The sequence below is a fragment of the Bubalus bubalis genome, chromosome 3 (genome assembly GCF_019923935.1).
Source record: "Bubalus bubalis isolate 160015118507 breed Murrah chromosome 3, NDDB_SH_1, whole genome shotgun sequence".
In the NCBI taxonomy this organism is placed as follows: Eukaryota; Metazoa; Chordata; class Mammalia; order Artiodactyla; family Bovidae; genus Bubalus; species Bubalus bubalis.
Window position 1 is genome coordinate 36,631,229 of NC_059159.1, and position 136,494 is coordinate 36,767,722.

Below are 136,494 nucleotides of genomic sequence, written 5' to 3' on the forward strand. Positions count from 1 at the left end.
GGGCTGCACTGCCAGGCTGTTGAGCTCAACTTCTGCTTCTACTGATGGGTTCTGCCAAGGGGACAGCTCCCAGCTGCTGCCTGCCTGTCCCTTGGCCTGGCTCCGGAGAAGCCTTCAGGCCTCAAGCACCAGGCTCTTCTTCCAACTGACCTTCCTATGTCCTTTTATGTCCCAAGAGGTTTCTAAACTTCTTGAGGGCAGGGCCTGGTATCCCACATCTAAAGAAACAAAGAAGGCAATCACCCTCCCCAGCCTGTGGCCCAGATCAAGTCTCCGGCAAACATCTTCCCCTTCCTAAGCCTCCAGGCTCTGGGGGCCTGACTGTGTCCACTCCATGCCCTGCCCCCACCCTCCCTCCCACCTCGAAGGTCAGCCTTCTCCTCTCAGGCTGTAATCCCTCCCTCTTCAGGCTGCAGAAGCCGTCACCAGACCCCCAAGGCTTTTTCTGGGGATTACATGAGACAACCTGGGCGTCTGCCGAGTTCTTGGGGGAGCAGCTGGGAAGACTGGAGTTTGGGTTTTTCTCATACGTCAGCTGCTGCAATATGACTGATTTATATATAACGCTTGTATAAAAACCGTGAGTGCTCTTTCTTTAATAATTTTTCTTACAAACTCCAGTTCCTATTCTCCAGGAGCATCTGCTCGTTTGTCCGGTCTCCTCCCCGTCCTGTGCCCACAACTCTCCAGATTTGGGGGTGGTGTCAGCAATCCAATTTATTGATTATGTCCTCAGTGAGGTGGAGGAAGGGCCACGTCCTCCTACTGCAGACCTTTGATCATCTTGACGGCTTCTGCTCTCTCCTGTCCCTTCAGCCCTGCCTTGGTTTCCCCACTGAAAAGGGAGGGGCTTCTGCTGTCCTATGTGCCCTGAAACTAATATCCAAGGAGGCCCCAGAAATCCCCAGTGAGCTTCCAAGGTATAGCCAGGGACAGAGATGATGCTGATCAGGGCAAGGAGGGCAAGCTGGAGCTGGGCAGGACAGACCAAAGTCTTTAACCGTAGAGCAGGGAACCACACCGTGTTGGGAAAATAAATAGAGGGGCCCAGGGTAGCAGAGTCCAGGCCCCCAGGGTTGGGGGACACTGACTGTAGGAGCAGGGGGTGAGATGGAGCCCCAGCGCAGCGACTCCAGGCCCCCCACCCGCCTCAGCCACTGAGGAAGAGACGCTTGTAGGCCTTGTTCATCTGCTCCAAGAAGATGAAAGTGAGGACAGTGTGGGGGCCCAGGCGGGCATAGTATGGTGTAAAGCCCTTCCACAGGCTGAAGAAGCCCTCGTAGCGCACGACCTTCACCAGCACATCCTAGACAGAAAGGCAGGCAGGGCACTGAGGCTAGGACCTGGCCTCTGGGGTCCTCTTCCTCTTACCCAGCTACCCGCCTTCTCCCCCTTCCCCCCAGCATCCAATCCTGCAGCCCAAGCCCCAGGCTCTGGTTCCTCACCAGCCCATTCTTGTATTCTGGCTTCCCGTCAATCATCCGCATGTTCTGGATCCTGAAGGACAGGAGGCAGGGACATGAGGACATAAGAGGGACTTTCCCATCCCTCTCCAGGCCCAGGTCTGTCCAGATTGTCCAGATACTCACCGGGTCTTGACAATGTCCACGGGCATGGAGGCAGCAGTGGTGACCAGGCCACTGATCATGCTAGCACAGAAGTGGCACAGGATGTTGTCAGAGAAGTAGCCTGGGGGAGGTGGAGCAGGGGGTGGCAATCAGCTCGAAGCTGGTCCAGGCTAGCTGGGAGCTGAGGGCTCAGCTCTGGGTCTCACCTGAGTCCAGTAAAAACTGCTTGGACTGGGAGTAGGAGGCAAGCTGGGCGGCGTTGACGACGACAGCCCGAGCCATGGTAGGGATGCAGCCCTGGGGTGAGAGGTGGAGGGGGAGTCAGAAATGCCCAAGACTGGACCCCAGGTCCCCTAAATCTCCAGCCCCTCTACTCACCCTCCATAGTGTGGGGACCCCCTCTTCCCGGACAATTCGAAACAGGGCATTAAACACGTTTTTGTAGCCACGACGCTGGTCAACTGGAAGCCTGGAGGGAAGGCAGGGAGAGGCCAAGTTTGGGCTAGACCACTCTGCCCCCACAGGCACAAAGAAAGGGAGGCCAGAATGCTGTGAACAGGTGAATGCTGTGCCCTAGATCTAGGATAAGAAATCACTTCTTTCATACTACATTCCAGGGAATGGGGCTGGGGGCAGGCTCAGACCTAGAACTCACCGGCCATCAGCGGTCATGCGGATAAGAGCCACTTCAGCTGGTGTCCCCACAAAGGCACCAGTTGCACCTGCAGTCATGCCAATCACAGCCTTCAGCAGAAAGCCAGGGGGTGTACCGTCAGCCCCAGTCAGGCGCTCAAACAGCACAGTATAGATACCAAGACGAGTAGTAGTGTAGGTGGCCTGGCGCAACAGGCCAGCTGATAGCCTGGGGGGGCGGGGAGTGAAGGGGTCAGTGAGTCAAGCCCAGGTCTAGAGCTGTCAACCCACAACCTACCCCCATCCTTTGGCCCCAGTACCCGGTGTAAATGCCCCTCAGCCCTTCTGCCCTCAGGATGCTGGTGAAGGCATGGAAGCTGGTTTTGTACTCTCGTGTCTTGGCTCCTTCCCCACTCAGCTGCATCCGGTTCTTCACCAGGTCCAAGGGCTGCACAAAAACTGTAGCTCCCATCCTGGGGGAAGACAGGGGTAGCATTAACGGCTAGGTGTCTCAGATCTACCAAAGTCCCCTGGAGCCCAGCAACAAGAGGTCACAAAGGGCAGGGCCTGCCATGCCATTGATTAAGTGTTCAGGAGCTGGTGGGCACGTGTACAAGAGTCTCTACCTGTATCAAGAGCAATGGGTCTTAAAAGTCCAGCAGTCCAGAAGGGACCATGCAATGAAAGCGTTTCACACAGCAACAAGGGTGTCAAGCAGTGACCCCGGGATTGCGTGCAGTCCAACCCAAGGAGAGGTGGGCATTCATGATCTAGGACCCCATATAGTCCAGCAGGAGCCATGCAATGACCTGAAACCCCATACAGTCCCGCAGTCAAGCAATGGGTTGGGAAACTCAGGTGGTCTGGTGGGGGTCGTGCATGCAGCCCAAAGGCGCCCTGCGATGGGTGAAAAGAGCCTGGCAGTCCATCAAGGATCTTGCGATACGATGGGGACGGCACTGACCCCGTGTCAGCTCGGTTCACTGCAACACACCCAAAGAAGAACCGGGCCCGGTACCTTGCACCCGTCCCTTCCTCCTCTTGTCCCATCCCTGGGGCCTGAGCTTACCCGGCCAGGCCCCCAAACAGGAACTTGACGGACTTAGGGGAGGTACGGGGCTTCCCGTCCATCCCAGAAGCCCCGGGACTCGCCGTCGCCGCCATCGCCACTCAATGGCCCTCGGCTCGCGGTCCCGTGCGCGCGCGGCCCCGCTCGCGCCCAAGGTGACACCGCGCGCGCAACAGGGGCGAGGGCGCGCGCGCACGCCCCTCCAGCTCTCAGGTCCAGCGCTAGCTGGAAGTTGGCGCAGGCGCAGGCGCAGGCGCGAGCGCAAAGGCGGCCGGGAGTAAGGCGGAGCTGAAGGAGGAGCTTCAAGAATGGGTGCGGGAAGGGGTGTGGCTGATTTTGGAAGCCGAAGCTAAGGCGCAATTTTTATCGAATTGGAATCGCGGGAAAACAGAGAGGAGGGTATCTGAAGATCTCGCGAGATGGACTGAGCTAGGCGAGTCAGAATTGGGCGGTATCTCGCGATGCATACAGGAAGCTGTCAGCTGGTGGTGGGGGGAAGGTGCTGAGGCCTCTCGCGAGACTTGAAGGTACCGCGGCGGCCAGAAGAAGGACAGGTTTGTAAACCGGGGTGCTGCAGGGTCCTAGGCACTAGCGGGGAAACGACTAAGTAGTCATCTGATACATCGGTGCTCCTTTCATCCCTACAGGCGCTGCCTCCACCTCTGACCTTTCTTTTAATCGGTCTTTTAGAACCGGAAGTCCTTAGTCGTGAGCGTCCAATGCTGGAAGCGGCCTGACTTTCCTTGCCGGAAACTCTTTTCCAGGGGCTGGGAGGACGGCCCACCTGGCCGGAAGTCCCGCCCCTTTGCGCTCCCCCACCCTTCCAGAAGTTTTTCTGTCACCTGTGCTGGTCTCCGTCCCCTTTCCCGGTTTTATTACTATACCAGAAAAGGATTATTTTTAGTCTCTCCCTCCCAGCTCCAATAGACTAGTTGGGTACCTCACTCCCCGAGTCGGAGGTCCTTCCCCGAGCCCCCATGTAGCTGGGAAGTGGGACCTGGGGGTGGTTGGACCCCTGGGATCCTGAAGGAAGGCCAGAGAGGGCGCAGAACTCCCGTTTCTGTTCCTGTTATCCGGACGCGGCCCCCTCCGCCTCTCCTCCCGCTGCCATGCACCCTGCGGCCTTCCCGCTTCCTGTGGTTGTGGTCACTGTGCTGTGGGGAGCGGCCCCCAGTCGGGGGCTCATTCGAGCGGTGAGTCGGAGGGGCCAATGGGGGAAGGGCGCTGAAGGGAGAGGTTGCAGACTAAAGGGCCAACACGGACTCTTGTCCACAGATCTCGGACCACAATGCCAGCATGGACTTTGCAGACCTCCCAGCTCTCTTTGGGGCTGCTTTGAGCCAGGAGGGACTTCAGGTGATTTTTTTCCCCTTTTTCCTGTGTCCTTAAATTATCTTTCCTGGGTAGAAGTTCAGGAGCCTTTCTTGGATGAAGCTGTTAGTGGGAAAAGTGTCAAGTTAGGAACTAAGTGCAAGAGCACGTCTAGTGTGGTGGAATCCAGAATCTGGAGGTAAAAGACAAAGTCTACTCCTAGAACTCTGGGCCTTGGAAGGGAAACTGAAAGTGGACTAAGATAACAGGTAGGGCTAGTGGTGCTTATCAGTAGGGTCTCTAGATCCAATTACTGCCATTATGATCTTGACAAGTAATTATCTCTCTGAGCCTTAGTTTGTTTTACTGTAAAATGGGAAAATAATATTAGTTATCACAGGATTATTGGGAGGGTAAATTAGATAAGCAGTTTTGTAGGACTTTTTCACAGACTACCATATAGCAAGAACTCAGTTGGGCCATAAATACCGGTATTGTTGTTTGTAAGGTGGGTAATTGGAAAATTAAAGGGAGGTGTTAAGAGATAAAATTCAGCAGGACTGAATTTTAAAGCTCTTACTGGCTTTTAATGACCCATGAATCGGGCAGCATTCCACCCAGCAAATAGATCTCTGAAGAACTATACAAAATGAAAGATTTACAGGCAGAAAGGGGTGGGACAAGGAAATTATACCAGCAAAGATTTGTTTGTGGCAAAATCACCTTGCTTTAGGGGACAGAAAGGGTCTATCAGGCAGATTACCTCACTAATGCTGACCATGTAACTCCAGATAGACTGGTTTAAGATTCCATTTTTGGGGGAAGCTAAAATTATAATTGAGTTTGGTAACAGGGGGCTCAGCGCAAATACCTCCATTTGTTTTTTTTTTTAAACAAGTATGTACTAGAGCAGGGAATGTGAAATAGCTTGAGAAAGTGATGTGGATGAATGGAGAATCGAATTACAGTGAATGGGGAACTGGAAGGCCAAAGAATTAGCCAGGAGTTGGGGTACAGATTAGCTCACGTGGGAAAGAGAGGGATGATGCAGAATCCAGTAAAGGGCTGTTGTTTGCCCAGAATTGCATCTTCAGAAGGTTAAGAGGTAGATTTCCGACTTTGGTGTGGTTGCTCAGACCAACCTCAGGAACAAGGACGTGCGGGATGTGGGAGCCAGTGTGCATGGTGGAACCTGTGGGGAGCAGAACCTAGGGAGATGAAATCCAACTGTTGTTTGCTTCTCTTCCCCAGGGCTTCCTTGTGGAGGCTCACCCAGACAATGCCTGCAGCCCCATTGCCCCACCACCCCTAGCCCCGGTCAACGGGTCAGTCTTCATTGCACTGCTTCGAAGATTCGACTGCAACTTTGACCTCAAGGTTGCTGAATGTGGTGTGGGAGCTGGGAGGGTGAGCACCAGGAACGAAAGGTGGCAATGCCCATCATGGTTTCTTATCTGCCTTTTCTCCCTAGGTCCTAAATGCTCAGAAGGCTGGGTATGGTGCAGCTGTGGTACACAATGTGAATTCCAATGAACTTCTGAACATGGTGTGGAATAGTGGTAAGGCTGGACAGCTGCATTTTCAGTAGAGCTTAGACTGAGAGGATAGCAGGAGGGGTGGAGCCTTAGGGAAATCAGTGCTTTGGGTGGGATGGGGCAAGAGAGTCAAAGGATTTGTGTGGCAGCTTGGGTCCCCAGTGTAATGCCCTCATCCCTGCAGAGGAAATCCAGCAGCAAATCTGGATCCCGTCTGTGTTTATTGGGGAGAGGAGCTCCGAGTACCTGCGTGCCCTCTTTGTCTACGAGAAGGGGTAGGACCTGTCCCTCCTTCCTACTCTTCCTTCAGCACTTCCATGCCAACCTGGAGCCCAAGCCTGTGCCCCAACCATTCAGCCTCAGGCCCATCACACTCTTCCTCTTGGTACTTTCTCCCCCATCCCCACCCGCCCTGTCCAGAGCCAGTTTGTCCCTCTTTGTCCTTTTGCCTTTTCCGCCCCTCTAATATCGGTCTTCCTTTTCCCAGGGCTCGGGTGCTTCTTGTCCCAGACAATAGCTTCCCCTTGGGCTATTACCTCATCCCTTTCACAGGGATTGTAGGACTGCTGGTTTTGGCCATGGGAGCAGTGATGGTGAGTAGCTCAGGGACCAAGATGGGAAGAGTCAAGGCCTTTAAAGCCAGATTGGCTCTGGGGTTGCAAGACAGGGATGGTTTGTACTGGATTGTCCAGATTTCTTCTAAGACTGATGCATCCACTCCCTTTCACCAGATAGTTCGTTGCATCCAGCATAGGAAACGGCTCCAGCGGAATCGACTGACCAAAGAGCAGCTGAAACAGATCCCTACACATGACTATCAGAAGGGTGAGGAGGGTTAAGAAGAGCAGGCCTTTCCCACCACTTACCTGGTTCTGAAGGAGTTGAAGCCCAGGAGATAAGGGGCAGAGATGGCAGGGAGATGTCAGTCTGAGATGCCGTCTTTCCTTTTTTAACCCGTACATAAGAGGACAGAACAGGTTTAGAGCAGGAGGTGGAAAGCAAAGATGATTAAATGGAATAGTTGGGGGAGGGGGAAAGATGGAGGACCTTTCTTGTAAGAGAGAAGGTGGATAAAGCAGAAAAATGTAAAGAGTGGGGAAGATGCTGCCAGAGAAGGAAGGCACAGGTAAGAAAGGGCTGGGTCTTCAGGCCTGGAGCCTCCAATGCCCTTATAAGGCTATGGCAGAAGCCCCGCCCCACTTCCTCTCCTCCCACTCACTATCTCTCCACTCACACCAACTCCCAGAAACCCCACTTCCCTTCTTACCTCTGCTTCTCTTTGCTTGTGCCTTCTAAGCCCAGATTCCTCATGTTCCACCCATGCTGTCTTAGCTCTTCCTCTGGCTCTTTAGAGACAGAAAAATATCTTGCAGGTTTAGCACAGGCCTCCCAGAGTGACATCCTGTGGGCCCTGGTTCAGAATGGCTCTGTAAATTAAAGATTTTCTTCTTCCACTAGGAGACCAGTATGATGTGTGTGCCATCTGCCTGGACGAATATGAGGATGGGGACAAGCTGAGGGTACTCCCCTGTGCTCATGGTGAGGCCCTCACTTCCTGTGCCCATGTCCCCAGGCCCCCAGCAGGCATCAGGTGCTTCACCTCATTCCTCTTGGCAGCTTATCACAGCCGCTGTGTGGACCCCTGGCTCACTCAAACCCGGAAGACCTGCCCCATCTGCAAGCAGCCTGTGCATCGGGGTCCTGGGGATGATGAGCAGGAGGAAGAAAGCCAGGGGCAAGAGGGTGATGAGGAAGGGGAGCCAAGGGACCAGCCTGCCTCAGAACGGACCCCTCTTCTGGGCTCCAGCCCCACACCTCCCTCCTCCTTTGGCTCTCTAGCTCCAGCGCCCCTTGTCTTTCCTGGGTCTTCAACAGACCCCTCACCCTCTACATCTTCTGCTGCCATCCTGGTTTAATACTCCCCTCCGCACCACCTCTGATGACCTATTTGCACAGCCCCTCTTCCCCTCTCCAGTCTTCTAGTTTTGAGGATAGGAGACACTTCCACCCCAGATTTCTCCCCTTACCCAGCTCCATCCTTTTGAAGGGGTTGGGGGTACAAAGGGACAGGGTCTTCACTTACTGGGTTAATAAAATTGTTTTTGTGGACTAAGGAAGGGTGAGATCATTCTCACAGAGAAACCTATTATCCTTTGGGGAACTGCTCCTTTCTGCCATACAGGGGCAAGGGCGTGTGGGGAGGGGAGGCGAGGCTAACCTGGCGTCTTGGGGACAGCCCCAGTAGGCATCTGTTGTGACTCAGAGAGGGAGAGCCCCACCCACACATGAGGATGACTCAACTGGCTCTGCCTTGCCCGCAGGCCTGGACCCATTCTCTGGTCTGGATGGCTCTATTCCATTATCCACCAATTCAGCTAGCACACTGGGGAGGACCTAGGGCTGGATAGGTTATTGTAGAAGGCCTGGCCAATCTGGCCAGGTGTTTAATCCTGAACATGAAAGTAAGAAACTCAAAATCTTAGACTTTGTAGTGCCCTAAACCCTCCTGCTGCTTCTAACCCCAAGCCAGGATCAAGGAGGCAGGTCACAAGAGCTGTCCTCCATCCTGACACCCAGGCTAAAACCACACAGCACCTTGTTAGTAGAATCTTTTTTATTCAGAAAAAAAACCCAAAAAACAACAAAGTTTTCCAACCACACACAGGAGGGGTATGGGTTGTGGGCAGGGGGTGTCTGTCCGTCCAGCCCGGGCCCCCAGCCCATGTGGTTTTGGCAGCAATAAGGGGTGTGGGATAATGGCCCAAAAAATAAAAATGGTGTATGTATGTGTGTGGGAAGGAGAGGGGTGCAGAAGCAGTGGGGAGTGGTGAGGGGAGGGCCAGACGAGGTCAGTACTGGGAACGCCGCAGGTGAGAAGCCATTTCATAACATTTCTTGTTGATCATACCGCCGTGGACACCTTCTTTGCCCATCAGCAGGACTAGCGCTGGAGGAAAGAGAAAGGAGGCTAGGACCCAGGTGTCACCACCCCACCCCCTGCCAGCTGTTCAGCAGCTGTCCAACCCTGGGGGCTGTAACCCAACCTCATCTCTCCCAACCCCCCCCCCCCCCCCACACACAGGCAGGCTGTCAGTCACCCTGAAACAATAGGTCTTTTCAAAAGGGGAAAATCAAGCTTAAAGGCTGGAAAGGAGCACAGTAAAATTTAGGGGTCAAAGGCTCCCGGACTGTTGACTCATGTGTTCAGGCTAGAAATGGCTGTGGATGAGCCGGCCACCTCCACGTTTTCACAAAAGAGTTCAAAAGACAACAGTGAATGCTGACTTACAATAAACCTTTTACCTCCTCCAAGAAAACAGAGTTTCTCCTCTGAAAATGCTCAAGGTAAGAAGGAACTTAAGAGGTAATACAGTTCAACTTCTTTATACATATGGTGAGGAACTGAGACAACTAGAGGAACAATTCGATGCCCCAGCATCCGGCAGGCTGGGAGTAGAAACCTGGTTTGATCCTTTCATACTAAGTGATCCACACAGAAAAACCCAAAAGATTAACAAAAAGAGGTACGTTAGGGATTTTGGAGCTAGAGAACGGGTAGGAACTTACTCTTGGCAGTCATGGTGACAGTGATATTGAAGGTTGGGGCTCCACCGGTGCTCTTGGTACGAAGATCCATAGTAAATTCTCCATCCTGCAGCAGTGAGTCCCGGATCACAGAACATTTCTGGCCCCCAAGTGTTAGCCCATTCACGAAAAAACTTGACCGGTCTTTGCCAACCAGGATACCGACCTCAGCAGGCTGAAAAGGGAACCAAGCACCCAGCAAGTTAGTCGATACACCAAAGTTCCCACCTGCCTTCCATTTCTCAAGGAAGCTAAGCCCCCTGGGGTGGGAGGTGTATGTTATATGCTTTGTACACATTCGTGAAATTTGAGAAACTCAGGATTGTTGGAAGTGCACAAAAATATGATCTTGAAACCTAGAGAATGGTAACAGGAAGGGACAACAGTCCTCTGACTCAGATGTCGATTTAGATGTCGTTTAATAGGTAAAGCAAACCCAGTAAATAAATGGGGCTAAACACCAGTTAAGAGAATGGAGTGGAGAGCCTTGGATGCTCAGAACTCTCCTTCAGGAAAAGCAGAAGCGAAGAGGGGAAGGGAGGGGGCGGGCAAAGCAGGAGAAGCAACTTTGCCCTTATTTGGTCAAAGGTTCTGCAGGAGTTGTTAGGGGCCCGGACGCCTGGGTCTCTAAGTAACCTAGAGTTTAGGTTCAGGTATCTATGCTCTAAGATGAGGAAGCAGATGCCTGGGGGCATTCAGGGAAAGTTGAAGAACTTTTGGAGGGGGCCTGGGGCTAGACCCGACAAGCCAGCTCTCGGGTCTAGATACCCCGGGGAACGTATCTTCCCCTCCCCCTTACACCCCAAATCCCCACATCCGGTCCCCTCCCGCCCGGAAATCCCCTTCCCCCCCTTTCGAACTTCCGCTCCCCCTCCCCACTTCCGGGCAGTGTGGACAGGGGAGGTGGTGATGGGGACAGCAGTAGTCATCCCTTCTTCCTTCACTTATACTGTCCTAAAACTTCTCACAAAGTTCCCCTGCTCCAGGCCCTGCCGGATGGCGGGAAGGGAGGGCAAGGGGACTCCCAGGATTGGTCTCACAGGAATGCTGAGTCCGACGGGCCAACTGGCGGGGAGGGGGTCGTCGTGTGGCGCCCTAGCCCTCTCTAACGGAGTTGGGAGGGGCAGGGAAACCACGGAGGTCGGGCTAGGGACCCAGGCCATGCGACTGAGGCTCCCTCCCGTTTCAGAGGAACAATAGTGAAAGGGGCGCGAGCTGGCGGCCGGAAGTGGAGCCAGGGGTCCCCAAGTCCCTTCTCAATCAAAATCCCGGGTAGAAACTACGGCGCGTGCCCGACCCGCCCTGGAGGAGGCGGAAGTGGGCCGCCGCACCGGGCGGCGCACCCTCCCCGCCCTGTGCCCCGGATGTAACGCCCCGTCGCGGAAAGCGGGGCGGCGGGCGGGCTGGGCGCCGCCGCCCGGGGCGGAGGACTCGGGGCTATGGAGGGGCCCGCTCACGTGCAGCCGCCATTCGCGCCACTTCCAGGGCAAGGACCGGGTCACGGCCTTTCGCCGCCCTCCACAGACCGCGCCCGCCCCCAACCGAGTCCCTCCCTCAGGGTCCAAGCCGGGCCAGTCCCTAGGACTGTGCAGGCCTCTCAGTACCGTGATGTTGACGAAGGTCTTGCCGGGGACGGCGGCCCAGACGGAGGGCGAGTCCTTATAGCCCACGATGGCTGCGTCCTGACAGGTCCCGTCCGCCATGAGGTTGTCGATGTAGGCGTTCCACCCGGCCATGGCGCTGCTTTTGGGGCTGCTCTCGGGGCTGCTGCTGGGGCCGCGGGTTGGGCTCGGGCTGGCGGGCGGGGGAAGACGGAGAGCTTGGGGCACGCGCTGCCGTCCGGACCGCGGCTCTGCTAGCTGTGCAGCAGCCCTCGCACCGCCACTTCCTGCTCCTCCCCACCCCCCTAGATTTTTATTTGCAAAGGGCGGTGGGGGCGGGGCTTGCTCCCCACTCCCTCTCTCCCTCCCCTTGCCTGCCCAGATACCGAACTTTGCAAATGCAATTTAAAAAATCCCTCCCCCTATTGCAAAATTTGCAGAGTCCGATGGAAAGCGAGGCAAAAAGAATGGGGGTGGTTGGGGATGGGTTAGGGTTAGGGCCCGCTCCACTCAGCCTAAACTATCAGACTTTAGTGGAGGGAAATAGAGTGAGCCAGAGGGAAGAAGGAAAGTGAAAGAAGTAAGAATTAGCAAACCGCAAATTTAGCAAATTAAGGAGGATTCGGGTAACTCAGGGTTAAACAGAACGACTCCCCCTTCCCCCACCTCTGCCGGGGGCAGGAACGGCGGGCGGCGGCGGGGCGCGTGCGCCCGCGCCTGCGCCCGGGCCGGGAAGGAAAGCGCGTGGGGCGGTTGGGGCAGGCGGCGGACTTCGCGGGCGCGCGCTCGGCGCGCCAAGCGGGACGGATTTGGACCCTCGGCAAAGGCAGGCAGGCCGGGGACGTGTCTCCCGCCCGGCGGAAGGGGCGGAGGCGAGGCGTGGCGTGTGCCTGGCCGCTTCTGCCCTCTTGATTTTATTTATTCAAGAAATAAGGCAGTAAAGGGAAATTTGACCAAATATCCCCGGCCGTCTTCAGAACTGAAGGCACCCACCAGGGAGACTTCTGTCTCCAGCATCTGCCCGGGCGGCACAAGCGGCACTCACTGGAGCCCACCTCGACTCCAGGGGGTTGTGTCTCACTGGATCAGCTCCAGCCTCATCCCTCACTCCACGTCCCAGCCCTGCCCGAACCCTGGTCAGCAGTTTGGGTCACCGGCTGTGCCCCTTGGCCCGTGTCTGCAGAGGTCATTGAGCACCGTGGGGCCAGACGGGCGGGCCTATTTTCCAAGGCGGAAGAATACTAAGCGGTTTCTCAAGATTGCAACTTTTTCAAGAGGGGGGAAGTCCCTTCAACTTTGCCCTTTTGGGTTTTTGTTTTTTTCTTTTTCAGTAAAACTTAGGCTAAGAACTTGTGTGCGATGAGTTCGCTGGCTGTCCACCGGGAAGCGGGTGGGGCAAGACCCGGAGTCCGGCTTAGGTGACTCTAGCTCGCGCTGGCCGCCGGGGCCGCTGAGGGGCTAGGCCGCTTCCGGTCCCTCGGGGGAGGGGCGCCTCCCGGGCGCGAAGGGGCTTCGTTTCCCTCCTGTCCTCCGCAGCCGGCGCGGCCGCTCGGAGCCCCCGGAGCACCCGACGCCCCCCGACCGGTGTTCCTCGACAGCCGCCGCGGCTGAGTCACTGGCCAGCTCGGGCGGGGCCGCAGGCGGGCACGTGGCGGCGCTCCCCGCCCGCCATCCTGACCTCTGGCCTACCGCACCCCCTACCCCAGGGTGGAAATCTCCCGAGAGGGAGCGGCCAGAGATAAGGCGGGGGATGGTGGCGAGGAGGCTGGGAGACACACCGCAGGGCAGGGCGGGGAGGGGAGCTCGGGAGAGAGCTTGGGGGTGAGTCACCGGGCGCCGGCGGCTCCGGCCCCGGCAGGCTAGGTCTCACGAGTCCGGGGCGAAGAGCCGAGAAGCCGGTGACCCTCGCCCGCCGGCCGGCCAGCCGGCTTGAAACCCGCATGCCTTCCGCTCCCGGCCGGGGCTGCAGTCAAAGTCAGGGCTGACCCTACTCCCGCCGCACCCGCTGAGACGAAGAGAGTCACAGAGCGCAGAGACCCACTTCCCCGCCATGCTAGAGGCCCACCCGACTGGCCCCCGGCGGTCAGACACCCAGAAAGGGGCACTTCACCTCTGTCCATTCTTTTTTTTTTTTTTTTTTTGGTCACTTTTGATTCAGCACCATTCATTGATGAGCTGGGATCACGCCCTAAAGCGCCCGCCGTCGCGATCGGTGGAGAAAGGGCTTCTGACTGACAGCTTCCACGCAGGCGATAAGTGCTGTCCCAGCGCTATCAGCAGGGCGCCGCGCCAACTCCTAGGGCCTGTCTAAATTCGTCTGCCTCCCCCCCTCCCCCACTCCCCTCGCGGGCCGGGAGAGGGTAGGATGGGGTGGAGCGGAGAAAGGCCGCCATGAGGACCCTGAGAGGTGAGACCCTCTCGCCTTCTGAGTGGGCAGCTCAATTTAGAGCTCTGGTTTCGGCCGGAACCCCCTCCCCAGCTCCCATTGAGGACAGAGGCAGTCCCCCGCCCGCCAAGTGAGCTATGGATGTCACTCCTGCAGCCCCTCTTCCAGGCCCCCTCCCCAGCCCTGTAGGGCTCAGGTTACCCTTGGCCTTTCCTAAAGGGCACTAGTTCCTCTTTAACCTTTGCAAAAGAGGAATACAATCCTGACACGGGGAGAGACCCCTCCCCCCCATTCTGAAGCCCCTCTCCTCTTTCTCCCCAGGAATGAAATTAAAAATAAGGACTTTTATTGGAGAATAGAGAGAAAGGAGGGGATAGTCATTGACCTTTTGGGAAGGGGGCAGGTGCCTAGGGCCAGGTTCTGCTTTAGGCTGTAGTGGGCACTTGGCTGCCAGCCCAGCTTCAGGGGGAGGATGGAGAGGGGGAGAGGCGGGGCTGGCTGGGGTACAGGGTGGCTCCAGGATAAATGCCCTGCCTGAGAGGGGGTGAGCTGACACTGTCCCAGCTGCCACCTAGACTCAGAGCCCAGCGAAGACATCCCAGGTCTGGTGAATCTTCCAGCCCCAGGGGATGGGGGTGGTAAAGGATGAAGGCTGTGCTGGCCTGGGGGAAATGTCAGCTTGTGCTTAAGAATCCTGGAGGGGTTGGAGCATACCGGATGGGGGTACCCAAGGATAGGAAAACGAGAATGTGAAGAGAGGCATACAGAGATGACGGAGAAGGGGAGTTAGAGTTGGAGCCAGGTGGTGGAATTTGGGGCCCCCGAGGATTTGGAGAAGGCTGAGGAGCAGGAAAAGTGAGGTAGAGTAACAGGAGAGGCTTTAAAGGCTAGGAAGCCATGGAGAACAGAGTATTTGGCCAGGGGGTGGAGGGAGAAGGCATAGTGCAGCTTTGTGGGAGATGGGGTTCAGCAAGTGGTGGAGTTTTAAAAGAGAGGCCCGGTATTCTGAGGATGGGAGGGTGGAATAGGAGCAGTTCTGAGTGGGGGAGGGGGCTGCGCCTGCCACTTTGGTCTGTGACCTTTTTGTGGGGTATTTTTAGCTCCAGCACCTGCCTCCTTGGGGTGGGGAAGACTCTTAAAGGGCAAGGGATTTGGGGTTCCTTAAGGGATCAGCTGTCCATACTCATTCACACCTCTCACCCTGCAGCCATGGCCATGCAAAAAATCTTTGCCCGGGAAATCCTGGACTCCAGGGGCAACCCCACTGTGGAGGTGGACCTGCACACGGCCAAGGGTAACCCAGGGCTATTGAATTGGTTTACCTGGGAAGACCCCCATCTCCATCTGCCTTTGCCCCACAGCTGCATGCCGCATCCACTCTTTTCTGGAATCCCCTTCTCCAGACTTCTCCCCAGGCCTTGCTCTTCCAGCTTGACTCCGCCCCCCACTCCACCTCCCCACCCCACAGTGAGGAGCTATGGTCTCTCTACACTGCCCCCAGTCTCTGGGTTGCAAGAGGAGACCTCGGCCCTTTGGAGGTGAATGGGACTCTGTGATCTTCCAATTCCTCCCATCCCAGGCCGATTCCGAGCAGCTGTGCCCAGTGGCGCTTCCACAGGTATCTATGAAGCTCTGGAACTAAGAGATGGAGACAAGTCTCGCTACCTGGGGAAAGGTGAGGAAAGACCAAGGCTGGAGGAGCCATATTCGAGGGGGGTTTCAGGATGTGGCATGAAATGTCTGCATAAGGTAGAGAAGGGGTCCCCAAACTCCAGGGCACGGACTGGTACCTCTTGTCAGATCACTGGCAACATTAGATTAGAAATAAAGTGCGCAATAAATAGAATGCACTTGGATCATATGGAAACCATCCTGTACCCCCACCCCATGCCTGGTCCATGCAAAAACTGTCTTCCATGACGTTGGTCCCTGGTGCCAAAAAGGTTGGGCATCGGAAGAGGAAGGGAAACTGAAAGTTCTCCAGGAGCTGGGGGCCACGGGAAGAGACCTGATTGCATAGGAGATCTGAACCCCCTGCTTTGCGGCCTTTCCAGGGGTCCTGAAAGCTGTGGAACACATCAACAAGACCCTCGGCCCCGCGCTGCTGGGAAAGGCAAGTAGAAGACGCACTCCTTCACCTGCTGCCTCATCCCCAGAAGTTCAGGCTTGGCCAGCCAAGCCTTCTGCCCTGATACCTGCACCATCTTTTTCCTTTAGCTCACATCCTGACTCCTGAGAAATCTAACCTCTGCTCTCCCCTCCTTAAACTTGCCTTTTCAGAAACTAAGTGTGGTGGATCAAGAAAAAGTTGACAAATTTATGATTGAGCTGGATGGGACAGAGAATAAATGTGAGTGAAGGGCCAGGGACAGGGGATGGGCTGTGGGGCCCGGGGCAGGAGTGGGGGCTGGAATGCAGGGGTGGGGTGGGGGAGGACTGTGGCCTGAGGTCTGGTTAGGATTATTTCTGCATCCCGCATTTTGCGGCACAGTGTAACTGGCGGGATTTGTACTCATCTCCCAGGCATTTCCTGATGCCTGCCCCATGCCAGGCTTGGGCCGGGCTGTGCACACAGATGTGAAGTTGACAAGTTTCCCTAGGGTGGGGGATCCCAGGGCTGGGTGGGGTGGGGAAGAGATATGTTAACTTACTTAGTGCCCAGTGGTTTGGAGCTCTGGATTCTTTCTGGGGTGACCAGAGGGGACATTCTGGGAGACAGCCCTAAACCCTGTGGGTGGAGCACTCACAGTTTATACTTGCTTCCTCTAGCCAAGTTTGGGGCCAATGCCATCCTGGGCGTGTCTCTGGCCGTGTGTAAGGCTGGAGCAGCTGAGAAGGGGGTGCCGCTCTACCGACACATTGCAGATCTCGCAGGGAACCCAGAGCTGATCCTCCCAGTCCCTGTGAGTGCAGCCACCCGGCCACGACCCACAGGCACTCCACCCATTGGGGGAGGGCAGGGGCAGCCCCCAGAAAATCCACCTTCCAGACCCAGCTTCCAAGAAACAGTTTCCTGAAATGGAACCTCTCCTACTGCCCTCCGGCCTTCCCCTTTCCCACAATCCAAACCTTCCCTTCAACCTCTCTCTGCTTCTTTCCCTAAATGTAACTGGCTTCTTCACATTCCAATCCCAGGCTTAGTTACTCCACTTTTTCATTCTGCTGTGCCTCAACCCCAGATCGGATGGAGAGCTTCTTCATGGCAAAGATCTGGGCATTTTATTTTTGTGTCTTCTTTAATGCTTATGAAACCAAATTTGCTCTTTATGGAAACCCTTTGAATTTAATTGCAACAATAATGTTACCATTTATTGTTACTTACTAGGCAGATTGTATAAGAGCCTGAGCTCTGGAGACAAGCTGCTGGGTTCCAATCCTGGTTTTGTCTCTTACCTAGTTGTGTGACTTCTGGCAAGTTTATTGAACCTCTCTGAGCCTCAGTTTCCTCATCTGTAAAGTGAAGGATAATAAACTGTACCTAGTTACAGGGTGGTTTAGAGAATGAAATGAGCCAATAAAATATATGTAAAGAACTCACAGCAGTGCCTGGCCTGTAGTAAGTGCCATGTCAATGTTAGGTGCACATGCTAAGAACTGTACATCCAACTTCTCTTAATTTTCCACCTAAGATCCTGCAGGTAAGCAGGTGATATCCCCATTTTAGGAAAATGAGAGCAGAGGCTCTGAGGAATAAAATTATTCATCCTAAACCAGCCAGTAAGTAGGGGATCCAGGATTCCATGTTGACCTCACCCCCCCACCCCGGTCCCTTTTTGATTCTTGGAAATTGGCCCAGGTTCTGAGCACCCTCTCCCTGTCTCAGGCCTTCAACGTGATCAACGGTGGCTCCCATGCTGGAAACAAGCTGGCCATGCAGGAATTCATGATCCTGCCTGTGGGAGCCAGCTCCTTCAGGGAAGCCATGCGCATTGGGGCCGAGGTCTACCACCACCTCAAGGGGGTCATCAAAGCCAAGTATGGGAAGGACGCCACCAATGTGGGTGATGAGGGTGGCTTTGCACCCAACATCCTGGAGAACAATGAAGGTCAGTGTGAGCACTTGGAGGGGCAGGACCCTGGGGGTCCCCACAGAGACGGGGTGCACTGGAGCCTCAAGTCCTCCCTTGCCCTCTCCCAGCCCTGGAGCTGCTGAAGACGGCCATCCAGGCGGCTGGTTACCCCGACAAGGTGGTGATTGGCATGGATGTAGCAGCATCTGAGTTCTATCGCAATGGGAAGTACGATCTAGACTTCAAGTCACCTGACGACCCCGCTCGGCACATCAGTGGAGAGAAGCTGGGCGAACTGTATAAGAACTTCATCAAGAACTACCCTGGTGAGACTCCGGCTTCCACTGCTCCTGCCCAAGTCAGCAGCAGCTGCACAGCACACCGGCTTCGGCCCCTCCGCTGCCACCACCTCAGTCCCTCCCATCCTTAGCCCCATTGTAATTTTCTGACCCATTACCCCTTTGTGAGGCCCTTCTGACCTTTAACCCGACTCTGCTTCCCTCCCCCACCAGTGGTGTCCATTGAGGATCCTTTTGACCAGGATGACTGGGCTACCTGGACCTCGTTCCTCTCGGGGGTCAACATCCAGATCGTGGGGGATGATCTCACAGTCACCAACCCCAAAAGGATTGCCCAGGCCGTGGAGAAGAAGGCCTGCAACTGCCTGCTGCTGAAGGTCAACCAGATTGGCTCGGTGACTGAATCCATCCAGGCGTGAGTGCCTCCTGGCCCGGGGCATCATGGCCTCCCTCCACCCAGCTCTACCCTCTCCAGCTACCCTCTTGTCCACTAACTCCAGGTCTGACTCTCGCTTGGCTCCTGACCCACCCCACCCTCTCCACCTCAAACCTTCGACTAACTCCTGACCTGACCCCGGTACTTTTGTCGTTGTCACCCTGCCTCAACCCATCCCCACCCCTGCCATCCCCATCTCCCAGATTCTGTTTCTTCCCACCAGCATCTCAGGAATCCAAATTTAAGATCAGGAATCTCCCCTTCTCTCTTTCCCCAAGAACTTTACCCTCCCCACACATCTCCCTTCCCCCAAAATAAAAGGGAAAGGCCCCACTCAGCCCCTGGCTTTCACCCTGAGGAAGTCCCACCAGGCCTTATCAAGTGTCCTCTCCACCCAGCTGCAAACTGGCTCAGTCTAACGGCTGGGGGGTGATGGTGAGCCACCGCTCCGGAGAGACTGAGGACACCTTCATCGCTGACCTCGTGGTGGGGCTCTGCACAGGACAGGTACTCCTGGGCCATCCTTTGCCCAGTGTCTGAGTTTTCTTGGGGTTCCTGGCCCCCTGCCCCGGAGCTGAATACCACCACAGTTTGCTCCCTCGGGGCCAGGTGCAATCCCTTCTCTCTAATAATCTCTTGCAACTCCTGGAATTCTCTCTTCAGATCAAGACTGGTGCCCCATGCCGCTCAGAGCGTCTGGCCAAATACAATCAGCTCATGAGGTACCGTGGGCACAGTGAGCCTGGGCATCAGGAGCCGAGGGCTTTTGGGTTGGAATATCACAGCCCTGACCATGTCTGCCTTCCAGGATTGAGGAGGCTCTTGGGGACAAGGCTGTCTTTGCTGGACGCAAGTTCCGTAACCCGAAGGCCAAGTGAGAGGTTGGAGGCCCCAGGAGTGCACAGGACAGACCTGGGCCTTCAAGCCCTTCCCCCTGAAATAAAACACTGGTGCCAACCAAGTCAGTGGCCTGCTCGTTTATGGGAACGGGGAGAGGAGATGCTGGTCCCTGGGCTGGATCAGACAGGAGGTGGAGAGAAAGGGGCAGGAGAGGCGAGTGGACGTGGAACCCGCTGTGACAAGGAGGGAGTGAGGGACTGGTCAGAGAGGAAGTTGGGCTGGATGTAGAACCATTACACTCACATTATGGAAGGAGGCAGGGGAAAGCCGGTGCATTATGTGAAATGAAGCTGAAGAGGAACTGACAGAACATTGAACCAGCTCCAGAGGGGTGGAGGTCTGACATCACCATGAGGGGGAAGCTGGATCAGATCTGCCCAGAAATGGAAATTTACAGGGTCTGCGGAGGGCACTGCAGCGCTGAGGTCTGAGTGCTTGTCCTTATGAAATTGAGGTACTTGGTGAGGATGGTCATGGGAACCAAAGCAGCTACATTTCCACGGAGCCTTGAGGATGGGAAACTATTATCAATATTTAACATACATTGACCTGTGCAGTCTATGAAACAGTCCTATCAGGTAGTTACCATTATTATTCCCATTTTACTGGTGAGGAAACTGAGTCACAAACAGGCAAAATACTTTACCAATGTGACAGGAAGTCGCAGAGCCAGGATCCAAAGCTAGACCCTTGGCCATAGTGACTGCTCTTAAAAAATACCATCCCTTAGGAATTTCTGCAAAAGTGCCAATATTTGACCATCTTTGGCCCACAAAAGCAAGTTTATAATTATTCAACCTATAATTATTTCAACTCCTCTCCAGAGCCTACCTTTCTCTCTGCTAACAAACCAAGACATTGGGTCAAACGGTGTTTATTGAATGTAAAGTAATCCCAGCCCCATGGGGAAGAAAATTCCAGGAAGAACAGAATAATACAGATTAAATACCCACCTGAGCATTCACACTTTCACATACTAACACACACACACACACACACACACACACACACACACATATCCTACATCGAACAGTGACAAACACTGTGCCTGAGTGACAGCTGTTAGAAGGTGGGGCTCCAGGATGGGTTCTAATAGCAGCAGCCTCGTCCCTCCGTGCCCCCTGCCCTGCCCCGGGAGCTGGGGTGCCTAGGAGGTAGATGGCAACTCTTCCCCGCTCTGCCGCAGACGCTTCTTGGCCCGGATCTCATTCATGGCCTCTTCAATGGAGCGTGTGTCCCTCTTGTTGGCCACGGGCACTAGGGGCAGACGGGAGGGTGGGAGGACCTAGGAGCCCTGTGCCTTGGCCTCCCCTCTCCTTCCCCCCAACCTGTGCTCCTCTTCCCTGCCCCCTCCCAGCCCCCACTGTGGCCTCACCACAGCCGTAGGTCTTGTTGGCCTGTAGCATGTGAGCTGCATCCTTGGCCGCCCCCTTGCCAATAAGGTGGCTGTATTTGTCTTTGTAATCGGTGGCCGGGCTCACCACCACGGGTCCCTGCTGAGCCACTTCCTCCTCCTGTCGCTGGGCCAGCTCCTGAGGGTGCAGAGGGGGTCACCGGAGCTCAAGGCCTGACCTCAGCCCCTCCCAGATGGTGGTGGCAGGGTCCCAGGGACTGCCAGGCATAACTCACCTTCAGCCTCCGTTTCTCCTCAGCCTTCTGGGGGTCCCACTCCTCGCCACGCCGGTAGGAGTCCAGCTCTTCATCTGAGGGTGCAAACTCCTGGAAGAGAAGTGGGTGATAGGGTCAAGGTTCCACATACATAGTTTACCTCATTCCTCTCCCCTGGGGCGGGGTACAGGCTGAAGAGGAGAGAGCGGGGAACTCAATTCAGGCCTTTTACCTTTTTGAAGATCATGACGTAGCGACACTCATCATCTTCCCCGAAGGAGAAGGATGTCAGGCCAGCCACTTCCACCACATCGTGTCTGGGGAGGAGGAGCCAAAGGGAAAGAGGTTGTGAAGCCATGAGGGGGGCCAGTGCCCTCCTCTAGGAGGTTCTCCCCCCTGAACCTTTCACCCTTCGTGCCTCCTTGACCACCCACTTCCTGTTGCCCCAGCCCAGAGACACTCACAGTATGCTCCTCTCTATCTTATTCATCGGCTGAAACTTTTTCTTGATCTGCCCACTGTCTTGGATGAAATCTGACACCTCTTTCTCCATCTTGGTAGAGGGAAAAGGGAAGAAGATATGAGATGATGGCTCCACCCCACTACCCCTCTCCCCAGCCGGGCCAACAGGCTTGTGCCTCCCACACCTTTCCCACCTCAGTGCCACTGACTTCCGGGCTTCACCTCTCTCAAGACAGTTTGCACACACACTAAGTCCTCAACCTTCCAATTCTAACTTACTGTTAGTCCTTTCTGAAGCTGCCTTTGATCTCTCCAGTTGTTCTTACCCTTTTACGAAATTCTACTTTCTGTTGTTTCTCTTGCTCCTGTAGTTTCTTCAGGCGGGCTGCCTGCTCTGGGGGCAAGAAATGGCAGCATGAGACCAGGGGTGGAAGTATGGGTGGTGAGAGGGTGTAAGGCTTTGGGAGGGGTCTCGTGTCCACTGGGAGGTGTCAGGGGAGGAAGGGAGGATTACTGTTATTTGCCAAGCATTTACTGATATTTACTCTATCCCTGATACGGTGCTAGGCCCTGAAGTACAAAGAAGATGAAGACACAGCTTTGCCCTTTAAGAGCTCACAGTTTAGTGGGAGAAACAGAGATGAGAATCATGCTCAACCCTGTTTCCCACTGGGGAAACCAACTAGAAAACATTTATTTATTGCTTACGACATACCAAGAACTCTAAGGCTTGGGGAGGTAATGGGAACAGACCCAGTCCTGGCCTCACAGAGTTTATCATCTCATTGTCTACACAGGATAGAGGAAATTATTTAACTTCCTATATTTTGTCATACCCCTACTTCTTATTTCTACAGCCAAGATGAAGCTGAAATGGCCAGTCTAACATTCTTCTCCTCTGGGAATGCAGGTGTCTGAGCTGTAAAGGGAACTCGCTACCCTTAGGTCTTACTGTCCCTTCTTCTCTCTTCTGCCATTTCAAAGTGCTGACAATCTTAAGGCCTACTTCTTCCACAGGATCAGAACCCCTTCAGCTGCACTGAACCTATTCCCATTTTCCTAATCACTTCATGTATTTGCACATGTTGTTCCTGCTGCTTGAAATGTTCTTCCCCTTGCAAACTTTGAGATCCACCATGAGTCAGATGGTGAAGAATTACTTCTTCCTCTGGGGCCCAAGCACATTTGGTTCAGACATCCACTATAGCACATGCTGAGAACTAACAGACTGTAACTTTTGTCTTCCCTACCCCACTATGAGCTCCTAGAAGCCAGGGACCCTGTTCCTTTCCTATCCAGTTACTCTCTGTGGCTCCAGGGCTTGACAGCTCAGGTGCGCTCCTCTCTTCAACCCCATGGGCTCTGACTGTCAGTGCACCCCATCTTAGTCACTGACTGTTCTGTCTGGCTTGAGAGTCTTCTCTCTGCATCTGAGGAGGTGATTTAAGATTATGGATAAGCACATGGGCTTAGAAGTCACAACTGGGTTTGAAATGCCGCCACTAAGTAACTGTGTAACCACAGGCAAGTGACTAAACTCTGAACTTCAGCTTCCTAGTCTGTCAACGGCCGCTGGTGAACCACCTAGTCAGTCGTGGTGAGCATGAAGTAACTCAGTTCCCAGGTCCCATTATGCTCCCTCCTTCCTTATAGCTTTCAAATATCTGCCTGGAGCACTGTGTTGCCCTCTCACTGAATTATCTATTCTTCAGATCTCAGCTCACTGCAGGCTAGGTCAGAAGCCCTAGGTAGTTACACTCCTGACAATTATTTTTCTTTCAGACCATTTATAAAGTTGATTTTTAACTCCTGTGTGATCATTTCATCAATGCTCCGGACTGTGGGCTCCTTTGAGTGTGCCCCTGGCCCTTAGCAACCATTCAGTAAATATGGATGTTAGTTTGACATTAAGCAGCACTTGAGCACTTTCAAGGCACCCACCCCTGTCCTGGCCTCCCTCGAACGGGTGGGGAGCCGGTGTCCTCCCCCAAAAGGACTCATTCTGTCAGATTCATTCACACGCTGCGGAGCCAGCAGGAGAGGTTTGCACCGCCCCGCGGGCCGCGCCCTACACTGGCAGTCCAACTTGAACCGCCAGCAGAGAAGTTACTCGGAGAACACAGACTGGGAGGCTACGGCCAATCGGACCGGGTAGGGGCCTTTTTATTCCTCCAATCAACATTCACGACCCGCCCAGGGACCTCAGGAATTTCAGGGTACAGATGAGAGAAATGTTGGTTCGCGGCAGAAAGGATCGGGTTAAATCAAGTAGGCGGGGCATAAGGGCGCTGAACGGCTCCAGCAGCCAATTAGAGGTGCTGAGGGTGGGGTGGGCTAGAGGAAGGTCGAACAAAACTTAATCGGTAGACCTTTAAGTTGAGGAGGCCAATAGGGGAGAAAGGATTGCGGATGGACGTATCCTGGATCCAATCGGAAGGGGACGAGGTGCACGGACCGGCGCGCCGGCAGGGCGGGCGGGGCCGAGCGGTCGATCTTACCGCCCTCCGATACGAAGGCGGGAAGGGGTTGGGTGGGGTTCAGGGCAGCCTACCAATCAGACCACGCCACCGGCGGACAGGCGGGCCCACGGGCGAATTGAAAACAAGGACTGTGGAAGGCCAGGGCAGGAAGAGGCAGGGGGCTGGTGCTGAGCTTCAGGGAGCCAATCATCGTCCGCTAAGAACAGCGGGCGGGTCAGCAGCCCTTTTAGGGACTCGGGGGGTCTCTGAAGGGGCCGGTGAGGGGTCTTTCAAGGTTGAGAAGGCGGGGTCATCCAAAGAGGGAGGATTGCGATCCTGAGAACCGGGCGAAGAAAGCCGGCTATGAATTTGGGATCCTCACCTCGGGCCTTGCGCCGAGTCTCCTGATCACCGAGGCTGGGTGGCTTCTCCATGGAGCTCAGGATGGAGCCCAGTAGGTCCGCCATCTTGGGAGTGACTGAGAGGGGGGCGGTGCGTCTTAAAGGGAAGGGCAAAATGCCTTTAAGGCCGGAAACACGTCGGAGGCGGAAAACCACGCACCCGCCCCGCCCCGGCGCGGCTCAGATCCAGGCTTGGCGCGCCCGCAGCCTTCCGCTGGCCGGGGCCCCGCCCCTCCCCGCCGCCCGCAGACAGAGGCCGGAGGCTGGCTGGTGCAGCGATGTTTAATGGCAATTCTTAGAAACCAAGCCCATGCACAAGTAGAAAGTGCTCGTGGAGCCGGCAGGAGGCTCCCGCCGCGCCAGGAACCACAAGCCCGGCCGTGCAGCCCTCCCTGCGGCGCCTTAAATAGATTCTTCACTATACTCTGTATGTTACATTATGTACAAGGCCCCTCCCCTCGGGGACGGGGCAGGACTCCGCAGCGCGTTTCTATATACAGCCCCCCTTTGGCCCCGAGATTGGTGGCCGGAGTCGGTCAGTTGACGGGGAAAGACAGGGCCAGAAAGGGAGGAAACAAGACGCAAACATGCGGAGTCGGGGTGGGGGCACGGTCAGCCCTGAAACACGAGGGGCGCGCGCGTAGCGAAGGCAGAGGTGGGACCGAGGCGGATACATTCAGAGACGCGTCGAACAAATAAATAAGGCAAGTCAGGAAGGGGCCGAGGTGGGCACAGGCAGGGAGGGAGCTGTGGAGAAGGGGCAGGCAGGGCTCCGGAGGTCACAGCTGAAGATGCAGGTATGTGGGGCATGGGTCTTCTGGAGCCGGGGACTAAGAGAAGGGAGTGCGACCCGGAGGGAAGAGGAGGAGGCAGGGTGGGAGAGGGAGTTCAGCACTTCGGAGGGGTGGGGGGGTGGAGACCCAGGACGGGCTAGCACAGAAGTGACGGGAAAGCTGCCGACAGGGGGCTCCCCCTCCCCCAGAGAGCCCTCTCCCTGTTAAGACTGCAAGAAGCGGCCCCCAGGGTGATGAGAAAGGCAGTGGAGAGGTCAGGTGGCCAGCCCGGGTTGGGGAAGCCCTTCCAGCTCCTGGTTCTGCTTCAGTTCCCTCATCCTGTGGAGAGACAAGGAATGAGTCAGAGGAGACCGGACGATTAGGGCGGTGGGATGGGGAGGCGGCGGCGGGGCCCAGTCCTCCCCACTGAGGGAAAGGGCAACACCTGTGTCGGCAGCGCCGCAGGAATCGCATGATCTTCCGGGCTGCCTGGTCCTGCTTCTTGGTGAGAAAGGAGCCTCTGGTGGAAGGAAGAAGAGATGAGACCGCACAGGACACTCAGGAATCACCTGCCCTCCGCCCCTTAGGGACCTTGGCAGGGCAAGGGTCGGGGAGGAGCAGGATGATGAGTTGGGAGCCCGTGGGCAGTGGCCATGGACACAGTGGGTGTGCACTGAGGGCTGGAGGGTTGGGGCCGTACTTGTTGCGGGCAGGCAGGGTCCCCGGGGGCCGGCGGCGGTAGGAGCGGTAGCGCTGCTGGATGAGGACTGCTGCTCGGCGGCTCTGCTGAAATCGCTTCTGTTCGTAGTAGCTTCGGAACTTGCTCTGGATCAGGATGGCCGCCTGGGTCATCTTCTTATAGAGTGCAAACTGCAGGGGTGGGGAGGAAGGGCAGGGGCTGACATGGAGGGACAGAGACCCAGACCCCTAAGGGTCACCCCTCACCCCGTTTCAAGTTGAGTCGATGCAAATCTCTTTCTCTAATCCACACGCTCACGGAAGGAAAGGCTGAATCATCACAGACAGCCTCACACCCAGGTCTCATGCCTAATACCTTAAGTGCAATCCAGGTCAGCTTGTGGAGAGAAAAGGGGAGTTAGGGCTCCTGCAGCATTCTGGATGCTCTGGGATGGGATGAGTGGGTGCCTGTGTGGGTTGGTGGGTATGCTTTCAAGAGAGGACAGCCTCACCTGTTTGTACTTCCGGTAACAGCGCTGGATCACAGCAGCAGCTACCTCCTGCTGTTCCTTCAGCCGCCGGCCCTAAGTGGCAAGAAGGAAGTCTCAGCACCTGGATCGGTTAGGAATTGCCCACCTGACATCTGACCTGCTCTTCCAACGTGCCTGGGGTCCCTTGACCCTTCACCCTACCCCAGATCTCTGGATGATTGCTGTCCCCCCCACAGTCCTGGGAACCCATCACCTCCCCACTCAAGATTGTGTAATTCATCCCCTGAAGCCCCCAAGCCCCCGACCTTGTATTTTCGGAAGGCTGTCTGGATGACTCGGGCTGCCTCGTACAGTTCCCGCTGCTCATGATCCGACAGGGTCAGCAGGGCAAAGTCACTCTCCATCTTGCCACTGGCAGATGCGGAGAGAAACTCTGCCCAGGAAGGTGCTGGAGGGACAGCCAGGCGACCCCGCTCAAATGGCAGCTCGCTGTAGGGCACAGGGATAAAGGATGTCCTGGACATCTGAAGTCCCTCTTCTCCCACCTGGGTGCTGCTCTGAAGGCAGAGCCCCAGTAACAGGGTCTGGAGAGTGACTTCAGAGCTCGCCAGCCAGTGCCAATCCCTTCCTCAAAGGCTCTGGCCATAGTGCAGCTTCTTCCCTCACTCTATCCCTCCCATGTTCCTTTGAAGGATCTGGAGGCTTTGTCCTAAGCTGGTCACCTTGGAGGGGCTGAGCTGGGGAAATGGTCCACATTCTCCAGGTAGCTGGCCAGCCAGGACATGGTCTCACTGAGCCCCACCGCTCCCGTCCTCTCCCGTATTGTGGCTCCAGCCTCAGACAGCCCAACGAAGTCCTCTCGTTTAATCCGCTCTGGTGTGGCTTCAATGATCTGCTTGGCCAGTGAGATCATGTCAACCTGGATGAAGGAGAAGCTGGGTGAACCTTGAGGGGCCCCCCAGCTGTTCTTGCTCTGCCAAGGCCATAGCATAAGTTCACTTCCTATCTTTCTCCTATCAGACCCAGACGATGAGGCCTCATGGATGGCTGCCCCCATTAACCCTGTCTTTCTTGGCCAGTGTTCCAGGTTCATTTACACTCCTTGGGGTCCCACTCAGTACAGCCCTGTGTTGAGACGACATGGAAAACAAAGGCTAGGAAGGACGTACAGCACATGGGGATTCAGAAGCTGGGCGAATGAAGGGCTTGGCCTTCCAGGCTGACTGCCCACAGTCCCACCCAGCCTGGCCCATGCCAGCTCCCACAAACTTGGCCATGTCTGCCACCCCCTCCTCGAACTCGCCAAGAATCAGCTAAGCGCTTGCCAATCACATGACACCTTATTGAATAGCTCCAGCCTTGCCTCTGCTCCAGCCCTGCAGCCTGCAGCACTTTCTGCTGGTCTCACATAAAGGCGCCTACCGTGTGGTGTTCTCTAAATCTGTTGCACTTTAGTGCTCCCCGGTTAATCCCTTAGTCTCTCTCTAAAGCAGGTATGTCCCAGGCCCTAGCAGAGAAGCAGACTGATGCACTTGAAGAGCCACTCTCCACTCTATCATGGGTTCATTCACTCTACAAGACTCTTAGCTCTTACTATGTGCAAGCCTCCCCCTGCCCCCTGGTTAGTGCCAGACACTTCCGCTTCCATCTTGCCGACCTCTCTGCTCCTCCGTCCTCCCCACTTCCTGCCATCGCTCTTGTCCCTTTATGGAACAACAGGTAACCCCTACCACCCAGCTCTAATTGAAGATATTCTCCAGAATTTTAACCTCTGAAGCCTCATGACTTCTGAATCCCAAGCTCTGACAGAAGCTTAAACAGAGGGTTACCTTGCCTGTCCCCAAATGAGGGTAAATGACCCCTTCTTCCCAAACTGCCACCCGGCTCTGCTTGTTTCATGTGGTGGCTGGCGTCACCCCAGCCCTGCACCCCCCTCTGCTTGGAGCCCTCCACCTAAGTGGTACCGGGATCACATCCACAGCTGGTGGACTATCGGCTTCCTCGGGAGCAGCCCCGCCGTCCAGGGCTGGTGGGAGAGGTGGCGGCGAGGGTGGGGGCCCTCTCGGGTTGGTGGCTTCATAGTCCATGAGGAATAGGGGGGCCTCTGGGGCACCAGAGGAGAGCTGGCCTGGGACCATCTCCATAGTCATCTCAGAGGCTGGCAGAGGAACAGGGGGAGGACTCCCATCTGGGGCGCTAGAATAGGCCGATGTGACGGAGAAAGTGCCATCCGAGAGCTCTGAAGGTGAGGAGACACTGCTCAGGCCTGCAAGGGGAGAGAAGGGGGTGTGAGCATAAGGCGCCACTTGCCCCCTCCTCACTCTCCATCTCCCTGGCCTTGCTGCTCTTACCTCCCCATCCCTACAACCTCCTCTCTCCTTGCACTGTCTCCCACCCTCTAGCTTTCCCCTGGCCTGTGCTTCCACCCGCATTCCCCTTAAACCCTCACCAGTGTCGGGGCTGGAGGAGGGTGGAGACAGGGCAGGTGGGGGCTCAGAAGAAGCTTCCTGTCTTTGCAGTTCCTCCAGGCAGCGGGCGAGGCGCACATGACCCCGGGAATGAGCCACGGATAGGGGCAGGCGGCCCAGAGAGTCAGGAATGCTCAGCGCCTGTCTGTTCCAACGGAAGAGGAGCACAGCAGCCTCCAGATGGCCCAGGGCACAAGCCCACATCTGAGAAGAGGGCAGAAGTGGAGGTAAGGCATGGGCCTAGCCTTACTCCTTCCCTGCATCCCCCAAACGATCTTCTCTGTGAAGAACTGCTCCCGTTTCCCATTGTTCACGTGCACTAGGAACCAGCATCCTCACCAGAGGGGTGCAAGAGAAGTGGTCCACATTGAGTGGGTCAACCTCTTGCTCCAAGTCCAGGCTTCCTGTCTCCACACTCCTGGAGGGTTTGGGAAAGGGACAGTGGAGCCCAGTTAGGGATAAAGGGGGCCCAGTAGGAACTTCGGAATTGAAGGGGCTGGCAAGCACTAAGGTCAGCAGGATGAGTAATCAAAGAGATTAATGATTATAAGGAGGTCAAGAAGTCAGCATTGTAAGTCAGAGGACATTAAAACTCCCCCAAGTGCAAACCCTGTTCCAGCCCCTCTTCCTTCCCACAGTGACCCCAGCTCCCATGGCAGGCCTCCAGTTCCTCCTCAGTCCCTGACACCCTCCTACCCCAACTCCCACCAACCCCAGCTCACCGCCACTGGCTCAGTGTCTCGATGAGGCGGGCATAGCCCTGGGCAGCAGCCAGGTGCAGAAGGCTCATGCCTCGGAAAGGGCTTCCATGGGCCAGACGCTCAGGACCCCTCCAGGTGGAGCGTGGGATCATGTTCTCTACCAGGACCACCACCCGGGCCTCGAACCCAGGCCCCTGGCCTTCATCCTGCGGTGCACACACCCTCAGGCAGAGACCTGAGCATCCCCAGCCTGGGATGGCCTTAGCCACCCCACCCCTGTCCTCTCAGCTTCCAATTCTGCCCCCTCCCTACAATTCCCATTTTAGGCTCCCACTACCCTGACCTCTGATGGCTGGTCAGTCCTCCCTGTCCCTCAGGCAGCTTTCTCCAGCAGCCAGACCTCATGCCTGCATGCCCATGTGGTGCTTTCACTTTGGCTCAGATCAGTGCCATATCCACAGATGGCTTCTCCCCCTCAGAACCTAGAGTCCTCTCCAGCCTTCTTTTCTCAGAGACCTGGAACCCTCAGAGTGCTGAGCCCCGACTTCTTGGATCCCCTCCCCCACCCTCACCTCCACCCTCCTTCAGACCAGAAATAGTCTGAAGCTTGTCATGCCAAGAGGGTGCCCAGAATAGCCACTCCTGCCACAGGGTGGGGGTGGGAGCAGGGTGATGTCACAGAGAAGGGAAGGGGACTGGCTGGGACCTGGACAGTGAGGGGAGTCACACAGTAGAGCTGATTTCTACAGGAAGACCCTCCCCCTGCTCCTCACTGTAGAGTGCCCTCATGGATGTACCTGAATTGGAGGGGTGTCAGGAGCCTGGCAGGGGGCCTGCCCAGCTGCTGCGATCTCTGCCATCCGCTTCTCCATCTGCTCCAGTCGCTCCAGGATGGACATCCGGAACTGGTTGTCTGGGGGGAAGAGGAGTGGGCATGGGGGAGCTCACTGGGCAGGGTCCAGGGGATGCCCTGGGCAACAAAGTCAGATCCTGTCCCAGGGTCTGAGTGACGAAGACACAAGCATAGCCTTTCCTCTTCTCCATACAACGGCCCTTTACCCTCCCCTCCTCCACCTTCCGAATAGAGCCCCCCAGGACCAGTCCTCAGTCTAGGGCTCTTCATACCACGTGTCCACCTAGGACCTGAATGCAGAACCAAGACTGTGTCCTTCAAGACACAGAGACTGTAGGACTCCTCGCTGGGTGTCCAGCCCCAGTTGCCCCAGATCTTTCTCTCTCTGTCTCACACACACACACACACACACAAACGCGCGCCCCAGATCTCTCACACATACGTGCATGCACATACGCATACTCCCAGGTGGCTTATTTTGTTCCTTCTTGCCGCAGACACTACCTTTGTCCCCCATGCTGGGGCTGAAGGACTTCAGGGTCCCTCCTCTCTGTTAATCGCTGCCCCAAAGAACTCAGAGACTGATTTGAAAAGCACCACCCCCTCCTCCTGGCCCCCCGCAGCTGTCCACAAAGAGGATGGCGGGGAGGGGAGGTGACAGAGATGGATGGCCAAGTCCATTTCTCCTCCTCCCCCACCCCATGCACAAATGCACACATCCCAAGCTATATCTGTCCTCTCCTGAGATCACAAAAGGATGAGGAGGGGAGGCAGAAGGGGGTCAGAGCCGTGGGAAAACAAACAGGTGGAGGCTGGGGATGTTTTGAGATGCCAGGACAGACGGGCAAGAAGGTAGAGAGGGGATGGTGGGGAGGAGGGTAAAGAGCTCTGAGCAGAGACTCAGGTATGAGAGCAGAGAGGGGAAGACAAACAAGGGGAAGGAGAGGAGAGAAAAAGGGCAAAGGAGAACTGGGGATGTAGAACGAACAAGCAATAGGGAATGAAGAAGGAAAGTGAAGACAAAAATCCAAGGAGGAATGGAGAGATGAGAGAGGTAGGAGACATACAGGAGAGATGGTAAAGCACAGGTTAAACAGGAGGAAACGGAGACATGCAAACCTCAAGAAAGAAGCAGGTGCAGAAACAATTCTGAAAGCCACACGAGGGATAACCAGTAAAGGGGACAAACAGCTCTGGATATAAACAAATACACACACACGTACACACATGTGTATGTATGTGCATCTCTGTATATAAAAAGATATATTAAAAGTGGTGTATTTATTGAGCATTGTTACAGGGAATTTTCATTTTCTACTTTGTGCTTTTCTGTAACTTCAAAATTTTCTATAATTAATGCCTGTCTTTATAACTAGAGGGAAAAACCATAGGAAAGTTTAAATATATTGTGTAGGCACATATACGGAGAAGGCAATGGCAACCCACTCCAGTACTCTTGCCTGGAAAATCCCATGGATGGAGGAGCCTGGTAGGCTGCAGTCCATGGGGTCGCACAGAGTCGGACACGACTGAAGCGACTTAGCAGCAGCAGCAGCAGCAGCAGGAGGCACATACACACTCTTGTATATCCCATGTTTGTTGCTCTGCACTGTCCGGCCCCACCCATGACCTTGATCCCTTCCTATGGACAGGACAAGTGCTGGGACAAAGCCGCCTCCAAGGTTTACAGGGAAGAGGAAGTGAAGGAAATCTGCTCCTTCAGAAATGAGCAAGGAAGCAGGAGTTGGGAAGAGGGGTACAGTGGGGGCAAGGCAGTGGCCACCAGCGTCCAGATGGGCCTAGGAACATGTCATGCTCAAAGGCGGTGGGGTAGAGGGTTAGGAACTTACCGTCCAGTGACAGCCAGTCAAGCTGAGTACTAGGCAGTGACAGGAATCGGCGGGCTCGATACTCAAAGAGCACAGATGCAGAAAGGGGCCCCTCACGCCCTGCCACCTGCAGAGACACCAGCCCAACTTCATGGGCTGGGGAGGGCAAGGATCAGCGAGATGGCTCTCTTTCCTGGGCTCCTCCACCAGAGCCACAGGTGGTCCTTCCACATCCACCTCCCCTACCTGCCCTGTTGTGGCCCCAGAGGCCCCTGGCTCCAGTGGCCTTGGCTCTAAGTGGGGAGGGAATCCCTTTATTTGAGAACTTAATAGCTCCTCTGGGCCAGAGACCCCTTGGGTTCTAGACCCTGTAGTTAAGGATATTGTTCAGCACCAAGGCATAGAAACAGAGTCAAGAGATACCTATGGGTGGTTTAGTCAACCAAGTTGTGTCTGACTCTTGTGACCCCATGGACTGTAGCCCTCCAGGCTCCTCTTTCCGTGGGACTTTCCAGGCAAGAGTACTGGAGTGGGTTGCCATTTCCTTCTCCAGGGAATCTCCCTGAGCCAGGAATAGAACCCAGGTCTTCTGCATTGCAGGCAGATTTTTTACTGACTGAGCCAGATGGAGGTAGGTGTGTAGAGATACCTCTACATATAAACAATTTGATGATGGTAAAATCTCTTATCTCCTAAGATCAAGGTCCAGATGGGGGAAAGGAATTAGCTGCTCACCAACAGGGTCAAGTGAGTGCGGTGTCCCAGGATCTCAATATCTATAGCCTTGAGGATAAAGCCACCAGGCCCTGGTCCCAAGCTTAGAGGCTGAGACCCCTAATTCCCAGCGTCTCTGGCCTCAGCCCCTCTCCTGCTATCTACCACTGAACAGGGCTGCTGAGACTCGGGGAGGACACGCCGACAGAGAGCAGAGCTGTCGGCGTGTCATTCCAGTGGTGCTTGGGGTCCCACAGCAACGCTGCTGAGTGTCAGGTGAGGGGCAAAGCGGGTGGCAAAGGGCAGAGATGAATCTTGGCAATGACATCCAGACCAGTGCTGTCCAAAAGAACTTTCCTCAGTGTTGGAGACATCCTGCATCTGCACTGTCCCCTGCGGGGGCACGAGCACATGTGGTCACTGAGCACCAAAATGTGGTTAGTGTGATGGCAGAGCTGAATTTGAAACTTCATTTAATCTTAACTATTAATTTCAATAGGCACACGTGGCTCATGGCTACCATACTGGACAGCACAGGTCTTGAAGCCAATGTCCCTCAGTCTCAGAACTGGTTGGAGGAGACCAACATTTCTCCCTTCTCATTCTCCCAAGAGACTCTCCCTGGACTGGAGTCAGTGGGTCTGGAGAGCCATCAGAGTCCCCTTGGGTCTAATGGCTGATCTTACAGAAGGGGAGGCCAAGGTCCTATGAAAGGAGTAGGCTTATTCAAGATCACCCATCAGCTCAGCAGATTTCTTGGATTAGAATCTAGACCTCTGACACTTCAGCTCAGACTCATCTGCCTGCTGGAGGGCAGTGGTGGGGGGGGCAACCACCAGGCTCAGCCCCAGGACTGGTTGAGGTGGTTACGTTCTCAGGAACAACCCAATACATTTGCTCCTAGTGCTTCCTGGGAGTCCTAACAGTCATGTCTTCTGTCCCTTCTACCACCCCCAGTCCCCATACCGGGACAGTAGCAGCGTAAGACACCAGGCTGGACGAGTGAGGCTGGCACGGCGATGTGATCAAAGACACAGGAGTAATGCTCAGCGGCCTCTGTCCAAGGTCCTGTGATAAGCACCTTGACCCCACCCTGCAGGCAGAAGTCAGAGAGCCATGTGACTGGGGGCTCTCTCTGCTGGGTACAATTACTCACTCCTTCATTCATTCAGACCCTAAGAGAGGACCTATTGCTCTCTGTACACCCCAGGGTCTGCGGTACAGAGACTGGACATGAAGTGGAGTGAGATCCATTGTCCTTTCTCCCCACACTCCTGCCCTCTACTTGAATCTGCTAGAAACGGGGAACTCATTGCCTCTCCCAAGGCTACCATCCCATTTGCAGATAGCTATCACTGGGAGGAAGTCTTTTCTTGGGGCCCCCTGGTACCCCTACAGAAGTTCCTGCTTTCTATCTCTGGGGCAGTACAAAGCAGAACTTCACTGCTGAATACAGTCTTTCAGCTTCTCAAAGTCTGCCATCACATCCCAGTTGGGTTTTCTCTTCTTCAGGCTGAACTGTCCCAGGCCCTCCCCACCCCACCCAGTCACCAAAGGAATAAAGTCCCCCGGGCACTTAAGGGACTCACACAACCACAAGTCACATGTAGAAGGAGGAGGGAGGAAAAAAGGGGTAGTTAAGAAGGCCTGTGAAAACCGTTAAGAAGCTACACTCTATGTAAAGATAGAGGCTGGGAAGAGAACTAAGCAGCCATGGATGCTAAGAGAAATTAGGTCACAGGCCACAGGGTAAAAGGGATGCAGGAGGAAGGAGAGGTCTGAGACTCACCTCTGGGTAGGACCACTCTGGGGAGAAGTCTGTGATGGTGCTGAGAGCAGGAGAGAGCTGGGGGGCGGGGGCAGGGCCACTCGGAGCTTCGTCACTGATGAGTTCTCCCATGAGGTCCGGGAATGATGAGAGACTGAAGGGCTCCAGTTCGCTGCCCCCCCCAGCTCCTCCAAACAAGGCCTCCCCTCTTCCTACTCTGCCCGATGGCTCCAAAGGGGCAGGTGAGGGTGGGGGTGAAGGAGGGGGTGAAGGTACAGGTGGGGCAGCCCCCTGGGCCTTGAGCTCCTCTCCACTGTCATCATCCTGAATGAAGAAGCAGTTTCCCCTTCTCCCGCCTGCTCCAGACTGTGGAGGGAGACCCCGAGTGGCCACCTGGGGCTCCAGGGCAGCAGCAGGCTCGAGCGCTGGACAGGGGGTATGGGCGGCCTCGGCCTCGGGGAAGTCTGGGCTCACCCCCTGGCCCCCTCCATATGTCTGGCCCCTCTGTGGGCTGTTGAGAAAACGATCAGGATCAAAGGCAGGGCTCGGAGGGGCTGGTGGGGCCGAGGGCTCAGAGCCCACAACCACAGCCAGGCTCATGGGAGGCCTCGGATCGGCCTGTGGAGCCAAGTGCCTGGTGGGTGTCAAGCCCCCGGCTCGCTGCTCCAGTCCTGTCAGGAGGAGGATGGCGGTGCCTCCTCTGGAAGAACCCCCTCGGGAGGTTGGAGGGCTCGGTCTGATCTCTAGGGGTTCCGCAAAGCCGGAGGAAGAGGAGGAAGAGGAAGAGGAAGATGGGGAGGTATGTGCCTTAGGGAGCTCCGGGGGAAGCGGGGCTATCAGTGGAGGCGGCTCAGGGGGATGGGGGTGGGGGACAGAGGTCAGGGTTAAAGCTCGGGGCTCCACTTTGGGAGAGATGATGCGGTGTTTCGTGCTGCTGCATTTGTGAGTAAGGCTCCCAGAACCTGGAGTGGAAGGGGTGGTGGGGAGAGAAGGGGTAAGACACATCTCTCTCCAGCCCTCCCTTGCTGGAAGCTGTCATGTATTTCCCGAGAAGTCACTACATACCAGAGGTGTCATACTGCTTGTGGCCACTGGGAGGCGGCAGAAATATTTCTCCTCCCCCACCCTCCCCCTTGGAGGAACACTGCAAGGGAGGATCCAGGGCTTGGGGGAATAGCTGAGAGCAATAGGTAAAAGCATAGAAAAAGGACAAAAGAACAGAACCACGCGGGTGCCAACTAAGAATAAGGCTAAGCCTGTGTGTAAGCAGTAGTGCTGGGGTGGCCAGGAACTGCTAAAGGAAGAAAGCAGACAGAGAGCCCAGGCTGCCAGGAATAAGTAAAAGGAACTAGACGGTATGCAGACAGGAAGGCCTCTGCTCATCTGGCCCATCTTTCTGGAACATGCAAAAGTCATGCAAATAAGCACGCAAATCCCAACAAGACAGATACCCCCCTGGTGTGAGTAAGGCCAGACCAGCAAGGAGGGCGGAAGGTTCCAAGGCCAGGGTCACTCACCAAGGCCCCCACTGCAGAGACAGGCGTGGGTTCGGGGTGCAGGCTTGGTCGGGTGGGTGTCTAGGATCTGCTGCACCAGCTGCTCTACGGAGAACTCCTCTGTCCCATTTCCACAGCTCCACTTGATGCCATGAACTGGAGGAGAGTTGGGGGGAAGTGCTGTGGGACCCCCTACAAAATAAGCCCCAAAGAACTCTGATGGCTCCCCCAAGCACCTGAGATGCTCTGAGACTTCCAGCCAGAGGAACAGTGGCCAGAAGCCCCCAGACTGCTCCTACCTGGAGCTCACAGCTCCCCTCCATAGTCGAACACCTTAGATCACACCAGGAACCCTGGTACCCACCCACCCACCCAGGAAAGAAGCCTCCTGGCTTGGGGCGACATGGTCACCCCACAGGCTCCTGAGTATAGAAACTTGCTGCCATGGGAGGCCCCTGGGTCCACTCTCCCCTTGGAGCTCTGTCCTGGCCCTGTTGCCTTACACATGGGCTTCAGCTGTCCCAAGAGCTCCTCCCGGGACCACTTTAGCCACTCTCGGCGGTCGCTGCTGATGGAACAAAAGATGGGGCTGCAGCCCTTTCCACAGTCCTCCAGGGCTGGAACGTTCAGGTAGTGCACAAGCACGATGTCAGGGTTCTGCGGGCACAAGGGTACACACAGAGCGCTATAGGGTCCTGATGTCCAGGGACTTGGCCTCCTAGTCCTCATTTTCTCCCCAGGCACCCCTAGCCTCACCCTCCCAAGTTCTGGCTCTCTCCATCCCCAAACCCCTTTCTCTTCTTCCCAGTCTCCTTTCCACACTCAGAACCTCGTCATCCTTCCCCTTCATTCCGCAGACCCCCACCTCCCTCAAAGAGCCAGGTAGACTCTGTCTCCCCGAGCCCTTCCGTCCTCACCTGGAGCAGCCAGTAGCAGCGCCGATGGAATGTGGGGACGATGGAAGAGTGAACGTAGCAGCCATAGAGACACTGCCAGGAGACAGGCTGGGGTGGGGGGAGGGCTAGTCTGCTCCCCAACTCTTCCTCTGTTCAGTCCCTTTGCAGGAATCCCAATCTTGCCACCAGTTCCTCTTTAACCCTTACCCACCCCCATCTATTCCCCACACCTTTCAAAACCCAGCACCCAAGTCACCCCGCGGTGAAGAGGAGGGGACAGTGGGGCCAGGACCTTACAACAAGTACCAGATTTGAGACATGGGACTATCCAGAAATCAGAGGGCTGGGCAATAACACATCTGAGATGAGGAGCAATGATTTGAGAGAAGAGAAACCTGTGCTTTGAGGTACTAAGTACTGTCAGACCCCTACGGGAAATGCAAGAGAAGTGAGGGGATTGGGCATCTGCGGCCTCCAGGGGGAGGCATGGCCTAAGTCCTGGAGAATTGGGTCATGGAGGGAAAGCAGAGAGTGGGCTGAGCAACCACCCAGCTGATCCAAAGTGAGTGAGAAGCGAAGAGTGACTGGGAGGGTGGTAGGCAGAGAAGGTCATCAAGCCCTGGCAGAGCTGGAACCCAGCTCACGGGGAAAAGCGGGGGCCAGGGCTGGTGTGCTGGAGGCCTTGCTTACCTCCATGCCCTGGACCTTCAGCTTCATGTGGTCCTCTCGGGTGGTCTTCCCATCCTTCCGCTTCTTCCAGAGGTAACCATCCTTCCGGTATTTCACCTTCTTGCGGTTGTAGAGGATAATGGAGCCATTCTGAGGCCTGAGAAGGGAAGGACTGGCCTTGAGTTCTGTACACAGAACCCAGGACCCCTGCTACTCCCCATCTTCACAAAACTTCTCACCTTGTCTTGGGGGCACAGGATAGCCACTCGTCATGCTTCTCAAAGGTGATCAAGTAGGATGCAATCTCCTGGAGGAGAAGAGGCACTCAGGTGGGGGTCCCCTTCCCAAAGTTTCAGCCTGGCCTCTTGGGCCTCCTCATCTATACCTCAGGGATAACGGCATCCCTGGAGGACTGTGTGAGATAACACAGGACAAGTGATGAGCACAGTGGTCTGTTTGTAGGAAATACTTTGTAAGTAGTAGTATTTATATTACACACAGGTGCATATACCAAGGAGAAGTGAGCTCCTATGAGATGCAGGTCTTTATAGCTCTCCTGTGATCCCCAAAGAGCCTAGAGAGTGTTGAAAGGCACAGAGGGGAACTCCTCCAGCCTACTAGGCCCTGCTGAGCCCCAATCCCCCCGGCTCCCTAGAAAACCTCATTTGTATTCCACCGGAGCCGCTCTGGAGGCAGCAGCGGGCAGCGAGGAAGACACTCCAGCAGCTTCTTGGGGAGAAATATCTTCAGGTGGTGGCTGTTCTCTAGAGGGGATGAGAAGGGAGGGCTTAGCATGAGACATCCCAATGAGAGCCCAGGGGAAAAGGGCCGAATGCGGGGTGGGGTGGTGGTGGTGAATGAAATGATGCCAAGGAGAGCAGGGATCCAAGAATTAGAAGGTCACCACCGCTTGGGGGAAATAAAAGGCTATGCCCAACCTGGAAACCTGGACTGTGAACTCACCAGCAACCTCGGTGGTGTCCTTGGTATTCATGGTGAGGGCTCCAGGGGGCAAGGTCACCCCCGGCCTGACGGGCCGGGGGGAGGGGGAGTCTGTGCTGGGAAGGGAGAGAACAAGGTCATGGCAGAGGCCCCCACACTATCACGGATGAGGAGAATGAGGTGGGAGACCTGGTACACAGCCGGGTCGTGATATCTGAGGAAGACAGAGGAAGGGGCTGGACTGTGATGTCAGAGTACAGCCAGGGGGTGGAGGAGAGGGAGAACCCAGACACGGTGCCAGGAACCAACACGAGTGGGAGACACAACAGAACAGAATAATCAGGAAGAGACCGGCGGGGTGGGGGAGGGGAGAAGGCCGGCGGGGGGCCGGCGTTTACAGCCCTGGCTTTCGCAAGGCTGGAGCTGCGGCGGGGTCAGACCCTGGGGCTAGGACTCAGAGCATCCGGTTCTTGAAGGATGGTTTGACAAATGAGAGCCTGGATGTTGGGGGGAAGGCAGGAGTTCTAAGTCCGGGTGGAGAGCTAGGCCTTAAAAGACACACCCTGAGTTCCTTCTCTTTGGTTTTTCCAAGGGGAAGGGCAGATTTGACAACTGATCTTAACCACCCTTTCCTCCAGATTGGTGGGGCCTGAGTAGAACCTGGTGTAGACACCCAGGACCCAGCTATCCAGCCCAGGTCAACCCATCCTCCACCCTGAGGCTGACCGACCTGTCCACCCCACCGTACCTCTATCCCTAAAGCCTCTGCTTCCCTCGGCCTCCAGGCCTATCCTACCCCATCTACCACTCTGGCTCCAGCCTGAGCCCCCACCCTCCTGGGGGAACAGATGGAAGCTGGAGGATGCTCTCAGCGCGGGCTCCGCCAGGTGTCTGGGAATGGAGAGGGGGAAGAGGCCCGTCCGAGCACGACTGTGAGCCCTGGAGCCTGGGTTGGGGTAAGGACTCCGCCCTAGGGCGCAGGTGCGCAGTCCGGGATGGGCAGCCCGCCAGGGTGCGGAGCGGGCCTGGGGGCGGCCCCCCCAGGAGGGGCGGTGGTCAGCGGAGACGCTCCGAGGTGGGAGGGTCCCGCCTCCCGGCCGCACGGAGAGATGTCCTGGAGAAGCTGCGGAGCAGAGTCCGCGGGCGCGTGGCGGGCAAGGGGCAGGGCAGGTGCTGGGGTGCGGGGGTCCCCGGGACGGTCCGGCCCGGCAGGTCCGCCGTGCGGCCCTGCGCCGAGCGGCGCCCCCTGGCGCGGGGGAGGAGGACGGAAGCGGGGAGTGAGGGCAAACCCGGGAGAGCGCCGGTGGTCCCAGGCGTGGCGCGCCACGTCCGGGCGGTGGAGCTGCGCCCCCTGGCGCGGGGGCGGAGAGACGGGCGAGAGGCCCCGGCTCTTACCTCCCGGGGTCCCGCGGGTGACGGCGGCAGCGGCCATTCTACCCCACACCGACCCCCCCCAGCGCCGGCTGACAGCGGCGTCCGACGTCACTGCGCACGGGGCGGGGCTTCCCAATTAAGGGGATGGGGGTCGGGACGGGAACCTGGGGTCAGCACACGTCTGGGTCTGGGTGGGGCGCTGGCCGGAGGGACTCGGCTTCCAGGGCCGCGAGCCAGGCGGAGGGACGGGCTGCCGGGAAGTCCCAGAAGGGGCGGCCGCGCTGAAGGGCAGGATGCGGGGTCCTGGAGGCGGAAGCTCCGCCGACTGACGTGACCTCGGCCCGGAGAGCCGGGTGGGGAACACTGGAGCGGGCAGGACTAAGTTTTCGGGTACAACTCCTTGAATTTGGGGGTATCAGCCCAACTTCATTTTGGCGGGGTCATCGCGAAGCTGAAAGGAGCCCTCCCTCCCCATAAGCCTCCCCATCACTACATCGCGGAGAGAAAGACAACTCTGGGCTCCACTTGCTTGCTTTTTAATAACAGAACGAAGAGAATAGTGGCAGGGAGCCTTGGGGGGCTCCTCTGAGAGTGGAGAGGGGAGGCCATCGGGGCTGCTCGTGCCTAGTTCAGAGGCGGGGAGAGGAAGATGGGAGAGGCCAAGGAAAGGAGGAATGCCTTGATGTCCGAAATACTGGAGATTCCAGCTCCCAATCCTAGGCCCCTGAGGCACGGCCAGCGTCTTGGGTTTGGACAGTTTCTCCCTACTCCTCAGACTGCAGTTCCACCCACCAGGGATGGTAAAAGGGGTTCCTAGTGGCTGTGACAGCGCTGAAGGAGCCCATAGAGCCCAGCTGCCTGGAGAGACAAGACCCCTCCTGGCCCAGGGGACTCCAGGGAGACCAAAGCAGCTGTAAGGAAAAAAAAAAGAAGGGAAAAAAAAAAAAAAGAAAAGAAACAATAGGTCTTCAGATTTCCTAGGCCCCAAACCCAGGTACCCCCAAGTCTCAGGATCTGGCCTACTTTACTTTTGTCCCTCTCACATCCAGCTATCCCATGTGGCTCTTGGCTTCCCCTGTCTCCCCATGCAAGACCAGGGGTCCACATCACCACCCACCAAAGTCCTCTTCAGCCATCCATACCTGGGCCCTGCCAGAAATGAGGAAGTGGTCCTCCTCCTGTGGATAGTCTGCCCTCTCCTCTTCCCGATCAGGGTGTTCGGTGGTGCTGGGGAAGCCACAGCCATCGCTGTCAACCAGCAGAGGCCCAGACGCAGCCCCAGAGCTGCCCCACTGGGCCTTCTTCAGTCTGTGGAGACTTAAGGCTTAGGAAAGAGGGGCCTGGAGGCCAGGCTTCCTGTCTCTCCATTCTTCATCTTCCCGCCCTGAACTAGTTCCTGCTGGGACCCAGGAGTGTTATCATTTGACTTCCAACTCTCCACTTCCAACCTTCTGCTCCCCTCAGACTGAAGTAGTTTCCCATCTGGGGGCTCAGAGGTGACCTCTAGCTTTGCACCATCCTCCAGTTCTGTGGAGTGCTTTCCTGTCTTTAGTAACCAGGGTTCCACTCCTTTCAGCTCAGGTGACTAATCCCCCATTCCTTCGTTCCCTCCTCCTTCCCATATTATGGGAAACTTTGCTTCAATCTCATCAAGACCATGGCACACTCCCAAGCAACCTCCAATTCCCTCAAAGCTCTCCACCTCTTTCTTAGTTCAAGCCACCCTGTCCCCATACCGTTTGGCTCCCAGAGCCCTGATGTGTCTCCTTACTCATTGATGATTCTCTGTCGCCTCCTTAGATCCTCCAAGTGATGAGTGACCGCCCTTACCCGGGCTGGGATGCCCCCAGATCCCTGCTGCATTCCTCCCGAACGTGGCCTCCTCCTTTTTCTTCTGCAGAGCACCTCAGGAGGTGGGAGTCCTTCAGGGCCATACTGGCCAGGCTGGGAGCAACCAGTGGCTCTCTGTACCAGATAATAGGGAGAGGGAGCTAGAAGGCAGAAATGAGTCTCTCGGGGGAGCTTGGACTGAAATAGGGAACCAGGGGTCTTGGGAAGACCAGATTACAAAAACATGGCTGTGATCTGGAAAACATGATGACTGATTCATAGGAAGGAGGGCCTGCTCAGTGCACTAGCTGGGGGAGACCAGAGGGAAGGGAGAATAAGGGGAGCTGGGGATGGGATGGCAGTGGGTGTGATCTTAACCAAGAAGTGTCAAAGGGCAGAAAGTTCATCATACCAGCAAGGGTGGGGTGTACTGTTCCTCCATCCAGGTGGGGCTGTAAAGCACAAAAAGGGGGCTAAGTGCAAAGAGAATATCCCTATCCATGTTGTTTCTCTAACAACCTCTCCCAACCACCTACCTGGCATTAGGAGCTACCATGTCCATCACTTGGTGGGGCAGTTATCCTGAGACTAGGACTTATTGCTACAGTAAGGCTTTATGGTAGTTTAAAATTGTACAGCCTCCCCTTCCCACCTCTGGTTAGTCCCGTTTCTCCATTTCTCCCACCTGGGCCTTTGACTAAGATTCTCCCAGAAGGTGTCTCCATAGCGCTGGGGCATCAGTCCGAGGCTCTGGGAAGGCAAGCAGGGGGGTGGAGATCGGCTGACCACCCTAGAACACCTGAGGTGAGGACAAGGTAGGCTCAGTTCTGGCTCTTCCCTTACGGTACCTACTCACTCCAGGGATTGAGGAGTCTTATCTTACCACAGGACCACACAGCTGCCCAGGCTCCCTCAGGCCATGTCCTCCCTTATCCATTTTAGATGAGAAAGGTGGTGAAGACTTTGATTTGAAAGGCAGTTGGAGCTGGAGTGAGCATGGAGATTAGCAATTGTCTGAGCCTCAGATCTCACTGATTCTCAAACTTCTATACCCCACAACCAGAGAACATCATACTTAGCAAGCAGGGCTGTTAGAAAGGGAGGCCCTGGCTACTCAAGTGATTCAACAGGTTCCTTTTAGTCAATGCAAGCATCCGGGAGAGCAGACTCTCTATTCACTCCTGCTATATCTCCCCATTTCAGAAGCACTAGGGGCTACCCTAGTTGCTCAGTGGTAAAGAATCTGCCTGCCAAGCAGGAGATGAGGGTTCGATCCCTGGGTCAGGAAGATCCCCTGGAGAAGGAAATAGCAACCCACTCCAGTATTCTTGCCTGGAAAAATACCATGGACAGAGAAGCCTGGCGTGCTACAGTCCATGGGGTCACAAAGAGTTCGACATGACCTAGCGAGTAAACAACAACTCAGAAATACTAATATCCTTTAGGTAGGGTGTGCAAAAGTTGTTTGAGAACAGTTCTCATCACTTCTAAAGCTGCCAGACTGACTGACCAGATGTCTGCTCTCCTGCTCTCTAGAAGAAAGTCCCAGGGCTTCGGCCCTTTATCTTCATTCCTCCGTAGGTGATCTCACCCAGGTCCATGACTTTAAATACCATCAATGTGCTGATGACTCCCAAATCTATATTTCCAGCTCTAGCTCCTCCCCTGGACTTCAGATTCGCAGGTTCAACTGCCCACTCAACACCTCCTTCCTAGCTTTCCCCATCTTGCCAAAAGGCACCCCAAATGCCCAGTTGCTACAACCAAAAATCTGGTATGCCTCACTCGGCCTCACCCCTCATATCCAATCTATCAGCTAATCCTGTGAGTTCTACATCTGAAATACACTCAAATTTAACTACCGTTCACCATTTCCACTCCCACCACCATATTCCAGCACGTTTTCCCCTCTTTGGACTATTGCAATTGCGTCCTCCTCCATTCCCTGCTTCCATTTGAATCCCTCAACAATCTAGTCTGCACATAACAGTCGGAGTAATCTTTTAGAAATGATTATGTGAAATAATACCCTGTTTAAAGTTACTTCAAAATGGTCTAAGTAGCAGGAGGCTGAATGGGTGTATCAAGAAAAAAATTATCCACCAGGGACTTCCCTAGTGGTCCAATGGTTAGGACTCAGCACTCAGCACTCAGCACTCTTGCCGCTGAGAGCCCAGGTTCAATCTTTGGTTGGGGAGCTAAGATCCCAGAAGACGAGTGGTGTATCCAAAAAACAAAGATTATCCATCTAATGATAATTATTGCAGCTGACTAAAAATGGTACTCCAGTGTCGTGGTTACTATTTTCTCTACTTCTGTGGTTGTTTGAAATTTTCCATAATAAAAAAGTTGAAGGAAAAGAAAGTCTGCTCATGTCATTTCCTTGCTTAGAAACTCCCACTGATTTCTACTGTCCTTAGCATAACGTTCAAATTCTTTTCAATGGCCCATAAGGTCCTATGTGACTGGCCTCCACCTGTCTGCCTTTAACTCCACTTTTCCCTTGATCACTAACTTGCTGATGGGCTTCCTGGTCCTAGAAGACAGAAAGTTAGTTCTTTTCTTAGGACTTCGTTTTGTTTTTTCAAACCTACCATTCCTTCTTCTACTCCCTGGTTCTTAGCAGACTGGCTCCTTCCCATTTTTCAGATCTCAATTCAAACTCATCTCCTCTTCCCCTTCCACAGTCACACTCTATATACTTGTGTCTCAGAGATATTCTACTTACATTATACTGTACATTTATTTTTTCATGTGCTTACTACTATTTGTAATTATATTTATTCATGTACACATTCTATTTCCTCCCTGTAGAATGTTGGCTCTATAAGCAGGACCCCTATCTTTCTAATTGCTGAATCCCCAATGCCTAATATTCAGTGCCTAGAACACTATTAGTGTTCAAAAATAATTTGCTGAGTAAATTAATAAATCACCAATCTCCTGAGACCAGGCACCGAGATTCTTGTTTCTTATTTCGTACTCCTCTTGGGGAAGAACCCAGACATGGAATCCTGCCTCCATCTCATTCCCCCCTCCCCCACTGTGTGGGGAGGACTCACTTGGCAAAAGGGATAAGGTTGTCTGCATCTTCCTGTACTTGCATGACTGGACTGGGTTAGGAGGCTGGATTGAGTCTCCTCGTTGGTGCTGGGAAGATAATGGAAAATGAATCATTCACTCATGTAATTCACCATGAGTGAATGTAAAGATTGGAAAGAAGATGTATAGGTCCAGAAGAAAGGAAAGAAAGCTGAAAAGGTATTTCAAGTGCTGAATATTTTCATTAGCTGAACATACACAATCAAGACAGCAAACACAGGAAATGTAGAAATGGTGAAAGATTAAAAAAAAAAATCTTTTTTCCTAAGCCGAATACACAGAGTAAGTGAAATTGACAGATGGCAGTTGAGTGACTGAACTGGCAATATGGGATAATGAAATGAAAAAGAATGAGAGGTGAATTAGACAGAGCAAAAGGCATTTGGGGATAATTGGTACAGAACTGGTGCCTGGGGCCAGTTAGAAAACTGAGGGTTGGTAAACAAACCAGGAATGAGGTGTTAATGAAAGGTAAGTGTGGACAGAGCAGTCAAGGTCAATTGGTGACGAGGAAGGAGGGGGCAGTGGGAATGTCTAGAGATGTAGAAGGTGAGCAGAGGTCAGTTACACAGGACCACAATTCCAGACAGCAAAAGGGGACCTGAGAGCCAGTTGGGGTGGGCAGACAATGCAGATAAGAATGTTAGATGAGTTAGGAGAGGCAGCATAAATGCCAGAAAATTGGAAACTGTTGCAGGTGAATAGGTATTTATTCAAAGGTTACTAAGATGGGCTGAGAAAGGAAATGAAGAATGAGGAGAAGAGTATTTAAAGCTGAGCTGGCAAATGCCAGTAAAGCTAGGCTGAAAGGGCAGATGGGGTTTTAATGGAATATCTTGGGCCAGAGCAGAGGAAGCTGAACTAGGGAGCAGGTGGCCGCTGAGGGACATTCAGACCTTAGTAATTGGGTGTCTAGTTGGGCGGCGATCCAGATCTAAGAGAAAGATGAGGCTAAGGAAGCTAGAAAGAGTCCTGGATGGTTGACGGGCTTGGGGGAGGGCGGGGCAGCACGGAGGTAGGGGGGCAGCCAAGTCTGGGAGGGGAACCTGAGTCTGACAGGGCAGAAGAGGACCCGAGGAATCTGGCCGGGCTGAGTTAGCTAGAGCCTGGAGGTCGTTGGGGGTGGAAAGCCCTGTCCAGAGGGAAGGCTTAAAGGAAAACCCCTTAGGGAGCTCAAGGGACCCTTGGCAGCTGACCCAGGCGTGAGGAGCTGCTAAGCCTGAAGGCACAATTTGGGGGCTGAGGAGTTGATGTGGCTTCCAGGTGGTGGGCCCTGCGGGGCTGAGGCCTGCTGGGGCCAGGCTGGGCAGGCAGGAGTGGCCTGGGCCTGAGGGGGCGACACGGCAATGCGGGCCCTGTCGAACCTAAGGACCAGGCAGAGACACAGCGCCCGAGTGGTGGTGCCGCTGCCGACTGCACTTGGCCAGGGCACCTGAGGCAGCTGCGCGTCGAATTCTAGAACGTTACACCAGGCGCTGAGGAGTGAGGCGGCGACAGGAGCCGAGGGCGGAGCCGACCAGTGCCTCGAGCCTTGGGGCGGGGCCTGCACCGCACCACCTCCTGGGCGGGGCTTGGCTGGCGGCTCCACCCCCTGAGCGCGCCTCCGACGGCGGCGACGTGCGCGCGTCAGGGGCCTGGGTCCCCTACGGGGGTCAGCCCCCACCTTTCCCGGCTTCTGTGGGGCTGGCCACCCTCTGGAGTTCCGGCTTATGGGTCGCCCTCCCGCGTCCGCAACTCAGTTCCCCTGTCTCCGCCTAGTGGGTCCCTCAGTCCCGGGGACATTGCCCCTTTAACAGCTGTCCGGGTCGCTCCTGGGCCGTTCTCGCAACGGCGCGCGCCCGCCCTCCCATCCGCGCGCGCGCGCTCGCCGGTCCCCCGCCCCTCGCTCCCGCCCCAGCTCGCGCTGCCCGGGCGGGCGCCGGCCGCTGGCGCCGCTACTGCTGCCGCCCCCGGGGCGCGAGTCCGCCGCCCGCCGCCCGGGGACCCGGCGAGGGGCGGGGGCAGCCCCGAACCGGCCCCGGATCGCCCCCGCTCCCGTCTCACGCTTCCCGGAAAGTTTGTCCCTTTGCACTCTGCCCAGCAGCTCCGGGAGCCCCGCCGCGACGAGGTGAGAGCTGGGGAAGCAGTGGCGGGGGGGGGGGGGTGAGGGAGGGGACGCCCGCGGAGGAATGTGCCGGGCAGTGGGGCGGGGAGCCGGGGTCCCGGTTTGCACCACTCGGTGGGGGCCGGCTGGCCGCGGGAGCCGGGATCATGTGCTGTTTGTCCCGCGGAGGCGCAGAGAGGTGCCAGGCCCGGGCCGGCCGTCGGTTGACTGGTCTGGAGGACAGGATCCGCATGGCCGCCCAGAAAGGCCGAGCCGGGGGCCTGTGTGAAAACTGCGGGGCGGGCAAGGTGCAGGTGGCCTGAGGACCTCTTTGGGGTCAGTCGGCCTCACTCCAGCCGCGGCTCCTCCCGGTACCCCCCTGCCCCTATACAGTGCACTGGCCGACCCCTGTACCTCTCTCTGAGTCCTTTACGCCACAGGCCCCCAGCAGTGCCACCCCATTCCCAGTCCCAGAACCTGTCAGGGCGTCACCACAGTGTGTCCGTTCCGTCCCCTAGTCAGGGTCTGGGGGTCAGGGCTGTTCTTCCCCTAGACAGCCTCTGTGGTTTCAGCTACTCCCTTCCTGTCCTGGACAGACCAGCCCTCTCACCCCTCCATGCCCTGGCCAGAAAGGCTGGTGAGGTGCGGCCCAGCAGGACAGGGGTTTGAGGCCCTCGAGGGCCACAGAAGGGGGACCCAGCATCCCTGATCTGTATTCACAACCCTCCACCCTGTTGTCCGTGGGTGTGGGCTGCTCAGCTTCTCCTCCCTGGGTGTGGGCACCAGATCACCCACATTCCTGGGCTCCAGCCTGGCACCTTCCCCAGGACAGTGGACGCCATCGCATTAGCCCCAGGCTAGAGCTGGGACCTGCCTGCTTCCTTTCCCTTCTCTCCCTTTTCAGGGGTACCCTACTTCCTCTAAACACAGGTATTCTGGATCCTTAACAGAGGACCCTGGGGGATGGTAGGATGGTTACAGGATAACCCCACCCTCTCCTGCCCATTGTCCTGGATCCTAAGGAGGAAGTGCTGGGGGCTGGGCAAGGGGTTTGGGGCTTACAGGCAGGCCCTATGGAGCCCAGTTCTGGGCTGGACCTCCAGCCATTGGACTTTGACCATCAGCAGTCCTTCCCTCTGTATGCAGGTCATGGACCTTAGGTGGGAACTGGTTTCTGCTTCTCCCTGACTGACCCTGTTGGGGAATTTTAGGGCAGGTCTTATGTTTGGGATTTTCTCTCATCTCTTTTCTGGGCTTCCGGTTTATGCTTTAGTACTGCCTGTTGAACATTTCTGTGTTTGCTGTCCTCTAGGTGTTCCTTTCCATTTCTTCCATTATTTCCCTTGTAGCATAATCTCAGTCTTGGTCGCTCTGGTTTTCTTGGTGTCGTGGTGTCGGGGACTTTCTGCCCCTGCTTCCCACCGGCCTCAGTGTCTCTGACCATGTGTCTCAATTGTCCTCTGTCCAGCGTCTTTCTCTCTTTTCTATCTGAATGTCCAGTACACTTGTGAGTGACGAGGAATAAAAATATCACCATCTCTGCCCTTGGATTCACATTGCATTTGGCCACTCCAGAGGGACAGCCGGCCTCACTTTTCCTGATATTACCCCCTACCCCTTGCCCTCCAACCCTGGCAGCCCAGACACACCTCTGGAGCCATTGGTGCCTCCTAACCACTCTTCCCCTACAACCAGGGTTTCCCCCACAGCCCCAGCTGGCGCGGCCAGGCCCCCAGTGTAGGATGGGGCTCCTCCTACGAGGGCCGGTGGCAGCCAGAACTGATACAGCTCCCCTGGTCTGGGGCCAGGACGCCAGGTAACTCTGGGGTGACAACCCAGGTCCCTCTGAGCTGGGATATGGCTGGGGAGAGAGGCAGGCGCACCTCCGGGAGTCCCCGAGGAGAGTGACATTGGGGAGGAAGGCCAGGGGAACACAAACTAGGTCTTTCAGGGGCTGGATAGCCGGGGACGGGATGGGGTGGAGAGGCTGGTTCCTGAGAGAAGCTGGGAGGTGACATCGGGGTCCCCCAGCCACTCTCACACCTCTTCTGTCTCTCTTCTCCAGCTGAGAAGGGTGGGCATACTGGAGCCATGGCTGGTGCCTCAGTGAAAGTGGCAGTGAGAGTTCGGCCCTTTAATGCCCGCGAGACCAGCCAGGATGCCAAGTGTGTGGTCAGCATGCAGGGCAGCACCACCTGTGAGTGAGTCCCAAGGGCCCGGCTGGGCACAGGCAGGGCAGGCTAGGCCCACTATACCGGCCAGGCCTGCTGGGCCGAACCGGGAGGAGGGCTGTGCTGGGCACAGAGCAGGTGCTAGTTGTAAGGACAGGGGCTGGCCTTTCCATGCTCTCAGTCCCTGGGAGGGGGAATGTTGGCCTGAAGCCCTCCATTGCCCAATCCAGGGAGGCAGCCGGGAGGGGGGGCGGGTCCTGGGAAGCCAAAATTAGCTTTGGTGCCTGGAGGGGGTGGGGAGTGTTAAAGGGGAGAGATGAATTAGGATAGAGGTGGGGAATGGGATACCTGGATTCTAGGGGCTTGTGGGGAGTGGGCAGAGGTTGGGAGTACCTGACTTTGGCCTTACTTCCTTTGCTCTCAGCCATCATCAATCCCAAACAGAGCAAGGATGCCCCCAAAAGCTTCACTTTCGATTACTCCTACTGGTCACACACTTCGGTGAGGTTGCTGGGCTGGGGGAAGAGCTAAGCAATGAGGGACAGGGGTTTTAGGTCCTGGGGAAGGGGGCGTTGCTAGGAAATTGGACCTCCAGGGGATGGGTTGGGAGGACCAGCACCTGTGGGTGGGGGTAGGTAGGACCCTGTGCCTGTGACTTGGACTGGGAGGGGGAGGCAGAGTCCCCAGGGTAATGAGGACCAGCAGGAGACCAGATGGGATCTTCTGGGACCATCAGGACCATGATGGGGATAGGGAGCACACAGGACCTTTGGGCACCTGGATACCAAGGACAAAGTCATGTAGGGTTCCTGCTGTCTCTCTTGCCCCCTTTCACCTAGGCGGAGGACCCCCAGTTTGCATCTCAGCAGCAGGTGTATCGGGACATTGGAGAGGAGATGCTGCTGCATGCCTTTGAAGGCTACAATGTGTGCATCTTTGCCTATGGGCAGACGGGGGCTGGGAAGTCCTACACCATGATGGGGCGGCAGGAGCCGGGGCAGCAGGGCATCGTGCCCCAGGTACTCACGGGGCCTGGCAGGGAGGCCGAGGCAGGAGCATCTTCAGCTGCCTCTAGGGGAGGAAGGTCCGGGTCTCAGGGGTGACGGTTCTCTGAGGTCCTCAGAAATAGGGAAGGTGATGGGGGTTGAGGTTGGCCACAGCCTGGACATTAGGGCCAAGAGGGCTCAGTGAGAAGAGCCACTGCTTTGGTGGCAGAGAGCCCTGAGTCTGAAGCTTGCTTCTACCAGTTTCTGCCGTCTTACCTTGTCTTGGAATTACTTGCGAGTGTAGTTCTGCTGTAGACTGGTGTAGTCAAGGCATTGACCATAGGAAAAATCAGTTATGGATAGCTGAGAATTGACCCATATTCTTCCTGACTGCAGCACTGTGGCCTTGCACATGGGCTCTGGGTTTGCATTTTGGCTCACTGAATACTAGCCTGAGATCCTGGGCAAGCCAACCTCTCAGAGTGACTCTCCCTTCTGTAAAATGCAAATGATCCCATCCCTCCCTTGGGGCTGTGGTAAGGGTTAAACAAGGTCACCTGAGACCTGGCCTGGCTGGTGCTGGGCTTCGCAGGTGTGCAGTGAACAGCAGCATCTCTGTGCCTCTCTGTGTCCCCCTCCAGCTCTGTGAGGACCTCTTCTCTCGTGTTAGTAAGAACCAGAGCGCTGAGCTATCCTATTCTGTGGAGGTAAGCCCAGGTCTTGGGAGGGGGCTGGAGGTGGTACAGTGTCCCCTGGGTAGGGAGGAGGTGAACAGAGTGATTAAGACCAAGGGCATCTTTGGAGTCAGGCAGCCTGGGATCTAGTCTAGGCTCTGCCGGCTTTGGTCAAACAGTTTCTCTTTCGGCTCCTGAGGATGTTTGTCTAAAATGATAATGATCAGGGGTCCCCTCCTAGGGTTATTGGGAGGATTGGGTGAGCTTGTGCTTGTAAAATGCTTAGCAATGCAGGGTAAACATAGTAAACGCTCAGTGTTACCTGTGTTGTATCCAGTGGGAGTCCACAGTAAGTTTTACACTGGTTATGGTTGTTAGCTTTGTGGTGTTTAGTTTGCTCCTCCCACTCAGGTGAGCTACATGGAGATCTACTGCGAGAGGGTACGAGACCTCTTGAACCCCAAGAGTCGGGGCTCTCTGAGGGTCCGAGAGCACCCCATCCTGGGCCCCTACGTGCAGGACCTGTCTAAACTGGCTGTGACCTCCTACGCTGACATTGCTGACCTCATGGACTGTGGCAATAAGGCGCGGTGAGGCAGGCTGACGGGGTGGAGGGGTAAGGGAGCCGGGCTTAGGAAGGTGCGGGGCAGGACCCACTGATCACTCCCTCCCCCACCCAGGACTGTGGCTGCCACCAACATGAATGAGACCAGCAGCCGTTCCCACGCTGTCTTCACCATTGTCTTCACGCAGCGCTGTCACGACCAGCTCACTGGACTGGACTCAGAGAAGGTAGGGCCCCCTCCCGCCTGGTCACAGAGACAGAGATGAGATCAGTGGGCCTTGTGTCCTCCCTCCCTGCCCAGGCTTGGTCGAGGGCCACCTCTGGGCTCCCATGGCCCCTGCCCTGTGCTTTCTCCATCAGATCAGTGGGATGCAATCTCCTGTTTGAGTGTTTGTCCTTCTTGCTAGATTCATCAGGGCAGAGTTTGGAGCCCACTGTGCCTTGTCCTGGCACACAGAGGGCATGTGAACATCGTAAACAAATAAATGAACAAATGGACAAGTAACTAAGCCCTCACTGTCTTCTTACCTATTCCCCCTTCCTCCCTCATTCCTGGCTTTTTCCATTCCCCACTAACTGCCCAGTCACCTCCTGCTTCCTTCCTCTGACCAGGTCAGTAAGATCAGTTTGGTGGACCTTGCTGGCAGCGAGCGGGCCGACTCCTCAGGGGCCCGGGGCATGCGCCTAAAGGTGAGGTGCTTGGGAGGGACGGACAGGGCCGTGTTGGGCGCTGAGGGCGGTGGTTTCTGCTTGTAATGTGGGGCTCTGGCTGTGGGGAGGAGGGGCGAAGGAGAAGAAGGCCTCATTCCCCACGTTCCTCTCACCAGGAAGGCGCCAACATCAACAAGTCCCTGACCACTCTGGGGAAGGTGATCTCGGCCCTTGCGGACATGGTGAGAGCTGGGCGTGGGAGGAGAAGAGGCTCTTGGAAAATGAACAAAGCAGGTGGCCACCCTGACCCCCTTTCCCCCTTCCGTCCTTCAGCAATCAAAGAAGCGGAAGTCGGATTTTATCCCTTACAGGGACTCTGTGCTCACCTGGCTGCTCAAGGAGAATCTGGGTGAGGGACTCCTCCTCTCTCTCTCTCTCTCTTTCTCTGCCGACCCTGCCACCAGTCCTGCTAACCCCTGTTGATGCATCTGACCAGACCCACTGCTGCCCCTGGGACCTCAAGTCCTCCAGTTGTCCCCTGACTCCCCGCCTGAGCCTGGGGCATCCTTTAGACAGTGTCCTCATTCTGAGATCAAGGTCATACCCTCCTTGCCAAGCCAAGGGCCTCACTGACCTGGGGCTCCCTGGGAACCCTCAGACCCCATAGCCGCCTCTGACTTCACCCTCCTCTCCCTGACCTCTGACCATCCCACAGATGTCTGATGTCCCCACTTCTCTGACCGTCAGTTTCATGATCAGCTTCAGCTCTTAGCTTCACCTTACCTTGAACAGTGACCCTCTCAGACCTCTGCCTGGGTCGTGAGGCCCCCCTGCCCCTGAGACCCAGTCTGACTTTTCTTAGAACTCCGCCCGGCTTAAGCTTTCCCTTGCTCTCCATTCACAGGTGGGAATTCCCGCACAGCAATGATTGCAGCCCTGAGCCCCGCGGACATCAATTACGAAGAGACTCTTAGCACCCTCAGGTGGGGCTCTGGCAGGGCTGGGATGGGACATGAGAAGTGCCAGGAGCCTGTGCATGACAGAGGGCTGACCTTCAATTCTACCCCACTGTGAGGAAACGTGGAAGGGAGAGAGGGCATCAGGCAGCAGACCAAGGTCGTCTGTGTCTGGCCCTCACCGGTCCCGCTTCTCCCTCCTCCCCCAGGTATGCTGACCGCACCAAGCAGATCCGCTGCAACGCTGTCATCAATGAGGACCCTAATGCCCGGCTAATCCGGGAGCTGCAGGAAGAGGTGGCCCGGCTGCGGGAGCTGCTCATGGCTCAAGGGCTCTCCGCCTCGGCCCTGGGAGGTGGGCCTCTGGGAGGAGCAGCTCGGGAGGCCCCTGGGCCCACCTCATCCCTCCTGATTTGCCTTTGTCCAGGCCTGGAGCCAGGGAGGGACCACTACCCAGAAGAGCCCATATGTGCCCCATGACTTAGCTGCAGATATGGAGAGGTGACTGCAGATATGGAGAGGTGACAGATCATGCCTTCAGATGTGACAGCTGGGAGGGACAGGTCCTCCCAAGGAGGGGCAGGCAGGATTCAGAGGGACCTTGACAGGCTCCTGGAACTACTGAAATAATAGGAGCAGGAATAAATAGCCAGTCATGCATTTGTGACTTACACTGTAAGTCATCAAGAATATACTGCTGGGCATCTGCTTTGACAGAAATTCTTGTGAAATATTGGGAATTAAATTGATCGCAAACTTAATTACAGTCAACTTGGAGTAGTTTCTGAAATGTGAGGCTTGGTCTCTCTACCCTGAAATGGCATCTGTATTAGAGAATCTGTGGTCCATGTTAACTGTGTCCAGTGTGGGTTTTGCATTCAGTCTTGGGGTCCATCCCTTTGAGGAGTCAGGGTGCTCAGGGGCATGATGGGGAAAATAAGGGTTCTTGGGAAGAGACGGTAGATGCGATGTTGGCCTCTGTACATTTGAAGGGTAGTCTTGCACAAGAAAAAAAAAAAGTAGTCCCTCTCATCCCAGAAGGCAGAACTAGAAACAGGTACATTTCAGATTTCAGCTCAGCACAGCAAAGCACTTTCTGATAGTGCATGTCAACTAACAGTAGAAGGAACTGGCTGCCTTGTTTACTAATGAGCTCTCCATCACTGGAGGGGAACAAGCAGAGACTCAGTGTCCATTCGTCAAGGCTGTAGTAGGAAGGCTTTCCACTTGGTGGGAGTGGACCACATGTCTTCTGTAGTCCTTACAGGCTGGTCTCGTGTGAGATCTCTGTCTCTTGTCAGATGCATCTTTCCTTAGCCTCCTTTTACTTCTTTCTCCCTCCTAGGCCGGAAGGTGGACGAGGGGAGTCCCGAAGGTGCTTTGCCGGTTCTGTCGTCACCCTCTGCCCCAGCTTCGCCCTCATCCCCCGCAGCTCACAATGGGGAGCTGGAGCCCTCATTCTCCCCTAATGCTGAGCCCCAGATTGGGCCTGAGGAGGCCATGGAGAGGCTGCAGGTGGGATGCTGGAGCAGAGAAGGGGCGGGGCCTGGGGGCCGCTGAGAGTTTTTTCTCCAAAGCCAAGGTCCAAGAGGAAGAAGGCATCCTTGGAGTAGCATGGCCCCCTGGGAGGGCTTGTCCCAGACTGTCCTGATCCCTGCCTGTTTGTGCCCACAGGAGACAGAGAAGATTATCGCTGAGCTGAATGAAACCTGGGAGGAGAAACTCCGTAAGACGGAGGCCTTGAGGATGGAGAGGTGTGGGGGTGGGGCCCACAGCTGGAGCCCCGGAAAGAGCGGGGTGGGGAGGGGAGGTCGGGCCCTGCCCGGAATGGGTTTGTGGGTCCTGAGGACAAGACCAATATCCGCCTCTCCTGTGCCTACAGAGAAGCACTGCTGGCTGAGATGGGGGTGGCTGTCCGGGAAGATGGGGGAACCGTGGGCGTCTTCTCTCCAAAGAAGGTGAGTGAGGGGCTGAATGAGGAGGCCTGGGAGACTCTGGGTGCTGAGAGAAGAGGGTTGGGGTGGCAGGGTAGTGAGTTCTAACTCTGCTTTCTGAGGTCTCTGAATTGGCCCTCCATCATCTCTGTCCTTACTCCTGCCACCTGCTGTCTGTGTTATCAGGCTGTCCCTGTCTTCTCCATCCATCTAGGGACCACAGAAGGATGCCAGGGAAGAACTAGGTATTGACAGACAGAAGCCCACACGTGTGTGAGTTCACGCATAGCGTGTGTTTCTGGATTCATAAGAAACTGGTTATGGTGGTTATCCTAGGAAGGGAGAGGCTGGGGAGAGTACAGGTTGATTGGGAAAGTGACTTTTCCACGATGTGCTCTTCTGTATTATTTGGATTTTATACCCTGTGCATGTGATCTACTTTTGGTGGCTCAGTGAAAAAGAATCCGCCTGCAATACAGGAGATGCAGGTTCAATCCCTGAGTCGGGAAGATCCCCTGGAGTAGGAAATGGCAGTCCACTCCAGGATTCTGGCTTGGGAAATCCCATGGACAGAGGAGTATGGTGGGCTACCGTCATGGGATTGAAAAGAGTCAGATGTGACTTAGTGACTAAATAACAACAACCCTGTGCATGTGATACCTACTCAACAAACAAAACCCCATACCTAAAAAATGAAAGTTTTGAAAGGTTAGCTTGGGAAGACAAGACTGTAAAGGAATAGAGGAAGAATGAGCACTAAATTGTAAGATGTTGATTGGAAAGGCAGCAAAAGGTTTAAAGATGGATGTATCAGTGTAGCCTGGAGACTTGTGGAAACTGGTTTCCTGGAGAAGGTGGTTTGGAAAGTGTAGCCTGAAAGATGGATGGGGTGGTGGGAGCAGGGAAAACATGGGGCTGAGCAAATGTGGACTCTTGTCGCCAGAGTGGGGCCTGGTATATGCCGGTGGTGTAGTCAGAGCTTAGAAAGTCTCTGTGGCGAGGAAAGAAGGAAGGAAGCAGGGCAGGAGTGATGAGGCTCAGTTGGAGGAGGGAGAAATGATATTCAGAACCTGTAACAACCAGCACAGCACAAGGACCCACCAACCAGAGTGGACTGGGGCCAGCACAGCTGTACCGGGGCCGGTGAGCAGGGCAGGAACTTCCAGTCCTAGCGCTAGAAGGGAGTCATGCCTGTCTGGGCCTTGGTACCAAGCATAATGGGACCGGGCCCTAAGAGTGACACACCCCTTCCAGGCGGTGGATTGTTGGAGGGAGACCCCTCCGAATTTCAGGTGGACAAGGCATCTGGGAGACTGAGCAAGCAGGGACCCCTGAACCGGGATCCAAACAGAGGAGAGGTGTTTGCCTGAGGCTCAGCCTGGGGAGCGAGAGAGCTGCCTGTGGGTGATGGAGGGGGGCCGACAGGGCTGAGGGGTCAGGTCTGGGGCTAGGTACCTGGGGTTTTGGGGTCCCCAGGAGGCCTACACCTGGGAGGAGGGTCTGGAAAGAGGCTCTCAGTGTGGCTTGCCCATCCATCACCTCGCAGTGCCGGGTACCTCTGGACCTTCTGCCACAGCTGCAGGGCTGGGGAGAGGTTGGGAGGCATGGACAGACTGACAGGGTTCTCACAGCACAGGATGCCACCTGCTCAAGCCTGGGACCAATGGGAGGGGCTTTTGTTTCGTTCTTGTAAAGGTGGCATTCACAGGCGGTGAGGTGTGTGGAGTGAAAAGGAAACCTTCCTTCCCACCCTCAGCTTGCCCTCCCAGAGGCGAGTCCTGTTAGCAGCTTCTGCTGTGTTCTAGAGGTCATCTCCACACCTGCAGGCGTGTGTGAGAGAAAATCAGCCACATACTCAGGCACACTTCTCTCTTTGCAGTAGCAACGGTTCCATACCTGACACGCTATTTTTTTCACGTAACAATGTATCATAGTTCTGTCTGCTGTTGTTGTTTTCTTCCCCACAGTGTCAGGATATTCTATTGTATAGACATCAAATAATATAAATTTTTTTAACCAGCTTCCTACTGATGGACATCTAGGTCATTTCCCATTCTCTGATACTGTGAACAATGTTATAGAAGATAGGCTTAAAAATAGTTCGTGGTCTGTAGAACGAATTCCTAGAAGTGGAGATTTGGGGTCCAACAGTCAGATTTTGATCTGTTTTGCCTCCAGAGATTATTAACCACGCCCACTTAGACTCCCAGAACAACATATCTGAGAGCTCATGTTCATTTACCCTCTTCACCTTTTTCATCTTTGCCAATCTGATTGGTTAAAAAAAAAAGATGTTTTAGAGGAGGTAACTTTTCCATTTTCTCCTGATGGTGAAGATGAACCCTTTCTCATGGGTTTAAAAGTCATGTGGATTTCAGAGAAAAAGCTGTTAGACTCACAGGAGAAACAGGTTTAGTGGGGGTGACTCCAGCCTAGGAAAAGTCCAGCGAAGAATTCGGTCTTTGGGGCCAAAGCTCCAGTTTGTCCTGGGGAGAGCCAGGAACCTTCGGGAAAGCCCCCTCATTCTGGGACCTTGCCCCAGGCCTAAGGTCTTCTTAAGTTGGTCATCTTCAAACCTGGCTGGGAGCTTCCTTCACGGGGCCAAAATAGGGGGAGTGGGGAGCAGGACAGAACTGTGCGTCCCCCACCCCCACTTCGACCTGAGCAGCTCTCTGCTTATCTGCTTGATGTGTTAGGCCTCTTGGTAAGGTTTCATGTGAACAAAGGGTTCCTGGGCTGAACAGAGATTGAAAAGCACTGTCCTAAATTGTGTCTCCTCTCCCAGGGGACAGATTGCTTTCTGCTTCTAGGGCCCATCAGTGTTTGCCATTCCCAGGCAGGCCAGACACTGCAGGGTCGAGAGGGATGGCACCGTCCTTCTGGAGAAGAGCAGGTGTTGGAGAATGATTGTTGAGGAGCCTGGTGGAGGATCGGACATAGATACTCATCACACCCACCATGGACATGGCCTTGGGCTTCCTGTTCAGGGGAACTCCCAGAGAAACATGGGGACTTGACTGCTGAGCGTTTCGCCCGTACCCTGTGCTTTCTGGCTTCCCTGCCTTTGTTCAGACCCCTCCTTCTGCATGTTCACGTCCTCCTCATCGTCAGAGACCAGGTCCCATACTGCCTTTTCCATGAAGTTCCCCTGACTCGCCTGAGCGACTACAGTGAAGACATTGGTCTTCACTGTACTCATCTTTGTGTATAAGCCCCTTCCAGGATACAATGGGATAAATGAATGAATGAGCTAAGTGAGGGCATGAGAAGTTCAGAAAGTCTACTGTGAGACGTGCGTTTCTCACCTGTGATGGTGTTTCCACGCCCAATCTTATCTCCCCTTGTTGACTCTGATTTCCTGACTGATGGGACAGCAGCATTTGGGTTTGGCTCATCTCTGTGTCCTGCCTGGCGCCTCAGTAGGGTCTTGTACCTAGAGGCACAGTAACTCCTTGGAGAACAGGCAGGGGATCTTGTGTTCAGGTGGAAGGCTTAGGAAAGCTTCGTGGAAGAGGTGGCATTTGAGACAGACCAAGAGGGACGGGAAATGAATGATTTTGACGGGTGGGGGTGGGGCGGGGAGGGGGGCTGTTCCAGGCAGGAGGACAGCCAGGGATGTAGGAGCTCTACTTCAGGAGTGAGGGCTCAGAGTCCAGTGGGTGGGAGCTCGGAAGGGGAGAGGATGCCCTGGAAAGGGGCTTGGGCTAAGTGAGCTGGGCCCAGCCGTGGAGGAGGCCCAGAGGTACAGGCTGCAAAAGCAGACTTGAGTTAGGTGGGGTTGAGGTGTGGGCAGGAGAGGTCTGAGCAGTCCTCTCTCATTACCTTCCCTCCCACCCCCACAAGTGGCACCATGTATCTTGAAGGAAGAAATGATGAGCCTGGGGCCAGAGGGAAAGCAGGGCAAGGGCAGGTAGCTGCCAAGGTTTCCTTCAGGGAGACTGGTGGGGCCTGGGAAGCAGCTAGAAGGGTGGGGGTGTCTTGTGTGTGAGGAGAGGGTAGGGTGGGTCAGATAAGTGGCAGCAGGAGCTGGGAGAGCTCACCTGCAGAGATGTTTGCCAGAATGCCTTCCCTCCCTCCTGACGGCACTCTGCTGACTGCTTCCCCCTCCCCCTCAGACTCCGCACCTGGTGAACCTGAACGAAGACCCCCTGATGTCCGAGTGTCTGCTCTACCACATCAAAGATGGTGTCACCAGGTAGCCTTTGCTCTGGGCCTGTGGGATGGTCTCTCTTTTTGGAGGTTGGTTGTAGAGGGACCTGCCTTTCCTAGTGACCTCATGGGGACCTTCTGAGTCTCAGGTCAGCTCTTCTGCAGCCCTACTAGCTCTCCGGGCTTCCTGAGAACCAGCTGAGCCTACCTTTGGTGGGGGTGACACGCCTCCTGGGACCAAATGAGCCCAACGCTGGTGTGGCTGGGTCCTGATCTCCTGGGGCAGAGAGCGGGTGGAACTCGACCACCACGTGCTGGTTCTGCAGCACCATCGCCTGGGCATCAGTTAGTGGAACCTTCCCTTGGGGTCGGGGGAGTGAAGGGAAACATGACCCTGACCCCACGCTGTTGAGGGACAGTGCCCACGTGGCAGGTGGCTTCACTGGCTAATGCTAATGAACCCCCAGGTCTCAGAGCCTCCTCTCTCACCTCCTGGAGGTAAGTGGGTGGGAGTGTTCCTTCCTCTTCCACCACAGGCTGTTCAGCTGTCCTTGGTGATCATCATGGGAAGGATATGGGAACCGAGACTGAGAGCATCCACCCCACTGCAGGTTCCCTTCCCTCTTTGCTACATGACAGTACATAACAGATGCGGGCTTGGAGCCAGGCAGATCTGAGCTCACACCCCAGTTTCACCACTGCCATCCTGCCTGACTTTGGGCAAGTTACTTCTCTCTCTCAGCCTCAGCTTCCTCTTCTGCAAAATGGGAATAATTATACTTGGTTGATTGAGTCAGATGAACATTTTGGTTCAGAAGGGGCTTGGCATATGTATGACTGGCACATGCTCAGAAAATGTCGGTCGTTGCTTCCCCAGGGTCGGTCAGGTCGATGTGGACATCAAGCTGACGGGGCAGTTCATCCGGGAACAACATTGCCTGTTCCGGAGCATCCCTCAGTCAGACGGAGAAGGTAATGGCTGAGGGGGTGAGAGTGGAGTGGCCAGACAAGGAGAGAGCACGCTCCCTCATGCTGAATGCAGAGGCCTGGGTTGGGCTCTGGGAGTGTGGTCGTGTGCGAGGGATATGTCCACCCTGAGAGGGGCTTCAAGCTCCTGGTCAGCCATGGGGGCCCTGCTGTCTGCACCCACCCTCAGGGTGCAGAGTGTTTACAAGGGGCAGGGGTGGTGAAGGTCCCCAAGGCAGAAACAGGAGACTGTGGGTCCAGAGGGTAGGATTTTGGGGAAGAGGAGATCCAGCCCTCTTGCTTGATTTTTTAGCCTCAAATAGCACCTTGGTCATTTTTTATGAAAACTTGTACTTTTTCAGTGGGATATCTGAATTTATCTCTGAAAACCTACTTACCTGTCCAGCTATGAATGCAAATGTTCTAAGCAGTTAGTTGACGTGTGTATCCTTTTGGCTGTAAAACTTTCAGAGGTTTTTAGCTGTTTCTGGCCACAGCAGCAAAAGCTTGTAGGAATCACGAGCCCTCAGGTAGTAGTGTGTCTGACGGGTAGTACCACAACGCTCGTGGTGAAGTACTACTTAGGGTGTGTTCTGAGGTCACGTTTTGTTCTGGCTCAGTCATTTTTTTTTTTTAATGGACTGATTTGTATTCAACTGGGCCCGAGTGACGGAGAAGGCAATGGCACCCCACTCCAGCACTCTTGCCTGGAAAATCCCATGGACGGAGGAGCCTGGAAGGCTGCAGTCCATGGGGTCGCTGAGGGTCGGACACGACTGAGCGACTTCACTTTCACTTTTCACTTTCATGCATTGGAGAAGGAAATGGCAACCCACTCCAGTGTGATTGCCTTGAGAATCCTAGGGACGGGGGAGCCTAGTGGGCTGCCATCTATGGGGTCGCACAGAGTCGGACACGACTGAAGCGACTTAGCAGCAGCAGCAGGGCCCGAGTAAAGTGGAACTCTGGGAAGCGAGTTGGGCAGGGAGGCTGGCCGTGTCACACCTGAGTCCTTGGTGTCCATGCTGTGTCACACCTGAGCTGTCTGTCACCTCGAGCTGGTGCTGTGTGCCTCAGCGCGGCGTGGGGGATGGCGGGTAGGGTAGGGGGATGGGATACGGGCGTGTTTTAAAATAAGAAAAGACGCATTCTCACGGCCTGCAGCTCAGATTGAACACCTGCCAGGTGAGCTTCCATTCCAGTTCAGGGTCAGTGGATTATCGCCTGGTTCGGGTCCCCAGTGGCGGCACACGCTTCCGGCATTGCGAGCTGTGAACTGTTAAATCAGTTCAGCCCAGTGAGTGAGTGCCGAGTTCCTGTTCTGTGGTTCCCTCAAGCTGTGTTCTGGGGTGATACCGAAACCACAGAAGGCCCTTGGAGCCAACCCACCCTTGAGGGGGAGCTCAGAGTGTGTGTGGGAAGAAGACAGGCACACATTGGTTACATCACAGTGAAAACAGCAGCTGTTCTATGCCCTAAAGACATTGTTTAGTCGCTCGGTCATGTCCGACTCTTGGTGACACCATGGACTTTAGGCCACCAGGCTCCTCTGTCCATGCAGGGGATTTCCCAGGCCAGAATACTGGAGTAGGTGGCCATTTCCTTCTCGAGGGGACCTTCCCAACCCAGGGATCAGATGTGAGTCTCCTGCTTGGCAGGCAGATTCTTTACCACTGAGCCACCTGGGAAGCCCTCCCCAAAGATGGGGGCTCTGTAAAGGGTGAGTCTGTTTGGGCCTTTGCTCTTAACAGCAGACTTAAGACCAAAGACAGGCTGAGAAGAGCAGGCCGCAGGGATGCAGTCATGAACATGGAAGAATAGTTATTACTTAGCGTGTACTTGTATTTTTTCATACAGCTCCCAGGTGAGGGAGCTGAGGTTCCTGGGGTTGGGGAACTTGCCTGAGACCACACAGCTAGCTTCCCTGGTGGCTCAGATGGTAAAGAATGTCCTGCAGTGCAGGAGACCCAGGTTCAGTCCCTGTGTCGGGAGATGCCCTGGAGGAGGAAATAGCAACCCACTCCAGTATTCTTACCTGGAGAATTCCACGCACAGAGGAGCCTGGTGGGCTGTAGCACACAGTGTTGCAAAAGAGTCAGACACAACTGAGCGTGTCACACACAGCTAGCAGGAGAACTGGGTTGGGATGCAGCATGGCTGGCTGTAGGGCCAGAGTTGTGAGTCCTGGCTGCCTCAGTTCAGATCTCTGCGTGTTCACCTGGGTTCTCTCCTGGCCCCATTTCCTTCCACTACAACTATCACCGCCCAACCCTGACTTTAGATTATTTCCTCAATTACTTGTTTATCGTCTTACCAAGTAGAAGTGATTTCTGTATGAGAAGCAATTATATTTTTTATCTCCTGTATTTCCAGGACCTAAAATAGTGCCTGGTGTATTATAGGGGCCCAGTATATTTGTGGAATGGATGGATGATTTGGGGTGTGGTGGGAAATAAGGGCAAAATAGCCAGCTCATGGCCTTACAGTCATCTCATCCTCTCCTCTGCCACCACCTTCCATTACTGGGCTTGGACACAAATTATGTTTTATTCCATCTGTCTGCCATCTTCTCCATCATTTCTGCCCCTTGATCTGAGTTTCCCTTCGAGCATCAACTCAAAAGTTAGCACTTTCCCGTGATCATTTCCAGTCCTCTGCCCATAAGCCAAGTTCCTCTGTGCTATTTTTGTTCTCCCGCAGTACCCATAGGCTCATCTTTGCTTTATGTTACCATTTGTTCTGGTTTCTCTGTTCCTTGTAACATAAATAACTCATTTTCGTGCATCACTGTGTTTGAGCCTTTCAGCCACTCTGTACGGAAAGACTTTGTTGTCCCATTGTATAGCTCTGAGAGATCGGGTGACTGCTCAGTGTCCCTCCACTAAGGAGTCACAGAAATTCAGGGCCTTTGAAATTCAGGGCTCCCTGACCATGGGGCACCTGTCCCTGAGGACAGGGAGCTGGCTCAGGCATCTTTGTGTCCCACAAGAGGAAGGCTCTGTGATTTGTACAAGGAGTACCTTGATAGACTGTGGCTTGGGTTGACTTTAATCTCATCCCGTGAAGATAGGGATCTGTGGACTGTGGCTTGAGAGGATTAGTCGGTAGCAATTTGCAAGCTGCTTCAGACAGAAGTGGGGCTAGGAGCCTACTGGAGGAATCCAGACCTGGCTAGGCACAGTGTTGTTTGAGAAGGAGGGAGTGAGTTGTCGTCTGGATGGCAGGAATGACAGACAGGGCCCACCGACCAGTTGGACCTGAGAGACCATGTCCTCTGAGAGTTCCAGGCTTGTTAAGCCACTGCTGGAGAGGCTGGTGGAGGGTGAACAGGCAGCACCCCCCACCCCCACCACCGCCGAGGCTCGTGGGAGCTGCAGCTGGGGCTCTAACCCTCCTTCTGCTCTTCCTTTCCCATGCTGCCTGCCACCAGAGGGGCCATGGCACCCCCAACAGGTACTGGAGGGTGGAACTGGGGTGCATGTGTGTTTTGGGGGGGAATGCAGGGTGGGAATCTGTGACCTTACCCCTCTTCCCCTGGAGCCTGATCCCTCCTTCTTCTCTCTCCTTGCCTCAGTGGTGGTCACCCTGGAGCCCTGCGAAGGAGCTGAGACCTATGTCAATGGGAAACTTGTGACTGAGCCTGTGGTGCTGAAGTCAGGTAGAGGAGGGTGTAGTGAGGGGCCTGGCTGTGCAAGGAAGAGCTTCTTGGGTGAGTCCTGGGCAGGACTCAGAGATAAATAGGAGACAGCGTGGGATATGAAGATGGACTGGGAAGGGGCAAGGAGCCAGGGTTTGGTTTGTCTTGCTGCCTCAGGGCAACAGGAAGAGGATGCCCAGTTCCTGACTTCCTGTGACTCTCGGGGCAGGGCAGTTTCCAGGGTCAACTGGGGGAGCCTTGGCTCTGATCGCCCTGGACTTCGGGTGAAGGGAGAGATGGTGTGTGGGCTCCTTCAGTTGGTGGGCAAGGCCCCTTACACTTAGGGCGTGAGGAAGGGGTCCTGCTCTGGGGAGTGAGCCCACATCTCCATCCTTCCTTCTCCAGGGAATAGGATTGTGATGGGCAAGAACCACGTGTTCCGCTTCAATCACCCAGAGCAGGCACGGCTGGAGCGGGAGCGAGGGGTCCCCCCACCCCCAGGACCGCCCTCCGAGCCCGTTGACTGGAACTTTGCCCAGAAGGAACTGCTGGAGCAGCAAGGCATCGACATCAAGCTGGAGATGGAGAAGAGGTGTGTGGGGAGGGTGATCAGGCACCAGGCCCTCCTGGCCATTCCTCTCAGGCCCCCATCCTCCAGCATCTACTGGTTGTTAGATGCCCCATTGAGGTGGCTTGGGAGCCTCACAGCTTTGCCTCCCCTCCCACCCAACTCCAGGCTTCAGGATCTGGAGAACCAGTACAGAAAGGAAAAGGAAGAGGCTGACCTTCTTCTGGAGCAGCAGCGGCTGGTGAGGGGCTGGCAGGGGCGTTGTCGGGAAGGCGAGGGTTGCGAGGGCGTGGAATGCAGACAGGCAGGTGGGAGGTGGGCTGGCAGCACTTCAGCCTGACTCCCACTGAGTCACAGTAGTGAGTGGCTCTGGGCTGGCGGGTAGAGGTGGTGTCTAGGAGGAGACAGAAGAGAAATGTAACCCAGGGAAGAACCCATACATCCCAGGAGCGAGAGTTCCTCCCAGGCGACTGGGGCTTCCCAGACTCTTGCTGATCCTGGGCCTCTTGTATGATTTTTACCACCTGTGCTGTCACTTCCCTGGTGGCTCAGTGGTGAAGAATCCGTCTGTAGTGCAGGAAACTCAGAAGCCTCCGGTTTGATCCCTGGGTAGGGATGATCTCTAGAGGATCTTGACAACCCACTCCGGTATTGTTGCCGGGAAAATCTTGTGGACCGAGGAGCCGGTGGGCTGCAGTCCATGGGGCTGCAAAAAGTCGGACATGAGTGACGCGACTGAGCATGCACCCACGAGCTGTTACTTATTTAAGATTGTTCTTTGAGTAGACTTGCTTTTATTTTTACTGTTTAAAATATGTATTTATTTGGCTGCACTGGGTCTTAGTTGTGTCACGTGGGATATTTTGTTGCAGTGCACAGGTTCTGTAGTTGTGGCGAATGGGCTTAGTTGACCCATGGCACGTGGGATCTTAGTTGCCCAACCAAGGGTGGAACTGTGTCCCCTGCATTGCAAGGAGGATTCTTAACCACTGGAGCAAGCAAGTCCCTTGGACTTTACTTTTAAATCTTTAATCTCGTCCTGAGTGATCTATACCTGAAACCCACACTTGGCATGGCTGCAGCTTATTAGCTATACTCAATTCCTCTGTGCCAGCCACCACACCACACACTCCAAGTACCTGTGGGGAGGTGCTGTCATCACCTCTGCTGTGCAGACAAGCAGAGATCAAGCCCTGTGCCCCACACTGCACAGTTCTAACCACCGTGTTTCTGTGTTGTTGGGATGCATGGCCCTGAGGTGTCCTTAGCTGTCTCCCCACCTGTCTCCCTTCTCTCTGGCTCTAGTATGCGGATTCTGACAGTGGGGATGACTCCGACAAGCGCTCCTGTGAAGAGAGCTGGCGGCTCATCTCATCTCTGCGTGAGCAGCTGCCCCCCACCACGGTCCAGACCATTGTCAAGCGCTGTGGCCTACCCAGCAGCGGCAAGCGCAGGGCCCCCCGCAGGGTGTACCAGATCCCCCAGCGGAGGCGGCTGCAGGGCAAAGACCCCCGCTGGGCCACCATGGCCGACCTGAAGATGCAGGCTGTGAAGGAGATCTGCTATGAGGTGGCCTTGGCTGACTTCCGCCATGGGCGAGCTGAAATCGAGGCCCTGGCTGCCCTCAAGATGCGGGAGCTCTGCCGCACGTATGGCAAGCCCGAGGGGCCTGGGGATGCCTGGAGGGCCGTAGCCCGGGACGTCTGGGACACGGTGGGCGAGGAAGAAGGTGGAGGAGGTGGAAGCGGCGGCAGTGAGGAGGGAGCCCGTGGCGCAGAGGTGGAGGACCTGCGGGCTCACATTGACAAGCTGACGGGGATCCTGCAGGAGGTGAAGCTGCAGAACAGCACCAAGGACCGCGAGCTGCAGGCCCTGCGGGACCGCATGCTTCGCATGGAGAGGGTCATCCCCCTGACCCAGGTAGGACAGGCCTGCCCAGCCTCTCCCCGCTTGCCTCCCTGCCCGCTGTCCTCCCCTGTAAGAACCAGAACCTCCCACTACAGAGTCCAACCTCCTTTCTCCTCTGCCTTTAAAAGAATCTTATTGACGTTTAACATAGCTCTTCTCAGCATAGTTTGTGAATCACCTGCTTCACAACCACCAGGGCCCTAACTGAAAGTGCAGATTCCCAGGTTTTGCCCCAGACCCACTGAAGTAGCATCTTTGGATGTTAGAAATGAATCTGCATTTATAACAAGTGCCCTGGTAGTTCTGAAGTGCAGTAGACTTTGAGAACCACTGATATAAAGGGTACAGTCCCTTACGTTACCACTCAGTGGGGGTTCACATACTGTTCACTCTTAGAACCACCTCTCTCCTGGGTGACCCTCGACTCCAGTGGCTGCTGTACTGAGCACTTCTCCTGGGTCACTGTGTAAATCTTCACAGTGGCCCCGTAAGCCATAGTATTACCACCTACCCCGGTTTTGCATGTGTTCAGTCAACAAGAGTTGAGTGTTTACGGTGTGCTGGGCATCATGCTAGCTATAGGGGTTACTCACAACAGACAGAATTTCGGCTGTGTTCCCACTTGCCTGCTGATGGGGGATGACAGGCAGCTGGTCATGACGACAGTCATGCTTGTTGAAGGCTTACAACTCCACATGGCAACCCTTACCCCTGTCTCTTCGCTCTCCCCTCTCCAAACCCTTGGGTCCTTGCTATTCCTTGAACTCCTCAAAGCCTTTGCATCTGCTGTTCCCTCTGCTGAGAACGCCCTTCCTCACTGAGACCATATAGCTCACCCCTCACTTTCTTCAGGAGGTGTTCATTAAAATGATAACGTTTCAGTGAACCTCTTCCTGTTCTTTCATTGCCACTACTCCCACCCTGGCCTCCTGTCCCCTCTCCTTGTTCTGGTCTTTTCCATGTGAATATATATTTTTGTATTTATATAAAATCTATAACATGGTAGGTACTCTATATACTATATGATATAAATAATATATATTCAATAACTTGAATACATACGTTCAGCTTTTTATGGAAGTATAGCACATGTACCGTGCTGTATATTTGTCTCATTTATTTGTCAGTTGTGTCAGTCCACTGAAATGATGGCAGGTATTTTTCTTCTGATACTGACTGCTGTATCCCCAGGGCATGTCATTTATTCAGCAATATTTGCTGAGTGCCCGCTAGGTGAGGCTCGTGGAATTTCCCATGTAGTTTTACAGCAGCCCCGTGTCATAGGTACTGTCATTGTTGACGTCATGTTGCATGTGAGGACAGAGGCATAGAGGTTACAAGCCAATGACTCAGGCCCACAGTTCGGAGGTGGCCGACCTGGACTGGGTCTGACCACCTGGCTCTGGGTCTGGGCTCCTAAACCAGTGTTCCTCCAGCTTCCTCAGCCCCAGGCCCCTCTCAGAACCCTGGACATCCACCCGCTCCAGGGCCTTCCCACGTGTCCTCCTGAACCTGTATGTCTTTAGAAGGCCACTCTCCTCACATCCCCCCTCTCCTCTCACCCCTCCCAGGATCACGAGGATGAGAATGAAGAAGCTGGTGAGACCACATGGGCCCAGCCCCAAGGGTCTGAGGCAGCGGAGGAGGAAGCCCCCAGTGACCGAGCACCCCCCGCCCGGCCCTCCTCGCCACCCCTGTCAAGCTGGGAGCGGGTATCAAGGCTGATGGAGGAGGACCCTGCTTTTCGTCGGGGCCGCCTCCGCTGGCTCAAGCAGGAGCAGCTGCGGCTGCAGGGACTGCAGGGCTCCGGGGGCCGGGGCGGGGGGCTGCGCAGACCCCCCGCCCGCTTTGTGCCCCCTCATGACTGCAAACTGCGTTTCCCCTTCAAGAGCAACCCCCAGCACCGCGAGTCCTGGCCAGGAGCGGGGGCCGGGGAGTCCCCAGCACCACCCCAGCCCCCTGAGGAGCTCACTCCACCTCCGGCCACCCCTGCGCGAAGGCCCCCAAGTCCCCGCAGGTCCCACCGTCCCCGCAGGAACTCCCTGGACGGAGGGGGCCGGTCCCGGGGAGGGGGTTCCGCACAGCCCGAACCCCAGCACTTCCAGCCCAAAAAGCACAACTATTACCCCCAGCAGCCCCAGCCATACCCAGCCCAGCGGCCCCCAGGGCCCCGCTACCCCCCATACACTACACCCCCGAGAATGAGACGGCAGCGCTCAGCCCCTGACCTCAAGGAGAGTGGGGCGGCCGTGTGAGCCCCGCATCCTGGGCAGAGAGGGCCTGGCAGGGCCCCTCGCTGGGAGGAACACTGCTTCCCCAGAGGCAGGGAGGCCCTGGAAAAGAGAGAGAGAGAGAGAGAAGGTCTGAGTAGGTGATAGAAGACGTAGGGGTGACTGGGCCGGAGGCTGAGGAAGGACAAGGGCACGGAGCTGCCAGGAGTGAACCAAAGTGAAGGAGAGCGATGCAAAGCTGCCTCGGGGCCCCCCTTGCAGGGGAGGTCCCACAAACGCTGCTAGGGTGGGTGGGGGGCTGGGGTGCTGCGTAGTCAGTGTTTGACTTTCTTTTCAAGTCGGGGCAGAAGGAGAGAACCTAGAGGGAAGTGAGGTCTCCCCGTCTTGGCCCCTGTCTGTCTGTCTGTCTGTGGTGGGTTTCTGTATCCAGGGAGGTGTGGCGGGATCATAAGTCATTCCCCTCCCCCTTCCAGGCCTCCTGCTATATTTGGGGAAACCTGTCTGGTTTCTGGTTTGGCTCGGGTCCCGTGAGGATGTGGGACCCTTCAATAAAAGCTAGCAAACAGAGAAGCCTGTGGCTGGTGGTCATTCAGTTTTGGTTTTCAGTGAAGGCGTGGATGATATCAAAGCAAAATGCATAGAACTTTAAGTGTAGCTGAGTGAATTTTTGCATGCGTGTGCACCCATGAAGTCACCATAAAGGTTAATATAGAAGGGTGTTTCCATTACAGTTTCTAGAATATTCAATATGTGTTCTCTCTGGAGAGTGTGTAACCCATTCCTTTTATCCCTTTCATTTTTGCTTACCTAGCATCTCCATCTCTGTCTCCAAAACTGCTGTCATTGTCCTGGAGGGAGGCAAGAGAGGGATGAGAGGGGAGGAAGGGAGTTCCAGCCTGTTAACACCCAACTGGCTGTTCTCAGGAAATGGAGGGATTTGGGAGCAAGGCCTGATTCTGGTTCTTTGAGTCACTTAGCTATTTTAAAGGTTTCCCTGTGCCTGTGTTTAGTTGTGTCTGACTCTGGCGACTCTGGGCTGTAGTCCGCCAGGGTCCTCTGTCCATGGAGATTGTCCAGGTAAGAATAGTGGAGTGGGTTGCCATGCCCTCCTCCAGGGGATCTTCCCAACCCAGGTCTCCCACATTGCAAACGGATTCTTTACTGTCTGAGTCACTAGCGAAGCCCAAGAATACTGGAGTTAGTAGTCTATCCTGTCTCCAGGAGATCTTCCCTGACCCAGGAATCAAACTGGGGTCTCCTGCATTGCAGGCAGATTCTTTACCAGCTGAGCTCTCAGGGAAGCCCATGTAGCCACAGTTTCCCCAGGTTCTGTTCTATCTCGGGATGTTTAACAAAGAATGTGTTGGTCAAGCTTACTGCACCTACCTGTTTTCATCCTCTTTGGCAGGGCACGGTCAGTATTCCAAGTAATATTTTTGTCTTAAGATTGTTTTAAGAAGCATGCTGCCTGCTTGTTTTAATGTTCTGGCTCAGAGGAGCACATCCATGACAGTTTACATTTTGCAGGAAATTATATCTGTATTCTAACTGCACCAGGCCAGGCTGTGGGATCCCCATGTTTTCAACCCGTACTCAGGAAAACACTTCCACCCATTTGAAAATTTGAGCTGCTTGCCCACAGCTTCTTGATGTCCGTCTTGAGGTGCAAGCAGCCAAAACCATAGACATTATCCCAGTTGCAGCCAAACCACAGCTCTGGGCAAGACCATGATTATGTTTACTCTTGGTTACCACACCATGATGCTGGCTACCTTTATTTTAGCAACCTCGACTGCCAGGTCTTCAGTGATCTGTTGACAGTGACCCAATACCTGGAATGTAATGGACGGTTTGTTGACTGTTTATTTGAGCGGTTTATAATCTAGTCCAGGAGACTAAATGTGAGCAAGAAAATGATAGAATACAAAGTTCTCTCCAGGTCAGAGCAAGCTGAATGGTACAGGCAGTTGGTGGAAGTTGAGATGGGAAAGACAGCTTACTAAAATACAGTTGGATTATTTTCCCCTCAAGATTACCTTGTATAAATATGTTTTATACCACTTTTTATCAACTTCTCTCTTCTAGATCAGTCTTTTAAAATGTGATGAATTTTAGATTTTATTCAGAGAATTGCCCACTAATCTCATCTGTGCTATACATGCTAACATCTTTTATGCATATCATTCTTAAAGCACTGTAAAGTGGGATTCTTTTTGTGTCCATTTCTCAGATAAGAAGACGGGTTTGGCACAGTTAGGATTCCAACTCAGGTCAACTTGACTGAAGCCCAGACTGTTTCATGCCTTTAGGATGTCAGGTATCATCTTTCCTTCTAGAAAACCATATTGCCTTCTCCTCACTTGAGTCTGCCTCTCGTTTCTGGCCTCTTCCAAAGCTGCCCTGAGAAGAAATGAGCCTCCTTGTGTGCCTCCTCCAGGATCACAAGCCAAAGTCATCCAGACCACCTGCCAGCCAGCTTTCTGTATGTGTATGTATGTGTTCATCGCTCAGTCATGTCTGACTCTTTGCGACCCCATGGATTGTAGCCTGCCAGGCTTCTCTGTCCATGGCTTCTCCGTCCATGGCTTCTCCAGGCAAGAAAACTGGAGTGGGTTAACCATTCCCGTCTCCACAGAATCTTCCCAACCCAGGGATCAAACCCAGATCTGCACTGCAGGCAGATTCTTTACCATCTGAGCCACCTGGGAAGCCCCAAATTATCTGTAGCTCCCTCAGTTTGGACTTTCCTACAATTTTATCCTTGGTTGCCTTGGAAATTCAGGCCAGCAGCCTCTGCCTCATTATACAAATTCTCACTCCTCCCACCCACTTTTGTCTCTCTTGAAAGGCAAGAGGAGATGGTGGCATCATCTGGATAGTATATCTCTCCTAAAGGTCTGGTCACCAGATGGGTGTTGTAGAAACTGAATCTCTCATCATCCCTAGACAATCCCACAGTTGTAGGCACCGACATTAACCTGCCATTCCCTGACAGCCTCATCAATGAGGATTTTTACCTTGACTCCTCCAAGTCCTTTCCTGTGTTCCCTCTGTCATTGGACCCGGAAAAGGACTGTGTTGGGATACCTGGGAAAGTCTTGCCCTGAGCTCCTGTAGTTCTTAGGATGTAGCTGGAGTCCTGCCTGATGCCCTAGGCACATGGACCAGCCTGAAAAGTTCTGCCTAACGAGCTAAGCTTCTTTCAAATGACCGTGGAAATGGTTCTGGGTGTTCTTGCAGAGACTTCTCAGCCAGAGAGGAGAAGCAGGCTCTGGTTTCTCCAAGCCCAGGGCCCCACCCCCAAAGGTCAGGGCTGCAGTCAACCTTTAACACACAGACCTGGGTCCCAAACTCATCACTAGTTAGCTGTGTGTCTCTAAGTAAGTCACCCGCTCTGGGTCTCAGTTTCGTTCTTTGTAAATAGGACTAATACTGCAGTGGAAAGATTTAATAAGATAATAGATGCAAAGGGCCTGGCACATATTAAGGGCTCAGGGTTGGTGCCTTCCCTTTTCCCTTGTTCTGAACTGGCAATGAAGACTGGGGAAGGAGGGTAGGGAGGTGCCGGAAAAGAAGGCGGATCCCCCAGAACGTACCTCCGCGACTCCTGGCACCCTCTATCCACCAAAACCTCTCTCCCAAGCCCCGTTGTTCCACTGTTGTCCGCCAGGGGGAGAAAGGGTGCACGTTCCCTCGCGGGCCGCATTTGCTTGCGCGTTCACAGAGCCTTGAAAGAGCGCGGCCTTGCGCGTTCTTGAGTCTCCAGGGACAGGGCGCGCAGGCGCAGAAGGCTGAACATGACGCGGCTCTGGGCATGGCTTCCCTTTCCCGCGTCCCCGGAGTTGCACCGGGTTGATCCTACCCGGTTCGGGGGCACCAGGGGGGCGGTTTGGGGCTGGCGTGTAGGGCTGGGGGACTTGCGGGCATTTCTTCCTCCGAGACTAGCTTTAATCTTCGTTTTCCAGAAGAGATGACCCGACTTCCTTCAGAGTTAATATTTTCTTCCCCATCATGGATGGTCAGGAATTCCAAAGAAAGGGTAGAGGAGGGACATTCATTGAGCACCTTCTGCCATAGGGGCAGCGATGCCCACATACTAGAGGAACTTTTGGATTGAGATTTGCTTTGTTCGAAATTTAGCAAATACAGAAAAATAGAAGGAAGAAAACAGAAATCATCCACATTTCCTCACCACAAGAGATCTCTCGTTGTCTCCTATAAATGTACCCTAGAATGTTTGTTCAACAAGTATTTGTTGAACACCCACCTGTCTGTCTGCTTAGCAGGTTAGGCTATGTGGGACTGCAGAGGGAAAAGAAAACTGCAGAAGAAGACTGGAACCAGACCTCAGATCTCAGACTCCAGGCTGGTACTGTTTCTATTGTTCATAATAGCCAAATGTGGTTCAGGCTTTAAATTAAATGCTCACATTGTTGAGTTTCAGAGAATTCATCCTGGAGGGAAAAGTCTACAAATTTAATCAAAGTTTGAGTTCTCAGATCATAATTGATGTTAACGAATTCTTACTAAGGAGATCATTTGTAAACATAATGAATAGCCTTTGGCTATATCATGATTTTGAAAAATATTTACTTATTTGGCTGCATTGGGTTTTGGTTGTGGCTGGAGGGATCTTCATTGCAGCACCAGTAGCCTCTCTAGTGTGGCACGTGGGCTTAGTTGCCCCTGAGGCATGTGGGATCTTAGTTTCCTGACCAGGGATCAGACCAGCGTCCCCTGCACTGGAAGGTGACTTCTTAATCCCTGGACCACCAGGAAAGTCCTATATCATAACTTTTAGTAGATAACAGGATTTATATTGCAAAGTAACTAAATATGTTTAATAAATATGATAAAATGTCAGATGGATTCTTATCTTTGTTAAATTCCAGGGCGTCCACACTTGAATTAGCTCCAGAGAAAGTTTGCCCAGAACCAGGCAGACTCCTGTCACGCCTATGATGGAGGAACCACCCAGTTTGCTTTCTGTATGGTTCAGGACATCTTCATCATGCTTCAGTCATGAAACAGGCAGAATGTGGGATGGTGAGACCGGGACCCAGCTAAAAGTCCTTACTGCAGACTACATGGTTGGGGAAAGGTCTTTGGAAATACCCTTTTAAGAAGATTCTAGAAGAATACCCAGAGTCAGACCTTCGAGGGGGAATGATTAGGGTGCTATGGAGTTCTTAATTTGGTTGTAAATCAGAGTCACATGTGAAGTTTCTTAGAAATAGAGCTTCTGGGGCTCAACCTTACAGCCTTCCTCACTGTGCAAATTTGTGGTTCCCAGGACACCTGGGTTGAGAGCCAGTCTCCTTACCATGGCTCACCCACGTTGTTCACTTTACCTCTGAGTGTCTAAGCACTTTCCTTTCCTATCTTTGTGTATCACTTATGCTTCAATTGAAACATTGTCTCTTCAGAGAACCTTCTTTGACGTTACCATCATGTTACCCAGAGACATTCACACTTTCTGGTGTATTTCACTTTTATTTTCCACGGAGTCCCCCCCTCTCTCTTTGAACGGCTACTTCGTACTTCTTCACTTGTTTTTGTTCATCTCAGGGGTCTTTCTGGGGCTTCCCAGGTGACACTAGCCTGTCAATGCAGGAGACGCAAGAAGCATGGGTTAGATCCCTGGATTGAGAAGGTCTCCTGGAGAAGGGCACAGCGACCCACTCCAGTATTCCTTTCTGGAGAATCCAGTGGACAGAGGAGCCTGGTGGGTTACAGTCCATGGGTTGCAGAGTCAGACACGACTGAAGCAACTTTGCACGCATGCACACACGGAGTTGCTCTGGCCTGCCACCTGTTTCTGTATAGCCTGAGAGCTAAGAATGGTTTTTACATTTTTAAATGGTTGGGGAAATGAGAAAACCCAGACTTCCCTGGTGGTACAGCAGATATGAATCCGCCTTCCCATGGAGGAGATGTGGTTTCCATCCTTGGTCGGGAAAATGGGATCCCACCTGCGGCCAGGCAACTAAGCCCCACTGGGAAAACAAAAGATCCTTCATGCCGCCACTAAGACCCAGACACAGCCAAAGAAGTAAATTTAAAAATATATATATAAGGTTATCTACTTTCTGAGCAGGTGCAACTAAGCCAAAGGCTTCTTTCACGGGCCTCATGTTGAGAAAATGGCGCCATTAGCACGTTCTGAGGGTGGAGTTTGACGTCTGAGACGCTCTGACGTCAAAACGGCACCAAGGGACACTTGCGCATGCCCAGTTGGAAGGCCCGCGGTCTCAACCAGTTTTAACTGGGTGGAGCTCAAACTGGACGCTGCTGACTGAACAACATCTCACTCAAAGTTATTCTTGTTTAGGCTATGTGAACCTCAGAGGACTTGCACCTTATTGTAAAAACAATTTCAGGCATGCCTGATCAGTGAAGGTAGGTTACAGTATTGTATTTATTAATATTAAGCAAGTTAGAATTTGACAGATTTGACTGACGAGCATCCCCCGGTGTCACTTGTTCACATCTAGAGAGGCTGGGCATAAATGGAAACAAGGTCAGCGGAAGTCTCAGTGAGGAGTGCCCCAAACCTAGGGATTCACCATGAATTTTCACAAAAGAGCAAAATTGGTAGACAAGGCATGTGGTACCCCTGCGGAGGGGATAATGGTGGGGGAATAAGCAGGGGGTGGTGCAGTGGGATCTAACATTCCCACCTCACCTGAAGAATCCATGTGCTGCTTTTTTTTAATTTAAATTTTTTTCTGACTGCACTGGGTCTTGTTGCTGTGTTTGGCTTTCTCTAGTTGTTGCCAGTGAGGGCTACATTAGTTGCAGAGCAGGGGCTCTAGAGCTCCGACTTCAGTAGTTTTGGAGCCCGGGCTTAGTTGTCTCGCAGTATGTGGGGTCTTCCCGGGCTAGGGATCGAACCCGGTGTCAAATGGACTGGCAGGTGGATTTTTATCCACTGAGCTGCCAGGGGAGTCCTCCCTGTGGTTCTTGGTGGATGGCTTTACGGTGCATAAACAGCCCTGCTAACTCTGTAGCACCCACTGAGTTCCCCAGGAAACAGGGCATCCTGGGGAATAGCACTTCTTTTTTTTTCTCTAATTTGAAAGATTTTTATTTTTATTTTGGAACTGCACTTCCTGGATAGGGAGGGAGTGAGTTCAGGGGGCCTAACACTGTTCTCATTCTGCAGCCACCAAAGATGATGGTTCCATAATATCCAGTCCAAGTAGGTGGGAGGGGCAAGTGGTAAAGATTCTCCCATCTCCTGGTTTTCCCTTTCCCCTAATTTCCTTAGTGGCCACGGAGTATCCGATACCTGGACACTTGCTAGGGTTCCTGTGTTGAAGATTTCACAGCAGCATATAACATTCTGATATTGTGGGTCTGTAGGCAGCAGTTGCCCAGGTGGCACAGTTGATAAAGAATCTGCCTGCCAATGCAGGAGACGTGGGTGTGATCCTTTAGTTGGGAAGATCCTCTGAGCAACTGAACACACACAGGGAAGGTGGACCCAAAAGCCTCATAGCCTTCTGAGGACTGGCCTTGGGGTAGGCACCGTGAAGGCCCTTAATTTGTGAACCATTTTCCATGGGGTAAGCCCTTTGTAATGATTTTGATGACTTATCCCACCTCTGTGTCACCTAAGATGGTGATCACAGGGGAGTGCTGCCACCTTCCTGCTCTTTGCCTTCTGCTGTGGCAGCCCTGGTGGTTTAGACGGTGAACAATCTGCCTGCAAAGCAGGAAACACAGGTTCGATACTTGAGTGGGGAAGATCTCCTGGATTAGGAAACGGCAACCCACTCCAGTATTCTTGCCTGGGAAATCCCATGGACAGAGGATCCTGGTGGGCTATAGTCCATAGGGTCGCAAAAGAGTCAAACAAGGCAGTGAATAAATGACAATATCTTCCATCAGAAACTCATAACCTTTGGAACTCAGATCTCAGAGAGGCCTTGCCCTGCCGCTTATAGCAGCCCTGACTTGGGAACTGTAATGAACTTTGGAGAACATTTAATCCATCATCTTTTTTTAAAAATTTCTCTCTTTTTCCCCTTAAACACTAATTCTCTCTTTTATAAAAATAATTTTATTTATTCATTTTTGGTTGTGCTGAGTCTGCATTGCTGTGCATGGACTTTCTCTAGATGCGACGAGCAGGGGCTGCTCTTTGATGCAGTGCACGGGCTTTTCTTGTGGTACCCAGACCCCAGGCACAAGGGCTCCAGTAGTTGCACCTGGTGGGCTCAGTAGTCCTGCCACACAGCCTTAGTTGCCCTGCAGTATGAGGGCTCTTCCTCGACCAGGGATTGAATCTATGTCCCCTGCCTTGGTGGGCAGTTCCTATCCACTGTGCTACCAGGGAGATCCTAATCCATTATCTTATTGTTTTGTTTTGTTTTTGTTTTTGTTTTTGTTTTTAATTTACAGAGAATCTACTGCTTGGGATACATTTTCCTATGAATTTTGGATGGCACAAAGGCATATTAAATATCTCTTTCTTCCTATCCTCCCTTTTTACTGGCACTCTCTGCCTCCCATCAAATTGTTTATGGTTCTTTATAGACACCACACTGTTTTCTGCCTCTCTGTTTTTCCTGGAAGGTGCTCCACACCTCACAGCCCCCTTTGATTGGCTGCCTCCTGTCACTGTGCATCTCAGCTTAACTGCTCTCATCTCAGGAAACCTCAATTCTCTCAGTCTGGGTTGGAGACCCTTTTCTTTTTCAGCTTACCCTGGGCACATCTCCATCACTACTCGTAGTACCATGTGATGATGCAATTATGAATTTGTGTTTGTCATCTCCCCTTGACTCTGGCCTCTCTGTGATTATGGACTAAACCTATTTATCTTTGAGTCAGACTCAGATTCTCCTCTAATAAAGACTAGCAGGAGAGAGAAGCCATCATGGGGCTTATAAAAGGGGTATATCAAAGTGGGTGTGGCAGAGATCATAAGAGCAGTAAAAGACTAGCATCAAATCACTCTCAGCTTCTTGGCAGCAGGCCAGAGCTAGAAATTCACCTCCAGATAAGGAAGTAGGAAGGAGTCACTTCCTTCCGAACTAAAGCTCTTGAATCCCAGGGAAGTTTTGTCAAGCACAGAAGCATGAATCATCACCAGGTGAGTGTTCTGACTAACAAGGCAGTGAAGAGTAGTGGAAGGATCCCAAGGTGGGCGATCAGGGGATCTGGTCCTGGTTCATGCTTTGTTCCATCTGATTCACTTTGGTCCACCAGGATACCCACTGGCCGGATGGGACTCCCTAACGTTGTCATTCCTTTTTTTTTTTGGCCTAAACCACTTCTGTCCTTCCCCAGATATCTTCTGGCCAGAATACTGCTGTCCTTAGGCTTCCCCGGTGGCTCAGTGATAAAGCATGTACCTGTCAGAGCAGGAAACATGGGTTTGATCCCTGGTGAGCGAAGATCCCACGTGCCTCAGAGCAACTGAGCCCCCTGCACTAGAACTGTTGGGCCTGCGCTCTAGGGCCTGGGAGCCACAACTACTGAGGCCTGCACACCTTAGAGTCTCTGCTCTGCAGCAAGAGAAGCCACTGCAGTGAGAAGCCCGTGCACTGCAACTAGAATATAGCTGCCGCTCACTGCAACTAGAGAAAAGCCCACATAGTAACAGTGAGCCAGCGCAGCCGAAAATAAATAAAATCATATATATATAAAGAATACTGTTATTCTTTTAGATCCAGCTCAGATCCCATCTCCTGAGTGAAGCCTTCATCTTCCAATCCAGATGTGAAGTGAGAGTGTCACCTCTTTGCTTTGAACCCCTATGGAGAAATGTATATACCTCTCTTAGGAAGTGGCTTCCCCAGTTACTCAGATGGTAAAGAATCTGATGTGTGAGACCTGAGTTCATTCCCTGGATCGGGAAGATCCCCTGAAGAAGGGCATGGCAACTCATTCCAGTATTCTTGCCTGGGAAATCCCATGGACAGAGGAGTCTGGCAGGCTAGAGACCGTAGGGTCACAAAGAGTGGGACATTACTGAAGCGACTTAGCATGCGTGCCTGCTCTTAGGAAACTTCATTTTGTTCTGCTTCACCATTTTCTTATGAGTTTCTCTTGTTTCTCCTACTAAATTACCCCCATTAATTTTTCCCTCCTTGAGAACAAAGATCATATTTGTGGAGTTCCTTTATTACCTAATTTATGGCAGATAACTCAAATATTTGTGGACTGAAAGATTCCCTTTTATTCAGTAAAGAGTCATGGCCCATGGTATGGACTCTGAGCCACTCATTAGCTGTGTGACTCTGGGCAAGTTACTTAATCTGTTTGTGCATCAGCTTCCCCATCAGTAAATGGGAATAATAGTACCTATTGCACAAGGCTGTATTGAGGAGTCAGTGAGCACTTAGCCTGGCTAGTGCTAGTCCAGAACGTGTTACTCTCTCAGTTGTGTTCAACTCTTTGCGACCTGGTGGACTATAGCTTGCCAGACTCCTCTGTCCATGGAATTCTTCAGGCAAGAATACTAGAGTGGGTTGCCATTTCCTTCTCCAGGGGATATTCCCGACCTTGTGATCAAACATGGGTCTCCTGCATTGCAGGCAGATTCTTTACGAGCCACCAGGGAAGCCCAGTGCTAGTTCAGTCTTCCTTCAAAATATCAGAGCAGGACATTCTGTCATTAGTATTGAAACACCAACGGGTAATTGGAATTTTCCCCTCCCTGAATCGGATCAGTGGCTTCTTCCCTCATACCCGAATCTGACATGGCCGAACCACTAGTGAGATGTAAAACCCTCCTGGGGAGCTTTATTTTTAAAATTAATAAATTATTTTTTGGCTGTGCTGGGTCTTCATTGCTGTGTGAGGGCTGTCTCCAGTTGTGGCAAGCGAGGGCTACCCCTTGTGGTGGCTTCTCTTTTTGCAGGGTACAGGCTCTAGAGCATGTGGGCTCAGTAGTTGTGGCACGAGGGCTTAGTTGCCCTGAAGCATGTGGAATCTTCCCAGACCAGGAATCGAACCCATGTTTCTTGCATTGGCAGGTGGATCCTTAACCACTGTGCCACCAGCAAAGTCCAGAGAGCTATACATTGTCTTAGATATTTGCACAGATTCCTTGGTTTAGATTTATCTTGGAAAAGTAAGATTCTACATTGTGTTTTCCAGTTAATCTCAGAGATTTATTTGTTAATTTGCACTTGTTTTGTTTTTACAAGAAGGAATGCCTTTAGCTGGGTTCCTGAGGACCCACAGAGATTATTCTATTAGTGAAGTTAAGTGGAAATAGAGCAGTCATGTTACAGAAGGTTTATAATGACCAGGTCCCTGAGTAAAGTCAACGTCCTGTGATGATTAACACACTTTTCAACTTAAGTGAAATGAAGACAGTTTTCTATACCAAACAGTCAAACAAATGTAGATTCCTGTAACAGTCACAGATGGTGACTGCAGCCATGAAATTAAAAGACGCTTACTCCTTGGAAGGAAAGTTATGACCAACCTAGATAGCATATTCCATAGCAGAGACATTACTTTGCCAGCAAAGGTTCGTCAGGTCAAGGCTATGGTTTTTCCTGTGGTCATGTATGGATGTGAGAGTTGGACTGTGAAGAAGGCTGAGCCCCAAAGAATGGATGCTTTTGAACTGTGGTGTTGGAGAAGACTCTTGAGAGTCCCTTGGACTGCAAGATCCAACCAGTCCATTCTGAAGGAGATCAGCCCTGGGATTTCTTTGGAAGGAATGATGCTAAAGCTGAAACTCCAGTCCTTTGGCCACCTCATGCGAAGAGTTGACTCATTGGAAAAGACTCTGATGCTGGGAGGGATTGGGGGCAGGAGGAGAAGGGGACGACAGAGGATGAGATGGCTGGATGGCATCACTGACTCGATGGACGTGAGTCTGAGTGAACTCCGGGAGTTGGTGATGGACAGGGAGGTGCTGCGATTCATGGGGTCGCAAAGAGTCGGACACGACTGAGCGACTGAACTGAACTGTAACAGTCACAGGCTCAGGGTTACAGCAAATGATACTTAGAATTATGAAAACAGCCCTTCTAATATTGATGGAAAAAGCTCTTTGACCCTTTAGGAAAACTAAAAGAAGGACCTACTGTATAGCCCAGGGAACTATCCTTAGTCTTTTGTAATAACCTACAAGGGAAAAGAATCTGAAAAAGAATATATTTAGCTTTCATATATAACTTATGTGTATAACTGAATCACTTTGCTGTACACCTGAAATTAATATAATTAACACAATTATATTGTGTTAACACATCAGCTATACTTAAATTGAAAAAAATGAATAAAATGAGAAGATAAAAAAAGAAAAAGAAAAGATTTTGAATCCCAGTTTTAGCAGGACAGGATACAGAATAAATAGAGATTTAACTTATATTTTGTGGCCTCTAATAATTAGACATTTCCTCACCTATTTCTATTTCATAAATATTTATTTTATGTACTTACTTGGCTGCACCAGGTCTTAGTTGCAGCATGCAGGATCTTTGATCTTCTTTGTGGCATCTAGAAACTTTAGTAGCTTCATGCAAACTTGTAGTTATGGCATGTGGGATCTATAATAGTTCCCTGACCAGGGGTTGAACCCGGGCTCCCTGTATTTTGAGTACAGAGTCTTAGCCACTGAACCACCAGGGAAGTCCCTCCTCACCTATTTTCTTATCTTTCTGAAAAACCAAGGTTAATGACTACCCAGGACTTGCCTTTCTCAAGCACTTCTATCTAAGCCAGAGGTATCTGGTATATACATTTTTTTAATTCCACCAGTGAGGTTGGATTATCAGATTAAAGAAGTTGAGATGCTGCAGAGAGAAGGGGTCAGATGAGGTAACTAGTGGAGTGAAAGGGAGAAGCAACATGTTGCTCTGATCGTGTTTCTCTGCTTGCTCTCAAGCACAGTGAAGCTGTATACTGCTGGCGCTTGGCCTGTTTTGCTGCCCTCAACCACAGATGACTTGTTTCAGAATCTTTTCCTTTTGTAAGGCCTGGGTTGGTCATAAGGTTTTGCTTCTTTTCACAGTCCCTGCGTCTGGCACCTGGGGGTAAGGCCTGTGGGAAACGGGGTCTTTCCAAACCCCACTTTATTCCAAGGAGGGGATGAGACTACAGACTTCTTTCTTTGAGGTCTTCCCAGGCACAGCCTGAGCATGTCTGCCCATCCTCTGCTCCATGCTGGCTAGAGTGGGGAAAGGAGGAGGCTGCCTGGGTGAGCATCGTCGTCCTCTGCAGTTGCCTGTCTCCTTTTAAGGACATTGATTTTCTCTTTGTTCTGACAAACAAATAAGAAGATTTTCCACGGAGAACTGGACAATCGGAGGAACTTCAAGGCTGGGGGCCTGTTCCTGCTTCTCTACAGCGTTGCCAAGGGGGAAGGGAAAGAGAATAGGGAAGAGACACTTGAAAAACTTAACTGCTTCCTGAGAAGGTTTTATATTTCTATTAAAAGTACACTGCATGGACTTCCCTGGTGATGCAGTGGTTCAGACTCCATGCTTTCCACTGCAGGGAGCATGGGTTCAATCCCCGATTGGGGAACTAAGATCCCGCATTCCACACAGTTAGGCCTAGATAAATGAAAACATAAATAAAAATTCTTTAACAAGAACAACGACAAAAGAACACTGCAGTTTACCACCATCACACACTGAATGCGCCCCTGCGGCTGAGAGGGAGTGCAGGACAGTAACCATGGAGACAGGGAGCCACCGAAAGCAGCATTCAGGGGGTTGGAAAGCTGAGTATTGATTGAAGAAGACAAACAGGCCTGAGGAAATTTGGAGCTTAGCCTCGTTGTTTTCTCTGCTCAGGCACATTTGGAACCCTTGGGGAAAAGGCTTGATCCACCCCATTTCTCCTCTATAACTCCTCTGTTTCTCCTCTCTTACTGCAGGAGTTTCTAAACACATCCTGCATGCTGGGGTTTGCCCCGACCCCTGGGTTCCCCGGACGGTATGTGCGCACACGTGTGAGAAGGTTACCTTCGTCAGGGAGGCCTTTCCTTCATTTCGAAATGATTTTCTTCCCTCCTCCTTCTCCTTCTTTTTAAAAACACAATGATATTGACAGTGTTCCCCTTGCCAAATGTCTTTATTGACAAAATTTAAAAGCAAGTATGTGTACTGGAAAAATGTTTTAAAATATATACTGGGCTCCACAATTTAGAGTTCCTGAGTAGTAAAATTAAGAATTAAAAGGTTTGAGAAGCACTGTGTTGTCATACAGTGTGCCCCTTTGTCAACACAGCTCGTCCACCCCGTTCCTACAGACTGGATGAGCCGTCCTCGCCCCAGTCCTGTTTGTGGAAATACACGTCTTCACCCAGGCTCAGCTCAGGATGCCACGCCTGCAAGCACACCAAGGTTAATAAGAAAAGAGACATACCTCAGAGACACCCCTAGTAGTGTGAGAGTGACAAAAGTCATATTACAAAGTGATGGGAAGGGGCAGATGGAAGGATTATTCAATAAATAAATGGGAAATATAAGTGGCCAATAAGCACATGGGAAAAAGTACTCTCCCTGACTAGATATCAAAGACAAGTGAAAACATCAGAGGTATACTGTTTGTCACTTATGAAAAGTAAGCATATTTTAAGTGTTGTTAGTTGTTAAGTATTTGGGGAAAGTCTCAAAATCTGCTGGCATAAACTGGCAGATGAAAGAAGGATCCAGTTACCAGCAGAAGGAAAAGAAACACTGGGTGGGTAAAAAGAGTAAGGACCCATTGCAGCAGTTTTCAAATTTTGGCCTTTTTTTTTTTTCCTGAATAAATTCCCAGAAATAACAATTATTGCATGAAAGTGTATGGACACATTTAAGGCTCTTGTTTCTTTCCCAAATGATGATGCTGATTTATCCTCCCATTAATACAGGAGAAAGCCAAGCTTTGAAAATTAAAGATAAGGTCTTCCCTGGGGGTCCAGTGGTCAAGACTCCATGCTTCCAATGCAGGGGGCCATCCCTGGTCAGGGAACAAATATCTCACATGACACACTACCCAGCCAAAAATTAAAACTGAAGAAAAACTAACAACCTATGAACCAAGCCAAAAAGTACAACCGTACTACTATGGCTATATCTAAGCAAACTGTTGAGTCTTGGGACCCTCAGGAGTCTAGTCCTGGCTCTTGGTTATAAGCTTGGCTTGCACACCAAACAGCCATGAGCAAAACTCCTGCTTTTTATGTCTCATTGTGTGCAAGTATGAGGAGAAAGGCTTGGACTAGTTGATTTTATTTTATTTTATTAAAAATCATTTTATTTTTGGCTACACAGGGTCTTCGCTGCTGCACACAGGCTTTTGCTAGTTGCCGCAAGCGGGGGCTGCTCTTCACTGTGGTGCACAGGCTGCTCACTGGACAGCTTCTGGTTGTGGAGCACAAGCTCTCCGTGCAGGAGTTTCAGTAGCAGCTCTAGGGCTGTAGAGTGCTGGCTCAGTAGTCATGGTGCATGGGTCTAGTTGCTCCGTGACATGTGGATTCTTCCTGCACCAGAGAATGGACTCATGTCTCCTGCATTGGTAGGCGGATTCTTATCCACTGAACCATCGGGAAAGTCCCAGGAGTAGTTGATTTTAAAGATCTCTTGTAGCATTAATATTTTATAACTCTGTAGCAGTTTTTATACAGCTTTCAAAGGTTTGGGGCATTTAACAGAGGAATAGCTGACACTGTTTTTTTCCCTAGGAGCCAGGACAAGATGATACACAGTAGAAGGAGTCCTGAGCAGGAGAAGTGCAGGAACTGTCTGATGTCAGTCTGTGACTCACCAGTCTTGCTCATTGGTACACATAAGACCTCCTTTGGGGACCCCCACAATTACCTGGGGAGCACTTTGCCTGGATTTGTGGGTCTATGTTGCAAGGTAGAGATAAGATCTCCGACAGAAGATGAAGAGGAAGCATATTAGGTATGTCCTAACTGTACTTTTAGTCTACAGTTATTTATGGAACACTTGTTCTGTGCCAGGCACTTTCCTAGGTTCTAAATACTAATACTTAGCAGTAAGAAAGAAAAAATCCTTCCGCTCAGTGAACATTCTCATGAAAAAACAATAAACAAAGCAAATAAGTGAAATACATAGTATGTCAGATGGTGACAAATTCTATGGAGAAAAATCAAGAGAATAAGAGGGAATTATGGGAAAGATCATAATTTTAAAAAAGTTTAGAGCATTTTTTTGTATTTTAAAATTTTTAATTGGAAGATAATTGCTTTACAATGTTGTGTTGGTTTCTGCTGTACAACATTGTGAATCGTCATAGCCATATATATATATATATATTTATATGTAGCCCCTCCTTCTTGAGCCTTCCTCCCACCCCTGCTTTTTAGAGCAGTTGTAGGTTCACAGCAAAATTGAGAAGATGTTGCAGAAATTTCCCATAGACTTCCTGTCTCCACACACATACAGCTTCCCACATTATCAACATCCCCCTACCCTGGTCAGCTTGGTTCGTTTGTTAACAATTGATGAACCTATGTTAACACATCGTCAACATCATCCGAAGTCCAGAGTTTACATTAGGGTTCGCTTTTGGTGTCCTGCTCAGCCTCTCACATTATCAGCACTCCCCCTGCCCCCGCCCCCAGTCAGCTTGGTACATTTGTTACAATTGGTGAACCTATACTGACACATCTTCAGCATCCAAAGTCCATAGTTTACACTAGGGTTCACTCTTGGTGTTGTGTATTCTGTGTGTTTGGACAAGTGTATGATGACATGTATCCACCATAGTGTCATATAAAGCTGATCCAAGAAAAGGAAGGTATTGAATAATATCCTCTGAGCTAAGAAGGAACTTTGAGATAGAAAAATGAGGGGGCAACTTCCTAAACTACAATTACAAAGTTACTTGTGGGGAATTTACATATAAGCAGCTGGACAATCCAGAAGGTACAGGGGAATGTGAAGGGGCCAAAGCTAAAAATAGAATCTGAAAAAAAAAAAAAAAAATAGAATCTGACTACCATGTGAGAAGCAGGGCTGCACAGACTGGAACTTTGGTTTTTTCCTACCCTCGGGGGGTATCATAATCTGCATCAGCAAAAGGCATTCTTTCAGTTTTCATATCAGATGAAGGTAAGGGTAAAAGTTGACAGAGAACTTCCCTGGCTGGGGCACATTCTTTGTGAACAGGCTTAAGTTCAGTAACAAGAGGCGAGAACTGCAGGCCTAAGATGGAACTGACAGTATGGAGTCAGTGTGGTTCAGCCACATTCTCTGCCCAAAAAAATCCTCTGTGCTCTTCCTGTTCTTCCCACCTTCCTCCCAACCCCTGGCTGATCTTTTTACTGCCTCCATATTTTTGCCTTTTCCAGTGTGTCATAGAGTTGGAATCATACTGTATGTGATTTTTCAAGTTGACTTCTTTCACTAAATAATATATATTTCAGTTTTCTTAATGTCTTTTCATGGCTTGATAGCTCATTTCTTTCTGGCAATAAATAATACTCCATTTTCCAGATGAGCCACAGTTAATCCATTCATCCACTCAAGCACACCTTGGTTGCTTCCAAGTTTTAGTAATTGGATAAAATTATTTTCAGCATCTACCTGCAGGTTTTTGCATTGATGTAAGTTTTCAACTCCTTTGGGTAAATACTGAGAACATGATTGATAGATCGTATGGTAAGGGAAGGGTACTGCCAGCTGTCTTTCAAAGTGGCTGTACCATTTTACATTACTATCAGCAATGAATGAGAGTTGCTTTTGCTCCACATTCCTGCCAGCATTTGGTGTGGTCAGTGTTCTGGGTTTTGGGTATTCTTAATAGGTGTTTTTTTTTTTTTTTTAATTTAATATTTATTTGGCTGCTCCAGGTCTTAATTGCAGCTTGTGGGATCTAGTTCCCTGACCAGGGATTGAACTCAGGCCCCCTGCATTGGGAACATGGAGTCAGCCTCTGGACCACCAGGGAAGGTTCCTCTAATAGGTGTTTTAATGGTGTCTCATTGTAGGCTGCAATCCATGGGGTAGTGAAGAGTCGGACACGACTGAGCGACTTCACTTTCCCTTTTCACTTTCATGCATTGGAGAAGGAAATGGCAACCCACTCCAGTGTTCTTGCTTGGAGAATCCCAGGGACGGGGGAGCCTGGTGGGCTGCCATCTATGGGGTTGTACAGAGTTGGACACGACTGAAGCAACGCAGCAGCATTGTTGCTTTAATTTGCATTTCTCTGATGACATATGATGTGGAGCATCTTTTCATATGTTTGTCATTTGTGTATCTTCTTTGGTGAGGTGTCTGCTAAGCTAGCTCTTTAGTCCCCCCTCTTTTTATGTGATTGGTGCTACTCTGAAGCCTTTTTTAAAAAAAATCTTTATTAAACTTGTTACAATATTGCTTCTGTTTTTATACTTTGTTTTTTTGGCTGTGAGGCATGCAGGATCCTAGCTCCCTGACCAGAGATCAAACCAGCACCCCCTGGGTTGGAAGGCAAAGCCTTAGCCTCTGGACCACCAGGGAAGGCCCTCCTCAACACTTTAAATATTTCACTTTACTCTTTTGCTTGATTGGTTTCTGAGCAGTTGTACGTAATTCTTATCTTTGCTCCTCTGTAAGTGAAGTGTGTTTTCTCTCTGGCTTCTTTCAGAATTTTTCATTATGTTTGATTTTATGTAGTTTGAAAATGATATGCCTAGGTATAGTTTTTTGTTTTTTTTTTTTTGAGGAGGTGGCATTTATCCTGCTTGCTCCCTCTTGGCTTTCTGGATCTGCCATTTTGTGTCTGATGTTAATCAATTTGAGAAAATTCCCATTACACTTGTCACACTTTTTGTAGTTGTCCCATAGTTCTTGGATGTTTTGTTTCTGTTGTTTAGTCTTTGTTTTCTTTGATTTTTAATTTGGAGTTTTCTCTTGAGATATACTTCAAGCTCAGAGATTCTTCCTTAACTCTGCCCTGTCAGCTCACAAGCCCATCAAAAGCATTCTTCATTTCTGTTAGAGTGTTTAATCGTTAGTATTCCTTTTTGGTTATTTCTCAGAATATACATCTCTGTTGCTTACATTGCCCATCTCTTCTTGCACACTATCTGTTTTACCCATTATTAGAGTCCTTAGCATATTAATCATAGTTGTTTTAAATTCCCTGTCTGATAATTCCAACATTCCTCCATGTCTGGTCCTGATGCTTTCTCTGTCTCTTGAAGCTGCGTATGCTCTTAGTATGCTTTATAACTCTTTTTTAGATTTTTGTTTTGATGTGGGCCATTAAAAAAAAATCTTGAGTTTGTTACAAGATTGCTCCCATTTAAAAAATGTTTTGGTTTTTTGACTGCAAGGCATGTAGGAATCTTAGTTCCTTGACCTGGGATCAAACTGGGGCCCTCATTAGTGAGAGCAGGGAGTCTAACCACTGGACCGCCAGGGGATTCCTGACAGGGAGTGTTTTATAGGCCAGTGATTAGGTCTCAGTGTTTTAGTGAGCCTGTGCCTCTGAATTGTGAATTTCATATGTGTTTCTCAGGGGTTTTTTTCTCTCTACCTTTTTTCTGAGTCACTTGGGTGGGGCAGGATGCTTATAGGAGGCTGAAGTTGGATATTTCCTTTTCTGCAGGTCTGTTAGGCTTGATGAAACCCTGGCAGGTTAAGTTCTGATTAGCTAGTTTTTCCTGAGGGTAGTCCTTGTTAAGAACAGAGTGCTCTGCAGTATTTCAAAATAGTTCCTTTTCTTCTTCCGTAGCTACAAGCACAAGGAGATTTTTCTCCAGTATTTACTGCAAGAAGTTGAGTTCTTGAAGATAAAATTCACAAAAGCGTGCCCCTCCCACCCTTTAACCATGTCCTTTTAAAGTTTTAACTCTTAGACTTGTACACACTCTGAATTGTTCCCAGTAATTCTCCAAGTTTTAGTTCCAGTTTCCCTAGCCCAACACTGGTTCCAGTGGAGGTTTCTCTCCAGTGTGTTGTGATTCTCTGCAGTTACTTGTTTCTCCGGTTTTAGGGGGTAGTCGTTTGCCCTGTGACCTCACTTCTTTTATGGATCTCAGAAGAGTTTTTGATTTTTTCAGCTTGTTTAGCTTTTTACTTGTTAAAATGGAATGTCAGTTTCCAAGCCCTGTACCTGTGGGACCAGAAAGGGCAACAGATTACAGTTTTAAATAATGCTCTCCCTTAACTTCCTTGCTCTGTCATAACCTCACCTGCCTGAATTCACATGTCTCCATTTGTCTCTTTTCTAGATTTCACAGGTTTTTCAATTTAACTTTTAAGATGAGCAACACTTTAGCGTGGTGCAGAAAACAAAACTAAATGGTACCAGCACCCAGCTTTTCTCCCCAGAATAAGGATCTCAATCCTGTTAGAGATAGGCTATGCATATACAGTCATACCTGTGGGATTTTCCTCCCTCTGTTTTTCTAAAATTTATTTTTAATTGGAGGATAATTGCTTTACAGTGTTGTGTTGGTTTCTGCCCTACAACAGTGTGAATCAGCCATAAATATGTCCCCTCGCTCTTGAACCTCCCTCCCACCCACCTCACTCTGTTTTTGTTTGTTTTTGGTTATGTTCAGTTCACAATTGGTAATGCTCAGTAAAGACTATTCTGAACCTTATTTTCGTTTTTAAGGTAGTTCCATATTGGTTTATACAGAGCGGCCTCATTCTTAGTCATGGCTACAAGGTGTCTCATTTTATGCTTGTATAATCTAGCTAACCACTTCCCTTTGGATCCATTTAGACTATTTCAAACCATTTGCTATTATGAACAATGTTGCACTAAATAACCTTGTACGATTGTGATTTTACACACAATAAAGTCTATCTGTAGAACATGTTCTTAGAAGTAGAATTTCTCTGTCAAAAGTAAACATGTTTTTCGATTGGGAAAATTTGTTCATGGACTTTGTGCCAATTTGCATTCCTCAAGTAATGAACAAAGGCTCATGTCCCCCCACCCCCCAACAACAAAGTTTTATCAATTAAAAAAAATTTTTTTTTACCAGTGAGCTAGGTGAAAATGTGACGTGTGGGGCCAAAAAATGTATATCATACTCCACATAGGATAATTCATACTGGAGAAAAATCATAAACAATGAATTTTATGAGAATTTTCAAAGGGAAATTGGAATTTGTTAGGTGTTGTTGAATCATAGTGGAAAAAACCCAATGAATGTAAGGAATGTGGGGAAACTTTTTTAGGTGGCAATCTTGACTCGCTGAACATCAGAGAATTCACAGTGGAAAAATGCCATAGGAATGTAATGAGTGTGGGAAAAGTTTCTAGAAGAGTTCATACATTGTTCAACATCAGAAAATTCATTTGAGACAAATCCCTGTGAGTACATTGAGTGTGGAAGAGCCCTCAGCTACAGCTTAGGTCTCATTGAACATCGGTGAATTCATACTGGAAAAAATCTTATGAATGTAAGGAGTGTGGGGAAACATTTAGATATAATTCAGCCTTAACAGTTCAGAGACTTCACGTTAGAAGAGAAACTGTTTAAATATAATAACTACAGGAAAACCTTTCCTCAGAGCCCACATCTCATTCTATATCACTGAGTCTACTGAGAGAAACCCTATAATTTATTGAATGCTGTAAAACCTTTAATCAGCTCTTAAACATCAAATAATTCATTCTGGAGAGAAATCCTGTGAATAACATCACAAGTGTTGGAAGGTCTTCAGTTATACTGATGGTTAAAACCCAGAGAATTTATACAGGAGAGAAACTGGCTGTAATAAATGTGAACATGAAAAAAAAAGAACAAAACTGTGGACATGCTCGCTGACCTAGGTCAAGCTTTACGACAACATCAAAGACTTCATTTCAGGGAAGAATCCTATGAATGTAATGAATGTGGTGATACCCTCACTAGACCTGTGCCTGAGAATCTGCTTCTGAAAAAAGAGAGAATAAAAACTCGAGCAATTGGAATGTCTCTGTGTATTTATTTTGTGATGCGAAGCTGCTGGCAGATCCCTGTATGCACTGCCTTGGTTCATACATTTCTTACATGAGTCCTTGATCAAATGGTAAACGTGGAAGAAAGTTTGTTTACATTTCCTCTTTCTAAATCATCAGAAGTACCACACCAGTTGGAAAAGCACTGGACGTAATCCTTGGAAATTAATGGAAGCTTTCTGACTTGTCGTGCCATGTAAGTAGATCAAATGTCCTTGTCAATCAGGGTCAGAGCTCCTGATAGCTCTTGTAGTAATTTTCTACCTGGAATTAGGGAAATGCAAGAAGACTTTGAACTGAAGGGTCCCGGCAAGCTTTCCACCATCAAGAAGTAGTTTATATTGGGAAGAAAGATTCCAGGGTGCTGTGGTATAAGAGCCCTCATACCTTTGAAAGGGTTGAAGGATGGATTGTCCCTGGTAAAAATGAAGAGAAGTGGATGATGACTGATAAAATTATTTTCTGAAACTTAATGTTGATTGAATTAGCCACTACAGTGGTGTATATTAAAGAGGAGGATGTGAAGATGCATTCATGCCTGTGAGAATTAATGCTCAGTTGTTTCCCAGAACCCGGCTTCTGTGTTTCTTCTCAAACTTGCCCATTTCCTCTCAACACATGCAAGACTAGGGGTACAGGTTCCTGAGCAGATACCCTTTCAAGACAGAATGTGAGGCCAGGACCAGAGTGAGTGTCTGAGGTACGGAATTCCTGGAGGCATTTGATCTCTTGCATGACCTTGTGCCTCTCTTGGCTCAGTCTAGTCCTGGCCCTGCAGGGAAGCCCTAGAGCTTGGATGGCTTGCTTGGAGGGGACTGAATGGAAATTTGGATTTTAGGGGGTCTTGGAACAGCTGGAGCAGAGAGGAAGGGATGGAAGGAAAAATGAAGGAAACATTTGGGAGGAAGCTAGCTGAGGGAAAGAGCTGTAGGAATGGGCTTAGTCACAGAGCCAGGTGGAAAAACCAAGTGGCTTTAAGACACAGCTCTGCCATCTTCCGAGGCACCAGTAATGGCCCTCCCTGTGTCCACTGACTCATTTACCAAGTGCCGCCATGCTTGACACATCGCTGTTAGAAGCATGCTTTGAGACTTCCCTTGGCAGTCTGGTGGTTAAGACTTTGCCTTCCAGTGCAGGGGGTGTGGGTTCAATCCCTGCTCTGGGAGTTAAGATCCTACAATGCCTCTCGGCCTAAAAACCAAAACATAAAAAGAAGCAACATTGTAACAAATTCAATAAAGACTTTATAAATAGTCCACATGAAAAAATCTTAAAAATAAAAATGATTTGGTTGGACTCTAACCAAGGTTTTCAGAGGCTAGCTCACGTAATGGTTCTTTATCATAAAGGTATTGGGGTTATTATTATTACTTTTTATGGCTTTGTTATAAAAATAGAGGGAGAACTCAGTGGTCTGGGCTGCACGAACTCTGCCCATTCCCAAGATTTCCAGGGCTGGCCCTTAACCAGATCCTGGGGGATAACCTTTGAACCCTTGGGAAATCTTGCCTGCTAAGAGAATTTGTATATCTGAGGCCTTGGGCCATACCAGATAGTTTATGTTAACAATGTGATGCATCCTGAACACCTGTTCTGTATGCCTACGGGCTTGGGCCACACTGCATCTGGGCCAAAGACTGAATAGCTAAGGTCAGTCACACTGGCATTCCGTGCTTCCATGACTGACCCCCAGCAGAAATCCTGAACTGCAAGGCTTGAGCTTCCTTTTTTGGCAACACCATGTATGTGTTGTCATATATTGTTGCTGGGAGAGTTATGCACTGATTGTGTGATTCCCCAGAAAAGGGAGAACCAGAAGTTTGTGTCTGGTCTCTCCTGAATTCCACCCTATGCACCTTTCCTCTTTGCTAATTTTTTTTTTTTTTCTAATTTGATTTTTCTTTTCTTTCTTTCTCTCATGGCATGTGGAACTTCCTGACTAGGGATAGAGCTTTTTGCTTCTTGCAGTTAAAAGCACGGAGTCTTAACCTCTGGACCACCAGGGAAGCCCGTCTCCTTGCTAATTTTAATCTGCATCCTTTCACTGTAATAAACCTGCTTCCTGAGTTTGGTGAGTCCTGCTAGCAAATCATCAAATCTGAGAGTGGTCTTGAGGACTTCAATATTGATATTCTTGCTGGAGTACCCAGGAAAAGCAGAACAGGCGGCAGATTGTTTTGGATCCAAGGCAGTTCAAAGGACTTCTATTTAAGAAATTAAAAAACATCTCAGCCGCAGAACTTTATTTTTAAACCAATTATAAGTACCCAAAGATAGAAGTTCAAAAGCAAATGAAAAAGAGCACAAACAGCTATAGTTGTCTATGTATTGCTAACAACAAATGTCAGGCAAAGGGTATCTCTAGACTAGGGGCACGGTTAAGGGCCTCGTTTACTGTTGGGCCTCATTTGTTGTTCTGGAAGGAACCCATCTGTGATTTTCCCATTTAATGGGCCTCTGGTCTTTACTATCAAAGCATTCCTTTTCCCAGAGGAAAAGACTACTACTAAATATGTAAGTGAGCTTCCCAGGTGTTGCAGTGATAAAGAATCTGCCTGCCAATGCAGAACCGGGTGCAATCCCTGGGTCGGGAAGATCCCCTGGAGGAGGAAATGGCAACCCACTCCAGTATTCTTGCCTGGAGAATCCCATGGACAGAGGAGCCTGGCGAGCTACAGTCCATGGGGTCGCAGAGAGTCAGACATGACTGAGCACACACACTCGTGAAATACATAATTATAATGTATTATCTCACAGTCCTTACTATCATCCCAGAAAGTTCAGTAAATATAAAAATGAACTACCTGTTGGAAAAGTGTCTGTCCATGGTGACTCAATATTGAATGATTAATACCTTAAACGTCACCTCTACTTGTTAACTTTCTCATCTCAGAAACCAATGACCTTGATGACACCGCACTGGTTACTAGTTTGGTGAGTAATTCAGAGTTAGTGGGAGAGCCCAGCTTGTTTCAACAGCAGGAGCTTTGTAGATCTTTAATCCTCCCACTCTGGACTTTCCCTCTTCTCAGACTGCACTGAAAGAAGACTCCAATTAGCAACATTTTTACTGTATTATTGTTGACATTTCCCCCTTCTCCGTATGATGCTTGTCAGTCTTATAAGTTTGAAAGTTGTCTTTACATCTCTGTCACCATCTTCTCTACTTTTCTTTTTTCTTTTTTGGTTGGATCAGGTCTTAGTTGCAGCACGCAGGATCTTTAGTTTCCACATGTGGAATCTAGTTTCTTGACCAGGGATCAAACCTGAGGACCTCTGCATTGGGAGCACAGAGTCTTAGCCACTGGAGCACCAGCGAAGTCCCTTATCTTCCATTTTCTTTATCCAAATATTTTTAAAATACAAAAGTTATCCTTTAAAAACAAAGCCAGAGGGACCTCCCTGGTGGTCCAGTGGTTAAGACTCTGTGCTTCCAATGTTAGAGGCAAGAGGCACAGGTTTGGTCCCTGGTCAGGGAACTGAGATCGCACATGCTGTGTGGCGTGGCCAAAAATTAAAAAACGAAGCCAGGGCTCTTACATGAAATGTCAGTTGGATGATGTTTGGCTATGACCCAAAATAACAACAGCTTACTCATGATTTAAGTTTTTTTTCTCACATAAAAGGCAATTCAGTGTTCCTAAAGAGCCTTCTGGGATTATCTCTAGGGTGAAGCTCCTGCCTTCACGTATAAGGTGGGGCGGCTGGCATCAAAACCATGTTGTAGGCAGAGAATGGAAGAAGATGCCTGCCATCTGTCTCTCAAGGGTATTTCCTACAAACTTCCCTTTCCATTCATGTCGCACAGGTCAGGGCTTAGCTATGCGTCCACACCAGCTCAAAGAGAACTGGGAATTGTACTCTTCTTTTTTTTTTTCTGTCTGTACCACGCGGCATATGGGATCTTAGTTCCCTTACCAGGGATCAAACCTGTGCCCTCTGTATTGGAAAGCAGATTCTTAACCAGTGGACCACCAGAGAAATTCCAACTTCTGGGACTCTTAAGAGGGGTGGGTGATACTGGGTCACTCATCTCCACCAGTTGTCATGAATGTTCATCGCATTTTCCTCTTTTCTTTTCTCCACCAGGGCTGCTGTTTCACTGCTGTACTTGCCTATAGAAACAGCTTGTCTTACTTTGGAATGCTGGTTATGATATTTTTATATTAAGTAATACACAAACAGTATGCATGTTTCAACATGTCTCTTGGTATAGAAATAATTAAGAATCTAGATGAGGGGAATGGTGTGTATATTGAATTTTATGGGTTTATTGAAATGTAAACCCCTGACTTAAAAGACACTGCCAGTATTCAAAGTGGCAGCTGTGTCAGATTGACAAGGGCTCTGAGATTTCACTTTTTCATTTCTTCTCATCTGCTTTCCCACACAAAGCTGGACTCTGTTTGTAGCCTTGTGGCGCCACCTGACGCCCATTGAGGACACTGCCTCTTCACCCCCAAGCTGGGAGAGGACGCCTTAACAGGTAAACATATCTCTTGCTGCGGTGCCTTTTGAGATTTCCCCATCTACTGTGATTACACTTTGAAAATCCTCACACGAGCACTCTTTCCTTCTATCCCTTTCTTTCAACTCTTGCCTGTGTATGTGTGTACTCAGTCATGTCTGACTCTTTGTGACCCCATGGACTGTGTAACCCACCAGGCTCCTCTGTCCATGGAATTTTGCAGGCAGGAATATTGGAGTGGGTTGTCATTCCCTATTCCAGGGAATTTCCCAACCCAGGAATTAAACCCACGTCTCTTACATCTCCTGTGTTGGCAGGAGGATTCTTTACCACTGCACCATCTCTCCTCTCCTTGTTTGCACCAGCAGTTGCTGCAGAGTTAACTGCCATTGTACACATTCTAGAGCCTGGTATATGCTAAGAGCTTTTTGTGCATTATCTCACAGTTCTCACAAGAATCTTATGTATTTAATAATTTATCCCATTTGGAACATCCCTGAAGGTCCAGTGGTTAAGAATCCTCCTTGCAATGCAAGAGATGTGGATTTAATCCCTGGTCAGGGAACTAAGATCCCATATGCCGCAAAGCAACTAAGCCCATGCATCACAACTACTGAGCCTGTGCATCACAACTAATATTATCCCATTTTACAGGTGAGAACACTGAGGTACAAAGCTGAAGTCATTTTCCCAGGTATGCAGAGCTACTAAGGGGAAGAGTGTAGGGCTGTCTCTAAGCCTATGCTTTACCAGTGGTTCTCAACGCTGGAAAGCACCTGTATTTTTAATTTTTTTTTAACTTTTTTGGAAAATACTTTTAAATGTATCATTGTGTTATGGGAAAAATACATTTTGGTGGTTATTAGGAAAACTTGGGCTTCCCTGGTAGCTCAGCTGGTAAAGAATCTGCCTGCAGTGCAGGAAACCCGAGTTAAGATCCCTAGGTTGGGAAGGTCCCCTGGAGGAGGGCATGGAAACCCACTCCAGCATTTTTGCTTGGAGAGTTCCCATGGACAGAGGAGCCTGGCAAGCTACAGCCCATGGGGTAGCAGAGTCGGACATGACTGAGTGACTAAGCACAGCACAGCACAAGAAAACTTACCCAATGGTCATAACAGTGTTCCAGGGGTACATAAATATATTTCTGGTTTCAATAGCTAATCTAAAAATAAAATTTAGGAGCACTTCCTGCATGTAGGTTAAGGATGCCTATATACTTGTGTGTCTTGGCATATGTTCACTGAATCATTCATTCTCTCGAGTGTGAATTTTAGCATCCAGGCTGGTTGTGTTACTTGGATACTGAATTTAAACTGAAAGCCTTGTTCCTCAGGGTTAAGGTGACTTTTATATATTATTTATTTTTAAAAATTTATATTTTTGGCTGCTCTTGGTCTTTGTTGCTGTGCATGGGTTTTCTCTAGCTGCAGTGAATGGAGGCTACTCTTCTTTGCCGTGTGTGGGCTTCTCATTGTGGTGGCTTTCCTTGTTGCAGAGAATAGGCTGTAGGCACATGGGCTCATTAATTGTGTCTCACAGGCATAGTTGTTCCAAGGCATGTGGGATCTTCCCGGATCAGGAATCAAACCCATGTCCCCTGCATCGGCAGGCAGATTCTTAACCACTGGACCACCAGGGACGTCCTAAGGTGACTTTTACATTTAGTGATGCCTTGAGACATCAGAATCACCTGGGAGTTAAAATACAGATAGCTCTGCCCCCATCCTGGACCTTTCAAAAGCACCGTCTCCCGAGGTGGGCCTGGGAATCTGAAATCTACCTTCTGCTCACTAAGGGAAGTGCCTTATAATAGTGTGGTATTACTGGATGCATTTTATAAGGTGTCGAATAATTTGAAATCATGTGATAAAAATTCATTTAATATGCAATGAGTGAAAAAAGCAAATCCCCTCCAATTAAAACAAAATTTCAGGAATCTCAATTTGAAAGCTCATGAAGGAAGTTGGACACTGTTCACCCTAATGAACCGGTAAACAAATGACCGAGTCCTTTGTGAGTATCATGAGAACTTGGCCATTGTTTTGATTTGCTTTGTGCCTTCTGTGGTTATGTTGTGGACTGTTATTTTTAAATGTACTGCACAGCCTAGTGGAACCTAAAGAGGCATGACAATTAAAAGTAATGTGTTCTGGATGGGATCTTGGCATGGGAAGAGGCACTAGATAAACACTAGGGAAATCTGAATAAGATACTGGACATTAGTTAATAACTGTATCAGTTGGTTCCTTAATTGTAACAAATGTACCATTCTCAGGTAAGATGTTAATATGGGAAACAATGTGGGATAGATGAGACTCTGTGTACCACCTCTGCAATTTTTCTATAAATCTAAAACTGTTCTAAAGTTAAAAGCTTATTTAAAATAAGTAAAACAAAGAATTACAAACATGGCAAAAATGTACTGTTATCATTTGAGTGTTTTTATGTTCTATAACCTCATATTTGCATTTCTGTGTAATGGTGTTAATGTTGGGCTTCCCCTGTGGCTCAGTGGTAAAGAATCTGCCTGCCATGCAGGAGACATAAGAGGCATGGGTTCCATCCTGGGGTTGGGAAGACCCCCTGGAGGAGGGCATGGCAATCCACTCCAGTATTCTTGCCCGGAGAATCCCATGGACAGAGGAGCCTGGCAGGCTAGAGTCCACAGGGCCGCAAAGAGTCAGACACAACTGCAGCGACTAAGCACACAAGCATGCACGCTCATGTTAGCATTGAAAAATGAAAGCAAGATGTAATAAAACTCCATAGACAAGTTGTAACAATCACTATGCCACTTGATCCTGTTTCTTTAGGAAAGAGTACCTTGTGAAATCACATAGACAACAAACATAGCCTTTGAGCAAAACATATTCATTGACTGTAGGGTTATGAGTCATGTGATGATACCAGCTCACCTTATCTTTATTCCTTTGGGGGAAATTACCTTAAATTGTGTAATGTCTCCAGAAACTCATTTCTTGCCAAAACCTGTCAGCTTTGTAATGGTGGTGGTTTTCTTATCAGGCGTGATGAGTGCAGTTGTGCCCATTTTCATAGAGCCAAGAGGTTAAGCCACTTATTAAAGTCTCAGAAATAATAAATGGTAGAGCCAGGACTATAAGCTGGGTCTCATGGTGTTTAAGCTAATATTCTTTTCACCTCTCTGCAACAACAGGGGCTGGGCCCTAACCCTTTACAAGGTACGATGGCCCCTCTTCCTCTTTCCTGTCAGAAGGCCACTTTCACTCACAAATCTACACCTGCCTGGAGCACCTGAATTCCAGAGAAGTCAGCTGGGCCTCAGATCTAGGTGGCTCCCCAATTGTCTAACCAGGGATTCTTTAAAAAAAGATTTTTTAAAATTATTTTTTGGCCACACCACATGGCATACAGGATCTTCACTCACCAGCCAGGGATTGAACCCATGTCCCCTGCAGTGGAAGCACAGTCTTAACCACTGGACCACCAGGGAGGTCCCTAACCAGGGATTCTTAACATGAGAGCACACTGGAATCCCCTGGGGAGCTTCGCTGATGTTTCTTACCTCCAGAAACTTGGAAATATTTGGTCTACAAAGCATCCTGGGATTTTTTTTTTTTTTTGCCCTAAAATTATGGCATGTTGTTGTTTAATGTTGCTACCAAAGAACAGATCTGCCTGTTAAACCTGCTTCCAAGGAGGTCATGGAGTTTTTCGTGGATGTCATTTCTGTTGATCATCTATCCCAGAAGTTAGAACACCTACCCCTTAGAAGCAGATGCCTGGCTTTAGGCAAAGCTCTTTGGGTCTCCTCCCCACAATACAGACGTTCTATATCTCAGGATATAAAGCAGAATTCATTTCTCATATGTTTTTAGAGTAGAAGGCTAGTCCCACAAGCTGAGGGCTGAAACAAACCTAGTCATACCTGAACATTGTGTGCTGTTGTTGAGTGTGTTGTTCCAGAGGGCAAAACAGTCTTTTGACTGGTCTCTGGGGGACTGCAATGTCCACTGTCTCGCATAGTTTAACACTTGGGCCTTGTCAAAGGAAAGGAGTCCCCTGATTCTGACAAGGTCTAATGTAATTATTTATGTCCCTCTCTATGAATCCCAGTCTCCTCCAGGTTCAGCCCCTTTCTCCTCTCACCCTAACAAACCTACATCTTAAATAGTTGTTTTGTTGCTGTGCAGTTGCTAAGTTGTGTCCAACTCTTTGCAACCCCATGGACTGCAGCATGCTAAGCTCCTCTGTCCTCCACTGTCTCCCAGAGTTTGCTCAAATTCATGTCCATCGAGTCTGTGATGCTCTCTAACCATCTCATCCTCTGCCACCCCCGTCTCCTTTTGCCTTCATTCTTTCCCAGCGTCAGAGTCTTTTCCAGTGAGTCAACTCTTCTCATCAGGTGGCCAGAGTATTGGAGCTTCAGCTTCAGCATCAGTCCTTCCAGTGAATAATCAGGGTTGATTTCCTTTAGGATTGACTGATTTAATCTCCATGCAGTCCAAGGGACACTCAAGAGTCTTCTCCAGCACCACAATTTGAAAACATCAATTCTTTGGTGCTCAGCCTTCTTTATGGTCTAACTCTCACATCCATACATGACTACTGGAAAAACTGTAGCTTTGACTATATAGACATCTCATATTAAGCAGCATAGGATGATGGGAGGTGTGGCCTATTTTCCCAATTAAAGGTGTTTGTCCATCTCCTCCAGGGATGCTGCTTGTATCTTTGGGCTCTAGAGACTTTAAACCCTTGCCCACTAGTGCTGGAAATAGTCCCAGATTCTTCCAACATCTTGGCACCAAAGATATTCCCTGGATCATCGTGTCCTCCCTTGGGTCTAGCACAGTAGGTCAAATTACATACTCAGTCTTATTAAGGAAAGGTCTAATTTGATCTTCTAGAAGGTATAACTTTATAAGATTGATTGCTGCTTATCCAGGGGTGGCCTTATTCAAAAATAAAGAACAAATTAACCAAGCTTGATGGCTGATCCCTCTGGTTGCTGTATTTTGGTTCACTGACACTCCAATGTTATATGGAACTTGTGGACTCTAGGGTCAGCTAAGGTTCCTTATCCACCCTGTGAAAAAGTTACCAACCCCATCATAACTGTTGATCTAATGGGATAGAAGGCCTTCCCAGATGACTTGGTGGTAAAGAATCACCCTGCCAAGCAGGAGACGTGGGTTCGATCCCTGGGTCATGAATATACCCTGGAGAGGGAATTGGCAACCCACTCCAATATTCTTGCTTGGAGAATCCCATGGACAGAGGAGGCTGGAGGTCTACAGTCCAAGAGGTAGCAAAAGAGCCAGACAGGACTTAGTGACTAAACAACAACAATGCCATAGAAGGAGCTTTGCGGAGCTAACTGGCTACATTTGCTGTTTTAACCAGCTTTACCCTGTGTCCCAAATCCCTGCCATTATTCTTCTGGGTTAAGGTACTGTTCCTTAAGGCCACTGTTAAAATTCAGCTTAATTACAGAAGATTTTTCCAGGTAAGCATTTCTTAGGCAACATGTACAGACCATCTGTGATTAGTGCAGTGCTCTGGTCACAGTCCCTGAGGGCAGGTTTGGTTCTTATCACTAGGTGGGGAAATGAAAAATATTCTTACAACATAATACAAGATACCAAAGGTGAAATTAGCCCAAATGCCAAAGGTCACTGGAGGACAGTGAAGGAGTGATTGAAATGAGAAGAGAGCAAGCATGAAAGGCTTTGTGGATGTGATTTTTTGGAACCAGGTCTTGAAGTATGGAAGCCAGGTGGTAACCCAAATATACTTATCATGCAGGATTTTATTCCAGTAGATGGGAGACACTTTATGTACATGTGAACCAAATGTGGATTTTCTGGATGTTAGATTTGAAACTTTCTCTCTGGAACTGATTGTTGGTCAAAATAGTGGCAAAACTGGCCTAGACAAAACAGAGCCCCACTAAAGGATGGATGGGTGGTTTAGTCACCAAATCATGTTCAACTGTTCTGACCCCATGGACTATAGCCTGCCAGGCTCCTCTTTCCATGAGATTTTCCAGGCCACTGGAGTGGAGTGCCATTTTTTTATTCAGGGTATCTTCTTGACCCAGGGATCAAACCTGGGTCTCCTGCATTGCAGGTAGATTCTTTACCAACTGAGCCAGATGGAGGTAGGTGTGTATTCAGTGAGACTCTAGGAAGGAAGCCAGGTTGAAATGAGGAGAGTCTGGGGAGGAGTCTGAAGATGTGGGTGCTAATCTGGTTTCCCCTCTTCTGACCTGAGTAAACCTGGACCAGCCACTGAATCCTTTGAGCCACCTTCGCCTGTGAAGGACTTTTCTGCAGCTGCTGTAGACAGCCAAAGCTTCCAGAGACTCTGATCATGGCCAGTATATACGAGAGGGCTTTGGAAGCTTTGTTCAGTATTTGTAAGGTTTGGATTTGTTGTTATTGTTCTTTTAAACTGTGCCTGAAAGCCTGTATTTTGCCTACCTGAATAACATCTCTTTATCTTGATTTTGTATATGGCATGAATGTAGTGAAGTTGAGGATCATGTGAATAACTCACTGCTGCAGGGGTAGAGAGAGTTTGAACAAGGAGGAAGACGACAAGCCCAAGATAAATCTAGAGAGAGAACGTGTGGGTGTTGGCAGCAGAATTAAGCATCAAGAGACAAAGGGACACTTTTGCTTTAGAGCGACCCCAAAGGGTCATCACAACTATGGATTTCAGTGGCATTGAACCCAAGGACAGGATTGTGGGTAGGGGTGTGGCATAAGAGAAAACGAAGTACAAAGAACAATAAACAGTGTGGGCGATGGCAAAGGGATCGCATTAACCTGAGAGGTTGCATCACAGAGAAAGGATCTTGTTGAAGCACTGAAGTGCATCCAGGGTTTTTAAAAAAATCAAAGTATAGTTGGTTTACCATGTTGTGCTAGTTTCAGGTATACAGCAAAGTGATAAGTTATATAGATAGACAGATTGGATGCATCCTTCTTCAAAATTCTTTTCCATCATTGGTTATTGCAAGATACTGTATATAGTTCACCGCGCTTTATGGAAGATCCTTATTTTTCTAAATTAATTATTTATTGTTTTTGGCTGTTCTGGGTCTTTGTTGCCGTGACAGTTTTTCTCTCGTTTTGGAGAGCAGGCACTACTCTCTACTTGTGGTGCAAGGCTTCTCGCCGCAGTGGTTTCTCTTGTTGTGGAGCTCAGGTTCTAGAGAGTGTGGGCTTCAGTAGTGACAGCTCCTGGGCTCTAGAGCAGAGGCTCAGTATTTGTGGTGCAAGGGTTTAGCTATTCCGCCCCATGTGGGATCATCCCGGACCAGGGATCAGACCCATATCTCCTGCATTGGCAGGTGGATTCTTTATCACTGACCCACCAGTGAAGCCCTGTTTATCTATTTTATATATAGTAGTGTGTATCTGTTAATCCTAAATTCCATTATCCCTTCCCCCCACCTTCCCTCTTTGGTAACCATAAATTTATTTTCTATGTATGTGAGTCTATTTCTGTTTTGTAAATAAGTTCATTTATATCATTTTTTTAGATTCCACATATAACTGACATCATGTATTTGTCTTATTTACTTAGTATTTACTTATTTGACTTATTTACTTAGTATGATAATCTCTAGGTCCATCCATGTTGTTGCAAATGGCAGTATTTCATTCTTTTTTATGACTTAGTCATATCCCATTGTCTCCATATATACCACATCTTGTTTGTTCATTCATCTCTTGATGGACATTTAGGTTGCTTCCATGTTTTGGCTATTGTAAATCATGTTGTTATGAATGTTGGGGGTGCATGTATCTTTTCGAATTCAAGTTTTCATCTTTCCCAAATATCCATGATTTTTAGGGGCTGTATCTTGAGCTGGAAAAACAGCATCATGAAGATAGAGTGAGGAGTCATTCTGGCCTCCTGCAGGTTCTCTAGTCACATTGGGAACTAACATGTCCCTGTGATGGTGGGAGACACCTGGATTTGGACACAACACTCCTCCCATGTTGTTTTCTCAAAATAGAGCCTCAGAAATATTCATGTAGGACTGCCTTGGTCTGCATGGCAAATGATTTCCACTCATATGGGAATTCAGACTATACTTAGCAGCAGTTTCTTGAAGTGTTGTGATGAGGGGCTCAGTGAACAGAGACACTAGAGGTGCTGTCTTAGCCCTGGTGACATGTGGGCTCTGTTTTTTGGCTGTTCTGGGTCTTTGTTGTGGTCAGGCTTTCTCTGGTTATGGAGCAGAGGCTCTTGAGCACAAGGGCTCACACTCCTCAGGTGGGCTCATTATTTTGTGACCTTGTGAAGACTCCAGAGCTCTGGAGAAGAGCCTCATGCCCTGGGCTAGTTTTTTTAAGCTCTTTCCTCTGATCACTTGCTCCCTTGTACATTCTGCTTTTGTCTATTTCCAGTGCATTTCCTGCCACCACCTCCAGCTCTCCTTCCTCAAAGCCCAGCACTGACCCCTCTGCCAGAGCAGCCTTCTCTTCTCTGCCTCTGTACCTGGAACTGAACCATGGCCCAGTCACTGGAGAGTGAGATTTCCAGGTGTTGCTGCATTTTATCCCATGTTGAAGGGCTTCCCAGGTGGCGCTAGTGGTAAAGAATCCACCTGCCAATGCAGGAGACATAGGAGATGAGGGTTCGATCCCTGCATGGGGAAGATCCCCTGGAGAAGGAAATGGCAACCCACTCCAGTATTCTTGCCTAGGAAATCCCTTGGACAGAGGAGCCTGGTGGGCTACAGTCCATGGTGCTGCAAAAGAGTCAGACATGACTGAGCACACACACACACACACATCCCACGTGAAAGGGACCATGGTTTCACCTGAGAGGGAAAGAGACGTGGACCTTACAGGACCTTGAAGGCACCTCTTCAATTTAGAACTTGTCCAGGAAAGATCTCCTATTTTGGCACAATGTTAACATGACCTCAGATGTTAAGATGTTAACATGGCTCAGATGGTAAAGTGTCTGCCGCAACGTGGGAGACCCGGGTTCGATCCCTGGGTCGGGAACATCCCCTGGCGAAGGAAATGGCAACCCACTGCAGTGCTCTTGCCTAGAAAATTCCATGGATAGAGGAGCCTGGTGGGCTACAGTCTATGGGATTGCAAAGAGTTGGACACGACTGAGTGACTTCACTTTCTTTCTTTCTTTAACATGACCTTGCTGAACCAGGCTCAGAACTGGTTGCTCTGGGCTCCCCAGGATAATTGTTAACCCTAGAAAAGGAGATTGCCTTTGTGTTTCACTTCCTTGCATCTTCATAGCTGAAGGTGTGAGGGGAACACTGAAGACTTAATTGAGCCTTGACTCACCTTCAGCCGGTTGCTGTAGTGTGGAGATGAGATATGAATATTTCAGGTCAGTCGCTTTATACTGAACATGGGCCCAGAATGGCTGGCAGCTCTTCTGGATGTGTAACCAAATTCTGACTCTTAAGGAGCACTCTGTGTGTGGGAAAAGGTGTATTCATATGAAATGGTTAAGTCACATAAGGCAGGATGCATTTGTGTTGTGCTGAGTGAGACTCTGGTGTGTTGAATGTACTGTGAGGTTGGTGCAGTTGAAAGGAAGGCAGGATCAAGGAGAGAGGTGATGGTGATAAAAAGAATGAATGTGGGGAGTTGAAAGAGAAGAGCTGTTTACAGGAAGAGAAAGCTACCAATCCAGTGTCCCTGTGTTAGGTCAGGCCCTGGCCTGGGATTATTCACTGGGAGAAAAGGGTTTTGAAAGACATGAAGGTTTTCAAGGTGGGTGCTTTTGGTAATTTCTTCAAGAATCCTCACAAAAACTTACATTTACAATGTTATTTAAATCTCAGGGGACACTGAGTGCTGTTACGAACAGTTTGGTAGTAGCTTGGAATGTTGTCCATAGAGGATAGAAAATATAATTATGATCGGTACTAGGTCCAAATCAGAGTTGTAAGCTACTCTGAGAAGTGGCACGGTTTTGAAGTCTAAGAGAGGAGAGTAGCCAGTGCTGGTAGCCCTCCTCCCCACATCTCCCATAGAGAGAAGAGAAGGGACAAGGGTGAGCAAGAGCCATATGCCTTTTATTTTCCATATTCCTGTCTCTGTGTGAATTCAAGAGGTGGCTGACATTCCTGGCTGCCATTTTTTTTTCAAGAGGAGCAACACTGCTCATACTTACATATAAGAAGCAATTCCATGGAAGTCCTGAACCTGTTAGGAGACTGTGAAACACCAGCCCCTACCCAGTCATACATATCCTCATACACCCAGTCTTGAGAAGGGCTATTTGTGGACCATATGCCTTGGCTTCTTCCCTTAGTAGGTCCCTGTTGCTCCATATGGCTTCTAAATTGGCTAGTGTAGTGAAGCAGGTAGGCAGGGAAGTAGCTAGGAGGATACAACTTATCCTTTTCCTGTTTAACCCACATACTGGGGCTGATCAAATGAAACACTGTTAATGTCTGGCTAGCAAAGTAATGCTCAAAATTCTCCAAGCCAGGCTTCAACAGTATGTGAACTGTGAAATTCCAGATATTCAAGCTGGATTTAGAAAAGGCAGGGAACCAGAGATCAAATTACCAACATCCACTGGATCATCAAAAAAGCAAGAGAGTTCCAGAAAAACATCTACTTCTACTTTATTGACTATGTCAAAGTCTTTGTGTGAAGTGAAGTGAAGTTGCTCAGTCGTGTCTGACTCTTTGCGACCCCATGGACAGTAGCCAACCAGGCTCCTCCGTCCATGGGATTTTCCAGGCAAGAATACTGGAGTGGGTTGCCATTTCCTTCTCCAGAGGATCTTCCTGACTCAGGGAAGATTGACTGCGTAGATCACAACAAACTGTGGAAAATTCTTGAAGATATGGGAATATCAAACCACCTGACAGGCCTCCTGAGAAATCTGTATGCAGGTCAAGAAGCACAGTTAGAACTGGTCATGGAACAACAGACTGGTTCAAAATTGGGAAAGGAGTACGTCAAGGCTGTATATTGTCACCCTGCTTATTTAACTTATATGCAGAGTGTATGACGCTAAATGCCCAGCTGGATGAAGCACAAGCTGGAATCAAGATTGCCGGGAGAAATATCAATAACTTTAGATACACAGATGGCATCACCCTCATGGCAGAAAGCAAAGAAGAACTAAAGAGCTTCTTGATGAAAGTGAAAGAGTAAAGTGAAAAAGTTGGCTTGAAACTCAACATTCAGAAAACTAAAATCATGGCATCTGGCCCCATCACTTCATGGCAACTAGGTGGAGAAACAATGGAAACAGTGAAAGACTTTATTTTCTTGGACTCCAAATTCACTGCAGATGGTGACTGCAGCCATGAAATTAAAAGACGCTTGCTCCTTGGAAGAAAAGCTATGACCAACCTAGACAACATATTAGAAAGCAGAGACATTACTTTGCCTTCAAAGTTCCAAAGCTATGCTTTTTCCAGTAGTCATGTATGGATGTGAGAGTTGGACTATAAAGACAGCTGAGAGCTGAAGAATTGATGCTTTTGAACTGTGGTGTTGGAGAAGACTCTTGAGAGTTCCTTAGACTGCAAGGCGATCCAACCAGATCATTCTAAATGAAATCAGTCCTGAATATTCATTGGAATGACTGATGCTGAAGCTGAAACTCCAAATACTTTGGCCACCTGATGCGAAGAGCTGACTCATTTGAAAAGACCCTGATGCTGGGAATGATTGAAGGCTGGAAGAAGGGGATGACAGAGGATGAGATGGTTGGATGGCATCACCAGCTCAATGGACACGAGCTTGAGTAAGCTCTGGGAGTTGCTGATGGACAGGGAAGCCTGGCGTGCTGCAGACCATGTCACAAAGAGTCAGACAAGACTGAGTGACTGAACTGAACGTCTGGACCAGTGACACCCAAATTTTAGACTGCATCAGAACTCCTGAAGGGCTTGTTAAAACACAGATTGTTGAGCTCTAACCTCAGTTTCTGATTCAGGAAATCTGTGGGTGGGGTCTGAGAGTTTGCATTTCTAACCATCATTCCAGCTGCTGCAGATTCAGACACCACACTTTTGAAAGTTTTGTTTTTTTTTGGCTGTGCTGGGTCTTCCATTGCTGCATGGGCTTTTCTCTAGTTGTGGCGATGGGGCTACTCTCCAGTTGCTGTACTCCAGCTTCTCATTGTGGTAGCTTCCCTTGTTGCAGAGCAGAGGCTCTAGGGCGCGCGGGCTTCGATAGTTGTGGCGGAGAAAGTAACAAGTACACAGGTGCTGAGTTGAGAACTATCAAGCTATTCAAGAAATGAGGTTATGGTAGAATGCTGTTCCCACTGACTGAACCACTGTCCCCTTCACTCTTAACCCCGGTAATTCCCGGTCAACCTTCAGATTTCAGCCTAAACATCACTCCCTCCAGTAAGCCCTCCTTGACCTCAAGAGTGGGTCTCCCTTTGCCCCCAGCAGATGATCGGCCTGTTCCTAGGATGTAGGGGTCTGTGTTTACCAGATTCGTGGAGTCAGCGGGTCAGCGGAGGGAGTGATGGGATAAGGGATGCAGATGAGGAAGTTAAGGACACAGTCTCTGCCCGAGGAGAAAGTGAAGCCAACTTTCAATTTCTTGAGTCCAGATCAATGCTTGGGGGAGCGACATCAGCGTGCAGAGCGGCCGGTTCCAGGGCGGAAGTGCATCCCTGGAGCCGTTCTAGGAAACTCGGAGGACCCAGCTTGTCGGTGATCCTCGGGCAGAAGTGGGCATTGCCAGACGCAAAAGGCCACTTCAGGAAGCTGGTGTGGGAGGCAACGGCGAGGTGGGGCTCGTGTGAGGGCGAGAACTGGGGCAAAGCAAGCCTGGAAACGGTGAGGAGTCGCCCGCCAGCCGACCACCTGTTCCTCCCGGGAGTGCGGCGCGTGCTGATTGGCTGGAGTGTTGCCTGGGTACCGGAAGTGGCCGATGCCCGTCGCCCGTGAAACCAAGACAACAGCTGCGGGTTCTGAGCGAGCGGGCGGAGAAGCTTGGGGAGCCCGACCGGAGCGAGTGTGGGGCGGTAGCTGCGTGAGGTGAGACCTCATCCCGTCCCGGCGGGGAGCGGAGGGCACTGGGCTCCTGAACCCCTGGCCCGCGAGCCCCGCGGAAACTCGACGTTTAGGCCCCTACCAGACCCGGGTTCGATGTATGACCTTGGACGTTATGGTCCCCCAAGCCCCCACCGGGTCCCCACCTGCACAAACCCTGGACGCGGCCAGGGCCCGTCCTCGCCCTGGTTCCCTGCCTGTCAGTCGCCAGACAGGAGCAGCAGGGACACCCCCTTCCTCGGTCCTGACTTGGGGGCCGATGGGAGCTGTGGCTTCCTCAGATATTCCATCCCCAAGTAAAGTGCGGGGACGAAATGGCGGGCAGTGTCAGAAACTCCAGGCCTTCTGGCAGCTTGTCTCCAGGGCCGGCAGACGGGATATTAGCATAGGAGGGTTAGTGATGGAAAGGAGGTAGGTTTGAGCGCAGGGTTAATAGAGCCTTGCTGATTGTGGGAACAGGGAGACAACAGAGGAAAAGAAGATAACAGTGCTTTAAAGGAGCTTCTTTTTACAACTAGTTACTGACATCAGCAATGTGTCAGACTTCCGATCTAGGCTCTTGAGATACAGAAATGAGTGAAATACCCAGTTCTTCCTCCTGGTACCACAGATTCCTTGTGTAGACAAGACATGTACACAAATTCCTTGTGTATTTACCAGGTACCCGAAATATGTTAGGCACTGGGAATGTCAAGATGAATAGAACATCCTTGCTTATGGTCTAAAGAAGGAAACAGATGACTTAGCCTATCCCTGGAGATTCTGACTCTAAGAGATCTGAGGTGGGACCTGGAAGTATTTTCAGAGGTTTTTCTAGTTGACTTTTCTGCATCTAACCTAATCCCAGGCCAAGAATCATTATTTAAGTATCATTCATTAAACACACAAAAACCTTCCTGCTATGATTGTAAGCCCACTGAAGAATTTTTTGAGTTTTATATGGCTCCTCATATAGGCAGTATGGTCCTTTAAAAGTTTCATTTCTCAGGGTTAATAAGTTGGTAGATATTTGGTTTATGCATCATTATTTTGTGAATGAGGATTTCTGAGTGCATTAAAAGAAATACAGATCTGCAGAGTTGAAAACTCTGTTCTGATTTGGAGACCCAGCAGACACTTGTCATCCCCCAAACTGAGGACTAAGAGTGCTGAGCCTACTCCTGAGATGGCATGTCCATCTTCTCTCTCTCCAGGAAAAACTCATTTTAAATTTAGAAAAGTGAAGAATTGAGAAACAGGAAATTATGTTTGGAAATTTGAATTTGTGCTATGAGTAGTGGAGTGTTTCCACATGAGGACAAGGTCTAATGTGTATCTGTACCTCTGGGAAAATCAGTCAAAAGAAGGATGGCTTTGGGACTTCCCCGGTGGTTCAGTGTTAAGACTCAGCACTTCCACTACAGGGTCCATGGGTTCCAGTTCTCGTTGGAAACTAAGATCCTACATGCCTCCAAGTGTGGCCAAAAGAAGAAAAAAAAAAAAAGAAGAAGGATGGTTTTATTTATACATAAAAGGTGTCTATAAAGAAGGTGTCTAAAACCAGTATTTAACTAATGGCATTAATATTGTGGCACTGGTGGAATGCAAAGTAAAAATAATCAGAGGGGGCAAAATTTAATTGGGGAAGACTTTCTGGATTAGAATTTTGAACCAGTTTTGAAGTTGGGGATAGATATACATGCCTAACGTCTATGTCTTGTATCTTGTTTTTCTGTGAACACATGATTTTACATATGGTGTGAGACAGATGTGAGTTTTATGAATGCTGATTTTGTAAGGAGCTAGATGATAGAAAAAAAGTAACTATAGGAGAGATGGTGGTGAAAAGGAAAGGCGAGAAGAGGGGTCAGAAGTAGACAGGGACTGAAATACCAGCTTGTGGAACTTGTTCTTGGATGAGCATTAGAGAGAAATTTATTTAAGACAGTGCTTCCTAACTCAAATAGTACCATGGTTGAGGAAGAGAGCTAAATTCTCTATGCTGAATTCTTACAATTATATAGGTACACATTATTTATAATTTTCAAAAACTTCAATGGAAAAGGGAAAGCCAGGTTTTGAGTGTCTGCCTTTTTTCCATGGGAAAATTAGAGAAGGCACTGAGTGGGGGAAGTTGAAGAAGATTCCAGTTCATTTTTAGGGGTAGTAGAAAAAGCTTCCAAGACTTTAGGATTCCAGTAGGAGATCAGGTTCCTTGACCAGGGCTGCACCCTTGAGTGACTCAGGAGGCCTCAGGGTATGATCCTGTGGATGACTGGAGGCTGGGCAGAGAAAAAGAACAGTACAAAGGGCACCCTCCAAATCCCCCTTTTCCCCTTCCCCAGTCTCTCCTGCTTCTGAGAATCTTCATTTCTTCACTAATCTCATCTTTTCTTCCCTCTTAAGCTTTCTGTCTATTGGCACCATCCTTTCTAACATAAGCATATTCAACTCTCTCCCATTGGAGAAAATCCTTTGATTTTCTTTGGCCTTTTGCACTAGTGCCCATCTTGGTCCCCTCCTTTCATCTAAATTTTCTGAAAGAAGCAGCAAATTTACTAATCAGTCCACTGTCACCTGGTTTCTGCTGCTGTCATTCCACTGACTCTGTTCTCACATGTTATCTGTAACTACTCGGCAGACGTTTTCCAGTTCTTATCCTACTGGATCTATCAGCTGCATGTGATGCTTTGTTGTTCCCTCTGCTATGGCCTTGGTGACCTCTATGCTTTTGTATTCTGGTACTTCTACTTCATTAACCCTTCTTTCTCTTCCTGGAGAGCTTATATTCCTCTCACTACCCCTTTATCATTAGGGTCCTAACAGGAAAGAGGTACTTTGCTCAAATTAGGATAATTTGAGTAGGGTTTATTTGCAAAGAAGTTAGTTGTAAAAGGTGTGGGTGTGGGAAGGGTGTTGAGGAACCTGGGACTGGCAATAGCTTAGTAGTCACCAGCCCTAGACCAGAAGAGAAAAGAGGTAGGAGAGGTTCTGGAACCCATATGAGACAGCTGGGTAGAACAGACTCCTTGAGATGAGTAATGAACTTCAGTTGAAGGGCACCAGGAGCTCAAGGAGACCTCATAGGAAGGAACCAGGAGGATAAATACTCCGACCTCACTCTCCTCCCTCCTTTCAGCCTCCTGTTGGGGCTCCTCATTGGTAAAACACATTGGTAAAACACAACTGGAAGCCAGAGGGCCTGTTGGTGAGTGCTGTGTAGGTTAGCCTTCTGGGACAGAGAGCAGGGTGGAGAAAAGTTGAAGGATCTGAAGTGCACATGGAATTTAACTGGAGTACTCTTGAATGTTGGCTTTGGCTTTCTAGGTTTCTGTCTTCAGTATCTGACAGTTCTCACATTGTATTCATTACTGCCTATGCTGAGTGCTGTCAAGTCTGTATCTCTCTTCTTGACTGCTCTAAACTTTAGACCAATATATTTTGGCTGATTCTTTGATACTACTGTATGGATGTGTTGAAACTCATCTTGTCCAAATCAGAGCTCACTTGTCATCTGCCTTCCTAAACTAGCTATTCCTCAATATTCCCAACCTTGGTGGTACCACTATCCATCTAATTATACCTACCTCATGCGTGTATTCAATCATACTCCAAGTCTTAGGGGATTTGTTCTCTCAAACATTTCTCTAGTCTGTTTCCTCTTCATTCACACTACTACTATTACCCTTGCTAAATCTCTGGGGCCATTGTACCTGTTAGTAGCAAGTTTGACTTCATAAATTAAAAAAACCATAATGAATTAAGCAAGGAAAAACCTCATTTCTCTCTTAGATAAAAGAAATCCAGAGGCAGGCATTCCAGGGCTGGTCTGGCAGCTTCACAGGGTCACCAGGGACCCAAGGTCCTTCCTCCTCTGGTCTAGGGCATGCTGGTAAATGCATGGTCTGAGGTGGCACTCCAGCTGTCACCTAATGCCCCAGGCACAGCCCCAAGGAGGGTGAAGAAATGTATCCCCTTACCTTTAAGTAGATATCCCAGAAGTCCCTTGTGCTTTCATTTGCATTTTACTGTCTCATTGGCCAGAAGTTGGTGATGTCACAAAATCTAGCTGCAAAGAAGGCTAGAGAATATATTTTCTTAGGTAGCCTTGTTGCTAGAAAAGTAAATTCATTATTCTGTTGATGAGGTGAGGAAGAGGGAAGATTGGGATAGACAACTAAAAATCCTTGCCATAGCATTTTAGAAGTTTTTTTTTTTAAATACAGGCTTTTAGATTTATAAAAGTGCTAAGAATATTACCTAAAGGGGTCAGTTATAATACTCATAAGTAAAACAACATTGCAAACATATATATAATAACAACCCGTTAGAAAATATAAGAAAAACTCACTAAAAGAGAAGACATACAGAGATGTGATAGATATAAAAGCATCAGGGTAAGTTTGGAAATTTTACAAAACTTGGAAAAATAGAATAGACAGGAAGTTTTTGTAAAAGAAGACAATAAGAGAGAACTTTCTGTAACATATTAAAACTTTTTAAGCTACAGTAGGTTGAACAGTTTGGTATTAGAGAAGGAATAGACTGATCAGGAGAACTGAAAGGAGTCTGGAAATGGACCCAGATATATATATGGAAATTTAGACTGTGGTATAGGAGGCATTTCAAATTAGTAGGGAAAATTAGGTATTGATACAGTTTAGTAACCATCTGGAGAAAATTAAGCTAGAACCTTACTTCATCCAAATATAAGGGAGTCAAGCGTGGTTCCTTCTGTGCCCATTGTAGCTAAGTCATGTTAACCTTCTGAATGGGTGACCCCTACCACATATACAATCCCCTATTCTGTAGAGCTGGTGAGCCCCACAGCACTGGGCTAAAGATAGCTCTTCTTGCTACTCATTTCTGGTTACTGCCTCTATAAACTCCAAAGTCATATTAGTCATTTTTGCCCCTTCTCCTAACCTTCTCCATATATTATCTGCTAATATGGCCACAATTTTCCTTAAATGTTTTCCTTACCAACCTCAGGTTCTGTCCCAACTCACTGTTAATATGGAACTTTTATCAGCATCTTCTTACCATCCATTTCCTGTCTCCAGCCTTTAATCTCTTCCTTTGATCATTCCTCTCACTCTCTTCAGTCAGCGTCTGCTATTTGTGTAGCATGTCCACCATAATCCTGAATCTTTCTCTTCTTTTCCATAGCATCCTATAATCTCACCAGATACAGAGAGTGCTGTCAGAACCCTGTTGAGTTCCATACTTCCTAGCATGGGCTTCATTTAGCTGTGATACAGCCACTTCACAGACTTACTTCTCTCATTTCAGATTGTGAGATGGGGACTGAGAACAAGGAGGTAATTCCCAAGGAAGAAATTTCCGAAGAATCTCAGCCACATGGGGCATTTTTAGAAAAAATGGAAGAAAAACTTCCAAAGGTGGTGTGCCAGGGTCATGAGTTTGGAGCAGTGTGTGAAGAAGACATATTGGAGGGGCATTCCGGAGAGTCCACAGAAAAGATTCTGGGGCAGGAGTCATCTGAGGAGAGAGACTTTGCATCAGAGTTGATTATCTTTAAGAAATCACCCTCCAGTGAGAAAGATCAGGAGAAGGATGAGAGTGAGCGAATCTGCAGACTCAGCTCAAACCTGCTCACACGTCAGGGAGACACCACATTAGAGGCAGTTAGCACATTTGCTACTTCTGGCCAGAACTTCATAGAGAATTTAGGACCTAACAAAACACACAGAAGTTCTGTGGGAGAAAAGCCTCATACATGCAAAGAATGCGGGAAAGCCTTTAACCAGAACTCACATCTTATTCAGCATATGAGAGTTCATAGTGGAGAGAAACCCTTCGAATGCAAAGAATGTGGAAAAACATTTGGAACTAACTCAAGCCTTCGAAGGCACCTGAGAATTCATGCTGGAGAGAAGCCCTTTGCCTGTAACGAATGTGGAAAGGCCTTCATTCAGAGTTCACATCTCATCCACCATCATAGAATTCACACTGGAGAGAGACCTTATAAATGTGAAGAATGTGGTAAAGCCTTCAGTCAGAATTCAGCCCTTATCCTACATCAGAGAATCCACACCGGGGAGAAACCATATGAATGTAATGAATGTGGGAAGACCTTTAGGGTTAGCTCACAGCTTATTCAGCATCAGAGAATTCATACTGAAGAAAGATACCATGAATGCAATGAGTGTGGCAAAGCCTTCAAGCATAGCTCAGGCCTTATTAGACACCAGAAAATTCATACTGGAGAAAAACCGTATCTATGTAACGAGTGTGGGAAAGGCTTTGGGCAGAGTTCCGAGCTCATCCGGCATCAAAGAATTCACACAGGAGACAAACCGTATGAATGTAATGAATGTGGGAAAACTTTTGGCCAGAACTCAGAGATAATCAGACATATTAGAATTCATACTGGTGAGAAGCCCTACGTTTGTAAGGAATGTGGGAAGGCCTTTAGGGGGAACTCAGAACTTCTTAGACATGAGAGAATTCACACTGGAGAGAAACCCTATGAGTGCTTTGAGTGTGGGAAGGCTTTTAGACGGACCTCTCACCTTATTGTCCACCAGAGAATTCATACTGGAGAGAAACCTCATCAGTGTAATGAATGCGCCAGAACCTTTTGGGACAACTCTGAGCTGCTTCTCCACCAGAAAATCCACATTGGAGAGAAACCTTATGAATGTAATGAATGTGAGAAGACATTCAGCCAGCACTCCCAGCTTATCATACATCAGAGAATTCACACTGGAGAGAAGCCTTACGAGTGCCAAGAATGCCAGAAGACCTTCAGTCGGAGCTCTCACCTCCTCCGACATCAAAGTGTCCACTGTATGGAATGATCTGCAAAACAGGAAAGCCTTCTGAGGGAAAAGCTGAAGTCAGACTTCATGTTCTTAATCTGCACCTCGAGTTCTCAGATCAGATGAATGGGCAGAACTTCCCCTGTCCTTGTATTGATTTTTATTTAAGCAGCTGGACAAAAAAGGATGAGGCAGTTTTATGAACTGTTCATTGAGAAGTTTCATTGTACTGAGTTAAATCATAAAAGCTGTTTCAGGCCTTAATTCTCCTCTTTCCTTTTTCCTCCCCTTCCTCCTTCCCCCCTTGTGGATCACATAACATTAGGGGTCTGCACCAGCCATCTAGCCCAGATTGTTACTATTCAGGAAAAATGGAAGAATGTGATTCCATCACCTCCTAGGAATGGCACAGTTGACCCCTTGAATATTAACCCCTGAAATGTTAAAGTCTTGGCCTAGAAGACATACCTCTCTGTCTTTTCCACTGTTTAGCACTGGGATTTAGTAAGCTTTATTAGCTTCAAAATGTTCCAAACTCTCTATCAAGTTTCCTTAGAAGATGGCAGTATTAATGAAGAAGCAGGAAACTTGGGTCATCTCCCATCTAGGACTTCCTCAGTGATTTGAAGAGGTGCCCTGATGGAGGAAACTGACAGGCAATTTACAGGATCATAAGTGAAGGCCCTCAGAATCCAGAGAGGCTGATTAGCAAGGCCAGGGGAAAAACAGGTGAGGCCAGGCCACTCAACATGAGTAGAAGCAGCTCTTTCACAGCCGCTCAGACTGACTGCTCCCAAGAACTCTGCTGCGTTCACTTTTGGTCCCAGTTCCTGCTGCTGCTGCTGCTGCTGCTGCTGACAAATCCTGTGTCAGGAAGTAGCTCAAAGAGGACTGTGCAGCTTCATTGTCAGCAGGCACCAGGCCACAGTGATAAGCAGGTTCACCTGACTGACCAGGGCCCCTGCCTTGCCAAAGCACTTAAGCTCTCATGACCACTGTTGGGGGCCTTGGTTCATGGACCAGAATGTGATAGCCTCTTCTCAGTTTGCCCTTGACCTTGGAATTCTCTTTCTTCAACATCTCTACATGTGTTTTCTGTGTCCCCCTCTGTGTTTCTTTTTCCTCCAAGGAAACACATCCTCAATTTTTCATGTGTCAGTGTTTCTGAGGCAGTCTTTCTGAGGTAGTGGGAATTGCACTAATGAGAATCCATCAGGCTTGGGGTTTGGTGTAAGAACTAGACCTTGAATAAAGCACTTCACCTGCTGATCCCTAGTTTCCTCATCTGTAAAATAAGGGGAGTTGAACTAAATGATCTCAAGTTTCAACCAACCCAATAATTCCTCAACTCTTTTTTAAAAACTTTATGTATCTTCAGTGTTTTATTCTTTAATCTCTTTGTTAAACTAATACTAATCACTAGTATTTATTGAATTTTTACTATGTGTCAGAACAATGCCAGACAGTTTACATTTTTATTGTTACAGCCTCCCTATGATGTGGATCCTCTCTTTTTAAAAACAGACAAACAAAACAGCTTTCTTGTGGTATAATTTACATACCATAAAATTCTCCTGTTCTAAGTGTTCAATTGAATGCGCTTTAGTTTATAGAGTTGTATAACCGTTAGTGATCTGGGTACTCTAGCCCAATTTGAAAGGTGAGGGGCAGGGGAAATGTCAGGTAACTTGAGCACATGATCAAGCTTATGATCACAAAGCTAGTAAGTGCTAGAGCCAAGACTCCAGCCCTGAGCTGTGCTCCGAAGCACTGTGCTGTACTCTGGGTAGGTGGTTGCATTACTGCCTTATTCAAAATCCTTTGTACATTTTCTATTAATTACTACATGAATTTGAATATAGCTGATTTAAATCATGTCCTTGGAAACATAACTGGTCATAGCCCAAACCCATCAAATGGGTTTATTCTTGTGTCCCAATATGTGTCCCCTCAGGTTCATGTCCTTGGCTTGAGAAAAGGGCTGTAAAAATAAGATGATTGATTACACAGTTTCCACATCCTTCCAGATACCTCTATTAGAGAACTAATAGACTTTAGCAGTTCTTTAACTTACCTCTTTCCCATGGGTGATTACAAGTGCAGTGTGCTTTCATTTCTTTTTTCATTGCTCAAGCTCAAATTGAATTATTCCCAAACATATCTTTCTTACTTGAAACCTGGATGTCACCCATTCCCTTAACTTCTGATTCCTGTGTTTGAACATTTTATTGGCACATACACCCCTTGCCAGCCCTTAATATAGAACTCAGCACCTCTTTAACACTCCCCACAAAGGATCCCTTCACATAAACATACCCATGAGTAATACTGGCTTTACTGAAGATTTTGGTGTGTAAAAAGTGGAGAAGGAGGTTCATATTCTGTTAGACATTTTGTTCTCAGAGTGCCCTTGGACAAACTGCCACTGAAAATTTTTCTCTTTGTCCTTCCCTCTCAGGTTTATCACTTAAGCTTCTTTTTTCTTGCCAGATAATGAGCAACCCCCCACTTCCAGCTCCATTACCTTCTTAAACCCACTGCTTAGCAAAGAGAAAAAAAAAAAACCCTTCAGTTAAATATACTATTGGAACATTAGATGCAATTTTGTGGCCAATTTTTGTTGTGCTCGATCCTAATGTTAAGGGAGGAAGTTCTATCTCATTCTAGAAGAATCTGCCAACATATATTAGTGTTTTCCCAGGAGAAATTCTGGTGAATGAAATTATTTCCACCTTCTTATATACACACTTCCTGTAACCTCACTTCCTGCCTTTACCACCTCTCATCCAGCTAGCTCAGACTCCTTTATTTTCCTTGTTTGCCCCCTCCCCCTCAATTTACTTGGGAGCCAGAATCTGACCATAATGTAATTACAACTGGTAGTCATAATCTAGTGCAAGTAGAATTCTGTCAAGGAAAAAAAAGACTTAAGTTTTCTTAATGTTAGACCCATTAAAAATACCAGGCCTCACAATCTCAAAGACCTACTAAAATACCCAGAAATACCCTTCATGATTTTTGCAGCTATGTCCATGTATATTTTCACCCTTCCCTAATTAAAGTTTTATTGGTATTCTAACGCTTTGTGTAAATAAAGTATTTCTTTACAATTCTATTGATTTGATGCCTTTCTAATGTGTATTCCAACAGACATTGTTTCATTATGGTCTAAATATGACTTTGGGGCTTTCCTGGTGATCCAGTGGTTAAGACTCCTTGCTTGTACTGCAGGGGGCACAGTTTCCATCTCTGGTTGAGGAACTAAGATCCCACCTGCCTAGTAGGGCAGGAAAAAAAAAGTTTTGCCAGTTTTTTGCCATCCTGTAAAGTTCACATTAGTACTATGCAACCTATAAATTTCACCAGCATGTGCTGAGGTACCTTCCAGTTTTTGCAATGCTGTTCACTGTCCTTGATCTGCTTTGCTTGGTGAGATCCTCTATCTTTCATAACAGGGCAAATGTTACCTACTTTCTTTAGATAGATAGATATAGTTTTTCAGGATTAACAACTTAATGTAAGATATTCTGGATTGGAATTCCATGGTAGTCCAGTGGTTAGGACTCCATGCTTTCACTGCCTGAGAGCACGGTTCAATACCTGGTGGGGGAACTAAGATCCCACAAACTGAGCGGGCAAAAAAATAAAAACAACCTCTCCCCCATCATCTGAATGGTTCTTTTTATTTTTAAATGTTACTGAGATTTCTGGGCTGGTGTTTATTATTGTTTTGTTTTAACATGTTCTTTTAAGTGACTCCTGGTCTAAGGCACCTTCCTCGGGTTGTTGGGTCTGGGATCTTTGAAACTCACAGAAAATTCTGTCTAGAAAAATGTGCATGCAAATTCAGGGAATTCATGGACCATCTGAAACTCATCTTTGAACCCCTGCAGTCCCTTACACGTTTTGAAATCAAACGTTTACTTATAACACAAATTACCAAGTAATCCGCAATAACCTCATCACATTCCCTCCGCTTTGGAGATGAAGCTATGCCAAGACTGTGCCCTTGGGTGAACCCCTGAAAATGGACGGGAGTTGGAGCCTCAGTAAAATCCAGTGGAAAGTGGGGTGCGATTCTGGTGATAACCTGAGGGCGGAGCTTCAATAACGTGGGTCCTTGGACATTCATCAACCTCAGGCTGAGCGCCTACGACGCGACTGGACCTGTGTGCTGCGCGGGGGCTGCGTGCCACGAGGCTGTGGAGACTTGAACTCTGCAGCAGCGGTCAGCGCCGCGGAGTGGAAGTAGGAGAGAATGCTTCGGTTCTCCCATGGAGCAGGAAGCCCGCCTCCTCCCTGAGCTGGGGAGCGGCGGCCGACGAGGCCAGCCAGGACGTGAGCTCACCCTTCCCCAGCCCCTGGCCGACCCTGCCATGTCCCTGTCTCCAGCTCCAGGCTTCTCATGGGGACTCGGCCGCGACTCTCATCTCTCCTGCTGTGCCGCCGATGAGAACGCTGATGTTCTACTTATTTGTACCACGCTTTGCAGGCAGTGATTTTATCGGTGGACTCAACCTTGCCGGCACCGCCAAACTTTTAAGAAGTCGCCGAAGGCACTCGGCCGCCACTGCCTCCGGAACGAAGAGGAAGGAGCTGCGTCGAATCAGGGTGCGAGCCCTGCAGCTGGGGCCGCGCTCGGAAGCCGGGCAACCCTCCTCTGTGCGCCACCTGGCGGGCAGGGCGGGCGGCACGCGGCGCTGATTGGCCGAGGCCCGAGCTGCCTTTTTGCTGGTGACCAGTAGGGCGAGAGATCTGAGGGCCCGGAGTGAGCGTCCGCCGCTGTACTACGCTGACCCCCCAGTTCAAGCCCAGGGGCGCCCACCACCCGGGACCTGGGCCGGTATCGTTCTCAGGTCGTTCGTGAGGATATTTCACATTTCAAGGTGGGATTTCTTACGCTGTTCCCAGACGTTCACCTGCCGTCCCCTAGGTGCCTTCCGACTTACAACCAGGCCTATTAAGATAATTATCTAATAACTAACTACTAAAATTTAACTTACTGGCAGTGGGGAAGGACAGACTCAAGGTACAAAAGGCAGGTTTGGCTTCAGAAAGAAGAAAGCACTGTCCTCTGAGGCTGCTGGAGGGACTAAGAAGACAGATGTGGAGGGGATGAGGGCAGGGGGCCTGCAGAGTTGATCATTTGACGCCTTTTGCTAAGAAGTGTGGTTATACATTGGAGTGAGCAAAGGTCTGGGTCAGCTTCCGAAGATTACCCAAAAAGTCATCAAGAAAGAAGACAAACTCTTCTTTAACACTCTTCTGCTGGATACATCAGCATTCTCTGAGCTGAGCTGAGCTGTGGTGGGAACGAGCTGAAACTTTGGTCACAGGAGAACTGTAATCCACACTCCACTCCCTTGACTCCCAAGTGGGAGTCATCCTCTGCTTCCCCAATCCTACTCTGCCATTTCTGGGACCAGGACACTCCTTCCCCAGTCAACCTGCAGCACCAGGTTGCAGAAGTGGGGAGATGTTCCATGGGGTAGAGCACTGCTCATTGTCTTTCTAAATTAGTTAACTCCTTCCCCTTGGGTTTTAATTGGTCAGACTGTCACCTAGCTGGAGGTGTTTTCCAGCGGTAGGTGGATGTGGCAGTGTAACTGAATCTTCACCATGATTCAGTTGGGGCACCTTCTGTAACACCTGGTGAAAAGGAAACTGCCTGTCCTTGAGACTGTTACTTCACTCTTCCTAGGAGCTGGAATGTGGATACAGTAATGATCCAGCATCAACCATGCAGGCAAACCCATCCTAGTCTAGGGAATGGAGGAGCAAGTTGGGTCCTTAAAGTATCTAGTGAAACTAAACTCAGTTGTCCCTTAGACCAGGGCTTGGCAAACTTTTCCTGTAAAGGCACCAGAAGTAAACATTTCAGGCTTTGTGAGCCACACTTCTTTTTTTCCCCCCTGCTTTTTACATTTAAAAATATAAAAGTGATTCTTAGCCTGTGGGCTATAAAAAAAAACTGGTCACGAGCTGGATTTGGCTGTTTGCTGACCATCAGCTCATGTCTGGACATTTATGTGAGAAAGAAATAAAAACTTGTATCAGAGAATCAGGAAGGCCTTTGCCACTAAAGGGCACTCGAGGGACAAAGCAAAGAGGAAGGGGCTTCTGGTCCTGGTAGTTTTCCTTTCTTGTCCTTACCATGTGGCACCCATCCTCTGGTGAGTTTGCAGGTACCTCAACCAGTGGCTTCCTGCCCTGGCTTGTATCACCTTGATGAACTTTACAAGCCAGTGTCATGTTGGTCAATATTTAACAACTGTTTTTTTTTTTTTAAAGCTCTGACTTCCACAGTGAACTCCCACCATCAACAACGTCAATGCAGGCTGGTAAAAAGGTGCAAACTGGCTGTTGCCTGCCTCTACAGACTAGCTCTCACACACCACTAGAGCAGCCACACCAGTCCAGAGTCCTGGGCTATTTGTGTGTGGCTCTCTCTAGAGGTAATAGCTGTTCCCCATGCTGCTGGTCCTATATTCTTAAGATCTCTTTATCTCCTTTAATAGATCATTCCCCTTGACTAGTTAATACTTCTTTATATTAAACTTGCCCTGCTCAAATAACAAGTGTGGTTTCTGTCTCATGCTTGGACAGTTGTAGATGGGACCCTGTCCCAACAGGCAGATTACTGTGGGGCTGAGGAAGGGCCAGGACCAAAGACCCATTCATAAGAATACTAATATAGGATGGCCATTACCTGCACAGCAGCTCTGTACCAGACCCATAACTCTAATGAAGTTGGCATGTTGGCTGTTACTCAAAGCCAAAGGTATGCTACTTGATACAGTCATCTCAAACAGAGGGTGTGAAATGATGGCCTGCAGGTAGTAGGACTAGATATGGTTTTTCCTAAATCAAGAAAGACACAGGAAAAATCTTAAAGACCTTATAACTTATATGGAATCTAGTCCTAAAACTGATTAGACAAAAGTACAACTCTGCCTGGAGACTTTCTCACCCTCAGTCCACGGGGAAGGCTCTTCTCTGGCATGAACTCTTTGGTGTCTGATAAGCTTGGAACTTCATCTGTAGGCTTTCCCACATTCTTTACAGATGAAAGGTTTCTCTCCACTGTGGATTCTCAGACACTGACTTAGATAGGAGCTTTGACTGAAGGCTTTCCCACATTCATTACACTTGTAGGGATTCTCCCCTGAATGAATCCTCTGATGCTGAACAAGATGAGCACTCCACCTGAAGGACTTCCCACAGGCATAGCACTTGTAGGGTTTCTCTCCTGTATGAATTCTCTGATGCTGAATGAGGTTTGAACTCTGGTTGAATATTTTCCCACAGTCACTGTACTTACAGATTTTCTCTCCAGAATGAATTCTCTGGTGAATGATAAGGTGTGAGTTATAAATGAAGGCTTTACTACATTCACTGCATTTATGGTCTTTCTTCCCTGTGGGAGTTGTCTTATGGGTTACAATCATCTGTCTGAAGCTTTTCCCCTGAGTGGGGGACTCCCTCAGTCTCTCCCTTTTAAGATTTCTCTGCTGCTGCTCTAAAGGACCCTCACCTTCAGAGGTAGCTTCACAGGTGCTGGTGGTGAGTTTTTCTCTGAACACCTGTGATTCCACTTCAGTAATGGGTGGTTGTGGCAACTTCTCTTTGTCCTTGGTCTCTGCATCATCTTCTGCAACGTTTGATGGAAACTGCAGATACACCTGTTTTGAGTGTACAGAGAAATGACACTCAGATTAGGATTTCTGGCATGAAAATAAAAGCTTGAAAAATATTCAGTATACACACGACAGAATTCAGAAGGACAGTCACTTACATATGAAGTCATCTCTTGGTAATGGGACTGTGTACGGGAAGCTTCTCCTTTTTTTCTCATCCCTCCTCATCTGCTTTTTTTTTTTTTTTTAATAATTTTTTAATTTATGGAACACTGAAAAAATGTTATTTGGAAAATAAAATAAATTTCAAGGCAGGATCTTCTTTTTAGGATTTATTTACTCTTTAAAAATATGAGAAAAAGTTAATATTTTCAAGAAACTGGGGAGTGGTTAACTGGTGTTGTGTAGAAAAGGAAAAATGAGAATCACAGGGTGATGGAAAAGGATGTTCCTAAAGGTGCAAAGACCCTGCCCCTCTGACTTTGTGATCTTCACCTCTTCCCAGTCAACCCTTGCTCCTCCAATCTGTAGTCACAGAAATAGGTCCCCAACCAGCTGGCTCTTTACTGAAGGGATGACTGCCTGCTTGGTGCTCTTGGCCTTTCCCTTTGACCTGCTCTTTAAAAAAAAGAAAAGACAAATGCTTTGCCCTTTCATCTTTAAAAGGTCTGTAACACTTTGTGGTTTTAATTGTCTGTAATGTTTCTATAATCTACAAAGGACAAACAGCAATGGCTATAAGGTAATGCCAAACTTTAAAAATACATACTTTTTTCCAGGTTAAATGCTTGTGGTTAAGGAAATATGAAACATGCTTACTAGGAAAAAAAAAATCAAACAATAGTTAGCTTTGAAGAGAGACTTATGAAACAGAGGTGAAGGAGACAAGGAAAACTCTGCAAGAAAGGGAAGGAAGTGCTGGGAAGTAAAAACATACTTTTGGAATAGACACTAAGTTAATCTCTGTTTTTTGTTTTTCTTGTTTTATTGCTAATAAGAATTTGAATTTTCAGATGCTTCTGTTTTGTGGTAGTGGAGTTATGGTGTAAAACCAAGTGTTAAATAGAATCCTCTTGATAAGCAACATACTCATGTCACATTCCAATGGTTCATGAGGTTATACAGTGCTCTGCAAGGACAGTGCACGATCCTGAGGCTCTCAGTCTAGGGTCAGCCATAGACAGAGAGGAGAGGATCTTTATGGGGATGGATGAAAGCTGGGGAGGAAGTTGTTGTGGTAAATCTGAAGGGCAGAAGTATAGATAAAAGAGAGTTTCACATGGGGCTTTTAGATGGGGAGTAGGTGGTAGAGAAAGGTAACGACAGGCTGTATCTCACATGGAATGCCTTACAGATTACAAAGTGTGTTTTGGAAGCCATGAAAAAGTTCAAAGAGAAAAGATTTTCAAGCTGGCCTGTAGCTCAGGGCAGTGAAAATTATGAGGCTAAAAGTGAATCAAGTATTTTCTGGTCCTCCTTCAGGGCTCTCAGGGCTTCCCCCATGGCTCAGCGGTAAAGAATCCACCTGCAGTGCTGGAGATACGGGAGATGCAGGTTTGATCCTTGGGTTGGGAAGACCTCTAGAAAAGGAGATGGAAACCCACTCCAGTATTCTTGCTTGGAAAATCCCATGGACAGAGGAGCCTGGTGGGCTGGAGTCCATAGGGTCACAAAGAGTCAGACACGACTGAGCATGCACACACTGAGGGCTCTCTAAACCAAGAGATGCTGGTGAGGTTTTATAGCCAGATACGCTAGAAATTTAATCCTTAGAGCTACTACATAAAGTAGGTTATCATTATTCCTAATTTTGTGGGTCATGCATCTCTCTCCTAATTTTGTGGGTGATGCATCTCTCACCTAAGTGATAAGAACAGTAAGGCCAGGATGATGACAGCTTCTGAGCACCTGCTCTGTGCCCTTTATACTCCCTCCTCCTTCCCTCCCTTCCCACAGAATCCTGCTACTCAACACTCTCTGGGAAGGGCCAGGGCTCCATAGTCTGCAGCTGGAAGCTTGGTTTCTCCTGTGCTGCTCGCAGAGCTGCCTTCTCCCATTGCTCTTCCCATGCAGGTCCACACGCAAGACCTGGGACCTGGGGGTGATCAGGTAACACTTGGTTTCTGTGGTACCAAAGCTTTCAAGGAGACTTTAGAGAGCCTCCTCACAGCACAGAGGCAGGAAGAGGAGCTAGAGTCTCATTCAGGGCTTGAAGGCAGAAAAGACAGAAACATACACTCAATGTTCTACTTGGCTCCAAACAGTTTTGAACTTGGCAACTCCCCCTACTACTGCCCCTCTTTCAGACTGGAAGGTCATTGATCTGGTTCCCACAAATTGTATGTTCCCCTTTCCACCTAGGGCCCTGGTTCATTGAGTCCTTTCTCTAAGTCCTCCAGCACAGTCACAGCCTTCTCTCCACTCTTAGGGTGATGTCCCCACACCCAGGATTGGAGCTCCTTGGGCAGGATGGTCAGGAATTGTTCCAGTACCAGTAACTCTAGGATCTACTCCTTGCTGTGACTCTTGGACCTCAGCCTCTCACAGCAGAGGACCCTTAGTCAGCTCAGGGCCTCCCGGGCACCAGGAGTCTCTTGGTAACAGAGCTGCCTGAAGCGCTGGCGGAAGATCTCTTGACTGGGAGAGTGGATCCCATGTAGTCTGTTTTCACATTCCCAAGTCTGTTCCTCTTCCTTTGGCTCCATCATCATAACCTTTTCTTGATCCTGTGTATACCTAGAAGGGCCAGAGTTTTAGCTGCTGTTAGTGATACAGCCATCCTAGCTTGGATTGGCTCTGGAGAAGAACCATACCAACCAGAGTCTTTCAGGGGCATGCTGTCATATAAGCAGAACTTTTTTTTTTTTTTCCATTAAATACACACTCAGCATCTACCAAGAACCAAACCCTGTACTATATCCTTTAATCTTTCCTTCTCCATCCCTCCTCAGATTCCTATTCCAGTGTCACTACCTTTGAGAAAGTCTGGTAGACAGATACATAAAGTGTTTTTTACACTACATATTACAACTTGATAAAGGCTATAGTAGGAGAAAACAGCACGAGGGGTTGGGGAGAGGGGAGTGTTCTGGAATCTCATGGGAAGAAACAAGCTTGAAGCAAAAGCCAAATTTCCAGAGCTCGGAGCTGAGCAACTTTCAGAGCAAGGTGACTTGCCTGTTTTCAACTATTGACTCTCAGAGGTGTTGGAGTGAAGCCTCCTGCCAGATGGCTCCTTCACTCTTCCTAAAATTTCAGTAGTGGCCACAACAAAAGAACAGTTTAAATTTCCTCTAAGGCAATCTTATTCAAACGCCCAGGATCTGTAGCAGGGTCCTGTTAAGGGGCAGCTATTGGGCAAGACTTGGTCTCGGTAAGGTGTCCAGCGTCAGGAAAATCTAAAGGGAAAGCAGTGGAACGCACCCAGAGGCCATTAAAGGCACACAAACGGGCCACTGGCTACAGACGAGGGAGGCGCAGAAGACGAGCGCAGAAGCCTGTGTCTCAGGGTGATGTCCCGGTGGCCAGTTCCCAGTTGAATTCCTGCGCACGGCACTGGGTACGGGGTCCGCCGGATCGCCTGGCCAGTTATAATTCCCCATCCTTCACTTTAAGCCCTGGAATCCCAGAGAAGAGGGGCACCGGGCCAGCCCCCGCCCTCCATGAACCGTGGGGATCTGGACTCCTTTCCGTGCAAAGGCGTGTAATCTGTCCTCGGCTCCTCAAAGGGCTGCCCGCGGGGTGTGTTCACTGCGGCAACAGCCGCTGCCTTCCTAGACCGGCTACAGCAGAGCGGGCCAGCGGGCGACACCCTGAGGGCCGCCGCCAAGCTTCACCTTAGAGGACTCAGAGCTTACACCTAGCTACTTTTGAGCAGCTCGCGCTTCCAGCTAACCAGGGAGGGCAGGTGTGAGCCTGCGCACCCAAGGCCTCCCCTGTCGCGGAGGGCTCTGGGAATTGCAGTCCTGCCGTGGGTGGGGCAGGTGTGGGCCGAACTTTTTACCTAAAGATTGGCGTGCCTTGCTTCTCTGTTCAGTTGTGCATCCAGGGTCCTGCCCAAGCTGATAGAAATGGCCGGCAAGTTCTACCCTGTGCGTGGCCTCTTTGCAGCCTTTCCTCCTCTACCTTATGTTTTCCACTTACATCTTCCCAGACCTGATTAGAGGGCCACAGCCGGAGAAAGAAGTTACCCTTAAGGAGAAAGTGGTGGTGTTGTTCAGTTGCTCAGTCCTGTCCGACTTCTTGCGATCCCATGGACTGCAGCATGCCGGGCTTCCCTGTCCTTCACTATCTCCCAGAGTTTGCTCAAACTCATGTCCACTGATGAGTCGATGATGCCATCTACCTATCTCATCCTCTGTCACCCTCTTCTCCTTTTGCCTTCGATCTTTCCCAGCATAAGGGTCTTTTCCAATGAGTTGGCTCTTCGCATCAAGTGGCCAAAGTATTGGAGCTTCAGCTTCAGCATCAGTCCTTCAGTGAATATTCAGGGTTGATTTCCTTTAGGATCAATCTGGTTTGATCTCCTTGCTGTCCAAGGGACTCTCAAGAGCCTTCTCCAATACCACAGTTCAAAAACATCAGTTCTTCAGCGCTCAGCCTTCTTTGTGGTCCAACTCTCACATCCATACATGACCACTGGAAAAACCATAGCTTTGACTATACAGACCTTTGTCGGCAAAGTGATGTCTCCACTATTTAATATGCTGTCTAGGTTTGTCGCCCCATGAACAGTTTGAAAAGGCCTATGCATGTCCATCAGTAAATAAAAACAATTTCTGGTGAGAAGAAAAATGAAATCTAAGGATGTAGTTAATTGGGGTGGGGGAAAAGGACTTGTTGATAGAGGAAATTACTGCTATCTGCTTTCCCAATAATAACAAACATGTGTCTGATTATGAGTTCTCGGGAAGGAAAGGTAACCATTATGAGAATGGAAAAGAACAGTAGAGCATCCAAATTAACATGGCAAAAAACAGAATGAGCAAAATAGTATGAATCCTAGAAAGAAAAGAATCCAACTGGATCAAAAAAGGAAATCAAAAGCAAAATTACAAAGCACTTATAAGGCAATAAAGAGAATGCTTCATGGTAAAATCTATGGGACTTAGCAACAGGCATACTTGAAAATGTACACCATAAAATCACTGTAGATGGTGACTGCAGCCATGAAATTAAAAGACACTTGTTCCTTGGAAGAAAAGCTATGACCAACCTAGACAGAGTATTAAAAAGCAGAGACATCACTTTGCCAACAAAGGTCCATCTAGTCAAAACTATGGTTTATCCAGTGGTCACGTATGGATGTGAGAGTTGGACCATAAAGAAGGCTGAGCACCGAAGAACTGATGCTTTTGAACTGTGGTGTTGGAGGAGACTCTTGACAGTCCCTTGGACAGCAAGGAGATCAAACCAGTCAATCCTAAAGGAAATCAGTCCTGAATATTCACTGAAGAACTGATGCTGAAGCTCCAATACTTTGGTCACCTGATGTGAAGAGCCGACTCACTAGAAAAGACTCTGACACTGGGAAAGATTGAAGGCTGGAAGTAGAAGGGGATGACAGAGGACGAGATGGTTGGATGGCATAATCGACTCAATGGACATGAGTTTGAGCAAGCTCTGGGAGATAATGAAGGACAGGGAAGCCTGGCTTGCTGCAGTCCATAGGGTTGCAAAGAGTTGGACACAACTGAAGAATAACAACAACTACATCCCCTGTTAATGAAAAACGATATAAAACAATTTAAAACTAACCTTAAGAAACTTTAAAAGCATAGTGAAATAAAGCTAAAGAAGCAAAGAAGAGTGAATCAGTAAAGATAAAAAACAAATTTAAAAATAGTAGAAGGGATAAATTCAAATGTTAATTTCCTTGAAAAAAGCAGCAAAATAGATAAACTTGTTTAGAGCCTGATTAAGAACAAGAAAAATTAAGAATTGGAATGAGAAATAAAACATAACAACAGAACCAGAAGAGATGAAAATAGAGACCATTTCACTCAGCTTTAGGGTAGGATATTGAAAAATCTAGATGAAAATATCTTTTAGCAAAATATAAATTACCAAAATTGTGTGCACCAGCCAGATGTATATAAAACAACCCGATTCTGGGGGTATAAGATCTCAGAAAAATGCTAGAGAGCAATTACTTTTAGAAATAACATAAAGTACCATTTTCTGGCAAACAACATTTCAAATGGGAATCAATAAAATACTTAACTAGGGGGAATTCCCTGGTGGTCCAATGGTTAGGACTCTGGTGCTTTCACTGCCTGGACCGAGTGCCATCCCTGGTAGGGGTACTAAGATTCCACAAGCCCAGTGAGGTGTGGCCAAACCTGCCACCTTCCCCTCCCCCCAAAACACTTAACTAGAAACCAGTCACCAATTCAAAACAGATACTTTGACCAAGCAAAATATAATTTAACCTGAATTTTTTCTATACTGACTAGTTTATGGCTGTATCTAGAGTGGAAAGAAAAGAAAGGAAATTACACATACTATGCTCTTGTGATGACTATAGTTTTCAACAACCAACACAAAACTAGAAAATTATAAACATGCATGTTCATTCAAACATTTATTGAAAAAAATTATTTATGTAAATCTAGGTCTGGGCTACAGGTGAGGGGATACAAAAACATAGCTCTCTGCTTTCAAAAAGCTAAATGTGTAGGAAGTATAAAGAAAACAAGAGAATATACATAAAAGATTTACAGTGTAATAATGGCTTCTTGTAAGCTCTGAGGCCAGAGAAACAAAGGACTTTGGTTTGTTCATTCAAACAAACCATGCTTCAGTGCTTGAATTTTGCTTACAATAAACAATGTGGGGAAAAAAGTGCCAAGGCATTTTTCTTTAAAGAATTGAGTGTGTGTTCATCAGAACTTGTCAGACATGTTCATGTTTAAAGAAAAGGGTTATTTTAAGTGATAGGGACTCTGAAAGCTGCAGGGGATCAAGGCAACCTGAGATAAGAGTTAGGACAATGCATTAGCTGTTAGCGGTTTAGGGACAGTAATTAGACCAGGCCTCAAACTGGAAGCTTTCATGAAGTGAGAGACAAGTCAGTATGAGAGAGCATATTAAATGCCAAGCCAAGAACTTTAAACTTTAGTAAAATGGGCAGCCCCTGGATCCTTTTTGAATGTGAGTTTGCATTTGTTTGTGTGTGAGATGATAAAAACAGTATTTGAAGAAAATCAAGCAGTGGTGTACATGATGGATTAAAAAGGTGAACAGTTCCAAGACAACTAGAACAGTAGTGGAAGACCAAGGCTCAGAGAAGACTTGTTCACTTTCACCCTCAGGATCTCAAGGTGCTGCCAGATTTGATCCAGAGATTCTTTATGTTAAAAGGAAAGAAAACACATTGGGGGCGAGGCGGGGGGTGGGGCGGGTACAGTCTCCTTGATCACACATCCAAAAAATGCATGGATACCCTTCAGAGGTAATCAGGAGAAATCATTATACCCAAGATTCTAACAAAACTCCAGAGACAGACAAGCCAGTCCTTCCAAATTTGTCCCCAGTTGCTTAAGGTCTTCTTCACAATAGGCTTAACTCATGTACATGGCTGACCAGAATTTTAGGTCTTCTAATCTTCTCAACTTCAGACATAGGAAGAAAGTTCTTCCAAATCTTTATTTCATCAGAGATTCAGAAACTGAAATGAGAAATGACTTGTACTGTAGCTGCAGCCAAGAGACATCAACATATTACCTGCTCTATTTTAAACATCAACTGCTACATTCAAACCCATCCTGCTTCAGTGAGGAAATGAGTTGAAGAAAAGAAGCCAAATAAGGAGTAGATTTAGTGACCAATGTAACTAGTGTGTTTGGTAGATTTGATAGTGTGTTGGGAGAGGGTCCTCAATGGCGTGAAGAAGAGAGTTTTTGGCTGCACCATGTGGCTTGTGAGGATCAGGGACTGAACCCGAGCCCAAAGCAGTGAAAGAACCGAGTCCTAACCACTGGACTTCCAGGGGATTCCCCAGTAGCCAGCTTTCAGGGATGGTGTGGATGGGCTTCTCCACTTGAAGACATCCCACTACTGTTCAGGATGCGCTTGTGGAGGAGCCCTAGCCCCCAGTGCTTTGAACTTAAAGAGATCCTTCTTTTTTACACCAGCCACAACACAGCACTGTATTCTTACACATCTTTTATTTTGCGTGTAAATACTTCATCTTTTGTTTTAAAATGGTTAAAGCTCAAGATGCCCTTCTGTGTGTCAACAGTAGATTTCAGTTTTCTCATTTAAAGCTCACAGTTACACCAGGAGGTAGATTATTTTATCACCATTTTATTAGTGAGGAAAATAAGGATCAGAAGTGCTACATAATTTGTTCCAGATCCTGAGGCCAACATGTCCTACTGGGATTCAAACCCACATCTGCGTCCCCTCCATTACACCACACTGCTTCTCCTGAAATAGTTCATCAAACTAGTTTTCTATCAGACTCTGGGTTCCTATTGGGATGCACTGCCACTACCCATATCACACTAAAATGCTTCCTTAAATGGCCCCTGGTGACTGGTGTTATAAATATCCAAGGGCAGGGCTTCTCATCCAGGGCGCTGTTGACACTTAGGGTCAGATAATTCTTTTTTGGGGGTAGAGTGAGCTATGTATTGTAAGATATTTAGCAACATTACTGCTTTTTAGATGCCAATATTTTCTTCCCAGTTGTGACAACCACAATGTCTCTGGGACATTGCCAAATGCCCTCTGGGAAGCAAAAATCACCCTGGTTGAGAACCACTGATCCCCTCTGTGCATCTCACAAACTATTCCCACTGAGGAAAGACACAGGTTGAAATTCTCACCTTACAGTGTCCCATTTGGTAACTTTCTTGTCTGCTGATACATGTAATTTCATATGCAATCTACCAGTAGTTCATGGTACAAGAAATATTTTGACAATTGTGTTTGACTGCACAGATAAACAGGGCCTAATTACCAATATCAGTTATCAGATTAAAGATGACTAATCTCTTTCAGAGTTCTGCTTAAAGTCTCCAATTCTCAAATAATTACAAAGCTCTGGTTCAAGACAAAACCACTTTCCTCTAATCACTTCACCTTTCAAAGTTGTTGCTTTAATTCCTACCAATTCAGGTCACCTAAATGCTCTGCCCTGGCACTCAGTCTAGTCCTATTTCCAACATTCACTGTCCTTTCCTTTGCTCTTTTATTTCCTGATACTAGTCATTATCATTCTGTCTCTGGGGAACACTTCACTTGGCTCTTGTATCCTGGCCTTCAGCTTTCCTGTTGTCGAGTCATTTCTATTAGTTTTTGTTTCCTCTCAATTAATGGTTCGTTCTAATTAGTATTACAACATATGCATAAGCATATTTTACAAGGAGATAAAAGGGGAATATGTATAAAATATATATCTAACAGGAAGAACTCATTCCAGAGAGATTTAATCACCCTAAAGTACTTAAAGCAGATTTATACTTGTCACTAGACTAGATAGTCAAGACTGAAATGGCTCCTTCCATGAAGAAGTTAGTTCGGGGGTTGTTGGCAAAGTGATTTCTATTGATGTTAACAACAATGGAAGTCCTCTGAAACATTCTCAAGTAATTGTATCCTCTGGATCATATGCCAGTTTCAGATATGAAACAGAGAAAAGGTGATTATGTCCAAGAGCTTGCCCACATTACACTTACATGTTTTCCATCCATTAGGGCTCTTCAAATGTTTTCCTACTTTCAAATGGTTTTCAGCAATAAAAACCCTTTACTGTGTAATAAGACGTGGTCTCCATCAAGCTTTTTCTACATTCATTAGGTTTCTGTTTCCTATTAGAGTAAGTCATATTTAAGGACTCTCTTGTGTTCCCCAAGCTCCTTTCCAGTGTGAAGTTTCTGATGTTTAAGAAAAGCTGTGTGCCTGCTGAAGGCCTTCCCACAGTGGCTACATTCAAAGGCTTTCTCTCCAGTGTGAATTCTCTGGTGACTAACAAGGTGTGAGTTCTGGCAGAAGGCCTTCTCACACTCAGAGCATTTATAGGGTTTCTCGCCAGTGTGAACACAGTGGTGTTTAATGAGATCTGAGCTGTCCCTAAAAGATTTCCCACATTTATTGCACACATAAGGTTTTTCTCCACTATGTATTCTGTGATGTTTCATAAGGTCTGAGCTCTGATTGAGTTTTCCCACATTCCTTACATTCATGGGGTTTCTCTCCTGAGTGAGTTACCTGATGTCGGGTGAGGTCTGAGCTGCCCCGAAAAGTTCTACCACACTGACTGCACTGATAAGCTTTCCCTTCTTGGTGAATTCTTTGCTCTTCTCTAAGCAATTTTTCCTTGCTGAATGTTTTCCCAACTTCATTAAGTTTCTCTCCAGTATGAAGTCTCTGATGCTTGAGAAAAGCTGTGCCCCAGATGAAGGCTTTTCTGCATTCCTTGCATTCACAAGGTTTCTCGCCACTGTGGATTCTGTGATGCTGGATGAGGAGCGAACGTTGCCGGAAGGCTTTTGCACACTCATTGCGCTGATAGGGTTTCTCTCCAGTGTGACTTTTCTGATGTGTCATAAGGTGCGACCTCTGGCCAAAAGCTTTCCCACATTCACTGCATTCATAGGGTTTCTCTCCAGTGTGAGTTATCCAATGCCGAATTAGATCTGAACTTCCCTGGAAATATTTTCCACACTTAGTACATTCATAAGATTTTTCTTCCCTGTGTATTCTCTGTTGTTGGATAAGATCCAAGTCAGAAGTACAGACTTTTTCACATTCAAGTTCCTTGCCAGTGTGTAGCCTCTGATGTTTCAGAAAGGCCGTGTGCCCACTGAAGGATTTCCCACATTTGCAACATTCATGGGGTCTCTCCCCACTGTGGTCTCTGGTGTTCAGTGAGGTGGGAGCACTGCCTGAAGGTCTTTTCACAGTTGCTGCCCTTGAAGCCTTTCTCTCCAGTATGAATTCTCTGATGTGTGACCAGGTGTGAGCTTTGACTGAAAGTCTGTCCACATTCATAACATTCATAGGGTTTCTCTCCAGTGTGAGTTCTGTGATGAATAATAAGATCTGAGCTTTGATTGAAGGCCTTCCCACATTCATTGCATACATATGGCTTCTCTTCAGTGTGAATTCTCTGATGCAGGACAAGGTTCGAGCTCCCCTTGAAGGCCTTCCCACACTCTTTACATTCATAGGGATTCTCACCATTATGAATTCTCTTATGTCAAACCAGGTTGGAGCTCTGATTGAAGTCTTTTCCATATTCATGACATATATGAGGTTTCTTTTCTGTATGAATTCTCTAATGTATAATAAGATTTGAACTTTGATTAAAGTTTTTTCCACATTCACTACATACATATGGTTTCTTTCCTGTATGAATTCTCTGATGTATAATCAGGTTTGAGCTTCGATTGAAAGTTTTTCCACATTCCTTACATTCATAGGTTTTCTTTACATTATCAATTTTCTGATGTTCAGTTATTTCTGACTTCTGTTTGAAGCTCTGACCACAGACTTCATATCTGTGGGATCTTTCTCCTGCAGAAAGGATTTTTTCTCTTTCCTTACATCCATGGCCTCTCTCTCCTGCAATCGTTTTTTTTGGGGATCACATTCACTTCCCGGATACCTCTCTCTTGGGAAGAGGGATGTCTCACTGAATCATCTAAGGAGCTTATCCAATACCTCAATAACCTGTCCTCAGGATCATCAGTTTCAAATAACCCACACTCCTGGGATATCTGTCTTTGGAGTCTTTCTGATACAGCTCTTGCTGAATCTTTTTCTTCTGAAATTTCCATCTTTGACTTCCAATCTTTTATCTTACTCCTGGTCTCAGAATCTGAAATGATAAGCAGACCATTCTATAATTCCTAAAATACAAATTTCACCTCTTTCCTACACCAGAAAGTCTTAGAGGGAGGTAGAGGGAAGAACAAGGAACTTAGAAGAAGACTCTTCCCTGCTGGCACTGAGATTTAGACATTTTTCAGAGGGATTGTGGCTATCACAGGAACACACACTCTATTGATGGAGAAGAAACCTACTGGGGTGCAGGCTGGAGCTGGTGTGTAGGAGTGGCCTTCAGGGTGGTGGAGGAATTCACCGGAGGAGGTGGGCAGTCTGGAGCTCTAAGTGGCCTGTTTGATGGGGTAGGAACCTGCTGGGCCCTGTGTCCAGGCCAGAATGGGTTCACAAGAAGCAATCACTAGGGTGAGTGCCACTCACCCTAGCTGATCTGTTGGCAACCACACCAATAAATAAACAGCACACCAGCACCAGCAAAAGAAGTTCCTTCTTTTTCCTATGGCCTTGCATTTCCCTCCAGCAACCTCTGTTGACAAAATATAAGTCTTGTACCAGCTGGCAAAGGAGATGGTTCAGATCTAGTAACATAAGCAAAGCAAAGAAGGGTAGATTTGGAGTCGAGATATGATAAATTAAGAACTGGTACACTAACACTGCTATATTTAAAATGGATAATCAACAAAGACCTATTGTATAGCACATGGAACTCTGCTCAGTGTTATGTGCCAGGCTGGATTGAAGAGGGCTTTGGGGGAGAATGGATAGATGTATATATATGGCTCACTCCCTTTGCTGTTCACATGAAACTACCAGAGCATTGTTAATCGGCTATACCCCAATATAAAATAAAAAGTTTAAAGTTACATAAAAAAAAGGCTGGGTAGTGGGAGTGAAAAAGTGGGGGTGAGGGGAAGGAGCTGGTGAATTCCACTTCAGACATGTCATATTTGACTTAACTGTGAGGCATCCAGGAGGAAACTTCTGAGAAGCTGATGGATCAGCAGGTCAGGAACCCAGGAGGAAAATCTAGAATGGACACACAGATTTTGGAATCATCAGTATATAAGTAGTATCTAAAGCAGAAAAGTGACCCTAGTGATTACAGCTTAGAGGCAGCTTAGGGTTCTGAAAAGAACAGGGCTTAGAAGCCAGCAGAGTCAAGTTAGAGTCCCAGCTTCTTCATCTCCCCCAACCATCATTTCTGCAAATGTAAAACAGAAATATCACTTATTCCAAAGTGTTATTGTACACATTAAAAACAAACAAACAGAACCACCCTGGGAATTCCTTGATGGTCCAGTGGTTAGGACTTGGCACTTTCACAGCTGTGGCCTGGTTGAGGAACTAAGATCCTGTAAGCTGCACGGCATAGTAAAAACCAAAAAACCCACCCCAATGTACAGAAAGCCACACATTACTACAGTGTAAGCCTCCCAAGAGTGTAAGCTCCATGGGGGTAGGGGTCTTTATTTTGTGCAGTGTTGGACCACTACCTGGACCATAGTGGGTGCTCAATTAAAAAATCATTGAATAAGTGAATAGTAGGTTATCTCTCCGCAGAAGGCAATGGCACCCCACTCCAGTACTCTTGCCTGGAAAATCCCATGGATGGAGGAGCCTGGTAGGCTGCAGTCCATGGGGTCTCGAAGAGTTGGACACGACTGAGCGACTTCACTTTCACTTTTCACTTTCATGCATTGGAGAAGGAAATGGCAACCCACTCCAGTGTTCTTGCCTGGAGAATCCCAGGGATGGGGGAGCCTGGTGGGCTGCCATCTATGGGGTCGCACAGAGTTGGACACAACTGAAGTGACTTAGCAGCAGCAGCAGCAGCAGGTTATCTCTCTTCCTCCCTCCCCTTGACTAAATAATTCCTGAAATTCTTGTCTCTATCGGCTTCCATAATGCACAACACTCCACCCACTTTACTTTTTCATTGTCTTTACCCTTTCAGCTTTTCCAGCCATTAAATGTTAGTGTTACTAAAGCTCAGCTCCTAGTCCTCTCCTTTTATATTCTGTATCTCAATGACCATATCAACTCTGGCTTCAGTGATCACCTTTGTCCAAAATGAATCATAAATCTAAAACTCGAACTCCTCACTTACACTGTAGCCTATATTCACAATTCATCTCCAGTCTAATGTCTTACTGACAGTCAAGAAGAATCAAATGCATAAAAATGAACTCATCATCTTGCTTCTAAATGTATTCCCCCTTCTTACAGCTGTTTCTGCCCAAATGACTACTTTTTATTGAACAAATATTTAATGTGCCTACAGTGAGCCTACAGTGTCCAGTCACTGTTTTAGGTCCTGGGATACTCTGGTGAAGAAGCCCCTAGTGGGGCTTGTACTTTTCTAAGCCAGAAACACAGTAGTTTACCAAAAACGTGATCCATATAGCAGCAACATCAGCCTCACCCAGGAGCTTAGTAAAATGCAAATTCTGAAGCATCGCCAAGACCCACTGGATCAGTCTGTTGGGGAGGGGCCCAGCAATCTGTGCTCACCCAGCTCACGCTGCAGGTGATTCCTTAGCTTTGCTACAATCTGAGAAGCACTGGTGTAGTCATTGTGTACTTCTCCTTCTCTATCCCTTCTGTCTGTATAT

At 49.6% G+C, this 136,494-nt stretch overlaps 9 protein-coding genes across 32 annotated transcripts; 4 read left to right on the forward strand and 5 right to left on the reverse strand.

Annotated features, from left to right (window-relative positions):
- Positions 1-572: 572 nt before the first annotated feature.
- SLC25A11 (solute carrier family 25 member 11) lies at positions 573-3,525 on the reverse strand. Of its 2 annotated transcripts, none has more exons than XM_006060067.3 (8): positions 3,271-3,525; positions 2,522-2,674; positions 2,224-2,430; positions 1,947-2,037; positions 1,775-1,865; positions 1,590-1,689; positions 1,446-1,497; positions 573-1,306 (listed from the first exon to the last, which is right to left on the reverse strand). In XM_006060067.3, exons 1-8 carry the CDS (start codon positions 3,363-3,365, stop codon positions 1,151-1,153), a joined length of 945 nt encoding a protein of 314 aa, XP_006060129.1. In that variant the 5' UTR covers positions 3,366-3,525; the 3' UTR covers positions 573-1,150. The 2 variants fall into 2 exon arrangements, with proteins under 2 accessions (XP_006060129.1, XP_025136546.1); XM_025280761.2 differs by lacking the exon at positions 3,271-3,525 and adding an exon at positions 3,166-3,266.
- A 44-nt stretch (positions 3,526-3,569) lies between these two features.
- On the forward strand, positions 3,570-8,229 carry RNF167 (ring finger protein 167). Of its 2 annotated transcripts, none has more exons than XM_025280760.2 (10): positions 3,570-3,824; positions 3,918-4,463; positions 4,546-4,626; positions 5,833-5,958; positions 6,053-6,140; positions 6,301-6,391; positions 6,604-6,709; positions 6,848-6,941; positions 7,575-7,655; positions 7,734-8,229. In XM_025280760.2, exons 2-10 carry the CDS (start codon positions 4,380-4,382, stop codon positions 8,030-8,032), a joined length of 1,050 nt encoding a protein of 349 aa, XP_025136545.1. In that variant the 5' UTR covers positions 3,570-3,824; positions 3,918-4,379; the 3' UTR covers positions 8,033-8,229. The 2 variants fall into 2 exon arrangements, with proteins under 2 accessions (XP_025136545.1, XP_006060132.1); XM_006060070.3 differs by having other exon boundaries at positions 3,961-4,463.
- A 483-nt stretch (positions 8,230-8,712) lies between these two features.
- PFN1 (profilin 1) lies at positions 8,713-11,598 on the reverse strand. Its single transcript, XM_006060066.3, has 3 exons — positions 11,306-11,598; positions 9,684-9,876; positions 8,713-9,063 (listed from the first exon to the last, which is right to left on the reverse strand). Exons 1-3 carry the CDS (start codon positions 11,435-11,437, stop codon positions 8,966-8,968), a joined length of 423 nt encoding a protein of 140 aa, XP_006060128.1. The 5' UTR covers positions 11,438-11,598; the 3' UTR covers positions 8,713-8,965.
- A 2,043-nt stretch (positions 11,599-13,641) lies between these two features.
- Positions 13,642-19,394, forward strand: ENO3 (enolase 3). 2 transcript variants are annotated; one of them, XM_006060064.3, is made up of 12 exons: positions 13,642-13,709; positions 14,896-14,982; positions 15,268-15,363; positions 15,743-15,801; positions 15,969-16,038; positions 16,458-16,591; positions 17,512-17,734; positions 17,827-18,024; positions 18,211-18,412; positions 18,832-18,940; positions 19,097-19,155; positions 19,242-19,394. In XM_006060064.3, exons 1-12 carry the CDS (start codon positions 13,694-13,696, stop codon positions 19,309-19,311), a joined length of 1,323 nt encoding a protein of 440 aa, XP_006060126.1. In that variant the 5' UTR covers positions 13,642-13,693; the 3' UTR covers positions 19,312-19,394. The 2 variants fall into 2 exon arrangements, with proteins under 2 accessions (XP_006060126.1, XP_006060127.1); XM_006060065.3 differs by lacking the exon at positions 13,642-13,709 and adding an exon at positions 14,146-14,290.
- Positions 19,395-20,191: 797 nt separating this feature from the next.
- SPAG7 (sperm associated antigen 7) lies at positions 20,192-24,474 on the reverse strand. The gene is made up of 7 exons (XM_006060047.3): positions 24,245-24,474; positions 21,730-21,797; positions 21,406-21,494; positions 21,174-21,258; positions 20,963-21,052; positions 20,709-20,865; positions 20,192-20,590 (listed from the first exon to the last, which is right to left on the reverse strand). Exons 1-7 carry the CDS (start codon positions 24,327-24,329, stop codon positions 20,481-20,483), a joined length of 684 nt encoding a protein of 227 aa, XP_006060109.2. The 5' UTR covers positions 24,330-24,474; the 3' UTR covers positions 20,192-20,480.
- Positions 24,475-24,531: 57 nt separating this feature from the next.
- Positions 24,532-40,093, reverse strand: CAMTA2 (calmodulin binding transcription activator 2). Of its 8 annotated transcripts, none has more exons than XM_006060048.2 (23): positions 39,937-40,093; positions 38,563-38,657; positions 38,260-38,363; positions 37,839-37,906; positions 37,621-37,756; positions 36,952-37,023; positions 36,538-36,691; positions 36,056-36,190; positions 34,560-35,500; positions 33,737-33,863; positions 32,078-32,212; positions 30,172-30,287; positions 29,396-29,580; positions 29,013-29,091; positions 28,655-28,877; positions 28,170-28,471; positions 26,928-27,124; positions 26,511-26,694; positions 26,227-26,298; positions 26,091-26,111; positions 25,737-25,906; positions 25,482-25,556; positions 24,532-25,375 (listed from the first exon to the last, which is right to left on the reverse strand). In XM_006060048.2, the coding sequence occupies exons 2-23, from the start codon at positions 38,591-38,593 to the stop codon at positions 25,312-25,314; spliced, it is 3,591 nt and encodes a 1,196-aa protein (XP_006060110.1). In that variant the 5' UTR covers positions 38,594-38,657; positions 39,937-40,093; the 3' UTR covers positions 24,532-25,311. The 8 variants fall into 8 exon arrangements, with proteins under 8 accessions (XP_006060110.1, XP_025136536.1, XP_044795327.1 ...); XM_025280751.1 differs by having other exon boundaries at positions 36,952-37,038; XM_044939392.1 differs by lacking the exon at positions 39,937-40,093 and adding an exon at positions 39,290-39,798 and having other exon boundaries at positions 36,952-37,038.
- Positions 40,094-40,435: 342 nt separating this feature from the next.
- INCA1 (inhibitor of CDK, cyclin A1 interacting protein 1) lies at positions 40,436-46,646 on the reverse strand. 9 transcript variants are annotated; one of them, XM_025280762.2, is made up of 8 exons: positions 46,280-46,600; positions 44,808-44,895; positions 42,629-42,730; positions 42,431-42,544; positions 42,158-42,197; positions 41,687-41,880; positions 41,058-41,223; positions 40,436-40,826 (listed from the first exon to the last, which is right to left on the reverse strand). In XM_025280762.2, the coding sequence occupies exons 4-8, from the start codon at positions 42,481-42,483 to the stop codon at positions 40,680-40,682; spliced, it is 600 nt and encodes a 199-aa protein (XP_025136547.1). In that variant the 5' UTR covers positions 42,484-42,544; positions 42,629-42,730; positions 44,808-44,895; positions 46,280-46,600; the 3' UTR covers positions 40,436-40,679. The 9 variants fall into 9 exon arrangements, with proteins under 9 accessions (XP_025136547.1, XP_044795329.1, XP_006060121.2 ...); XM_044939394.1 differs by having other exon boundaries at positions 46,044-46,600; XM_006060059.3 differs by lacking the exon at positions 42,629-42,730 and having other exon boundaries at positions 46,511-46,646.
- A 133-nt stretch (positions 46,647-46,779) lies between these two features.
- KIF1C (kinesin family member 1C) lies at positions 46,780-68,896 on the forward strand. Of its 5 annotated transcripts, none has more exons than XM_025280756.2 (23): positions 46,780-46,954; positions 48,640-48,746; positions 48,996-49,127; positions 49,526-49,602; positions 49,941-50,120; positions 50,729-50,794; positions 51,173-51,351; positions 51,442-51,553; positions 51,939-52,016; positions 52,154-52,219; positions 52,311-52,386; positions 52,882-52,960; positions 53,143-53,288; positions 54,279-54,448; positions 54,608-54,687; positions 54,816-54,891; positions 58,983-59,062; positions 59,894-59,988; positions 63,557-63,640; positions 64,025-64,211; positions 64,356-64,428; positions 65,493-66,107; positions 67,667-68,896. In XM_025280756.2, the coding sequence occupies exons 3-23, from the start codon at positions 49,022-49,024 to the stop codon at positions 68,348-68,350; spliced, it is 3,309 nt and encodes a 1,102-aa protein (XP_025136541.2). In that variant the 5' UTR covers positions 46,780-46,954; positions 48,640-48,746; positions 48,996-49,021; the 3' UTR covers positions 68,351-68,896. The 5 variants fall into 5 exon arrangements, with proteins under 5 accessions (XP_025136541.2, XP_025136542.2, XP_025136543.2 ...); XM_025280758.2 differs by having other exon boundaries at positions 46,784-46,954; positions 48,626-48,746; positions 48,996-49,131; XM_025280755.2 differs by having other exon boundaries at positions 46,786-46,954; positions 48,626-48,746.
- Positions 68,897-90,203: 21,307 nt separating this feature from the next.
- Positions 90,204-117,567, forward strand: ZFP3 (ZFP3 zinc finger protein). Of its 2 annotated transcripts, none has more exons than XM_025280765.2 (2): positions 90,204-90,401; positions 112,960-117,567. In XM_025280765.2, the coding sequence occupies exon 2, from the start codon at positions 112,968-112,970 to the stop codon at positions 114,489-114,491; it is 1,524 nt and encodes a 507-aa protein (XP_025136550.2). In that variant the 5' UTR covers positions 90,204-90,401; positions 112,960-112,967; the 3' UTR covers positions 114,492-117,567. The 2 variants fall into 2 exon arrangements, with proteins under 2 accessions (XP_025136550.2, XP_006060107.2); XM_006060045.3 differs by lacking the exon at positions 90,204-90,401 and adding an exon at positions 106,977-107,673.
- The last annotated feature ends 18,927 nt before the right edge of the window (positions 117,568-136,494 follow it).

Bases quoted from the DNA above. Each gene is read 5' to 3' on its own strand.
- SLC25A11 (XM_006060067.3), bottom strand. From the start codon at position 3,365: ATGGCGGCGACGGCGAGTCCCGGGGCTTCTGGGATGGACGGGAAGCCC. The intron at 2,675-3,270 runs GTAAGCTCAGGC...GTCTTCCCCCAG, and splicing joins CTGTTTGGGGGCCTGGCCGG to GATGGGAGCTACAGTTTTTG. The intron at 2,038-2,223 runs GTGAGTTCTAGG...CCTTCCCTCCAG, and splicing joins CGCATGACCGCTGATGGCCG to GCTTCCAGTTGACCAGCGTC.
- RNF167 (XM_025280760.2), top strand. From the start codon at position 4,380: ATGCACCCTGCGGCCTTCCCGCTTCCTGTGGTTGTGGTCACTGTGCTG. The intron at 5,959-6,052 runs GTTGCTGAATGT...TTTTCTCCCTAG, and splicing joins ACTGCAACTTTGACCTCAAG to GTCCTAAATGCTCAGAAGGC. The intron at 6,392-6,603 runs GTAGGACCTGTC...TCCTTTTCCCAG, and splicing joins CTCTTTGTCTACGAGAAGGG to GGCTCGGGTGCTTCTTGTCC.
- PFN1 (XM_006060066.3), bottom strand. From the start codon at position 11,437: ATGGCCGGGTGGAACGCCTACATCGACAACCTCATGGCGGACGGGACC. The intron at 9,877-11,305 runs GTACTGAGAGGC...TTCCCTTTTCAG, and splicing joins AGACCTTCGTCAACATCACG to CCTGCTGAGGTCGGTATCCT. The intron at 9,064-9,683 runs GTAAGTTCCTAC...TCTTTCCTCCAG, and splicing joins TGTCACCATGACTGCCAAGA to CGCTAGTCCTGCTGATGGGC.
- ENO3 (XM_006060064.3), top strand. The intron at 15,364-15,742 runs GTGAGGAAAGAC...CGGCCTTTCCAG, and splicing joins GTCTCGCTACCTGGGGAAAG to GGGTCCTGAAAGCTGTGGAA. The intron at 19,156-19,241 runs GTACCGTGGGCA...TCTGCCTTCCAG, and splicing joins AAATACAATCAGCTCATGAG to GATTGAGGAGGCTCTTGGGG.
- SPAG7 (XM_006060047.3), bottom strand. From the start codon at position 24,329: ATGGCGGACCTACTGGGCTCCATCCTGAGCTCCATGGAGAAGCCACCC. The intron at 21,495-21,729 runs GTAAGAACAACT...CCCTCTACCAAG, and splicing joins AAGTAGAATTTCGTAAAAGG to ATGGAGAAAGAGGTGTCAGA. The intron at 21,259-21,405 runs GTGAGTGTCTCT...CCTCCTCCCCAG, and splicing joins AAGATAGAGAGGAGCATACT to ACACGATGTGGTGGAAGTGG.
- CAMTA2 (XM_006060051.2), bottom strand. From the start codon at position 38,593: ATGAATACCAAGGACACCACCGAGGTTGCTG. The intron at 29,581-30,171 runs GTACATCCATGA...TGTGCACCGCAG, and splicing joins CTGACACCCCTCCAATTCAG to GATGAAGGCCAGGGGCCTGG. The intron at 28,472-28,654 runs GTGAGGGTTTAA...CTCCCCTTGCAG, and splicing joins CTCCTCCAGCCCCGACACTG to GCCTGAGCAGTGTCTCCTCA.
- INCA1 (XM_006060059.3), bottom strand. From the start codon at position 44,851: ATGCAAGTACAGGAAGATGCAGACAACCTTATCCCTTTTGCCAA. The intron at 41,881-42,157 runs GTATGATGAACT...TATCTGGTACAG, and splicing joins AGTACACCCCACCCTTGCTG to AGAGCCACTGGTTGCTCCCA. The intron at 41,224-41,686 runs GTAAGGAGACAC...AAGTCTCCACAG, and splicing joins CGACAGAGAATCATCAATGA to ACTGAAGAAGGCCCAGTGGG.
- KIF1C (XM_025280756.2), top strand. From the start codon at position 49,022: ATGGCTGGTGCCTCAGTGAAAGTGGCAGTGAGAGTTCGGCCCTTTAAT. The intron at 51,554-51,938 runs GTAGGGCCCCCT...TCCTCTGACCAG, and splicing joins CTGGACTGGACTCAGAGAAG to GTCAGTAAGATCAGTTTGGT. The intron at 54,449-54,607 runs GTGGGATGCTGG...TTGTGCCCACAG, and splicing joins AGGCCATGGAGAGGCTGCAG to GAGACAGAGAAGATTATCGC.
- ZFP3 (XM_025280765.2), top strand. From the start codon at position 112,968: ATGGGGACTGAGAACAAGGAGGTAATTCCCAAGGAAGAAATTTCCGAA.